General features: G+C 34.6%; 1 protein-coding gene across 6 annotated transcripts; it reads left to right on the forward strand.

Annotated features, from left to right (window-relative positions):
* The first annotated feature begins 23,899 nt into the window (after nt 1-23,899).
* TRIQK (triple QxxK/R motif containing) lies at nt 23,900-108,099 on the forward strand. 6 transcript variants are annotated; one of them, XM_036065487.2, is made up of 6 exons: nt 23,926-24,027; nt 34,182-34,341; nt 35,855-36,033; nt 67,443-67,524; nt 99,647-99,732; nt 104,963-108,099. In XM_036065487.2, exons 3-6 carry the CDS (start codon nt 35,902-35,904, stop codon nt 105,074-105,076), a joined length of 414 nt encoding a protein of 137 aa, XP_035921380.1. In that variant the 5' UTR covers nt 23,926-24,027; nt 34,182-34,341; nt 35,855-35,901; the 3' UTR covers nt 105,077-108,099. The 6 variants fall into 6 exon arrangements, with proteins under 6 accessions (XP_035921383.1, XP_035921386.1, XP_035921380.1 ...); XM_078072236.1 differs by having other exon boundaries at nt 67,446-67,524; XM_036065493.2 differs by lacking the exon at nt 35,855-36,033 and having other exon boundaries at nt 23,909-24,025.
* The last annotated feature ends 36,080 nt before the right edge of the window (nt 108,100-144,179 follow it).

The following is a 144,179-nucleotide window of genomic DNA, read 5'->3' on the forward strand; positions in this document are numbered from 1 at the left end:
AGGCTATGCTTATAGATATGCCTGAAATAATACTTAAAACCTGTCAAACTTTAAACCCAGCTACGCTTATGCTTCAACCTGACCATCGTACTTTATAGAGCATAACTGTTCAGAGGTTATTGATCTTGTTTATGCTAGTTGACCAGATTTAAAAGATGCCCCTATTGAAAATGCAGATGACAGCTGGCTTACTGATGGCACTAGTTTCATAGAAAAGGGAATAAGAAAAGCTGGGTATGCAACAGCACTCACTCGTGCTTTGCAATTGCCAAAGTCTTAAAAATTAATATTTATACCGACTCCAAATATGCTTTCCTAGTCCTACAGGCCCATGGAGCAATTAGGAAGGAAAGGGGATTATTATCAAGCCATAACTCCCCAATCAAATATGGGCCTGAAATTATGACTCTTCTTGAGGCTGTACACCTGCCTAAGGAGGTAGCTGTAATTCACCTCAAAGGACATCAAAGGATCTGACATTAGGATCTAAAGGAAACAATTCAGTAGACTGTGCAGCCAAGCAGGCCACACAAAATAAATAAATATTAAGTCTTTTACTAGTGTTAACTCTAATCAAGTCCATAAGTTCAGTCTATTCAGACTAAGAAGTTCACATAGCCCAGGAATGAGGATATTAAAAAATGCACAGGACTGGCTTGTTAATAATGAGGGAAAAATCTTTATACCCCAAAATAACCAACGGAAGGTAATACAGGGTTTACACCAGGCTATTGATTTGAGTAAAAAGAGCACAGAGGTGACAAAAACTTTGGTAAGGGAAATTGTCCCTAGATTTGGACTCCTTTGGTCCCTACAAAGTGACAACGGACTGTCTTTTATTACACAAATTCAAAAGATGGCCCTCTTAAACTGAATAGCCCCTGATATCTTAACAACAGTTAAAGGAGACCCAAGATTAGATGACTGTCTCCTAATGGGACCCAAGGGCTATGCAGCTCTAACTTGTGTCCATGGCTTCCCCCAGGCTGGATAGGCCACTCTACCCTGGGTTTTGCCTGAATGCACGGACACATTATTATTATTATTTTTAAAGATTTTATTTATTTATTTGTTAGAGAAGGAGGGAGAGAGCACAAGCAGGGGGAGCGGCAGGCAGAGAGAGAAGCTCCCCTCTGAGCAAGGAGCCCAATGCGGGACTCGATCCCAGGACCCTGGGATCATGACCTGAGCCAAAGGCAGACGCTTAACCAACTGAGCCACCCAGGCATCCCTGCATGGATGCATTATTAAAACCAATACCAACCCAGCCAACTTTCCAAATTTAAAATGATGGTGGACACGTTCTGTGTCTCATCAGTATGACCACCTAACATCTATTTTTGTTCTCTCTTTGGGACAAGACGATGTTGTTTGGCACATGGAAGCTCTTAATAAGTACACGGTCAAAACCCTAAATGACAGTCAAAATAGCATTTCTCTACTAAATACTGAAGTAACACAAATGTGTAAAGCAGTTTTACAAAATAGAATGGCATTAGATGTTTTAACTCCTGTCCAAGGTGGAACTTGTGTTATCATAAAAACAAAATGGTGTGTATGCATTCCAGATTACCACAAAAGTATTTCTGGGTTTCTAACTGACACGGATACTCAAATTGGCACTTTTAAAGATCCCTCTCTTTCCTTTAATGGTTGGTTAAACTCCTGGACTGGAAGAGGAATTTTGTCAACTATCATAGGACTCTTATTTGGGCTTCTGTTTCTTTTTGTTATACTGATCATGTTCTGCCGTTTTCTCCCTCCTCTCTCCACTTGGTGCCGAGACTCCTTCACTGCCATAACTTCAGGCTGACAGATGATCCTTTCCACTTGGGGAGATCCACACATGCAGTCTCCCTTGGACTCAGCTGCCTCTACTTTCCATAACTCAGATATATATATAAGCCCCCAACTGACTGATATTGACCAACAGGTAGGGACATCTCTATGCCCCCATTCAGAAAGAAGATGTTACAGAAGATGAGCCCTTCCACCCTCAGAAATCTTAAAGATTTAAGGGTCAAAATTGTTCCGGGGGGGGGGGGGAGGAATGACGTGGGAAACAAAGGCAGAAGAAAAATTATTAAATGTCCTTACTACCTACAGCCCATTGACAAGTCCTTGAAACAGGCAGTGACCTTCCTCTAGGGACTCAACTGCCTCGATGTTAATACTTTGCTAGGGCAAAAGGCAATCTTAGCCTGACCCCAGGATCCTGTAAGTCTACTTTAACATATACAAATTTCTTTGGAAACTTCCTTTATCTCTACCCACCCCCCCACCTAGATACATGTTGGCCATCACCCCCAAGCATATGATCCACTGATATACATCTGAAGGGTCTCATAACTAAGGTTTTATTAGATGGTAATAAATGACCTTTTCCCAACAATAGCTAGCCCCCTCAAGGTCCTGGAAACCCGGCTTCCAAAATATCTGGGAGGCTTACACTATCCCAAACCCCTCCCAACTTGAAAGTGTATAATGGGCCACTTCTCATGACCCCATTGCAGCTCTTTCTGCCCATGGGTCCTGTCCCCAGGCTTTAATAAAACCACCTTTTCTCACCAAAGACGTCTCAAGAATTCTTTCTTGGCCATTGGCTTTGAACCCTAATGTCTTCCTACATCATTGTACATTCAGATCACTTAACTAGAACTAGTTTGCTAGGTGTAAGGCCACAAATACCTTTTCAGTAATTTGACTTTCCACATAACTCAGATATAGGGAGAAAATTTGCTAGTCATACAGAGAAAAACATCTGGTACTCTTAACAATTAAATTACTACTCTAATTATTAGTCACTGTAGAGAATATTGGATTGTTATTAATTTTGGTAAACTGACAAATCAAGGTTCCTAGCCTGTAAATATGAGGGGTTAGAACCTGGATTATGCTAATGGCCACCTTATGTGGCCTCTTCTTGACTAGATCCTGGGCATGGAATGTGCAATACAGTTTTGTAAGAAAAGTAATGATGGGGAAAACTCTCTCAAGGCTTGATATACAAGAGAAGTCGTTTTAGATTTCTTTCTAAGTCAACATGACTGTATACAAACTTTGTTCCAACCAAAGCCTGATTTATGGCCCGCCATCATGCATTGTATGTCCATCTGCTTTGTGAATGAGGAGCTTAAAGGAAACCCATCTTGTCCTTGAGATAATTGATCAATGCTCCTACTCACTGAATTCCTTTATGATAAAACTTGTGATTTCTGCCTATATGCTAATCTGTAATCTTTTGAGCTTTTCGAAAATGTAAAAAAGTATATAACCCTGTAGAAGCTGTTCATTGTCCGAAACACTTTCTTCCCTGTGAAGAGCGTGTTTCCTGGGCAGCAGTCCTAACTTGGGCTTGAATAAAGCTCTCTTTCTTACTTTTAGTTGAAAGGTTTGTTCAATTTGCGTCAACAGTAACAACAACAAAAAGTCATTTTACTTACATTTTCCTCAATTAACATGCTTTTGGTCAAGTTTGTCAGACTCTTTATGATAACAAAGCCTGGAGAAGACTTTAGGATATGTCAGACATGGACAAACAGTAAGTGCTTGAGATTAAATGTTAGCCTTTGGTTTTCCATAGCGAATGGCAACTGAAAATAGAGTGAAGCCCTGTCTCCTCTAATGTCTCTAAATTAAGCTATCTCCCAGTTTTTTTTTTTCTACCAGGAATAAATAGGTTCATGGATTTCATCTACTGAGAGTTCTTCTGGGAGCTTTCAGGAAATAAAAAAGTGGAAGAAGAAATAGGAGATAGAGTCTAGAAACTATTATAGAGTAGTCATGAGGAACGGAGAAAATTTCATGGTCACTAGCAAAATTTGCAGTAAGCATTTATTGTACAGATACTAGGCTCTTTCTCTTCTTTTTGCTCATACAGACACATGCACACTTCAACTCACATTTAAGTGAAAATAAGCTACGTATTTAAGAAATTGTATTATACAAGTTTGGAGAACAATAGTAGTCATTCAAAATCTATCACAGTGTCAGTTGACTTCAAAAAAAATAAAACTAAAATGAAATAAATATATAGTAGTATCTGACTTGAGTCTAGGAAAAAAATTAAGACAATGAATTTATTAACCTTTGGACACATGACAGGTGGAGAGAAATTTGTCATGATAATTAGCAGAAGAACTAATTTATTCTACATGGAATTTAGCTCAGTTAGAGGTAACAAGTACGGCATTATGCATAATAGTTGAATATCCTTGCTGTGGTTTCCAGATTTTATAGACTAAATACATAAAATACATACATAGTCAAGAAAACTTCTGGAAAAATAATGAAGAAAATGTAGGGAAAAGACAGGGAAAGCCAAAATGGAAGGTAAGAGAGGTGAGAGGAAAAAAATCATTTTTCAACCTACCTAAAAATTATAACTTGCGACTTCATTGAACTGGCACATCATCTTCCAATTTATATGAGAAACTATTTGATATTAAGTTTCCATTTAGGTGATTAAGGACAAAGTTGTAAATGTTAAATAAGTAATGATTTATTGCAAAGGAAGTATGTTTGAAAGGTAGGCTAATGTCTATAACAGAATAAAAGGGAACTAAAGAATTAAATCCCTCTTTTCAATTCTTTAATGAAGAATTAGCTTAAGACCCTATCCTTAGGTTTCTTTCTTATTCTGATATCTAATATAATGTTAACAATCAACTGAATTCTCCACTTTTCAGACCCTTGTTTAATGTGACCTTTAAAAACTCCTTTCTCCCTTTTCTTCATTTGAATCTTTGTCTTCCAAATCCTTGGATCATTATGTAATGGTAAGATCCTGTCCCCTGTGATGACTTCATTATTTTTTACCTCATAGCTCATTGGAACATTCTCAGTAAAAGAAAGTGTTAACTAAATATAGATTCCATCTGTATAGTACATGTGAAATTCATGTATACATTTGACATTTAAACAACATGATTTGCACAGGGATGCTAATGGACTTGATGAAGACAGGGCAGAGTGGAAATAGAATGCCACATCATTACTATAGTAATTTTTCAGCCATCTTTTCATTAGTAATAATAATGCTTCATGCTTCCTAATTTATAAACACATTTTCATGTATTATTTCAATTTAACTTTCCATTTCTGTGATTTAGACAGACATTTTTCAGGTGAATGAAACTTGGAGAGGTTGAGTCACTTCAGTTTTACAAAGAGCTAGGCATAAGAATCCAGCACTGAACTAAGATCTGCTGAGCTGAGCTGATTAGCAAATCATAAACTATTCTTGGGTTTGATCTTCAGTTTAAGCAAAAATTGGATGTTTATTCTGAAGATCATATGAAAGGAGCATGCAAAAAGTTAGGTGAGGAAATTAAAAAGAAAAATTCAGTGAACTCTCTACCCTTATTTCGATGCCTGACCAAATGACATCTGCGGCTGAAACAATGCTATTTGTTTATCAGACTATTTTCTTTCCCCCCTGGGCACACAGAGTATATCTCCAAGCCTCCCTTCTTCCAGTAGGTGGGACCTTGTATGACTGAGTTCTGGCCAATGCAATATGAAAAATTTGGAAATGATATATACTGTTTCCACGTGTGTCCCTAAGAATGCATCCATGTGTTTCTCTCTATTTTTTTTTTTTAATTCTAGTTGCCAGGTGCAATGGATTCACCCAAGATCTTCAAGATGTGGGAATAGTGGAACCTGCAGGTCAAAGAAGCCTGATTCTCTGGGTGACTTCATGAAGCAGAGGCCCCACTGCCTTTCTGTATCAACTGTGAAGTCAGCAAGAAATAGACCTTTAATCTGTGAAACCACTGAAATTTGGCACTTGTTTCTTATAGCGGTTGCTCTACTCTGTGCATATGAACAGTTGCAGAATATTTTGTTTTGACTTGAGTTGAAGTGAAGCTCTCTCATCTCCTGTCTGCGTCTGCTTTGTGTCTGCTGCGGCATTACCTCCAATGGAGCAGTCTGAAGGGACCCGTAGTGTCTTAGCACATGTGTAGGAACCCTGCTCCTCTCTTTAGTGCAGCACTTGTAGAGTAAATAAAAGTAATTTAGAGTAAATTTAAATTTAAAAACCATATAATTCATACCGTGGGTTTCACTGCATTCGTAACTTTTCGAACATCATCTTGTATAATTTTTATAGCAGCACTGTGAACTGGATATTATTATCTTAATTTTATGGATGAGAACTCTAAGGCACAGAGACATTAAGTAATTTGCCCAGTCTGTCGCATATAGATTGGATAGACCTAGCATTTAAATTTAATTCTGAAAGGCCCCAAAGCTCCTCAAAATGGATTGCAGCTAGGTCCATCTTTCTCTTAATACTTCCTTTAGGCACTGTCACTCCCCAACAAAGAGGAAGAAGAGCCTCAGTATCACATCATAACTTTATTTTACTTCTGGGCTTATAATGTGACCCCCTTCAGGAAACATAACAGAGGACAGTTGGCCGTATGGAAAGGAGAATATAATAGCTCCCATTGATATTTGGGGCATCTGAATCTACAGGAACGCTTAAAAGACCAGCATATCCTTAATTTACCCAATCATTTAGAAATTGAAAAATTATTTCTCTCAGATTTTTGCATCACTTCTGGTGCATGTTCTGGCAGAATAAAGTTGCCTTGAAAGCAGTCAGTCATGATCCCTTCCTCATCCTGGACATTTCCCACAACTGAACAACTTATGGTTAATTCAGTGAGTGTCAAATTGTTGAAGGAATTTTTTCTTGTCCAGTATTCATGTATTCCGCTGGCTGACAAAAACACTTTATTGAGTTTGCAGAGTACAATTATAGTTTAACATTCCACAACAAATACATTATATATAAAAACATGATTTCCACTGAAATTCGGAAAATATACATTGCTAAAATTAAAGTGGACCAACTGTCTAGCTTTTCCATTTTTAAGTCTAATTGAATCGCAAAATTATGTTTTCCATAGAAAAATACCCAAATAAGGTAATATTGCAAATGATGCAATTGTTAATTTAGCAAATTTCAAATAAAAAATTACCAAAGAGAAGCCAAATTTCTAAAATTAATAATGTCTTTTTAGTACCTATTGCTAATTTTAAGTATTTCTATTTTGTCTCCATTTATTGATTTTTCTAAGATTCTTACAAAAATAAAAAATTTACTTATTTATGGATACTATGAAAATGGAGCTTTATTGTATGTTCTGTAATATAAAATGAAAGGTATTATTTTCATAAGGAAAAATCATGCCCTTGAGATATGATGTTACAGAGCCTAAAATACTACTAATATACCAGGATCAAAATGACACACTAGGCAAATGTTGTATCCTATTCTTCTGTTTAATTTCTTGGAGTTCATAGTAAAAATATTTAAAAAATAGCCATGATTGCACCGGAAAACAAGAAGGATATCTCTTTTTGGTCTAGAAACTATGAGAAAATTTAAAAGATCCCAAGCAGATTGCATTCACTAGCAGAAACCTCACCTGAAGAAAAGGACACATATTAGGAAGGAGGGGAAGAAATGAAAAACAAATAAACCAGAAACTTGTTAAGAAAAAAATAAATAATGATATTAACATTAGACCAAATAGAATTTAAAGCAAACAGCATTCAAGAGGGGGAGGGATATGGCATACTAATGAAATATAATATAGGAATTTTAGCAGCATAGAGCAGTAAAGGTTCTTTATGTAGCAATCAGCATAGTTGAGAAATACATAAGGTAAAACTGATCAGTACATAAAAAATTTAATGAATCCACAATCATAGTCAGAAACTTTAATACCTCCCTTTAGAAACTTTTGATTTGTTGAATCAGAGATATAAAAATAAGTAAGGAAGCAGTATGGAGGTTCCTCAAAAGTTAAAAATAGAACAACCCCACAATACAATTGTACTACTAGGTATTTATCCAAAGGATACAAAAATACTGATTCGAAGGGGTACATGCACCCTGATGTTTATAGCGTCATTATCAACAACAGCCAAACTATGGAAAGAGCCCAAGTGTCCATCAACTGATGAATGGATAAAGAAGATGTGGTATATACAAAGTTAGGGTTATATATATATATATATATATATATATATATATATATATAGGGTTATATATATTTATATAGGGTTATATATATATATAGGGTTATATATATATAATATATATAGGGTTATATATATATATGGAATATATATAATATATATAGGGTTATATATATATGATGGAAGATTATATACATATAATATATATAGGGTTATATATATATGTATATATATATATATATATATGATGGAAGATTACTGAGCCATCAAAGGAATGAAATCTTGCCATTTGCAATGATGTTGATGGAACTAGAATGTATTATGCTAAGCGAAACAAGTCAGTGAGTGACAAATACCATATGATTTCACTCATACATGGAATTTAAGAAACAAAACAGATGAACATAGGGAAAGGGGGAGAAAAGAGAGAGAGAGGCAAAGCATAAGAGCCTCCTAACTATAGAGAACAAACTGAGGGTTGCTGGAGGGGAGGTGGGTGGGGGATGGGCTAGATGGGGGATGGGTATTAAGGAGGGCCCTTGTTGTGATGAACACTGGATATTATATGCAACTGATGAATCACTAAATTCTATTCCTGAAACCAATATTACACTACATGTTAACTAACTAATATTTATTTAAAAAAATTTTTTTAAAGATTTATTTATTTATTTGAGAGAGAGTGCGTGCACATTCGAGCGGGGGTTGGGGCAGAGGGACAGAATCTTCAAGCAGACTCCCTGCTGAGTGTGAGCCCAGTCTCACAACCCTGATATCATGACCTGAGCTGAAACCAAGAGGCACTTACCAACCGGGCCACCCAGGTATTCCTAACTAACTTGAATTTAAATAAAAACTTGAAACAACAAAAAAGGAAGAAGAAAAAAATTAAGGGTTTAAGCAAGGTGTAATATGTGTTAATTCTAAATGCACCACAAAGAAAAAGGATATATAATATTTGTATAACACAATTAACAAACTCAATTTAGTAGATATACATAGAATTTTACATAAGTTTGTATTCAATGGAGGATTTAAACACAAATGGGACACCAAAAGAAAAAACAACTATGTACTAAGCCGCAAAACAAATCTCAAAAAAGCCACCAAACACTGATATCACAGAGGCCATATTCACTGAAGATACAAAATAAGAAATTAACACAAAAAAATAGCTCTCTTCCAAGCCCCCTCCAAATCTACAAACCTATCAATTAAAGAAAATGCTTCTAATAATTCTTTGTTAAGAAAAAAATAAACTATTTTTAAAGCATAAAACCACTATTTAACAAAATGTATACTTTGTGTCCATGACAGAACTCAGAGAAAGATTTATGAATCTAAATGCATTATCAGAAAACAATAAAGACTAAAGATAAGTAATAAGTATAGAACAAAAATAACATAAACTTAAAAAAAAGAAGTCAGTAAAATGAAAGCATATATTGAAAAAATAACAAATAAAAAACAAAAAAATTCTAAAGGTGATCAACAGAAATCAAAAGCAAGAGTTTTGGAGAGACAAATATAAAAAATAACTGGAAAGTATGTTCATTAAAAAAAAGGGAGAAACCCATTAGGAACTCAAATGGACGAAGTTACTGAATAAAGTTTAAAATATTATAAGAGAATATATAAAATTGTATACCATAAATTTTTAAAACTAGGAAAAATGTATATCCTTCTAGGAGAATGTGAATTTCCAAGTGTGTTCAAGAGGAATTAGAACAATTAAATTAAACCTTTAACCTTACAAGAAATTGAAGCAGTAGCAAGCCCAGATAATTTTAGCCCAGATAGTGAATTCTGGCAAGACTTCAAAAATAAACAATCTCTCATCTTCTGCAAAGATTTCCAGAGCAAAGAAAATAAGGTAGAGCTACCTAACTCACTTTATTAACCTAGTATACTCAATAGTTACCAAAAGTGAGCAAAGCTAGCAAACACCACACACACACACACACACACACACACACACACACACACAATATGCCATTTATACTTATAAAATAGATACAAAACCATATAAAATATTAAAATTCAATTTAAGCAGCATTTTAAAAAAGGCATGACTAGGTAGTGTTTCTTTTCTTCTTTTTTTAAAGGTTTTATTTATTTATTTGACAGAGAGAGACGCAGTGAAAGAGGGAACACAGCAGGGGTAGAGGCCGAGGGAGAAGCAGGCTTCCCGCCGAGCAAGGAGCCCTGCACGGGGCTCGATCCCAGGACCCTGGGATCATGACCTGAGCCAAAGGCAGACGCTTAATGACTGAGCCACCCAGGTGCCCCTAGGTAGTGTTTCTTCAGGGTAAAGTATATTCCCATATTAGAATATCTATTAATGTAATAATAGTAAAATGTTATTTATCTCAATGAATAATGATAAACATTTAATAGAAGTAAATATTCATTCATAATAAAAGTATTTAACAAAACAGGTCTAGAATAGAACATCTTTAATTTAATAAAGTACCAGATACATAAGTGAACACCATATCACTATGGTGAAACATTATAAATATTTCAAATTACAGTTGATACCAAGATGAAGATTCTCTCTATTGTTCTATTCTTCAACATTATGTTGGAGGTCCTAGCTACTGGAATAATGAAAATAAAGTGGCATATACACTGAAAAAGAAGAAACAACTCTGTCTTTCATGCATAATGCCAAATTCCAAGATAGTCCATTACTATTTGTACATGATCCCAAATTTCAAGATAATCAGCAAGCACAATTGGCAACAGCTAAGAAGCAAGTGGAATGGCTAGATACAAGATCAGTATGCAAAAATCAATAACTTTCCCACAAACCAGTAGTAAGCAATTAGAAAACATAGCAGCATGTAGTGAATACCATTCATAAAACCACAAAAACTGTAATATCCCAAAAAACAAACCTAAAGAAAAATGTGCATGGCCTGAATAGAGAAAATTTTGTAATTTTAGTTAATGAGCTATAAAAAAGACTAGTAATATGTATGTTCAAGAATGAGAACACAATATTAAAAAGGCATCTAAAAATCAGTAATATCAGTGAAATGCCCACCAAAATGCCAGTAAGACCTTCATTGAATTTGAAAAGTTGATTTTAAAATATATATAACAGTTGAGAGCTCCATATCTAGTGATACGATTGAGCCTAAATATCCAGATTGACCTCTGGAATTCCTCATTGTTTAATTCTTAATGCCGAAAACAGCTAAAAACAATGAAAAATCCTTATATATGTATATATCCAAAGAGTTAGTAAGATTAAAGCATTTTCAACCACAAATATAAGAGAAGGTATGACAAATCCCATTTTCCAAAGATGAGTATAATAATTTCTTCCATCCCACAGATCTTCTGCAATGTGACCTCAACATGCTGTGAGAATCCCAAGCCACACCGCAAGGCTATGTATAGGTCCTCCTGTCAACAACTCTAGCTAAGTGCAAGGCAGCTTTCAAAACATCTTGATCCAGGTACCAGACATTTGCGTAGAAGAGCCTAGAGACAGTTCCAACTACCAGCCATTTGTGTCCTTCTTTAGCAGTTCAGTCTCCCCAGCTGAGACCTCAGAAATCGTGGAACAGACAAGCACTTCCTGTTGAGTCCTGTCCAAATTCCTGACCCACAGAATTTTTGATCCTAATAAAATTATTGTTGTTTTGAACCACTGGATTTGTGGTGGTATGTTATGCAGTAACAGTTAATTGGAATAGCTGTATTTCAACAAGTAGTAGGAATATCAAAACTGCTTTCAATACTATATGTCAAAGGTAGAAACTTCAGTGGCTCTCACAGCCTTTAGGAGTCAGGGCCCACCCAAGGTGGGAAATCTGATAGGAAACTCTCAAACACTGAGTTGGGAACCTCAGTGTAAGAAGGAAGCAAAGTTAAATATACTCATGCCTCTATCCTCAAAGAACTATTGTTGCCGTTTCTGAGCAGAGAAAAAAAAAATCCCTGAGAAGTTGCAGCCACAAGCTAGATTTTACATGTATGTGCAGTCAAAAGTTGAGGTTCTTATGCTTCAATTAAGTTTTTTTTAAAGATTTTATATATTTGAGAGAGAGAAAGAGTACAAGTTGGGGGGAGGCGCAGAGGTAGAGGGAGAAGCAGACTCCATGCTGAGTGGGGAGCCCTATGCAGGGCTTGATCCCAGGACGCTGAGATCATGACCTGAGCCAAAGGCACATGCTTAACCAACTGAGCCACCAGGTGCCCCTCAATTAAGTTTTAAATGATTCTACATTTTTACTGCCCTAATGTGCTTACTGTGGTGATACACATCCTCTCTGAAAGACTGCACCTTTCTCCTACAACCAAAAGGTTCTGATAATTAATTTTTAAATAAATTTCAAATAAAATCGAGTACTTCAGAACTTCTGTAATGGGGTAATGGAGTAATGGAGATCAGATCTAACTTTCACCTGAAACAAAAAATTCAAGTGTATCTGTCAAACAACGGTTTCAAACACTGGACATTAGGCAGCACAGGACTCTGATCTCTGGGCGGAGGAAAAAATTTGAGGTCAGGGCTCTGAATGTCCCAGTTTACAGCTTGGACAGTTCCCAGGCCACAGTGCAGGGAGAGGAGACACAGGTGGAGGCTGCTGGTACCCCTCAGTCGAGATGATGGAGTTGGGTATCTGGTGAGGCCAAGGCAGCTACAGTTCACAGGAAGGAAAGCCAGACGGCAGAAAACTGCAGAGTGAGAGTTCTTCATAAACATAAAAGTTACCTCTCCAAATGTCAGCTGAGGACTGATCAGTGAGTGTGCGTGAAGAAACAACCTGAGTCTGAGAAAAAACTACCTGGAAGAGGCAGAGGGAACAATCTACAGGGCTAACATAGGGTCATTAATAGTTTATGTTCTACCAACCAAAGTGGAAATACATCATAATTCAAAGGGCAGTGGTTAGAATAAACACAAGTGTTTTGGGTTAGTAGTGGGGAAAGATTAATAGACTACAGTCTGCTCTGCTTCTGCCTAACAAAACTTAAAAGCAGGCCCGAAAAGGATTAAATTGTTTCTAAGTAACAACTGCATTCCAGAAAACAGCTCAAGAATATTTTAGGACACACAAGTTTCTAGCATCCAACAAAGTAAAGTTCAAAATGTTTGGCATTCAATAAAAAAATTTGCCAGGTATTCAAAGATATAGGAAAATATGACTCATACGATGAAAATAAAAATCAGTCAATAGTAACAGACCCAGAAGTGACACAGATGATAAAATTAGTAGATAAGAATGAAGAAAGTTCTTATAATTATCTTTTGAATATTAAAGAAAGCAGAGGGAAGGAGGAATCTGTTAGGGAAAGGAATGAATGATACAGAAAAAGTTATCAAATTGAACTTCTAGATATAAAAAGAAATTTCTGATATGAAAAATACATTGGATGGGATTAACAACAAAAAATATAAATGACTTGAATATAATGCAATGGAGCAATACAAACTAAAGTATATACAGAGAGAAAAAATATAGAAAAATACAAACAGGTCAAGTAGCCCAATGTGTATGTGTTTGGAGTCCTTGAAGGAGATGGAACAGCGGGAGGGTGGAAAAAATATTTGAAGCAAAAATGACTAAAAATTTTTCAAATTTAATAAAAATAAAAAACACATAGGTCCAAGAAACTCAACAAACCCAAACACAAGAAACACGAAGAAATCTAAATCATAACATATAATCAAGTTGCTTAAAGGGACTGATAAAGGGAAAATCTTAAGAGCAGCCAGAGAGAAAAGAATTATTACATATAGAAGAACAAATACAAAATGATAGCAGATAGCAGACTTCTTGTTGGAAATAATGTAAGACAGAAGAAAGTGGGGGTAATATCCTTGAAATACCGAAATGAAAACCACCAACCTGAACTTCTATAACCAACAACAATGTCTTAAAAAATGAAGACAAAATAAAGGTTTATTCAGTCATTCAAAAGAAGTCATCACTACAGGCATCATAAGAAATGTTCAAGGATGTCCTTCAAGCAGAAAGAAAATAATACCCAGTCGAAACATGCATCTACACAAAGGAGTAAACAACACTACAAATTATAAATATGTAGGTAAAGATAAAAGAACTTTTTTCATGTTTTAAAAATATTTCTAAAGGAAAATTATTAAAAGAAAAATAATAACACAATGTTATGCTCATAATGTATATAGAAATAAAGTTCATGACCATAACAAAAGGACTGAGAAATGGAAGTATATTGTTTTAAGTTTCTTTTGCTTTATGTAAAATAATATAATCTCCTATTGGCAGAAATTGAGGAGGTTATAGGAGCAGACCACCTGGAGCAATACATGTTTCCAGCCAGGTATCCTTGGTCAGTTGCTGATATGCAGACCCACTGAAATTATACAATTCATACGTCATAGCTCATCCATGCATATGCATTTTGTTCTTGTTAAAATAGTAATAACCCTGCACAAAACTAACTCAACTGTTCTTACTTCACTTCTTTATATGTGAACATTCTACCAATACTCTATTGGTATTGCCAGTGACTTTCATACCACACTTACCTTGTATTTTGTGTCATGTTGAACTCCCACACATCATAATCTGCCAGAATTCTATGCTCACAGGGCATCCTAAACTCTACATGCAATGGGATGCCAAGGAATGGTGGCAAACATGCATACCATGTATATCTCCTCTGTTCATGCACGTCCTCCGTTATCCAATTAAACTCCCTTTACAAAAAACAAGTTCAAAGATAAAATTATTAAGAATTTCGTGATGACGACAGTAGAGCATTAACCACAGGGCCCTTCTGAGTATGTGGTCCTGTGGGCTCACATAGTTCTCATGCCACAAAGCTGGCCTTGAGTGATACATTCTAGAGCTCAGTGAAAATTAGGGGAAGTGTTGGGTTTTGCTAATGGTTCAGGACTGCTTGGCCTACCGCTTGGTGGGACTGGCCTTATCCATTCTTAGTTCACTTCCTTGTCTCTTTGGCCCAGGTACAAAAGACAGTGTTGTCACCTTCCTGATTGGGGTCATATCATGTGGCCTGGTGTCAAAGGATGAAGAAAGTTTTTGGTTCCCAATGACTCACTGAAGCTCTGTGCATGGCCAGGTGTTTACCTGGGCCAATAGCCAGGGCTTCAGCTGCACCTGGTAGGATGGTCGAAAAGCCCCTGAGGTTAACGTCAATATTGAAAATTATCTAATTCATTACACCAATAGGAAAAGTTGAAAAACATTATGATCATTTCAAATATACAGAAATATATTTGATAAAGCCAATATCCACCTAAGATTTTTAAAAAAATCTTTAAAAGCTAGATGTGAAAGGAAATTCCTTAACCTGGTTGAGTATGCCACAAAAAAGTTCATAGCTAAGAAATACTTAATGATAAAATTGATGTGAAAATGTTGGGGTTCAGAGTGAATGGTCAAGAAAGAATTCTTGAGGTGTCTTCAGTGCAAAAAGGTGGTTTTATTAAAGCATGGGGACAGGATACGTGAGCAGAAAGAGCTGCACCGGGGTTGTGAGGAGTGGCCCATTATATATTTTCAAGTTGGGAGGGGGTTAGGGATAGCATAGGTCTCTAAAGAATCTGAAAGCAAGTTTCCAAGACCTTAAGGGGCTAGCTGTTGTAAGAAAAAGGTCATTTACTACTGTCTAATAAAACCTTAGTCATGAAACCCTTCAGATGTATATCAGCGGGCCATATGCTTGGAGAATGATTGCTAACATATATCTTGGGGGGTACAAATAAAAGAAGCTTCCAAAGGAATTTGTATATGTTAAAGGAGACTTACAGGAGCCTGGAGGTTGGGCTAATATTAAGCTAAAGTATTAGCATTGAGGCAGCTGAGTTCCTAGAGGAAGGTCACTCTGCCTGTCCCAAGGATTTGTCAATGGGCTATAAGTTGTAAGGAAATTTAATTTTTTCCTTTTCCCTTTGTTCCCCACATCAAAAATGTTTAAAGCTTTCTCTTTGAGAATATGGAGAAGATAAGAATGCTGACCATCATCATTTCTATCCAGTATTGTAGCATGAAAAAGAACTAATAAGTATTGAAAAGAAAAAACAGTCATTATTTACAAAATAACTGTAAAAAACAAAATGATGCAGACAATTAAAAAAAGTTTAGCAAAATTTTAAGACAAAATAAAAATTCAAATATCAATGTGAACCTCTGCTTCATGCCATGACAGAATAATCAGTGCCAGACTAGCCCTTCTACCTTAACAGCTGTACAAAATATAGGAAGCAATATTTTTCAGGCATTGGGCAAGAGTTAGCACATGACTGTGATTCCTTAAAGAAGGGAAACACTTGACATGAGCCCCAGGTTCACTGCAGCTCTCTGTCTGAAGCCAATGTCCTGATCACAGCATAAGGAGCTGAAGCACAATCAAAGCACATCAGTTTCATGGGTCTGCAGAGGTAGATTTTAGTGTCTGAGGTTGTCAAAACGGCTGGAATCTGCAGGGCAGGATATTGGAGAGAGGAAAGATCCACATTAGGAAGGATCCAAAAGTCTGTTTGGGGGTTTCCTACAAGTCCTTGGCCAAGGAATAGGCTGGGTATATGCAATGAAAGACTTTGCAAGGCTTACCAAAGACCAGTGGCAATGAGATTGGGAGAAGAATAAAGATATTAGAGATTGATCAGAGCTGAGAGATGAAATTCCAGCCCAAGTAGAATGAAGAAACCTCAGAAATACTTCAGGAATAAAACTGAGATAGCAGCACAACCACAACTTAGGTGCAAGGGCCATATCCTAAAGTAAGAACTACTCTGGACCTCTGCAAACAGAGCTTAAAACCAAGCCTGGACAAGAACAGGAGGGGAAACAGCTTTTGGAATTTGAGGATAGCCAATGCAAAGGGTCCTGGGAATCATCTTGGAATTTCCACTAATGCGCCTTCACAGAGTGTAAAACCAAGCTTAGGCAAATGCAAGGTGATTGGTTATAGCTGAACTTGCTGCTAGTAAAAAACAAACAAAACAAAACAAAACAAAACAAAACACTTTTCAGAGGAATTTAACATCCTACAGGGCCCCTACAGTGTATCATCCACAATGTTCAGTATTCAATAAAAAGTTACCAGATAGCAAAGAAACAGGAAAATATGACCAACAGCAAAGAAAATAGCAGTCAATAAAAACTGATCTTGAGAAGATGTTTTAATTACTAGGTAAAGTGTTTGAAACAAATATTATAAACATGTTCAAGCACTTAAAGGGAAATACAGCCTTAATGAGTGAAGAGTTAAGGAATCTCAGTAGATAGAAATATAACAAATATAAATAGAACTATAACAAACATTTAAATGGGAATTCTAAAAATTCTATAGTAACTGAATTGAAAAAGTTACTGAATAAGCTTAAGGGCAGATTAAAGACAGCAGAAGTAGGCATCCAATCTGAAGAACAAAGAGTAAAGGCTTAAACATTACCAGAGCCCCAGTGATCTGGGCGATACATTATCATTCATGTAACTGTCATTAAAGAATGAAAGAGATGGTAACTACACTTATCTGGTGAGCATTGTATAATGTATATAATTGTCAAATCACTATGTTACACACCTAAGGCCAATATAATATTGTATATCAACTATACTTCAATAAAAGATAAAAATAAGAATGAAAGAAGAATTAAAATGGGCCAGAAAGGTTAATTGAAAAATTATAGCTGAAAACTTTCCAAATAATATGAAGCCTTGGCTTATAAATCCCAGTTCAGCAAAATCAAAGTAAGATAAATACACAGAGAAGCACCTAGACACATGACAGTCACAAGACTGAAAAACAAGGATAGCATCTTGAGAGCAGTCAGAGGTGAGAAAAGAAAAGATAGATTGCAAACAGGTACAGTAAGATAAATAATGGCTAACCTCACAAAAGAAACATGGTGGCAAAAGGACAACTGAATGACATATTTAAAGTGCTCAAAGAAAAATTACTTTCAACCTTAAATTCTAAGTGACTTTCAAAAAGGAGAGATGAGACAGACATTTTCAGATAAGCAAAAACTGAGGGAAAATATCACCAACACACCTGGACTATTAAAAAATACTTAATTCTTAACACCATTTATTGAAAAGACTTGTTTCCCCCTTGCATATTCTTGGCTCCTTTGTTGTAAATTAATTGCCCATATATACGTGGGGTTATGTCTGGATCTCTATGCTGTTCCTTTGGTCTATGTGTCTGTTTTATGCCAATTGTTTTAATTACTATAGCTTTGTAATATGGTTTGAATTCAGGGAACATGATGCCTCCAGCTTTGTTTATCTTCCTCAAGATTGCTTTGGCTAAATGTAAATCAGGTAGCCACTATGGAAAACAGTATGGAATGTTCCTCAAAAGCTTAAAAATAGAACTACCATATGATCCAGCAATTCCACTTTTGGATATTTAATGAAAATGAAAACACTAATTCAAAAACACATATGCACTCCTATGTTCATTGCAGCATTATTTATAATAGTCAAGATATGGAAACAATCTAAGTGCTCATCGATGAATGGATAAAGAAATTGTAGTATATACATATATATTATGTGCATATATATACCTATATGTGTACATATAATATATATAAAATATATAGTGGAATATTACTCAACCATAAAAAAGAATGAAGTGTTGCCATTTGTGACAACATGGATGGACCTCAAGGGCATTATGCTAAGTGAAATAAGTCACAGAAAGACAAATACCATATTATCTCTCTTATATGTGAAGTCTAAAAAGAAAAAACAAACAACCCCTGCCCCCAAAACAACACAACAACAAAAAACAAGCTCATAGATAAAGAGAATAGATTGGTGGTTGCCAGAGGCAGGGTCAGGGGGTGCGAGAAAATGCACTCTAATTGCATTTTTTGATTCAGCATCTATATCTATATCTATCTATATCTATATCTATATCTATATCTATATCTATATCTAAAAATTGGGTTCACTCTTTTATTTATTCATTATCATTTTTGAAGATCTACCTGGGAGCCTCCCAACAGTGAGCTAAGCACTATACAGTATTGAAGAGGAATGAATCTTAGAGTATTGGGTTAGGGAAGATGGATGCTAATTAATAAATAAAAGTACACAATAAGCTTTAATGGCTTTTTAAAGTAATTGTTAAAAATTTAATCTCCCTGAGCCTCAATTTCTTATTTCTGAAGATAATGTGGGATAGTAAATGTGACTTCAGATAAATGTTGCTAGAAATAATTGAAATGTGTAGACATATTTGTTGAATCCAAAGAAAATGTTCAAAAGTAAAAATGCATATATGTATACATGTGTGTTTATTTGTATTCATTTTTATTTGAAATATACTCACATATATATGTACACAATAACAGAATCATTTATAATCTCATATTTTGTGTAAAAGGAAACTTGAAAGTTGGAGAGGATAGAAAAAATACTAATTCTACAGTACAAAGGGAATTGATATCATTGGAGATGTAGAAAAGAACAAAAAGCGCCAGAAATGGTAAGTATGTGAGTAAATATAAAAGACAATTTTCTTTGTGTTCTTTAAAAAAGCTAACCACTTAGGTCAAAAGCGAATACATTTTGGGGTGCCTGGGTGGTTCAGATGGTTAAGCCTCTGCCTTCAGCTGGAGTCAACCTCCAGGTCCTGGGATCCAACCCCATGTCGGGCTCCCAGCTCAGCAGGGAGTCTGCTTCTCCCTCTCCCTCTGCCTCTCTCTCTGTCTCTCTCTCAAATGAATAAATAAATAAAAAAAAAAGCAAATACATTTTAAATTGAGGTTTTATAATGCATTTAAAAGAAACATATAAAACAATAATACAAAAGATGGAGTGGGGGCAGATGAATGGAATTACACTGTCATAAGGTTCTGACATCTGTGAAGTGTGATGTATGAATGGGAAGTGTAAAGTAATGTGTGTGAAATGTGCAACTGTGAACTCCAGCTCTGGGCTGGTGGGAGGGGAGAAGAAAACTAGGGACAGTGTGAAGGGGCATACAGGGATCACTCTTAAAGATATAATATCGTATGGATATAATACTGATGAATCTTAGCCATAATTTAAGGATACATATTATTAATTCTAGAATTATAGAACACTACACCAAACAATTGCAGAATACACATTCTTCTCAAGCACACTGCGAACAATCATTGAAGATAAACCATATGCCAGGCTATAAAATGTTTCAGTAGTTTTCAGAAGTTTGAAATCTTACAGAGTATGTTCTCTAACAAGAGTGGAATTAAATTAAATGTCAATAATAAAGACATTTAGAAAATCCCCCAAATACAAGGGAAGCATTGGTAAGTGGGCTCTAGAATACTTGAATTGGAGAAGCTGGGGGTTAAGATATAAGGGGAGCATAGGAAGATTGCTTTTATCAGTGTGACATTAAATGAATATAATATTGATGAGTCATAGCAATGGTGAGTGACAAAAGTACATCGAGATGCTGTGCCTCAATTCTGTCCCGTAGCAGTGAAAACTATGAAAACCTGCAATTGCTCCTTTCCTGATGTGAGGAATTCAGAGGCCTTGTTTTGAGAGTGAAGGGGCATGAGATCAAAGCAGTTTTGATTAATGAGTCACCACCTGGATACAAGGGGGCTATCAGCTGAAAAAAGGCCATTATTATTATGTGTACTCTTAAGAAGGGAAAAAAAAAATGCTGTCAGTGAATTATTTGTAAACGACATCCTGTTTTCAGAAGGTTTAGAATCATTATCATATTGGATTAAATTTTCAATAAACTGAAAAAAAAAGTAAATGTGAACATTTTCAAATGGCTACAAGATATACCTTTTACCTACATGTCATTTGCCAGTTAAAGAAATAGCAGCTATATATTTGAAATTATATCCTCAAAATATTTGTAATATGTGATCATCTTTCTTCCATGCACATGAAATAATTCTCTCTGTTCTTGTAACATCTAAAGAATATTTTGAGATACAATTTTATTCCAGGTTTCAGAGACAATTTTGCATTCGAGTAATCAAAAAATCAAACAAACATAGGAATATGTATTTAATAATGTATGTCAGTTCTTCCCAGGGAGTTCATTCTGTATATGTGCTATATAGCTATAATTTCAAATATTACACAAATTAATGAAAAATATTTTTTATGGTTTATTAATTTTCTGAGTTTTGTAAAGGAAATTTTTCTTCAAGAAAAGCATACCCATTTTCAAGGTTTTATTAAGTTGTTTCAATATAGTACTATGGGCTAAAACCAAGATTTTCAAGCACAGACTCTGGGGATAACCAGGATTTCTTAAATGAATTCACATGAAAAATCATTTCTTTACATGTTTTAAACAAAATTCACCTTCAATGCGTCCCTATATTCTAGAATGACTGAACAGAAATAGTAATATGCGTATTTGACCTATTAAACAGCCATTTTCCAGCTACTCAGAGAGCTAATTTGGATATTTAAACTTTAAAATTTAAGGCAAAGAACTGCTGAAAAACATTAAATAATTTGATATTATATTTCTTATTTTAATATACCCAACGAATTTCATATATTTTGACAGAATCATAATTTCTGCAAATGATCCAAATTGGTAACCCCAAATTTCAAGCTATACGCATATTCATCTAGACCAAAGTGTTAGCTCATGTAATTATTAGATTCTAATTTATATTTCAACTTAACACAAATTTAAATGTAGCATGTCTGTCATTACATGGTAAAGAAATAAGCATATTCATAACATACATCTGGATGTTTTAATTTTACATTAAGCCATTTACTTCTTGTTCAATATCCCTAAGATACATTTTATTTCATATTAGGTTAGTTTGTACTTCATAATTTCTTCTAGTGTATATTTGTGCCTATGGGGAAATTTCAAATTATAAATGTTCCAAGTATTGGAGCAGAAGTATAAGTTAAAAAATAAACAACTGAGGCACAGATAACATAAGACTCTCCTACTCCAAAGTGGAGAAGTTAACTAGAAACATTATGTTTTGGAGTTTAACTATTTGGATAAATACTTGTAAAACTACTTTGCAATAGTCCTATTCATATAGGGTAAGTGGGCAAGTGATCATTTTATAGAACAGTAAAGTGCTTGCAAAACAACTTACCAGGACAAGCTATCTCAAAAGAAAATGTTCAAGATAAGAAATTCAGTGGCAGAAACTCATTATTCATTGTTCTAACCTTATTTCCTCATTGAGGATAAAGTTTTGATGTGTATTCCTATGTATATGTAGCGCAGTATTTTCTACTGGATGTTTAACTAGATACCAAGGTGTAGAGTTCCAGAAATTTGAATGTATGCTTCAAACATCTGGAGCTATACATATGGGAAATATACAGCTGTGTTTATTTCAATGATTACACATTTACATGCATACAATACATTTATTTAAATGTATAATCTCTTATATATGTGAGAATATTTAAACAAATGCATTTGCTGTCCTTATTTGAATATGCAATTGAAAAAGGATTCAAATAAATAATTCACCACTTTTATTTAAATCTTACAGTATTTATTTATATAACGTACTTATTAATATACAATCATAGCTCTTTCTTTTTAGTCTAAAACCAAATATTTTTAAAAGATTAAAGAAACATAATGGTGATCATGAGTCATACAAATCAAGAAATTTTGTGGAGAGGTATTTACAGTTAGTGAGCTTTCAGAAGAATTTGAAAATTCAGCAGGACAAGAGAATAAAATCATTTGCAATTGGAATGTTTCTTTTATTCCAACAATTTTATCATAGTATGGTGGACATTTTAATTGAATCTCAAAGCACTTGTCCAGAAGTATTGTTTTGTTTTTTCCTTTATTACTACTGTATTGGACAAGATAAATACTTCTGGGTATTGGTTTAATATAGAAGGAAAAAGGGTTGCACTATTTTAAAACCACACGCATACAAATCTGGTTAAGAGTATTAAGATAATCTCATTTAACTCTACCTTTATTTCTGGGAGAGGAACTGGAGACCAGCAAATGTTTTAGGAGAAAATAAAATAAAATTACATTTTGGATTCAATTCCTGACCCTGATATCCTGAGAGATTTCAGAGACCTTCTAGTTAGTCTATTTATACTTGTCTCAGTCCTTCTTTACTCTGTATGCTGTTTTCTTTCTCAAGGGCTTTTTTTTTTTTTTTTTTTTTTTGAAGCTATGACGGGCTGGCCCATAGGAAAATAACTTACACTAGGGCAAGAGAAAAATTGAAAAATTAAATTGGAAATCGCATACTTTTTTGAAAGAATTTTAAATTCAATTTACCACAGTATAAAAAATAATGACTACAGGCACTTTTTCATTTGTTGAATGATTGAATAAATGTAACATATCTGAGCCTCAGTTTCATTGTTCATAGGCCTTGGATAATAAGAGCTCTGTTGGGTGTTGAGAGGAGTACATGATTATTAGGTATAAATCATTCAACTGTCAAATGCTTTCCAAATAATAACTTTGTATTTCATTCCCATTTCGTAGACGTGAAAACTGAATACCTGGACATACCGCCAAAGTTTTGTTGTTGGTCATGTTTCAGGAACCACTTTTCCTAAATTGATTAATCTGTGAAAAGCTTCAATCTGCAAACAATGATTTTTTCAGAGATGGTCCATGCTTCCTCCAAGGGATGCTCCCCGGAGAGTGGGGATGGGGAGTGTGTGTTAGGTGAGAAGGCTTCAACAATCAAAATAACGTGTAATTGTGTTTTATATTTATAAAACAAGTCATAGTCCTTATTTCTAATTTCATTTCGTGAGTCAAGTATTGGAAGTTTGGGACTCCACGCTAGAGGAAGGAAAGGCCGTAGGGCCGGCTTCTTTGCGTCCGGGACCCGCGCAGAGGCGGGAGAGAGACTGACCAATCGGAGCGCGAGCTGGGGACTGGTCCCGTCCCTTTCCGCCGAGCCCCGCCTCTTTTCGTACCGCCCTGTGGGATTAAGGGTGTGCGGCTGGTTCGTCCCGCCCCTGCCTCTGAGTGACAGGACCGTGGACAGCAACATTTCCAGCCGGACACGAAGTTTGTCGGCCCTTGCCTTGGCTGAGCTGAGGTGTGTGTGTCCGGCGAGGGCGAGGGGGCTGGGGAGGCCCTGCCAGGGAAGCTCGGGGTCCGGGACTGAAAGCGGGCGCACGTCCTTAGCGAGCCCCCAAAGCGTTTAGGAGATGGTCGTTCCGCCCCTGAGAGCGGCACTGGGGTGGGCTGGGTGGAGGGAGGCTCTAGAAGAGGGGGAACCCGAAGCCCGGGAAACCCAGTATGTACGGTAATAACTTAAGGACCCCTTCTGGCGAACAGGACGCTCGCGGTGGGGGTGGGGATGGCGGATCTGGTGTTGGGGTGGTGGGTGGGCGTGGCCGCCGCTGTTGCTAAGGGACGCACGGTTCCCGCCCTGCCAGCGTGTCTGGCTGGGGCGCTGGGCCCTGGAAATTTTAGTCCCGCCCACCTCCCGAGACCTCTCACTTGGTTAGGGATTGGCTCCCTTGTGCTGTCAGTTAATTCGCGTCCGTTTATTTTACTGTCCATCGCTCCGGGTCTGTAGTTCCTCTGGCCTCCCTTTCCAGTATTACTCCTCTCCGTACTTTCCCCCGCCTTTCCTTCTTTATAAGTATCTGCAGACCAAAACGTTTGCAGAGAAGAGCTTTAGGCAGCGTGAGATGGCTTTATTTGCACGGAGGAGGGGGGCGCTAGGGTGGGATGCGGAGAGGATCTTTGCTTGGTGCTTGGTGAATCCCTGAACCCACAAAGTGTTGGTGTCCATGTGGATGGCTAGGAAAATGGGGATAGGAGATCTCGTTTCTTCTACCTAGAATTCTTTTCCTCGCTGGTGCCCGTTTGAGCACAGTGAGCAGCTCAGGAAGTTGAGGCAATTTATTTTTGGACAGGCCCCAATAGATGATCTCCGTCTCTTCTGTGGAGGGTGGGTGATATTAAGCGTATAAAGCCCCTTTGCTTCATTGACCCACATTTAATGATTAACTGTTAAGATGGTAACCACAGATAACCACTTCAGATCTCTTTGCTCATACCAGTTGGCCCCAAATGATTCAGCAGAACAAACATTCCACAGAGAGAAAACACAAAAGGAGCTAAAAATCTGATTTTACTTCCTTCTGCTAGGTTTACGGTATAAATCCCCAAGAAGGAAGCTTGTACTGCTTGATAACACTGGGGAGAACCTTGGCCTATAAGACAGAAAACTGGCAGGGTTAGGAAATATTGTCCTTGGGCAATAACCTTCATAACTGTTTTCTCATCTATAAAGTGGGGCTACTGTGCCCTTTGTTCCTAAAGAGTAAGAAGGAATAATTGATTATTAATGATCTAGACACATGTGAAGTGTTATTGATTACACTTTATCTTTTTGTCTATATGATCTGAATTTGTAAACACAGAAGTATGACTATTCAGCTTAAAGTATTTTCAGACTTCCCTTGTGACTTCTTTTATCATTGGGTAATTTAGAATTGAGGAAGAAACTCATTTGTCTATTTCTTACTGATTCTGTGATAGTTCTGGTTACATAGCACCTTAAATGTCTTGCATGACACATTTTTCCCCCCTTGCTTGACATCACTAGGTTTTTCAAAGTATATACATAGCCTGAAAGGATTGGGAAAGATTACCTTCTAATCCAAAGATGAATAACCTTTATGGTGTCATATATTACTTTGAGAAGCCAAGGAAGCTATTGACTCCCCCCTTAGAGAAAGACACAGTTGGAAGCATTAAGTGGTCTTGGATTAAGATCCTGTTTTGGATCAACTTCTTGAGGGATAAGGAAATTACTCTCCCCCTTGCCTCATCCCAAAGATAGACTGAGTATATAGTGGGGAAAAGAATTGGGTCTTTTCCTTTTCTTCCACAATGCATTTTACCATAGCTTACTTTAATTCAGAATCTTAAACCAATCCTTTTATTTTTTTTACTATTTAATAAAAAGGAACTACCAATAGATTGTTGCTGTCTTTTCAAAACCATGTAAGCTATAATTTTTTTCAAATGCCCTTTGATCATTCTCTTAAAGGATATTCTTATATTTAAGCAAGTGGAAAGAGAAATTTCAAATATTTTGAGAAAATGTTAAATTGTATTTTTGAAATAAACATTAAATACATAAACTTTCTCTTCTATCAAAGTCGACAAAGAAAAACTGATTATGTTTAGCATATGCCACTTGAATACTATAACCTGACTCCTAGACTCTTTTCTTTAACTTAAGTGAGTCAGCTTTTATACTATTTTAATTTCTTGTGGCTAAAAAATATTGTGGTTGGTTCCACTGTGGCTCTTTTCCTGATTTCTCTATTTAAATAAAAGGCTATAGGTAGAGTTATTTTGTTCGCTAAATTTTCTTTATCTAGGTTTATCAATAGAAGTGGGCATCTGTAGTAGATAGTATCATTATATAGGGAAAACATTGAAAAAAGAAAATATATATTGTTTTGTAATAAACACAGGAGTATATAGGAGCACTTGTTTTCTTTATTAGCATTTATAATTTCATTTGAACTGTTTAGTTTTTGACTATTCCTTTCTTAACTCCATTTCTGGTAGAGAAGCTGGTATAAAGACAAATGGAGTAAACATTCTAATGAAATTAAAGTTTTTAGAGCCTCAATAAGTAATAGCTTTTTTTCTCTCTTGAGCTTGTAAACAGGTGGAGTTTACCATATCAGCTTCATTACTAAATAGTTGATTGGGCATAATGCTTTGGATAGGAGACCAAAAATGAGTACTAGTATTTCCTGCCCCTTTCTACCTCCACTTCTTTTCTCAGAACCTGGAATTCAATGAGGGAAAATTTCAGTTTGCAGAAAAGATACATTTACCCAGAATTACTGATATGCGTGGTCCAGGGCAGAGAGTGAAGTGAAAGAAGGAAAACCTCTAGAATTTACAGGTTTACAATAGCTAATATCTACCCATTGGAGTAATATGGACCAATGGATTTCAGCCCTCAATCAGATAACTCTCCTGTTGGGAAGCTGCAAATAAGGAGTGGGATCTGAGGCCAGGACTGTTAACCTAGTGCTCTGATTTTCCACCCTGGGTGATCCCTTTGGGCCATTTGAAATAAGTGGAGGTGTTTTTAAATTATTACTATGTGTTTAAAAGCTACTGGCTTTTGGGGTCCTGTGTAATCGAGAGGTCCAGCTCAATGAAGAATTTTCTTCCCCCACTCCAATGTCAAAAATATCTCCTTTGAGAACTACTGTTCCAGTGAAGTTCCTCCTCATGGAAACATGAGGCTAGGCCAGATTTTTCTGTCTTTGTTCCTCTGTATTCGTATTTTTTATATCAATAGATTTGGCTCTAAGTGTGAAGGTTTTAATAAAAATATTGCTTAGAAAATTGTCATTTTTTGGTGTTCTTCCAGAATGTCTAAAACAATATTAATGGAAAATAGTGATACATATTTTATAATATTTGATATCCTCAAGACATTTCTAACTGAACCGATAAGGATCATAGAGTCCTAGAGCTAAATCTTTTCACACCTGTTATATCCATACTTGTTAAGTATCTTTTCAACAACAGAGTGAAATAGGTATATATTTTCATGAAAAAGAAAAGATGATTTCTTAGCTTCTTAATTTGGAAATGTTAAACAATAGAAAGATAAATACTCTGTACTCAGAGGTTTAGCAAATTCTGTTTTGTTGAATCAGAAGGTGGAGACAGTTCCATAAGTGAGAGGATCTTATCAATTTCATGGTTTTCAAGCCACTGAACATGGAGAATGACAATAGGAATAAAAAGAAGCTTAGTTCTTCCATAGTAGTATTATGTGGTGACATAGTTGCAAAAATAGCAGACTAATTAGACTGAAGAAATTAAAATTTTGGCAAAGACAAAAGGAAGATGGTTTAACCCAAAAAACTTTTTAACGTAGATATTAAAAATATTTGAATATTACAGGATGTAGAATAATAAATTATATGGATACCTGTGACAAAATCCTATTTGTGGATTACAGTTTATAACTATACTAGGTAGAAGGTGTACTGGACTGAAAGTTTTAGGCTTGGCTCCAGCAGTAGATACATTATTTTGGGCGGGGAGGGAGGTGGTTTATCATGTTTCAGGCATCAAGTTCCTTATATGTGAATATATACAGTTGAAGATTTGTGATGTTCTTCCATTTTTATGAAGAATGTGCTTGAGCATTATAATACATTCTCATTATTCACAGTGGTTCAATATACACTGAATCTCTCTGGGCAGGGGTATATCAGATTTTTTTTTCAGGATGGAAAGTTATAATTTAAAAAAGAATCAGTTTCTGATTCCATTTTGTCATTTCCTAGGTTTCCATTCTTTGCCTCTTCTCCTCTCCTCAACATCTCCACCCCACCCCCATACATACCTACATACATACATATATTTGGAAAAGATTGGACTAGGTAGAAATGATCTGTATAGTTTCATTCAATGCCAAAATATTCTGGATAGGTTTAACATTTGAAATGAATGGAACAAAAAAAAAAATCCCACAAATCTAAGGAAAAGGTAATCATCAGAAGATTCAGTGACATACCTGTGAAAATCAAGAATTTTAAGCTATGGAAGAACATTTGAGGAAATTCTTTGCAAGAATTCATGGCCTCTATGGATAGAAGAACTCCATATAAAAAGGACAGATACTGATTAAGCGACAGTAGGAAGATCAAAAGGTAAAACAAAAAGATGAGGAAAAAACTAAAAATGAGAACTGTATTAGTTTTATATTCTTTGCTTTAACAAACTGCCCAATTTAGTGACTTTAAAAACCACAAATTCATTATCTTATAGATCTGTAGTTCAGAAGTCTAACATAGTTCTCACTGGGCTGAAATCAAGGTATCAGCAGGGCTGCATTCCTTTCTGGAGGCTCTGGGAGGGGATCTGTTTACTGGAAAAAAAATATATACCTAAACCCTTCATCAGCTGACTATGATCCATGGCCTACCTAAATCTGGCTCACTGCTTGTTTTTGTATGACCCGTGAACTAAGAATAGTTTTTGTATTTTTAAATGGTTGGGAAAAACAAACAATACTTTGTGATGTAAACATGAAATTCAAATTTTGTTTATAAATAAAGTTTTATTGGAACAAGCCTATACATAATTTTACATGCTGTATGTGATGCTTAAACAGCAGTGTTGAGTAATTGCCACAGATATGCAAATGTGCGGCTGTGTTGCTTTGCATTGCTCAGAGCACTACAAATTGCTGTGACACAGTTATAATTTGATTTTCCCTCTTGACCTTCAAAGCCTAAAAATTTATGATCTGGCCCTTTATAGGAAAAGTTTGCAACTCTTGCCCTAAACTATAAACTTTAGTGTATAAGATTGGAATTTTTATTTCAAGGTACCCAAATTTACTCAATAATTGCCTTTCAATGTTCTACTTTCCCCTGGCATTTCTTTGGTCTTATATGGACTGGGGTTAAAAACAAGTCTATTATTCTTTATATTTAATCACCAAAATTTCTCTTTTTCATCTCTGTGCCTTAAATGAAACATATTCATGTAAAGATTTTAGAATTTCATTTCCAAAGACATTCAGTTAAATATTGCAGTATTGTAAGAAATAGTAATACTTTACTCTTTATGCCAAAAGTCTATGTGCTTATAGAGATAAGCATGTACTGTATTAATATGCAAGTTATGTATCAATCAGTTAATCAGCAAAGATTTGTTTGACAGGTATAGGTGAATTATATAAGGGAAGTGGCTTGAAATGAGGTTTTGAAGGATGCCTATGAATTTAAGGTAGATAAGGCTGGGGCTAAGGTAACATCAAGGCAAAGAGAACAAGATCTGTAATGCTACTAAGCTGTCAATAGGATCACATAGTTGGGAAATGAAAGAAATTCAGTGGCTGGAACACAATTTGGAGAAAAGTGGCTGGAGTTGAGTCAATAAAGACCTGCTGGCCCAGGCTGAGAAGGCTGTTTTATATGCCACACAAAGGAGTTTCCATCTTATAGGCAGTGAGGATCCATTTTAGATACTTATACTGTAGAGCCAATGTGATTGGATCAGTATTTTAGAATACAGACAGCACTCCCTAAATTTTTTTAATGCTGTGAATATACCCCTGCATGTCCTATTTATAACAAAATTTTCCTTGAGGGGAGGATATATAGACAATGCCCTAATTACCCTAGGAACTTATATGGTATGTAAACTTTTGTGAGCAGGCTGTTAAATAAACTGAAATAATTTCAAGATTTCAGAAGATTAAGAAGTTACCTATAAAGTAAAAAAATAATCTGTCTGGCCTCTCCTGGGTACACAGAACTACTTTAAGACCAAACATAATATATATGTTTGCATACTGCACCAGTTTTATATATGGCTTATAAAAACTTTATAAAAACTTGAGATAGACGTTTAGTTATGGACCCTTTGAACACATGTAGATTTTCTTTTCTTAGATATTTAAAAAACAATGTTTAATGCTTAGCATTTTTTCAATAAAATTAGTGTATTTATTTTGAATGTCTGTAAAGAATTTGACTAAAACTATATCTCACTTTAAACATTGATTTAGATATATAATAAAAATAGTTTTCCAGGTAAAATTGTTTCACATTTATATGGACCTTTATATTTGCCACATTATTTTCATAAAAATGATCTCATTTCATTCTTACAATAATCTCTGTGATATATATAAAAGAATTCTTTACTCCATTTTATAGATTTGAAGTCTATATCTCAAATGGATGATCTGAACATACTCTTCCCTGTAGAGGAAAGGGAGTATGCTCTGTGATCAGATAGAATTGCATTCAAATCTCTGCCCTTTTCTTTGTTAACTGTGTGTGCTTGGAAAAGTCACTTAATCATTAGGAAACTCAGTTTTCCCAGTCGGAGTTAATTGTACTTGTTCCACAGGAATGTTACGGAAATTTCTTTCTGATAATACATGTGACATGCAAAGTGTAGTAAATGGGAAGTGCTGATATGATTATTATTGCTAATATTAATCATCATCATTAATAAGGGTCCAATACCCATTATTCATATTTTTTTTTTTTAAAGATTTTATTTATTTACTTGACAGAGAGAGACACAGCTAGAGAGGGAACACAAGCAGGGGGAGTGGGAGAGGGAAAAGCAGGCTTCCCGCAGAGTGGGGAGCCCAATGCGGGGCTCGATCCCAGGACCCTGGGATCATGACCTGAGCCGAAGGCAGACGGTTAACGACTGAGCCACCCAGGCGCCCCTATTCACATTTTCAAAACCCCAAAGTTCTAAAAAAAAAAAGTTCTGCAAAATTTTTCCCCAAGTTTTGCATAAACTCAATTGAGGCAAAACCATATTTAACATGACATGGGACTATTTATATAGTGTTTACTTTTCTAGTCAGTGTCAATAGTGATAAGATTTTGCTATGAAATATTAACGTGCTATCTCTACATTCCTCCAGGATTGTTTTGTAATTACAGTAAATGGGACATATTACCTCTCTGTAATCTAAAAACCTTCAAGACACAACTGGTCCAACATTTTAGATAAGGACTATAGATATATATTATTATGATTCTTTTATTTTAATAACTTTATTGAGATGTAATTCACAACCATTAAATTTATTATTTTAAAGTGTACAATTCAGTAGTTTTGTAGCATATTCACAAAGCTGTGCAACCATCACCACTACATAATTTTAGAATATTTTCATAACCTCAAAAAAGAAACCCTGTACCCATTATCAGTCATGCCCCATCTCTTCTGCTCTCACTCCTAGCCTTACATAACTGTTAATCTGTTTTCTGTCTGTATAGATTTTCTCATTCTGGACATTTCATATAAAGAGAACAACAGGAATGATGTATTAATTGGACTTTTGTGACTGGCTTCTTTCACTTAGCATAATGTTTTCAAGGTTCACATGTATCAATATTTCATTCCTTTTTATGGTGCAATAATATTCCATTGTATGGTTATATCACATTTTATTTATCTATTCATCATGGATTGTTCCACTTTTTGGCTATAAGAATAATGCTGCTATGAACATTCATGTACAAGTTTTTATGTGGACATGTGTTTTCATTTCTCTTGGGTAAATACCTAGGAGTGGAATTGCTGGGTCATACGGTTACTCTGTGGTTTTGGGAGGAACTGCCAAACTGTTTTGAAGATGGCTGTGCACCATTTTACTTTTCCACCAGCAGTGTATGAAGATTCTAGTTTCTCTACATCCTCACTAACATGTCTTATCTTATTGTCTGTCTAGTGAAGTGGTATCTCATTGTGGTTTTGATTTGAATTTCCCTAGTGACTAATGAAATTTACCATCTTTTCATGTGTTTATTGGCAATTTGTTTTTAGTCGTTGAGGAAATCTCTATTTAAATCCTTTATCTTTCTAAAAATTGGATTATTTGCATTTTTACTGTTGGGTTGTAAGAGTTCTTCATTCTGGGTATAAAACGCATATCAGATATATGATTTGCAAATATTTTCTCCCATTCTGTGGGTTGTCTTTTCACTTTCTTGGTCATGTACTTTGGAGCACAAAAGTTTTTCTTTATTCTGATGAAGTGTAACGTGCCTATTTTTTCTTTTGTTGCTTGTATGTTTGGTGTTATATCTAAGAAACTATTGCCTGACCCAAGGTCATGAAGTTTTACTCCTGTTTTCTTCTAAGCATTTTTTAATTTCAGTATTTACCTCTAGGTCTGTGATTCTTTTAAGTTAAATTTTGTGCATGGTAAACAGGACTTTGATGTAGGAAAGATGTTAAGGTTCATTGCCGACGGCCGAGAAAGAATTCTTGAGAGGTCTTTGGTTTTATTAAAGCACAGGGATAGGACCCGTGGGCAGAAATAGCTGCACAGGGGTCATGAGGAGTGGCTGATTATATCCCAACTTTCAAGATGGGAGGGGGTTAGGGATAGTGTTAAGTCTCTAAGGAATTTTGGAAGCAAGGTTTCCAGGACCTTGAGGGGACTAGCTATTGTTGGGAAAAGGTCATTTATTATTGTCTGTTGGTGGGTCATATGCTTGGGGGATGATTGCCAACATGTATCTAGGTGGGGGGGTGGGTAGAGATAAAGGAAGTTTCCAAAGAAATTTGTATATGTTAAAGTAGACTTACAGGATCCTGGGGTCAGGCTAAGATTGCCTTTTGCCCTTAGCAAAGTATTAACATCGAGGCAGTTGAGTCCCTAGAGGAATGTCACTGCATGTTTCAAGGACTTGGCAGTGGGCTGTGGGTAGTAAGGAAATTTAATTTTTCTTTTTGCCTTTGTTTCCCATGTCAGACTTCAATTTTATTCTTTTGCAGCACTATTTTTAAAAGACTGTGTTTTCTTATTATCATGCTTGAGCTTAATTATTATCACTATTTAGAAACAGCCTAAAGGTTGCAAGCTATTTTTAATGATATGATTAGAATTAGTGAAACTTGTGTTCTCAAATGCTTGGGGTTAAATTTTGAGTTGGTGTTATTATTATGAGACAGTGGTTTGGAACCATTTAAACTTGATACTCTTATCTATATAAGAGCAATTGCAATATAAAACTAGAGATAAGTTCAGTGCCTGGCACATAATAGGTATTCAGTAAATATTTGCCGAACAAAAATGAATAAATCATATATTATCTGATTGTTTCCTTTGTTACTTTTTAATGGGCATTTAGTTTAGAAAGTAACATATTTAAACAATTATGGTTAAATAAATACAATTATTTTTATAGGTTGACTCTGTATAAATTGCACTAACAGAGAACAAATTCAAATTGGTCTTTTTATATTCATACTCAACTCTAAAATATAGTGAACACATCCCTAACTACTTTTCAGATAATCACTATACAATAAACCATTCGTAAAGTGTGATCTGCAGAAATAATGTTACTATTATTACAGTGGAAAGGGGGTCTTTAATTAAATAAATGTCAGACACACTGGGTCAAGTAAATTTAAATAGGTTTTCCTATTACGGGATTCCTCAGAGCCTTGTTTTTGAAGGTGAGCCTTGTTTTTGAAGGTGTGCCTTATAAAAAAGGGGCCTGGGCATGATATGCAACATTTTCTGAGTATATTTGACCAGAGAAACTTAATTCAATTGAATGTATAACAGACTTAGCAAACCAAGAAACACCTCTTGGAAAAAGCTACCGCAGTGATTTTATTTTGTGGGTATTAGGGCACTGGAGGTCATCCATTTATAATGTTTCCATATACTCTACTTTGAATTCCAGTAAGAAAAAGCAACCAAGAGCATTGTTATTGGTATCTGGAATTGAATTTGCCAGGAATGCAAGCACAGCTTCCTCAGTAAAGATCTTGCCTTTGGAAACATCTTACCCCTTGGCAGCTCTCCAGAGTTCAGACTTGGCAGCATCAGGGACACAACACAAGGTGTGTTTATTTGATTTAACATTTGGCAAAAGGTGTTTTGACTTGTGGTTTGTTTTCTTTCACTTGTTTTTCTTGTTTTGGTTTGTTTGCTTCTGGCAATGAACTTGAGTTTGGAATGTAGTTCTTTTCTTATGGAAGACAGTATTACAATGGGGGAATGATTTTACTTATATTTTTTTTGTGGTATTTGGGCAAATCCAAGTAAATAAAGCAGGATCCATAGAGCTATAAATCTATATCTGATTTATTTTTTAAATCATTTAGTATTATTGTCTATTAGGATTTGTTTCTACTTTAAATACTTGATCTCTCTTGTGTTTGATACACTATGATACTTTGGTACATTGCTATATTTTGGTAGTTATATTTGGATTATAATCAATGTCTCTATATAGTAAGTAATGAACAGATTAAGATCTTCATAAAATGTCATTCAATGTCATTTTTAATCTTTCTTGATTAATTGGTATATCTGCATTCACCTGTTTTGTGGGAAGAAGAAATATGTTATACAATCAAAAATATGGGCCCCCATTATATCTCTGACCTTATCTTTTGCTGTCCTCTTCCACCTCTTCCTCTGCTCAGAATTTTTCAATGGCTCTCTGTTTCACTCAAGATAAAAGCTAAAGCTCTTAAACTGGCCTATATGTCTCTGCAAGAGATGGTTCCTTGTTACTGCTCTAATCTCATCTCTAATCACTTGCTCAGCCATACTGGCTTCTTTGTTGTTCTCTGAACATGCCAGGCATGTTCCCATCTCAGGGTTTTTATACTATTCTCTCTACTGAATTGCTCTTCCCTAGATACCTGCATAGCCCATTTATTTACTTTCCTTTGGGTCTTTATTAAAAGATCACCGTTTAAATGAGATCTAACCTGGTTACCATCCAAATATTCCTGCTCTATATTTTCTACTTAGCATTTATCACTATATAATAAACTATATATTTTATACTTATTTGTCTTGCTTATTGTCATTATCCTTCACAAGAATGTCAGTTCCTATGAGTGCAGGTGTTTTTGTTTGCTCTGGTTTTACTCTGTCTCTAGCAACTAGAGTAGTTCTTGGTCCTTGATGAGTGAATGAATGAATGACCAGTTAATTTAGCAAACATGGTAAGTGTCTCACTTGTGGTGTCCAAATGGAGTGTCTCTTCATCAGAGCGGGGGGCGATGATTGGGTAGAAGCCGTGGCATAGGGGGTGAAAGAATTCACCTGAGGCAGAACAAAGGAAACAGAAGTTTATTGAATATACTGCAAGGGAGAGGTGGGCAGAACAGCAGAGGAGAGGCTTTCTGCAATGAGGTGGTGAGTGGAGGCTGTTTTTAAAGAGGGAAGGTGAGGAAGTATGCCCTCCTATGGAATTCTCTATTTTGGTATCTGTGCCTAATTGTAAGTAGCCCATTGGTCAGTTAGGGCCTATGGGTATTTTGAGGTGGGTCTCCTGATGGGCCTTTCTATATTCCATTGCTCAAGCCTGTTTGCCTAAAAGCTGCCTCTGCAATACAGGGATGAAATACACAGTTCCTGCCTTCAGAAGTACTGTTTGAAGGGAGATGGATGGTTACAGCAGCCATCTTACTACAGTGTTGTGTTGTGGTGAGAGTATGAATACAAAGCTATCATCACGTGGAGAAACAGCATTTGAATCAGACTGTGTTGGGCTCATGGAAGGCTTCCTGAGAAAGGTAACCTTTTTTTTTTTATCAGCTGGAATAGCCTAGGTTATGCTGTAGGAACAAACAAGCCCAATTCCCAGTGTCTTAACACAACAAATGTTTATTTCTCACAGAGACTACATGTCCAAAATGTGTTGGTAGGAAAGCTCATGTACTTCCATGATCCAGAGGCAGCAATGGGAAGAGAGTGGCTAATTATGCACTGGCATTTAGAGTTTTATTGGTCAAAACAAATTTCAAAATAGGGACTGTGAAGTGCAATATTGTCTCTACCCAGAGGGAGAGGAAAATTGGAAGATATGTGAGTAGAATTAATGAATGTTATACCTTTCTACTGTTTTAAAGGAGTATAAGATATCTAGGTAAAGAAGTATTTGAAAGTATTTCAGAGAAAGGAAGAGCATGGGCAAAGGCAGTAAGCTGTTACGTAGTGTGATAATTTCAGGGAACTGTAATTCAAAGTAGTTAGAGCACAGTGTTGGTGTGGGATAAAGATAGGTTAAAGAGATCAGGGAGAGAACAGGGGTTAGATTATACCAAACTATGGGATTAGAACTCCATCCTAAAGGACATAGGGAAACACTGAATGATATAATATACTTCAGGGGAATTTCTTGATTAAACTTAATTTATGGAAGATTATTCTAGAAGCAATATGGGGCATGGTTTGAGGGGAGCAAGACCAGAAACAGTAGGACCAATTATGATACTAATGCAGTAATGCTGGTGAGACTGCAGATGAAGGCAATGACAGAGAAAATGATAAAGGAGCGGAACAAAAGGTAAAAAGGCAGGGAAAGTATATACATCGGGGTGGACTCCAGGGCACAGAGGGAGCCATGGTGGAAGACAGGACACTTCATTCACTGAGATTATAGTAGAGGTAATGGCATGAACAGTGTCCGTACCTTAGCATGTGTGTGTGGATTTATGTTTGGTGTGTGTATAAATGTGGATGTTGGTGTGTAAGCGAATGAGTTAGAATACGCTTGCAAGTGAGCGATTCTTACCTAGTGATCTGTATTTTCTTTGTGACTTGGGAAACCAGCTCATGTGCCTAGAATAAAATGAAGGTGGGTGGAAGACTTCAGGAGAGCCCTGAAAATTGTAATGACTACTGAGTCCAATGGGACATACAGCCAACTTGGGGTAGAGAGGTTGCTGGGAAGTGTTATGCACTTGTAAAAAATCAGATTATACATTTTACTGCAGAAATTGCTTTGGGAAGCTCAGTTGCTTTTTCTTTAAATTGTTTAGAGTTCAGTAATAATTAAAAAATATACATTTGAAAAGACTTTTGTGTATGCTGCTAAAATTAGAGGGACTCATGAGATATAATCTAATTCCAGCCCCCAAATTTTGGTTAATGTTATAATAAGGACCCAATTATTTCATAACAGAGGGAATACAGATTTCTAAAGTAGTTACCCAGTGCTTTTATAAAATCATTCTTTTATGATATGCTTTAAAAGAAAGTAGTATAATGTGACAGTGAAGTTTAATTTTTGAAAAGAAGATAGAGAAATGATTGGAATACTTGTGATATTTTTCTTAAAGGTTTTAGAAGACATTGCTTGGAATGTTCTATAATTTAAAGGCTATTCTAAAATCATGTTTCTTGTTTGCCATTGTGTATTAGACCTGGGGTTAAAATATTTGGGATGCTGGGGTGCCTGGGTGGCTCAGTCGGTTGAGTATCTGCCTTTGGCTCGGGTCATGATCCCGGGGTCCCGGGGAGCCTGCTTCTCCCTCTCCCTGTGCCTCTCCCCCTGCTTGTGCTCTCTCTCTCTCTCTCTGTGGTCCAATGAATAGGTAAATAAATCTTAAAAAAAAAAAAGAAAATATTTGGGGTGCTATATTTATTATTGCAAATTAAAGTTTTGAGACCTTGATGATAGAATCAGTTTTATATAATATCAGACTATTTCCCTAAGAGAACCATACTGACCTGCTCAATGCATGTGGTGGGAATATAGATACATATGGATATAGGTATATAAATTTCATATATGTAAACTTAGTACAACTTAGTACAACTCCTGAGGAGGGAATAACAAAGAATTGATGGGAATGTTAACCTGAAAAGATTCCTTTCTTAGATTGGAGGGTAATTTGGAACTCTTGACAAAGATTAGAGATAACAGTTATTAGTTTTAAAACTGGGGACTAGTGTTTAAGCCTGTTTGTTTGTTTGTTTAGAAGCCTACCATTTTACAAAGTATTTTTGAGTACTGATTATGTGCATATACTGTAAGCATGAAAGTGGTACTCTCTTACTCCAGAATTTCCAATGCTTACTGACAATAAAAGAGCATGTGTAATTTGGCATCTTAAAAGTTAGTCCAAAGATACTTTTGTTGAAGCCACTTAGCTGATACTAGAACATAGTTAGGAGACCAAATAGTAGCAGAAAAGTGTACAATTTATATGTAATTAAGTTAATACAGGCATGGTATATTCTGAGGCAATTCTTATACTCTAAGAACCTTAACTATAAAGGAGCTCATTTACTTTTTAAATGAATGTGAGTTCATCAAGTTCAGGGGTTTTTTGTTGTTGTTGTTTATAAAAACCATTTGGACTGTGTGGCACCTCAACAGTGAGTAACTGATTAAACCAGCATGACGTAATGATACTAATAACATTTAATGAACACTTACTATGTGAGAAGCACCATGTTAAGTACTTTATATATTTAGCTATTTAATTTAGTGCTCACAACGGCAGTATGGGATAGGTATTCTTACTGTGCCCATTTTAAAAATGGTAAGAGCTTAGCTTGGTAAACAACTAAAAAGTGATAGAACCAGAAAGGAAATGAATTAAAATAGACAGGAGTTAACCCACCTTTTATCAGGCTCATATTCTATAAGAGATAGAGAATTTATAGTAATATTTTAAAACTCAAAGCATTTTTAATTGTTTATGATAACTAACCATAAAATATGGATGATTTAACTTAATGTTCTGAAAAAAATTTACTCAAAAACATGTATTGAGTGTCTACTGTGCGCCACAGTTTTCTAGTTGTTTCAGACTCTTAGTATATAAAAACAAAGATCCCTACTCTTGTGGTGCTATGTTCTAGTGGATGGAATTCAGAAAATAAACAGTAGAGTAAATTTAATATGAAAAAGCCTTTTTAAATATTTTTAAATAGTTGATAGATCTAAGGTAAAACAACTTTTCTGTTGCAACACTGATAATCTAATTGTTCCCCTCATTTTGTAGTGCCTACATCAAATCATGAAAAGGATGAAATATTGATTGTTATGAAATGGTCATTTATTTTAAATAATTTGAGATTAAATATTATTGACCATTATTTTGAAGACATCTCTCCCTCTCCTCTCTCCTTATACACTGAAGATGCAGCATTCCAAGAAAGCAATTAAATGTCATTTGTCATTTGTAAAAGAACTTTGTTTTGTAAAATTACAGACCTGGGTGATCTATGGCTAAAATGGAATGAAAGTGAATTAAAAAAAAGTCTTCAGACATATTTTTCCTATGAAGGACACATTTAAGTGTAGTCTTAGCACCTTAAAATAACAGGAAATGCTCATTATTGAAGATTCAATTTTGCTCTTTTTGTTCAGCTATATCAGTGTGTCTTTATGTGTGTATGAGAAAAAGAGGAAGGGAGAGAATAAATATGAGAATGACTTATGTCAGGGCTTCCTAGGTGCCTTTGTTACAGTAGCTTTTCAAAATCCTACCACTGTAATTCCAGGAATTGGCTAAACATTTACATATATTGTTAAAATAGAGGACGCTATTTCTCTCTGTCTTGGGTTTCTTCTACTTTCTCTTAAGCGATCTTAGTATTGCTATACAGGATCTTCCTTTATGTATGCATCTCCAGTAGACCACTCTGCACCGTTCTATTTGGTAGGCCATCTTTCATTAATTCTCTCTTATGAATGCTTTAAGGAGTTAAATAATGGATACGGTTTATGGACTTCATTATTGAAGTAGTAATGATGTGGTACAGTGAAAAATTAAAATGTTCAATCACAAGGTCATTAACAAAGAATGAAAAATAATTAAGGGCAAAAGAAGAAAGAAGGTTTTAAGATAAAATCCAAACTTGAGTATAAGAAGACCACTGTGTTGAGAGAGACATTGGAAAGATTTTTGCAGAGGATAGAATCTGTATTAAAAGAAAAGTCCAGTTCTGTTAGTAACTAGATTTTTGCATAGAAGAGATAACATGGAAGTCTTTGGCACGGGCTGTAAAAAGGTTTTGGAAAAAGTAGAGGTAACAAAAGTGACAAATGTAGTTAAAAAATGAACAGTAAGGAGTGTGATGCATTAAGGAAAAATATGGTCCTATCAGAAATTATGATTATGGCCAATAAATGTGAAAAAGTTTGAGAACATTTTTTTCTTTATTAATTGCTTAAGGCATTTTATTCATAGACTAAGAGTTGCTTACTTTCATGAAATCCTGTTTTCTGATCTGAGCTAAACAGGGCAAGTTTAAAGGCAGGGGCTCAGAGGAGTTCATAGCCTTTTTGCTACATTCATTTTTAAATGCCTTATTTGAAAGAGGATGTCCTAGTTTATGATTTTCATATTTTTTTCCCTTTTAGAAAGAGGCAGATGGTATGAAAACTGGACTCCTTTATTTAAAGGGAATGTTGATATTTATAACCAAGCTTATCTCCAGCAAGATTTGTTTTTTGCAGCTGTTCCAGGTTGGAAAAAAATATTATATTAAAGCTCTGGCTTGTTTTTCTTTCCATATTTGGGGGGGGGATCTTCAGAATGTGAAAAAGTGATGTTTGATTTTAAACATGAATGCAATGTAAACTGTGATTTTTTCCTTCTATATGTGAATTTTCTGTTTGTATGCTGTGATGATATTACTCTTTTTGTTTCACTGATCTATTTCCTAGATACATCACACTTGAAAAATAATTTACTCATCATTCTCATATCATCAAAATATTCTAAGAAGTATAGTAGATTTTTATTAAGAGTTAGCCTATTTTATTAAACAAACCATTTTCTAATTTTCTATTTTGATATTTTAGTCATTTTCTTTCTGCCCAGATCATCTTCACTGGGAAGTTAAGGGTTTTTGTTTTGTTTTGTTTTATTTTAATAGTTATGTTAATTAACATCAGATACATATTTTTCTTTTTAATTTTCTATTCTTTGCTTCTGTTTTTAATAGAAGCTGCTGGACATTTCTGTGGACATAGTTTAGTAAGTTCTTTTTAATAATTTAATTGAAAATTAATTTTATTTTATACCTAAACTTAATACACAGAGCTGTCTATTTGGGCACATGATAACACCAGAATGAATATCTATGCTTGTACACACATGAAGTCTTTGTACATATTTGTTCTGTATATGCACCTACACATACACATTTTTTCATAAAGAAGGGTGTTTTTGTAGTAAATATATTGATTTATTGTGACTAAATGTGGTTACTGATTTATGTAGTGATAATTTACATAGATTGTTTGTCAAATTAAAGCAAGCCCCACTGTTCATCTTCTTGAATATGAAATTTTATGCAAATTATGATTGTCAGACTTGTATATATTTTCTTTTTAATAATTGAAACCAAAACTTTTATTTAAAAGTTTTTATTGCTTGGGCACCTGGGTGGCTCAGTTGGTTAAGCATTGAACTCTTGATTTGGGCTCAGGTCATGATCTCAGGGTCGTGGGATAGAGCCCTGTGCCAGGCTCAGCGCTCAGCACAGAGTCTTCTTGTCCCTCTCCCTCTGCTCCTCCACCTCCCACCCCCGGTCATGCTCTCTCTCTCTCTCTCAAATAAATAAAATCTTTTAAAAAAAGTTTTTATTGCCTGTTTTTCAGCACTTACAGTTAAACTATTTATTCTAACATCATGAAGACTAGCATATTGCTAAATCTTTGAAATAAACCATTACTAGTGCAAATAATTTATTTCCAGAGAGTATATGACTATTTTCTGAGTAAACCCTTTAAACTTCAATCTTTAGTTCACAAAATTATCACTCTCTCTCTTTAATTATATAAAACATGAATACCTTTAATTGATTTTATCAGTTCAGTTTATTAAACATCTTTTATTATTTCCTTAGTCTTTATAATGATACTCATAGTTAAAAGTGTTAAGTGAAGGATATGGGAATTCTTTGTTGGTTATCACTTCTATCTTTTTATAAGGAATGCTTTTCATGCTAGTATGACAGTTCATTGCATAAATGCCATTCTTTCCTAGCATGAGTGTTTGCCTAAGGTAGGTTTAGTAAAAATTTAAATGCAATTCTCAAAATTAAGAAACAAATTGACATGAAACACTTAGTGAAAGGTGTTAGCATTCTGTTGCTCTGTCTTCTCACCATGTAACAAAGAAAGTGGTTCTACAGAAGGTATGAAACTGTGCAAGTAAAAATCATGCACATCACTATTCCTGGTTTTCTTGTTATTGCTGCATGATCCCAATGGATACCTATATGAGTGAGCATTTAAGGACCATGTGACTGGGGTTGTCTATATTCATTTTCTACTTCTTTAGCCAGGAGATCCAAAGTATGTTTTTCAAATTATTTGAAAATAATAAAGATGAAAAGATGTTTTTTCAATCAGTACCTTACATATCTGAATGACATATAAGTTCAAATACAAAGATCTGGGGCAGAAATAAAATGAACTCTTTTATTATATGACATGGCTGAAGGAGATGCTATGTTTACTCATATAAATATAGAAGTAACAGTGTATAAAAGAAAATGAAATAAAATATATTTGTAAACTATATTAAAATAGCTGACTTTTTTAATTCAAAAAACATTTATGTATTTCCTGTGCTTGTGGCCTTTCATTATGAACATCAGTGATCATCATTCTATTTGTTCACGGGGGCAAGTAGCAAATTGCTGACAATAATCATTCTCTTTTGGAAATATCTTCTAGAGGACCTGATTCAGAGGTAAAATGTTAACTTATCTGAAGGAGGATTTTATCAACACTGTTGAAAATTGGCCAGTGGGAAAGAGAGAAAACTTGCAGAGTACTAATGCCATTTTATGGTAGAATAAAAATTGATTCTAAAATAGAAACCACTCAAACGTATGTTAATATAGTGACATTTTAACTTATTAATAAGAATATAGTTTAGGAAAGGATTTAACATTCTTTGACTTTAAAAATAATTACTAGTAATAACCTGCATAGCTATGTTTAACTGATTCAGTAATTAGTTATCAGATGACCCATTTCCAGGTATATATTAATTAATTTTCTATCGCTGCATAACAAATTACCATAAAGTTGGTGACTTAAAGCAACAACCATTTATTAGTTCCCAGTTTTGTAGGTCAGAAATCCATGTGGCCTGGCTAGATTCTCTGCTCAGGGTCTTACAAATCTGAAATCACACCAGAATGTTCAAGGTTCTGTGGAAGAATCTACTTCTAAACTCATATACATTGTTGGCTGAATTTAGTTTCTTGTGGTTGTAGGACTGAAGTCCTCTTTTCCTCTTAGCTAACTGACCTCCTTCAGGCCACTCATATGTCTTGCCACATGGCCCTATCCAGCAGTGGAGAGTTCCTCAGGCATCAAATCCCTTTCAGTTTGAGTCTTTCTAACTTCTCTGACCTCTAAACCAAGATTTAAAGTGCTCTTATTATTAGATGAGTCCCAGCTCGGTAATATCCCTATTTTAGTCAGCTGATAACAGACATTAATTAAATCTGTGAAACTTCTTTTGCCATTTAATTTAACATAATCATAGAAGTTATATTTCATCATATTCACAGATTCCACCCACACTCAAACTTTGATTTACTTTGTGCTCCAAGATCACCTCATTATTTTTGTAGCTAATACGAGGTCTTTCTTGCTTTACCCACTTAACATTTTTGTATTTACATTTGACATATCACTTCCTACATCTCTGCCATTATTATCATAGTTTTTTCTTATCTGGGTTTAGAACAGGATAGACATAGGGAATCCACACACTGAGATTTCTATTTTTGAAAAGCAACTTGTGAATATTCCAGGCAAAATTACTCTGGGTCTCTATTGGACATTCAAAACTGTTTTTGAGAAATCACACAGTATCCCAGTTAATTGCAAAAAGCTGTAATATGTTTAGGAATTGATGTGACAGAAATATAGGAATGAATTATCTTATAAGGTAATCAGACAACAGACTTTGAGGTACAGGTTAAGCTTGGGTGCAATACTAGGGGGACATGACAAAAGAAAAACAGTATAAAGAAAGACAAATACAAGGTGGTTACTGAGCTGGCCACAGCTGCATTAGAAAACATAGATTTGTTTAGTCAAGTGGGGAATCTCCAGACATGCTGTACAGAACCAATTACAGTTGACCCTTGAACAACATGGGTTTGAACTGTGCATTTAAAATATATGGATTTTTTTCAATAAATACAGTATTTTTTTTCTTTTTTTTTATTATATTATGTTAGTCACCATACAGTACATCATTAGTTTTTGATGTAGTGTTCCATGATTCATTGTTTGCAGGAATAAAGTATTTTTGCTAGCTTACTTTATTGTAAGAATACAGTATATAATACATATAACATACAAAATATGGATTAATTGACTGTTTATACTGTTTATATTAATGGCAAGACTTCCATTCAGCAGTGAACTATTAGTGTCAAGTTTTGGAGGAATTAAAAATTATACATGGAGTTTTCACTGTGTGGGTTGGCACCCTAACCCGTGTTGTTCAAAGGTCAACGTAGCTGAACTGAGAAAGAGAAAGAAATTTATCTGCCTGCATCTTCCTCTCTTTTGTTTCTCATTGGTCATCCTCTCTTTTGTTTCTCATTGGTCAAAGCTCATCTCATGGTATGTTAACTGTCCTTGTACTTTTCAGATTGTTGTTGGGGAAGTCAAATCTCACACTGTGTGATCTGGGGCTTCATTAGAATCTTGGAAGTGGTGGGAGGAGCCAGGCTTTCTTTGGGTGTAGGAGTAGGTATTCCTGTGACTGTGGAGGTGGTAGTGGAAGCTGTGCTTTTACCTTTACACCCAGAGGAAGTCAAGACAGACAGTGGTATTAGATGATGAGTTGAAGGTAATGGCTGGTGTTGACCATTGGGCAAGGACTGAGGCTATAGTAGGCAGTGAATCTGGGGAAGCGCATAAGTTGGGTCTAACATAGGATGATTTATAGCAATTGCATCTGGATAACTTCTTTAAAGATTCTTTATCATATGTAAATGTGCCTTTGATAGTACCTAGGCCACAGTTGGAACTCACTGAATGTTTCTAAAGTTTAATTTTTAGGTAATGTAATCTCCTTGGTTCTTAGAGTCTCTTCAAAATTTGGATTTTTTTTCATTGACAGGGAGATAATTCAATCATAATTAACATGAGAAACAATAGATATCATTCCTTTCGATACCTTTGTTAATTGAGTCTTAGAGTTGTACTGAAAAGCATTGATCTTATGGATGTATTGCTTTTCAAATGTGAGTATTCAACCAGGTCAGTATTCTTTGCTAGTGTAGACAAAAGCCAGTTGTCTAAATTTCACACAATTACAGCATAATTCAGATTAGAATTATATTACAAATATTAGAAAAATATTTTCTTATTGTCACTTATTTTGTTGTCATTGTTAGCAAGATCAGGGTAGGGTAGAACCCAGGTTCTCTGATAAGGCTAGTTGAACTATCCAAAGAACCCCAACTAGGATAAAACAAACAGACACCTAAGCACATCAAAATTAAATTGTTGAAAACGGGGATAAAATAAATCTAAAATAGTCACAGCAGGGGATGTATATGAAGTAAGGAAAAAAATACATTTGAAGAGTGTTCTTCAATACTATGCCAACCAGAAGACAAAGGAGTGACATCTTTCAGTACTGAAAGAAAATAGAATTCTATACCCAGCAAAAATATTCTTCAAACATGAAAGACAAAACAAATACTTTGTATCTAAGAAAATAGCTGAGAGAATTTGTTGCCAAAAGCTTGCACTGCAAGAAATGTTAAAGGAAGTTCTTCAGGAGAAACGAAAATGAAACATCAATCTATACAGTGAATTAAGAGAACTGGAAATAGTAAATATGTTGGTAAATATGAAAAACATTTTTCTCACTTCTAAAAATTTTAAAAATATACTTGATTGTTTAAAGCAAATATATTGGCTATGACTTATTTATTATACATGTAGCTGTAACATGTAACTGTATGTGTGAAATTATATATTTCGGGGTAGTGTGAGCTTTTAATGTTAAGTCATATTAAACTCTTAAGTCAAATTAAGCAGACCCGGCATTGGCAGTGTAGCCATAACTTTCTGATGTTAGTAAAAACAAAATTGGCGACTTGAAATTAAATCATGCCAAGGTTTTGATACACTTGTCTTAAGATATTAATGACACACTTCAAAAACATTGATACGAAGTGTCCAGATTCTCAGATGTTTGTTGCGTGAGTTTTGTTTAGTTGTGTGTATTTTTTTTTTTCAGTGAATGTCTGGCACGTTGCAATCCTCAAACATGTGATTATCTTTGTTGTATTGGCATATTCAGTGACTTGTACATTCAGCAGTAGCGTTTGAGCAAGTTTTATCAGCAAGCAATATTTTCAGTTAGTAAATAAGGTTTCAAAAATCACGTAAGAATGGATTTAAACTTGCGAATGTAAAGATTGAACTTCAAGTCACTGTAGCTTTAGTAATTGCTTATTGTATTAATTTAGATGTTAACACTGCACGTGCTGTGCATATTCTGATTTTATTAAAATAAAAAGTTGAACTGCACAGCCTCCTTTGTTGTTGTCAATTGTGGTTTATTATTATAGGTGAAAATGAAGTTGTGCTCTTGCCTGAAAAAAAAAAAATGGCCCAAAAGATTGGGGAAAGGGAATGGAAGTTTACTGTTGTAAAGCCTTACATAATATGTAATGTAGTAGCAGATTATTTGAAGATAGACTGTGATAAGCAATATTTGGACATTATAAATTCTAGAGTGACCACTAAAAATGCAAAACAAAGAGGAATAATCACAAATTAAAGGGGAAGGTAGAATAGAATACTAAAATATGTTCAATTAATCACAAAGCAGCAGGTAAAGAAGAACAAGGAAAAGAATAGATGGAACAAATAGAAAATAAATTACATGATAGTGGATATAAACACAAACATAATTCCATTAAATAAAGTGATCTTCAGACTCCCATTTATTTATTTACTTATAAAAAGATTTATTTATTTATTTGAGAGGGGGAAGGGCAGAGGGAGAGAGAAACTCAAGCAGACTCCATGCTGAGTGCAGAGCTTGATGCGGGGCTCAATCTCAAGACCCTGAGATCATGACCTGAGCCAAAACCAAGAGTCAGTCGCTTTAAACCAAATATTTTCAGATTGGGTAAAAAAGCAAGATCCAACTGTATGCTATTTACAAGTCCAATTAAATACCTCTGTGCAAGCAATCTCAGTTGTATTTGTCTTCCTTGTTTCTACCAGATAACCAAATAATTTGATATTTTGATGCTTATTATTAAGAAGCATGAATATATATATTATATATACTGTATATTTTCCCTAAATAGTATCAGCTATTGATTTGAATGTTTTTTTATTTATTTGAGAGAGACAGAGAAAGAGAGCACAAGTGGGGGGTGAGGCAGTGGGAGAGGGAGAAGTAGACTCCCCACTGAGCAGGGAGCCGTACCTGGGGCTCAATCCCAGGACCTTGAGATTCATGACCTGAGCTGAAGCAGATACTTAACTGAGGCACCCAGGTGCCCCTTGAATGTTTTAAAATGTTATGTAAATGTATTAACAGGTGTATCATTGCCCACAGTTTTTTTTAAAGATTTTTATTTATTCATTTATTTTAGAGAGAAAGAGAGAGTGAACGGGGGTTTGGGGGAAGAGGAGCAGAAAGGGAGGGAGAGGTAGGGAGAAAGAATCCCAAGCAGACCCTGTGCTGAATGCAGAGCCCCAGGTGGGGTAGATCCCACAACCTGAGCCAAAACCAAGAGTGGGGTGCTCAACCGACTGAGCCACCTAGGTGCCCTTCATTGCCCACACATTTTAACTTCATTATATTTCATTGATGAATGAATTGTGGTGTACATATAGGACTTTGGATTTTTTTTCAAATTTTTTTTATTTTTGCTGTTATTAAGTAGCCTTTTTAATATTTTGTTCACATAGAGGATTGTTTCTCTAATTCATATAAATTCAGCAGTGGAATTGATGGTTCTGGTATATACATATCTTAGATTTTACTAGACATTCTGTAGCACTCCCCAAAATGCTCATTAATTACTCTTATTTTATTGTAATCATTTATTCTCTTAAGGAAGTTCTGTAAGAGGTTGCATATATTTTATAGGTATTCATACTATTTATAGATATTTAAAAAATTTTATTACTATAGTAATTATGATTTTTGTGTATAGACTTTATAAATTGTAACTTCGCTGAGCTTTTATGAAGAATCTTGTACAGATTCTAATAATTTGCCTGTAGTTTTTCTCTGCCCCTCCCCAGTCATATTATTTGTGAATAATAACTTTTTTTTCCTTTCAATCCCTATGTCTTGTCTTCCCTTGTCTCACTGTATTACCTGGATTTCTGATTACAGTGATTACCTTTGTCTTGTTCATGATTTTCACTATTAAGGATAATCTTTTCTCTCTCTGTTTGCTACCTGTCAACACAGTAAGAAGGTTCTTTTCTATTGCTATTTCCTTCCTTCCTTTGTCTCCTTTCTCTCCTCCCTCCCTTCGTTTCTTCTTTCTCTCACTCTTTAAGAATCAATGGATATTGAATATAACTTTTTTTTCCTGTATCTGTTGAGGACTTCCAATTTTTTTTCACCTTAAATCAGTTAACATGGAGAATATTATTAGTGTATTATCTAGTGTTAAACTATCCTTTCATTTTTGTTATTAGCCCAGCTTTATTGTGGTAAATTTTGTTATTATGATTATACATATTGTATTTATTTTCTAATATTATATTTAGGATTTTTATCTCTCTCATTATAAGTGAATTTGGCCTATGATTTCTCATTCTCATAATGTCCTTGCCTTGGTGTCATTGTAAGGGTTTGTTAGCCTCATGAAATAAGTTGAGAAGTGTTGTACCTATTTGTATTTTTCAAAATAGCTTATCATTTTATGGGTCTGATATAGCCTGTTTATATGGATTTTCTGTCTCTTGAATGGTTAATAGAATTTACCTGTAAAACTATCCAGTCTTGTTGTTTTTGTTTTGTGTGTATATCTTTTACTTTTTAAGGGTAGATTTTAAAAACTGATTGATTCCTTTAAATGAATTTTGTTCTGTTCAATTTTATGCTACCATTACCTTCTTGAACTGGTATTAGTAAATCTGTTTTCTAAGAAATGATATTTTATATTAATTTTTAAATTTATTGATAAGGTTTTTTTTATAGTATCCTCTTGTTAAATAATAGCATTAGTTGCTGAATGTTTAGCTATGTTCCCTTATACATTTCTAATACTATTGTACCTTTTTTCTTGTTCTATCACAAGAGTTTTTTCCATGTTCTTATTTTTCAAAAGATCAGCTTTTGTCTATGTTGATCATCTCATCTCTTTTGCATCTTTGTTTCATTGTTTATTGCTCTTAGTTTATTTAGTTATTTTATCACTCCTTGTAATTTGGGGGACTTTACTCCTTTTTTTCCTAGTGTTTTCTTTTTAGTTAAATTATAAATATAATACATAAAACAACATGACGCAAGAGCGTTAGATGTTCAGTTTTCACAAAATGAACACTCATGTAAACAGAACCCTATAATTTCTTGGTAATTTGCAGTTGAAATGTTTTAATCTCAGTAATCCATAACATTGCTGGGAATGTAAAGTCTTTTATTGCTTTTTAACTATTCTAAATCTATATCTTCCATATTTTCACTTGATAGCTTTTCTTTAAATATTTCTTTTTTGTGAAACTGAATGCTCTTAGGTCAGCTATCAAGCAATGCTTTGACATCTTTTTAAATGAAATGCTTTATAAAAGGCATTACAGGGGCACCTGGGTAGCTTAGTCAGTTAAGCCTCGAACTCTTGGTTTTGGCTCAGGTTGTGACCTCGTGGGTCATGGGATAGAGCTCTGTGGTGTGGCTGCACACTCAGCAGGGAGTCTGCCTCACTGATTCTTTTCTTCTGTCCCCTCTTACTCTCTCTCTCTGGTATAAATAAATAAATCTTAAAAAAAAAGGCATCATATATTTGATAGAATAGGAATTAAAATAGGCAATGGGAGATAGAACCCAATACAAAGTAGAATTTATGGTTTTCTCATTTGTGTTTTGGTTCATATCTGGGGTATTTTTTCTCTATTGATCCATTGTTATAGAAACATATGTATATATATATACTTTCAGGGGCATCTGGGTCACACAGTTGGTTAAGCATCCAACTCTTGGTTTTGGCTCAGGTCATGATCTCACTGTCATTAGATTGAGCCCCACACCGGGCTCTGTGTTCAGCATGGAGTCTGTTTAAGACTCTCTCTCCCTTTGCCTCCCCCTCTATCTCTCTCTGTCTCAAATAAACAAATCTTTTAAGAAGAATAAATTTACTTTTGTATTTTTGCACTTTTTTCTCTATTTTTGTTTATTTACTTGTTTCTACATAGTAGAATTATGTTAGTTAATAACCCAGTGCTTCTCCCCATTAACCTATTTTCTCAGTTTTTAAACTCAATACTTTTTATTGTATTTCTCTGGCAGTATAGTTTGGTGGTTTTAAAAATGAGCAATTTGCATCCTTGTTTCTAAATATAAGTTTTAATAACACAATCTGTTTGAAAACTAGCAGTCTGAGAAATCCTTATATTAGTGAAATGGTAATGATATAATCACATGAGACTTCAATATAATGAATGCATTTAATGCAACTTCTGTGAAATTGGATGTGTACTAGTTATTTTTATACTTTTGACACTTATTTACTAATAAAGCTATTTTTTAGTAAGTCATACAGGATTATGAAATTATTAGAAACAAAATAACCATAAAGAGCATTCTGATGGTTGCCTTGAGATGTTTATTTCCCCTTATATACTCAGATTAACTTTACTTCTGTGTACATATCTTCCATTGGTTTTAAAAGATATGTTTAAAATATATGTAGTATTATTATTGGGCCTCTCCAATATGCTTGTTTCTACGATTTGTTTGTAGGCATGAAAATACTTATCCTTAACCTGATACATATGATCATGTACAATAGTTTTTTCTAATTTGAAGGAAATTTGGGAATCATTTAAGAAGGGAAATAGCATGATTTTGTCAAGGTCATCCAATCTTTTTTTTTTTCTTTTTTTTAAAGCCTGGGCTCAACTAAAGTTTTATATGTTCTGGCCTGGTATATTAACACTGAATGTTTCTTAGAAACCATCTATGTACCAAACTAGGGTTTTCTTTTCCAGTTAGCTTTTCCTAAAGTTAGCCAAAGAGGAGAGAGAAAGAAAAATCTAGGTGATTTTTTCGAAGTTTTTAAAACATTTCTATTATTGAAATATAGTTGACATACAATGTTATATTAGTTTTACTTGTACAATATAGTGATTTGGTAATTCTATACAATATGCCATACTCATTATGGTAAGTGTAAGTACTATCTGTCACCATATACTGTTATTACAATGCTATGGACTATATTCCCCATGCTGTATTTTCCTCCCCATGACTTAATTATTTTATAATTGGAAGTTTGTATCTCTTAATCTCCTTCACCTATTTTGCCCGTGCCCCTACCCCTTTTACCCACCCCCTTTCCTCTGTAAGCAACTGTTTGTTCTCTGTATCTATGAGTCAGTTTCTGTTTTGTTTTGTTTTTTTCAGGTTTTTGGTTCATTTGTTTTGTTTTTTTAGATTCTACATATAAGTGATATACTTTTGCTCTCTCTAGATGGACTTAAGTGACTTTCCCCAGGGTGTTTTTGTTGAATTTGAAAATCTAATTACTTGAAATAGGTAATACGCATTGAAATGACTAATAATTAGCATAAGTGATAATTGCCATAAATAATAATTGCCACAAACTAAAAGGCAACTTACTGAATGGGAGAAGATATTTGCCAATGACATATCCAATAAAGGGTATCCAAAATATATAAAGAACTTATACAACTCAACACCCAAAAAACAAGTAAGACATAAACAGACATTTCTCCAAAGAAGACATACAGATGGCCAATAGACATATGAAAAGATGCTTAACATCACTCATAATCAGGGAAATGCCAATCAAAACTACAATGAGATATCAGCTCACAACTGTCAGAGTAGCTAAAATCAAAAACACAAGAAACAAGTATTGGTAAGGATGGGGGAGAAATAACCTCTTGCACTGTTGGTGGGAATGCAAAGTGGTGTAGCCACTGTGGAAAACAGTAAGGAGGTTCCTCAAAAAATTAAAAATAGAGCTACCCTATGATTCAGAAATTGTACTACTAGATATTTACCAAAAAGATTACAAAAACACTAATTCAAAGGGAGTTATGCACCCCTATGTTTATAGCAGCATTATTTACAATAACCAAATTATGGAAGCAGGCCAAGTGTCCATCAATAGATGAATGGATGAAGAAGAAGTGGTATGTATATACAATGGAACATTATTCAGCCATAAAAAAGAACGAAATCTTGCCATTTGCAACAATATGGATGGAACTACGGAGTATAATGCTAAGCAAAGTAAGTCAGTCAGGGAAAGAAATACCATATTATTTCACTCATATGTGGAATTTAAGAAACAAAACAAGTGAGCAAAGGAAAAAAAGAGAGAGAGAGAAACCAAAAATCAGACTCTGAATTATAAAGCACAAACTGATGGTTACCAGAGGGGAGGTGGTTAGGGGCATGGGTGAAATAGTACACTTATGATGAGCACTGAGTACTATAGGGAATTGTTGAATCAGTATATTATGCACCTAAAATAATATAATATTGTATGTTAACTATACTGAAATTAAAATAAAAGGTTTAATAAAAAAAAGTGTGAAAACCATCATTTTCAAATTTTAGATTAAGTGATGAATCAATATACATACATGTAATTGCACAATATAGATCTTTATAGATCTTGAATGTTAGCAATTCAATATATGCACTTTTCCTTTTTTATGTATGAATATTTATGTGTACATTGAAATGACACTTTTAGTTGTCTGTTTAGAATTCCATTAACCCTTATCTTCAGAGAACATTGATTTTATTCCACTAGCTATTCCTCCGGAATGCAAACATATGCTTATGAGAAGTAGACCCCATGGCCAAGTTTAGGGATAGGCCTAGTTGTTTTAAGAGCAGTCTCATTTTTTTTTGCCCATAGAGTGGAGCACTTGTCTGTAAGGCATAAAATAATGTGATTGACATCTGTGGGGTATTTAATATTTGATATTACTATTACCCTCAAGTTGGTCTACATTAGCATAGGTTAATTGCTTGTTAGATTTAGTTCAAATGGGCTTTTGTCCATTGTTTCTTAGGAGATCTACAAGTTAAAAAATCTTAGGTATTAACTTTTTATTACAAAATATTATACAAAAAAATAAACATGACAAATTTCATTGATAATAATGCTGATAGATTTGTCACTGTTAGAGAAGAAAGTTACAAATATAAATGTGGAAAGGGCAAAACTACAATGAATTGTGTGGCATTGGATTGGAAATTGGAAGCACTGACTTCACACCAATATGTATGTTCCCTAGCTCTGTGCACTGACAAGCTTGGAAATGGTATCACACATTAGCAGGCACCATATCCTGTCCCCAGATCTTTATGGCCAAATACTATTCCTCACTGAAAGGTAACTGGGCTCTTGGGAGAAATGGCAGATTCCAGGGCAGGATCAGGGAGAGTGTAAGATGAACCTTGAATATTTTATTGTGCCAGAAAATAACAGGTGTTTAAAAAATGATGGCAATATGTCAACAAGATATAAATCACTTGAAGGACCTTTCATTGGCTAAATCCAGGACAATTTAAGCATCAAAATAAACAAATGATATAAATAAATTTTAACCCATTGAATAAAACAGCAATTTACGAGTACATACTGCTATAAACACAAAAATGAATAAATAAATGGGGAGAAGAAAACACTTTTTAATACCATAGAATATCAGCTAATAAATGTAGAAGGAATGATGAAATTAGAAAATCATCATGTGACAGCTGTATGAGTATAATTAATTCAGCACAAAACATCAATAAATCCTAAACTAGTAGTTGCATATTTGAGGAAGAACAGGATATTTTATATAATTTCAAAGTACCAGTGGGGAAATCAGGTAGATTATAATCTTAATCAAGTGATCAAAGTTAACACTACCAGTTGAGGAAAACATGCAATGAGAAGAAAACAACATTGCTTCTGTGAAATTCCTTGAGTTTAGTTAGAAAATAAATGAGATAGAACATAGGAAAAACAAGTCAGTCTTTGGGACAAATGAGAAATTCAGGTTGGTCATACACAGTTAGAATGATGCTGGATATATGATCAAAGAAGCCAGGACTAGGGATATAGGCCCTTGATACATATATTCAAGGGAATGAGATACCCAAAGGAGAGCATATGTGGAATGGATGAAGTATGGGGAGCACCAGTGTTTAACAGGCAGACTGAGGAAGAGTACATATGAAGGTGGTAAAGAAGAAATCAAGATGGAAAAGGGGAGAATTGGGACAGTGCTGGCTGGGAAACCAACAACTTAGTTTCAAGACCAAATACTCAGTAGTGCCATATGTCACAGAGAGATTCATAAATGAGGGCAGTTTGTCCCATAGTACAATCGGATATCGTGGTATTGTCATATCTGCAGCAGGTATTGTCTAAAATAATCATTTGTTTCCTGAAATATGTTTTCCAGAAGATGTGCCATTCCTTCCCTCTACTGCAACACCTTATGAATGACAAAACTAGTTGAGGTACAGTGGGTTGTGAATTGTACTTGTGTACTTTATAGTTAGGGCAATAGTGTATTGGGGCAGGAGTTGGCCCACGGCAGTCCTGGTTCATACTTGCTGTCCTGGTGTCACAGAGTTCCCTTTCACTCTCAAAATGTTCTGGCTGGGATGGTAAATTATATGGTCACCCTATTTTAGGTCTCTGTTGGCAGAATATTCCTATCCTATATGAAGCTGGGGAGCTGATAAGCATGTCTCTTAGCCAGTTCTTGACATCTTTTATTGATCAACCAGAGGCTTATTCACTTCCCTTATAATCCTTCTAAATCAGCTTTCCAATAATCCCTCTATTTCACCAAACTTTACATGAAATAGAGGCTTCATGAGATGATAATGTGCAAATTTGAAAAAATATTGGTCAAGAAACATTGGAAATGACATATTCAAGTTCTCTTTAAGAGATCGACAAGGCACAGGAAAGCTTTTCAGTAGACTTCCCAAAGTTGTTAATATATTGTCTTAAAATGACCATATTTGGGGAACTTGGTTCATGTTTGCTTCAATGTAAATACATGCAAACTAAGAAAAATAAAAACTTTTAACTTCAAATAAGTCAAACTTGGTTATTGTGATTTTGTTAGATTTAGAGTGTATCAGAACATTTCATCTACACTGAACACAGATATATTGGACGTTCCCAGTGAAATGTGTTTAAACCTTTGGGCTAAATAGAAAAAAATGTACTTTTTGTCTGTAAACCTTTGTCTCTGGTAACTTACTGAAAGCTCTGAATCATAAGAATTCACTAATGTTACTTGAGAATCAAGGAAAGGGAGTTCATATTGAGAAATTATGATAATATATATATATGTTTATTTAGGAATTACAGAGATAAGAATAGATGCCATCTGAGATGTTTGCATCTAGAACTTATTGTTTTCCCTCATCCTTTAGCCACCAGTTTTTGGTACCATCTGGACAGAATAAAACTTTTTATTATCTGTATGATAATTGAAACAATCTTGGGTTTCATAAATTCTCCTAAAATAACCAGTTTAAAGGGATTATAAGTATTGAAATATCAAGGCTCGTGACCTTTAGGTCTATAATCCTATTTTCAATTACTCTTTGTCTCATCAGAAAAAAACAGTCTGAAGGTGTATTAGTTAGCGGTCAAAGTAGACACAAAACTGCCTTTTCTCTACCTCAGGATCATTGAAGCCAAACATACACTTGCTTCTCATTCCTCTTGACTCATTAAGCTCTTAGCATGCCGTAGTACACACTGCTGCCTTACTGGTTTTATACTAGAATTGTAGATGTCCTTGCTCTTTCAATATGGTTGAATATGTGTCTCTTCTTCTGTCGGCACTTTGTAATAGTAAATACAGCGTTTGCTGTTTTGTTTATTTGGTACCATATTATTGTAACCTTAGAAACTTTTTGACAGTACAGTTGACATAATAAAGTCCTTTATTTCACTTGGTCTTAGCCAAAAGGCCGAGAAGCGATTATATAAAATCCTTTATTTGAAAGATAGTATAATTTATGTCACTAATGACTTTTTATTGACAATTAAAAGGTAAATAGTGGACCAATCCTAGTTTAACTAACCTATCCCCTTTTGCAAATATAATACAAGAAATTAACTGAAGTACATTTCCCATTTTGCTGAATTTAAAACCTGTAAATAGTAATGATCATTTTCCAGTTAGGAACATGGTCACTTACTTGGTAGAAATTCTCTCTTTCTCAGATTTGAAGTGTTTATCCCTTTGATATTCATGCAAAGTTCTGAATTTAAAAATGATAATTCCATGGGACCCTGTTACTGCAACATCCCCTTCCCCCAATGATGAGCATTGTTGATGGTACATGCAAGGCAGCTTTTTGTCTATTCTGGGCAGTATAAATTTAATGTGTTGTTTTCAAGTATGTCATGTGTCCAGATGCCACGGCAATCTGTGCATTAAAAAGGCATTAAAATAAAAGTAAGTAAAATATTTGTGGGTATTTTTTGATGGAGGCCAGGGAATTAGTGATACAATTATGTTTAGATAAACCAGTTCTAAGGTTTCAGGAAAAACAAGAGCCTTATTTTCTTACAGCAATTATAAACATTTTATAATGTATATTTATAATACTCCCCTACCCTCACCATTTACCCCTATCTATTTCTCCCTATTACTCCTTATATTACCTATTTCTGTTAATGACATACCATCTCTCTAACCGAGTATTTTGCCAAGTGTGGTCCATGTACCACTTGAGATTGAAAATCCTGGCAGGGAGTTGGTGCTTGTTAAAAATTCAGCTTCCTTAGTCTCTCCCCCACCTTACCGACTGGGTATCTTTGAATAATGAGGCCTGAGACTTTGTATCTTAATCCTCACTCAAGTTTAAAAGCACCATTATCTTCAGCTTTTCCTCTGCCTCATACTCCCTTTCTGCTCTTCCCAAATTCTGAAAAGTCAAACACCAAATGTCTCTTCCTTTCTACTTGCTGTGTTGCTCTCTTAGTAGATTGCCTTTGGAAAGTACCTAGATTTGTTTTAAGCTTGTTAATTATCTTCCAACCTTCTAGCCTTTCTAAACATATTAAAAAGTATCTGATTTGATTACCTCATTGCACAATACCCTCTTATGGTCTCCTGTTGAATTTAGAAAAAGTCTGAAGTTTCAGCCGATTTTTAAAATCTTCCTCAGCTTTGTCATACTGTCTTATTCAGCCTCCACCAAAGAGGCTGAATGATCTCATAGTTCCTGCTGAGGCCTTCCATCTACTTCCAGCAGCGTTTCTCAAATGCTAGTGCACAGAATTACCTATAAGCTGGTTAAAAAGAAAAGTAGTGATTCTTAAACATTAATGGCCAAAAAACAAGAACAAAAACAAACAAAAAACCACAAAAAACCCCTGGAGATTCATGGACCTGAGCTCTTGAGCTTTTGATTCAGTAGGACTATGATGGGGAAATCTGCATTTTAATGAGCATCCCACACAACTCCTGATGTTGGTGTTGGATGGACAGCATTTTGACAAATGCTGACCTAGAGCTTCTAGTTGCTCCTGGTGAGTTGGTACCTAACTAGACTCTAGAGACCTGAGTCTTTCTTCTGAAGTGTTCAGTTCCAGCCAGGGGACCCTTTCCAGAGGGACTGGAATTTCCTCATTTTACCCAGGCCACAGGTGACTCCTGAAGAGGCCTGCGTACTCAATGCAGTTTTGAGATAACCTAATTCAAGATATTACACATTCCTGTTATCTTTATTTGCCATCCAAGATGACACATATAACTATTTGTTCTTCCCTGAACACTTATGCCCATGTTATTCTGTGGTTTATTTTTATTCTTTTACTGGACCAATCTCTTGCTATTCTCTTTCTTCTATTTTTCTTTATATCATTCTTGAACCCTATCCATCCTCAAGCACTTCATTGATTATCAGTTTTACCTCTTGACATTAATTGAAACCTGATTTTTCTCATAGACACCATTTCTGTAAAGCCTTAACTGGAGACTCTTCTTTCTTTAATTCTCCACATACCTGTGGATTAAAAGTCTGGTTGTTATCTTTTTATTTTCTTATTGCCACTTCTAGTTCATTTACTTTTCCATGCATCTAAAAACAAACAAGACAAATGAAACAAGAAACCCAGCTCCTTTGTAGTTGATTCCATTTGACTATAATAACCTCAACCTCCTAATTGCTGTTAAGTGTGGATATCCAGGTCACTCCCCTGTCTTCCTAACTTAGAGTCTTTCCGCCTTAGCCCAAATCCTTCAACCATCCTGGGTGCCTTCACTATCCACATGTGTGATGTTTGTATTATCCTGGCCCTCATTTCCTTGTCTGCCATGCTGTTTTCCTATTACTTTAGTCACTCTGGATCATAACCTACTCCATCTCAGTAATAACATCAATCACTCCATACTCTCTGTTGATAACCTTTAGTTCTCTAGTCAAACAAAATCTAGTTCTTTTCTTCTCCAAACTGTGGTTATTTGACCTCATCCAAATTTTAAAGTCCAAAAATTGGTTCACTTTGTGCTTAACTCTACACCCTCTGCTGTCTTCACTTCCTTCTCTAGCTTTAGACGCCGTGACACATCACTTTATCCACTTTATATAGTATCCTAAACTTTTTTGCCCTACTGCCCTTCTGTCATGCCTCTCTGGGAAAACCTAAACTTGTTTAATCCACCTATCTATCCCTTCCCAAAGCCAGCAGTGAACAGCTGAGCACTCAGGAAAAAAAAATGCTATTTTTCAATCATGTAGTTTAATGCTACCATGGGTTCATGGTTACCAAATTAATTCGATCTCATAGTGTTTCTCATTAATCCTGTTTTCCCTGGATAGCCTTTTCTATTTTCCCCTGCATAAATATCCCCAGCATAAATTCCAGCCTCTGCACTCAAATTTCCAAAGTTTCTACCTTCTATTTCACTCTTAGAAGATAATCATGCCTCCTACTTCATAGTGAACGTGGAGCTGCCAGGTGAAACTTCTTTGGACTACCAAACCTCAAAACTTACATTAATCTTACCCATCCTTTTTTCATCTCTACTGTTAAAGTGAAAGAGGTAGTTTGCTGTGATTATTACTTCAAGTGTGCACTGAATTCTATCTCTTCCTACCTACTTGAAAATCGTTTTTTTTTTTTTTAATTTTTTTTCCCTGACTTTTCACCCCCTCACTTTCTATTGGCTCCTTCTACTTACTATTTAGACTGACTCTGATTTCCATCTGTACTCAAAAACAAACAAGCCGTCAAGAGTAAAACAAAACAAAGTATAACAAAAAAATCTTCCCTAACTTCTCCCTCTCTGAGTAATATCCTATCTCTCTCCTTCCCTTTACTTATTTTGTAATAGATTTGTCTATGCTTTCCATCTCCGCTTTCTTACATCTTATATATTCCTTTGCCCATGGGAAGTGTTTTAATGAGTGTTTCAGGGAAGAGGCAAGGATCACCATTGTTAAATGATGTTACAAGGACACATCAAACTGATGAATACTCACTCGATTTAGGTCTAAAGGAGCCATTGCTTCTTTCACCCAGCACACTGTTTTTGAGATTTATCTCCATTGTTGCATATTATCAGTGTTTTTTTTTTTTTCTGAGTAATATTATACTGTATGAATAAACCACAGTTTATCAGTTCTGCTGTTGATCAACATGAGGGTTATTTCCAATTTTTGGCTATTATGAATAAAGATACTATGAACATCCTTGTACAAAGCTTTTTTGTGGGTGTGTGTATTTCTCTCTCTTAGATAAATACCTAGGTGTAGAATTGCTGGCAGTTAACTTTGTAAGAAATTGCCAATTTTTCCAAAGTGGTTGTGATTTTACACTCCCATCAGCAATGTACTAGAAGGTCAGTTGCTCCACATCCTCCCAATATTTTGTATAGTAAAACTTTATTTGAACCATTCTAGTGGGTGTAGTGGTATTTTAATTCTTATTTTAATTTGCATTTTGCTGACTATTAATGGTATTGAGCTTTTTCATGTACCTATTTGTCATCTGTATATCTTCTTTGATGAAGTTGCTGTTCAAGTCTTTCACCTATTTTTTTATTGGGTTGTATGTTGTATATTACTGAGTAATTCTTTATACATTCTGGATGTAAGTTCTTTTTTCAGATACAGGTATTATGAGTATTTACAAACTATCTGTAAATTACATATTTATTTTCTTTTTTCTTCCTGGTATCTTTTGATGAGCAAAAACTAATTTTGATGAAGTTCAGTACATCCTCTTTTTTTCTTTTCTTTTCTTTATAGTCTATACTGTTAGTGTTCTAGGAAATATTTGCCTACTCCAAAGTCATAAAGATAATCTCCTTTTTTCCTAGTAGCTTTATTGTTTTAGCTCTTTTGTTTAGGTCTGTGATCTATCCTCAATTGATTTTTATTTATTTATTTATTTGAGAGAGACAGAGTGAGCATGAGCAGTGGGAGGGGCAGAAGGAGAGGAAGAAACAGGCTCCCCACTGAGCAGGGAGCCAGACATGGGACTTGATCCCGGGACCCTGAGATCATGACCTGAGCCAAAGGCAGATGCTTAACCATCTGAGCCACCCAGGCGCCCCTATCCTAAATTGATTTTTTAAAAAATTTTATTATGTTATGTTAATCACCATACATTACATCATTAGTTTTTGATGTAGTGTTCCATGATTCATTGTTTGCATATAACACCCAGTGCTCCATTCAGTATGTGCCCTCTTTAATACCCATCACCAGGCTAACCCATTCCCCCACCCTCCTCCCCTCTAGAACCCTCAGTTTATCTCTCAGAGTCCGTAGTCTCTCATGGTTCGTCTCCTCCTCTGATTCCCCCCCTTCATTTTTCCCTTCTTACTATCTTCTTCTTCTTCTTCTTCTTCTTTTTTTTTAACATATAATGTATTATTTGTTTCAGAGGTACAGGTCTGTGATTCAACAGTCTTACACAATTCACAGCACTCACCATAGCACATACCCTCCCCAATGTCTATCACCCAACCACCCCATCCCTCCCACCCCCCACCACTCCAGCAACCCTCAGTTTGTTTCCTGAGATTAAGAATTCCTCATAGCAGTGAGATCATATGACACATGCCTTTCTCTGATTGACTTATTTCGCTCAGCATAATACCCTCCAGTTCCATCCACATCATTGCAAATGGCAAGATTTCATTCCTTTTGATGGCTGCATAATATTCCATTGTATATATATACCACGTCTTCTTTATCAATTCATCTGTCAATGGACATCTTGGCTCTTTCCATAGTTTGGCTGTTGTGGACATTGCTGCTATAAACATCGGGGTGCACATACCCCTTCGGATCACTACATTTTTATCTTTGGGGTAAATACCCAGTAGTGCAATTGCTGGGTCGTATGGTAGCTCTATTTTCAACTGGGTTCCTAAATTGATTTTTATATGTGGTGTGAGATAGGGGTCTAATTTTGGCTTTGTTTTCCCATAAGGATATACAGTTGTTCCAGCACTGTTTGTTGATACTGCATTTTAGTTCCATCATATAGCTGAAGGATGAGTCCCAACAACTAAGATTCCTTCCTTGGTATATGACTTTTTGGGGTTACACAGCTAACTATCTTGTAGTTTCTTTCCTTATGAATTTTTATGTCAGTGTTGGCTAGTGATCAGGATTTGAGAAATCACCTTTTCACCTATTGAAGTTTTGACATTTTTTTTTCTGCAGTTATAAAGGAATTTAATTTGACAAAGTGAAGATGAGATGGTCACTTTGATCCCTGAAAACTTAAGAAGACCACTGGTTAGCTCTCCAGTTTTACACAATAGGAATTTTTTCCTGCTTGTAATAACTTATCTCAATGTTATAATTATGTCAAAGTATACATTGTCTACTGTGTCACACTTTGATAGTCTCCCAAATGACTAATTTTTTTCATTTCCTTAAGTGTGGAGAATTATCTCTGAAGATCTGAATCATGTGTCCTTGCTGGAATATTAAAATATAGATTCCACAAGTGGGGGAATGTGGAAATGACATTTAAAGTACATTGTAAAGCATGAGTAAATTCATAAAAATGTGAATGAGCTTGTCAGAATCATGGAACTAAAAGCTGAATTTGATAGTGCACTAGAAGATGAGTAAGGAACACAGGACAAACTTGTGTTATTAATGTTCCTGTATATTAAGGGTTTTTACTTTATCTAGGAAATGGGCCACTATTTAGATGACTTAAATATGTTGCTTACATGATCAGCTTTGAATTTTTAAACCATCAGTCTGGGAATAATGAATGCATCAGATTAGGGACAAGTGTCTTCTTTATTTATCCACTACTTTGTTCATCCCAACATCTGGCATAAGATTTTATTTTCATGATTGGTTCTTAATTCTGATCCAGTCATAACCAAACATCTTTTCTGCCTATTTATAACTTCATACTAAAGTAAGAATTTTTTTAAGGAAGGGTCTTTTAGCCTTAAAAACTGAGATGATTATTTTTTTCTGTGGTCATAGGTTGAATTTTTTAATAACCTGTGTTTTGATCTATATTTAAATGTCACAGTCTGGATTGAATGCTTTTTCTGGAAGCAGAGACATATGTGAAGGCTTCAGGTTTCTTATTTCTTTACTTGTTCTTTCTGGATTTCATAAAAAAGGTATAAATGAGCAATGAAATAACTTGGTTGGAATGTGATAGGATATTGCACTACCTTTGTTTGTTTTTAAAGGTCACATATTGTACTTAAAAATACGTGTGGCAAATTGCTGTGTAAAATTCAGGTTAAGAAAGGATATTAAATACAAAAACACTCTCTTTAATCTGAAAAGTCCTGAAGAGTGTAAAGTTTTAATTAAATAAAAATTAATTATGAAGTATTTTAATATGCAATTTAGGCATTAAATAAAATTAGCATTTTTTCTTCCTTAAGTATGTGTTATCAAGTTTCAGGAATGTTAAAAAGTTCTCTGATGGTTTAATCTGAAATCATTCCTACAGCGAAATTCATAAATAATAAATATTATCTTATTAATCCATATTTTAGTTTAGCTGGGTCTCAGAGCAAGTTAGTTCCTCAGGGAATGCGGTGTTCTTTATAAAAGAAGGTGATGAGATGTAATCTCCATGGAATTAAATTGTGAAAACAATCTTGGTATTGTACATGCTAATATAAATCTGTTATTCCCTTTCCGCATCTATCACAACACATTTTAAATTGTGGCTGATCTTGTATGCAAATAGCTGTCTTATTAGAAATTGCGGCTCTATGTGCTAATGTCTCTCTGGATTTCTTGGGAGTTTGCTATCTAACCATCAAAGCAATAGAAATGAATGATGATTACTGCAAGGCTTTGAAGAACAAAGAAAAGTCAGAACATTTTAGAGGTTCTAGATGTCTGAGGTGCTGACAGTTTGCACCATACACATGAATGGGAATCTCTTTAGATCATTTAAAATAGCCTCAGTGTGTTTATTAGGAAAGTAAAATATTTTCTACCTTCTTGTGTTTGTTACAGCTAATAAGATGTAAGGTATTTGTGCATGGGTGTGTTCTTTAGATGTTTTTTTGTTTCAACATTTGGTAAAATTTTATTTTGCTTAAAGAATAGAATAGAATAAATAAAGAATGGAGTAGAATAATTTCAGAAAATAAAGTTTTAATTTTTGAAATTTTGGTTAAGGATTATCAGTCACCAAAATCATTGGGAACAAAAATTTAAAGCTAGTTCCTCTTTAATGTATCTCTTAGGTTCAAGTTCTTTTAAGGATTTTATATTCACAGGTTTTATACATATAAAATGTATCAATTCATAGAGTATAGGCCTAGGTTCTTTAGCTTTTTTTGGTATCACTTTGTTCATTTAAAGTACATTTTAAAATAAGTAAAATCTAATTCCTTTTGTTGAAAAGATATTCTCTATGAATCCCTTCCTTTTTTATTTACAACGGGTAAGGAATGAATAAAATATTGGCTTTTAAAGTGTTATCTCTGTTAGGATGCTGGTTTAAATGACCAAGCAGGAATTGAAGGAAGCATAGTGAGTGACTGTTTTGGTAGGTGGCCTTAGTATTTTGCATTTTAAAAATTTAAGCTATTCCATAAAGGCAACAGACAAAACTAAATTGAAGAGGGATTAATGTCTGTGTATTTATTTATTTAAACTAACTTCTCTCCTGAAATGGTGATATTTTTTCTAGCCCCACATAATCAAGATTAAAATAACTTGACTCCTCTTTACAATTAGTAAATGCAAAACACTATGCAAATGGATTGCTATATTAATAAATTATAACATATCTATTGATATTTTTTATGATGCTTGTATTAATGTTCTGAATAATAACAAGTGAGAATATAGGGTTAGGTGATGTCTTGGTTTCATTTCTGAAATTTTACTGTTATATTATCTTAGATGTGATAGCTACATGGTTTATGAGAGGTGAAGATTTAATTTATTTGACTTTGTCTTACTTTACACATTCTCAAATATTACCATAATATTAAATCTGAAGATTATTATGTATAGAAAAATGGATTTTTAGCAGAACTTATAATTTTCTTACACATAAGTAGTAATTATTAATTTGGGGATGCCTTTTACAGTGTTGGGTGGTATCATTGTTAGGATTGCTCTGTGTGACCATATGTATAAATAAACAATACAGTTTGATCTGAACAGATTTCAAAGACATTTGGCATTTGAGAACCTTAATATTGTTCTTTAGGAAAATTACAGTTTAATAGTTTATATGGAGACATCTATACATACTTGTTTTAGTTAGGGTGGTACTACCTACTGTAACAAACAAATATAAAGTGTATAGAGGCTCAGATGCTACAAGTTAATTCTTGTTCTCACAGCAGTGTGAAAGAGAAAAACAAGTTGGTTGAGTAGGTTTCCTTTGTGTAGTCGTTCAGGATCCAGGAAGTCACAGGCTCTGTCATCCTCATCACATTATTTCCAGCATCACTCTGGGGGCCATTTCCATTTTAGCCACATGAATGAGTACATATGGAAAGTTTTTATAGGTTAGTTCTAGAAGTAGCAAACACTAATTTATTCATATTCTGGTGGCTGAAACTCAATCACATGCCCACAGCTAATATAGAAGGAGGCTGGAAAAGTTGTCAGGTGAGCTCAGGAAACAAAACAAAACAAAACAAAACAAAACAAAACAAAACAAAACAGGGGCGCCTGGGTGGCTCAGTTGGTTAAGCGACTGCCTTCGGCTCAGGTCATGATCCTGGAGTCCCGGGATCGAGTCCCGCATCAGGCTCACTGCTCTGCAGGGAGTCTGTTCCTCCCTCTGACCCTCCTCCCTCTCATGCTCTCTCTCTCATTCTCTCTCTCTCAAATAAATAAATAAAATCTTTAAAAACAAAACAAAACAAAACAAAACAAAACAAAACAAAACAAAACGAAGGAGAACATGTATTTTAGTAAGCAGCCAGCGATTTTTCCTATAGTCCACCTTTCTGGTCATGATATAGCCATGCGTATCCTTTTTCCTGACTCTTTAGTAGGAAAATCCTAAAGTTCCCCACTTACTGCATCCAGAACAAAGCCAAGGATCTCAAGCCAGAGCATAGTGCTCCCTCTTAGGTTGGAATATGCTTCCTTGAAGTTTACAGACTATAAAATTTTCCTAATGGTGAGGCAGAAGGTAACTGCTTCATATCTCCTATAATCAGTCCCATTTAGAAAGGACGGATGGGAAGAATGGGAAACATACAGGAAGCACTGATCCAGCATGATAAGGAAACCTGCTGTTCGTGAGGCCACTGAGAATGCCCATTGTACTAACAGAAGTTTCTTCCTTGGAGTCTAATTATGGTTTTTTAGAGAAGTTCCCTTGTCCATTGTTCTTTATGGCCCTCCCTTCTGGATGGTTCTCCTTTCTGGTCACATATGAAGTGGATGTTCCAAATCTACAGATTTTGCCTTCCTTGGGGGCTGCAATCTGCTGGTTTAAGTTTAGAGGTCCAAGGATTGGTTTTCATTCACATACTTTTTTAGACAAAGTTGATTTCCTTGTAAATATAATTCCCTCAGATTTTATACCCTTCTTACTATTTCTGCTTAGTTCCATGTGACCGTGCAATCTCTGCCACATATATTTTTTTTAGTTTTTATTTAAATTTCAGTTCGTTTGCAGTGTAATATTAGTTTCAGGTGAACAATACAGTAATTCAGCCCTTCCATACAACACCCTGTGCTCATCACAAGTGCCCTCCATAATCCCCCTCACATATTTCACCCATCCCCTCACCCACCTCCCCTCTGGAAACCATCAGTGGGTTCTCTATAGTTCAGAGTCTGTTTCTTGGTTTGCCTCTCTCTCCTGTCCTTTTTTCCCCTTTGCTTGTTTGTTTTGTTTCTTAAGTTCCACATATGTCTGCCACATATTTAAATTCAATAAAAATAATAAGATTTAAAAGATGTGTTGTGGATTAAATCAAATAGTGCATATAATGTAGTAAGCATGAGAATATTAGTAAATGGTAGTAATTTATACTGTTTACAGAAGAAGAGACAGAACTAGAACTCAAATTTATGCACTTTTGTTACCTATGTCATGCTTTTTAAAACAAGATTCAAAGTATCTGAGATTCAAACTTTAGCCTTTTTGTGTAACAGAATAGGTAATTGGAAAGAAACATACTGCCAAGAGCATGTCTACAACCCCAACCCTTCTGAATAAATGGTACATGATTTTCACATTTACAGATAATACTCTCTAACAGTTTGGTTTAATTGAGTATTGATAGTACTTGATAAAATGAATGTTACCAAGAACAAATAATTGGGAAATTTAATTACCAGCAATTGTATCCTTGATAATTTATTTGAGAGAATTTTGTGTTCTTTACTGATATCTAATGGGAATAAGTCAAAGACATTTTTACCCATTGCTTTAAAAATGAATTTTATGGAATAAATTATTCCTGAAGTTTGTAGATAGTCCTTTTGATGTTTTAGGACTTCATCATAATTATTTTCTTTCTTTGCAGCAGGCATTTTGGAGATCAAAGATGGGTAGAAAAGATGCCTCCACTATAAAACTTCCTGTTGATCAGTACAGAAAGCAAATTGGTAAGCAATGAATTCCCTTTGATACATTCCTGTGAATTAAGATAAAGAAAAAGGCAATTATGTGTGATATTAAGAAAATAACTTTTCCTTAATACATATGATACACAGAATATGAATAACGAAGGACTATGTATTTTTAAAGAGCAAAAAGTAAGTGTAGCCTACTTACCAATGGAGAAATACATGTTGTGTACTTGTGATTTTCAAAGCTCTTATAATTTTTATGAATTTAATAAAAGCAAAAATACATTTTATTATTTTTCTTAAGGCTAGATGCATTTATATGGTGAATATTTTTAGTGTTATCATCTATTAAATCATTTATTTTTATCCATGTAAAAACTTTTAATTTTGTTGACTCAATGACAATAATTTGATAAGCCTGAAATTCTTCTTTAAAATTTTACTTTAATAAAATGGTGGACTAGAGAAAAGTCCACTAGTCAACGTACAAAAATAACAGGAAACTTACCTATTTTATACTATGCTCTAAGCACAGGATTTTCTACCCATTTTTTTCAAGGGTACATGGAGTATTTATAAAAAATTACCCACATACAAAGTTACAAACCAAGTCCCCCCAATTTTAAAGAATCCGTATCCTAGAACTACAACTTTGAACAAAGTTTAGTAAATTAGAAATCGGTTAGAAGCAAAAAAGTTAACTTACCCTTTCCCATCCTGTACCCTCTCTTTTTACATGTTCCTACTCATTCCCACCCATTCCCACTTCTTTGGAAATAAAAAAATAACAATTAATAAAAAACCTCTTCTAAAACACTGAAGGATAAACAGAGAAGTTACAATAGAAATCAGAAAAAAAGTAGAAATTATTGATACCAAAAGAGTATATACCTATTTTATAAATGTGATATATAAGGTGCACTCCATAAAGATATTTCTGTAAAACAAAAGAGATGCAAAATGAAAAGAATATTTAGAATGTATATAACCAATTAAAGATTTATATGTAGAAAAATAAAGTCCTACTATAAATAAATAAGGTAGTCTGGAAACCCAATAGTAAAATAGGTACAAAACATGAAGAGGCAATTCATGAAAGAGGAACTCTGAATAAACAAAATAAAAACAAAACAAACAACTATTACAATAAAAAAATGAAATCATAAGAGCCTTACAAAATGATCTAACTCATCTAACTGGTAGTCAGATAAAAGCAGATTAAAAAAAAAGTATTTCTAACTGATTAAATTTCCTGAGGGATGGTTTATGATGTTTGATATTTTTTTGGTATATTCCACCTTCCTTCACTTACAGGATACCTGATGAATAAATAGTGTGGGTTGTTATTTATGTGTTTAAACAGGACTGACTTATCAGATTAAAGTCTCTGATCAAATAGGATATGCTAACCACATAAAGAATAGCCATATCAGGGATCAATTCACAATTCAACTCTTAAATATACAATTCTTAGAATTTTGACAAGCGTACATACCTGTGTAACCAGAAACGCCAATCAAAATAGAAACATTTACATTTTCTCAGGTAATTCTTCATATCTGCTTCCAGTCAGTCTCTACCCACCTCCATATGCAACCACTGTTCTGATTTCTATCACCATGGATGAATTTTTTCTAAAAAAAAAAAAAAAAGCCCTGCAAAGTCTGTTATTGAAATTTTTATCTAATAATCAATTTTGGAGAATAGACATTAAAATCTAAAGTCTTCTGTATTATAAACATGGCATATCTTTTCTTTTATTTAGTTCTATTCATATTTATTAGAGCCAAGGAAGGGTGAGACAAAGTAATATAATTGTGAGGACTCAGCCCTGTTCTTATACTAAATTGTTCAGAGGGTGCTGTGATATGCATTATATTCCTATACAAAGTTCTCTTTCCTGTTTTACTTCCTCTTGAAAATATTAGCTCCACAAGATCCACCTGTCTCAGAAGGTTCTTTGGAGAGTCATGAGAAGTGTCAGACCAGTTTGTAAACTACAGTGTTGCATGGATATGAGTTATCCTGTGTGTACTTTGCAAATACAGTAATCATAATCTAACACAATATATTAAAAGTAAAAGAGTGATGGTATACTTTGTTCACTACTTTTAAGGATAATGCACTGCAGTCTTAAGGTTCTTATGCATATACTATAGAATATTATGATATATGTAGGTTTTTGTAAAGACAGAGAAATGAAATAGAAAAGATATTGACTAGTTAATTAATACAAACTAATTAAGATATTAACTAATTCAAGGATTTTCTCAAGGAAGCATTATCTGCTTTTCCGTATCAGAGTTAGAAAGTACCACAAGCCTGAGCTCATACTAATGATGGTAGATCTATCACTGGCACTGTCTCCCTTAAATGGAGTCCTATGTAGATGTTTCCCAGATTTGATAAAAAATGTGAGGAGGGAATAAATCAGCCATAATTATCTTGAAGAGATACGTCAGTATTGGTGGTAAAAAAAAAGAAATATAAATAGCAAATAAAATGAGTATCATAGTGGGTTTTTTTTACTATTAAATTTATTGGTAAGCTAATTTAATTGCTAGTTAATAAACATTCACAAAGAATAGTGGTATTACATATGTGCAATGTCCTCTTGTTATGAAATCTCACTTATTTATATAATTTTTGTATGGTCAGTCAGTAACTATATTTGTTTGGCAATACCAGTGCCGTGTTTTGAATAATGATTTTAATATCACTGTTTAATATTTATCTTCTGGTAAAAGTTTTGCCTTTTCAATTATGTACTAAATGACAATGATTAATGGCTTTTAATAAAAGCTTTCTTTACAATATTCTTTGCTCAGGTAAGAATCAAATGGGCAGATGCTGTGACTGAAAACACCTTGTAGATACAGAATCCTCACATTAAATGGACACTGTTTTGATTACTAGAGCATGATCTTGAAATGTGTAGTGAAGATGAAATACCTTCTCGATTTCAAGGCAATGCACCTAAGAAAAACAATATTCTGAAACATTGCTGGCTTAAAGGGGAAATAAGTTGGTTTGGGTCTTTTCATTTCTTCAGATATAATATTGTAGAAATAGAGAGTAAGATTGCCTAATATTACATGTATTATTCTAGAGATAAATTATTTCAAGATTGGAAGAGAATTTTAAAAACTGCTTTGACATAATTAAGATATTTTCTAAGTATATGTTATTAAGTATATCAGGCCAAATAATATTTATATGTATTAGGTAAACCATTATAAAAATATAACTAATTTACTTGTAAATCTCTATTTTCTTATGTAATAAAAGTTGATAACAATTATTAAGCATCTTGTGCCAGGCATATCTTATTTTATCTTCACAGTAGTCCTGTAAAAAAGCAACTACTATTGTATAACTCCATTATATAGATCAGGAAGGCTTGGCACAGATGGGTTAAAGAATTTTCCCAAGGTTCTACAATTGGTAGGAGGTAGATCCAGGACTCAATTCCAAGAAATTGACCCCATAATCCCTTCACTATACTACTTTTTTTGGGGTTGAAGACTATATTAGGTACTGGCAGATGCAGAGATAATTAAGTCACAATATTTGAGTTCATGGAATTGACAGTATAAATAGCACTTTGGCTGTCAGGAGAGTCTGAGGTACCTCTCTCTGCTCCTAATTTAGAAAGACCAAATTATGATGCTTCCATTTCTTAGTGCTCTCTATTTTTAAAACTAAGACATTATTATTATAGTTTTTTCAGTCAAAGCTCATACAATTGTATACATATTTACCACTTACCCTGCTCTTAATTCTCATTTACATCCCAGACCTTAAATCTGAAATCGTGTTCTTTGTGCCTGATGAACATTTTTTAGAATTTCTTAGAGTGTATGTCTACTTGTGGCAAGTTCTGTTTCTTTCTTTTATGATATTAACCTACCATTTTTAAAAGTTTTTATTGAAATTCCAGTTAGTTAACATACATTGTAATATTAGTTTTAGGTGTACAATTTAGTGATTTAATACTTCCATGCAATGCCCAGTGCTCATCACAAGTGTACTCATTAACTCCCATCACCTATTTAACCCATCCCCCTACCCACCTCTTGCTGGTAACCATGTTTGTTCTCTATAGTTGAGTCTTGTTTCTTGGTTTCCCCCCCTCTCATTTTGTTTTTTGAATTCCAACATCAGTGAAATCATATGGTATTTGTCTTTCTCTGATTGACTTATTTTGCTTAGTATAATACCCTCTAGCTCTATCCACATCATTGCAAATGGCAAGATTTCTGAGTGAGTAATATTCCATCGTATGTGTGTGTGTGTGTGTGTGTGTGTGTACATAATGGAAATGGAATTTCCTTTGGAAAAATGTCTATTCATGTCTCTGCCCATTTCTTAACTGGATTATTTATTATTTGGGTGTTGAGTTTGATAAGTTCTTTATAGATTTTAGATACTAACCCTTTAGCTGACATGTCATTTGCATATCAAATTCTCCCATTCCATAGGTTGCCTCTTAGTTTTGTTGATTGCTTCCTTCTCTGTGCAGAAGCTTTTTATCTAGATTAAGTCCTAATAGTTCAGTTTTGCTTTTCTTCCACTTGTCTCCAGAGATGTGTCTAGTAAGAAGTTGCTACAGCCAATGTCAAAGAGGTTGCTGCCTGTGTTCTTCTCTAGGATTTTGATGGTTTAGGTCTTTTCATCCATTTTGAATTTATTTTTGTGTATGGTATAAGAAAGTAGTCCAGTTTCATTCTTCTGCATATTACTGTCCAGTTTCCCCACTACCATTTGTTGAAAAGACTGTCTTTTTTTTCCACTGGATATTTTTTCCTGCTTTGTTAAAGATTAGTTGACCATATAGTTATGGGTCCATTTCTGGGTTTTCTGTTCTGTTCCACTGATCTATGTGTCTGTTTTTGTGACAGTACCATACTGTCTTGTAATATAGCTTGAAGTCTCGAATTGTCATGCTTCAAGATTGCTTTGGCTGTTCGGGTCTCTTGTGGTTTCATACAAATTGTAGGATTGTTGTTCTAGCTCTGCGAAAAATGCTGGTGGTGTTTTGATAGGGATTGCATTAGATGTTTAGATTGCTTTAGGTAGTATAAACATTTCAACAATATTTGTTCTTCCAATCCATGAGCATGGAATGTTTTTTTTATTTCTTTGTATCCTCTTCAGTTACTTTCATAAGTGTTCTATAGTTTTCAGAGTACAGATCTTTTACCTCTTTGGTTAGGTTTATTCCTAGATATCTTCTGGGTTTTGGTGCAATTGTAAAGGGGCTCAATTCCTTGTTTTCTCTTTGTGTTGCTTCATTATTGGTGTATAGAAATGCAACAGATTATTTTGTATCCTGTGACATTTTTTAATTCGTGTGTCAGTTCTAGCAATTTTTTGGTGGAGTCTTCCGGTTTTCTACATAGAGTATCATGTTGTCTGCAAATAGTGAAAGTTTGACTTCTCCTTTGCCTATTTGGATGCCTTTTATTTCTTTTTGCTGTCTGATTGCTGAAGCTAGGACTTCCAGTACTATGCTAAATAACAATGGTGAGAGTGGATATCCCTTTCTTATTCCTGACCGTAGAGGAAAAGCTCTCATTTTTTCCCCATTGAGGATGATGTTTGCAGTGGGTCTTTTGTATATGGCCTTTATGTTGTTTAGGTATGTTCCCTCTATATCTACTTTATGGAGAGGTGTTTTTTTTTTTTTTTTTTAATCAAGAATGGATACTGCACTTTGTCAAATGCTTTTTCTGCATTTATTGAGAAGATTATATGGTTCTTATCTTTTCTCTTATTAATGAGGTGTATCACACTGACTGATTTGTGGATACTGAACCTCCCTTGCAGCCCAGGAATAAATCCCACTTGATCTTGGTGAATGATTCCTTTAATGTACTGTTGGATTCGATTTGCTAGTATCTTGTTGAGACTTTTTGCATCCATGTTCATCATGCATATTGGCCTGTAATTCTCCTTTTTTGTGGGGTCTTTGTCTGGTTTTGGGATCAAGGTAATGCTGGCCTCGTAGAATGAGTTTGGAAGTTTTCCTTCCATTTCTGTTTTTTGGAACAGTTTGAGAAGAATATTAATTCTTCTTTCAGTATTTGCTAGAATTCCCCTGGAAAGTCATCTGGCCCTGGACTTTTGTTTGTTGGGAGATTTTTTTATGACTGATCCAATTTCTTTGCTGGTTATGGGGACATACCATTATTTTTGAAATATGTTTTCTCTGGTTATAGAATTCTCAATTGGCAGGTTTTTGTTTTTATTTCATTGTGTGTTCTTTCAACACATGAAAATATTTCTCCACTGCATTTTGGCTATGATTTTTTGTCACTGGAAAGTCAATCTAAATGTTGCTTCTTTAAAGATAATCTTTTCTTTTGTACCTCCTTTTAAAATTTTGTGTCTTTGGATTTCTGTAGTTTCACTATGATGAGTTTAGGTATAGATTTGACTTAATTTATACTACTTGAGGTATTGTTATTGTAATGGTATATGTTACTGTAGATTCGTTTCTTTAATATGTTCTAGAAAATTCTTAGCCATTGTTTCCTCAAAATATTACTCCAGTTTTCTTCCTCTTCTCTCCTTTTGGGAAATACCAGAAATTCTGTTGCTGTGTAATAGGATGTGTGCATTTTTAACTGCTAAATTGTTCTCCAAAATGGTCATACTATTCTATAGTCCTATAAGCAAAGTGTTGTCTATTTCTCCATATCTTTTTGTTACCATTAGACTTAAATTTTTGCTAATCTCATGTACATGAAATTGTATTCATTCTTATTTTAGTTTTCATTGTGTTGCTTACTAAGGTTAAACATCTCATATATTTATTGATCTTTTGATTTCTCTTTTGTGAATATATTGCTGCTCATATATCTTTCCTTTTTTTGGTGAGTGGACTTTTAACTGCTCTTTCTTTCTTTCTTTCTTTTTTATCTGTTAATATATCTATAGTTTCTTGAATGAATTTGGGTAACACATTTTGTGATAAAGTTGAATGAAATCTATTGAGTTGTTTTTCTCTCATTGTATTGAGTTCTTTATCTATATTGATAATAATCATCTGTTACTTATTCCATTATTAAACTTGCTTATTGCTTTGGTAATACTTTACTTTTTTATTTTTATTTTTATTTTTTTAAAAGATTTTATTTCTTTATTTGAGAGAGAGAATGAGAGAGAAAGCACATGAGAGGGGGGAGGGTCAGAGGGAGAAGCAGACTCCCCGCCAAGCAGGGAGCCCTATGCGGGACTCGATCCAGGGACTCCAGGATCATGACCTGAGCCGAAGGCAGTTGCTTAACCAACTGAGCCACCCAGGCGCCTAATACTTTACTTTTTTAATTACTACAGCTTTATAATATGTCTTGACAAATGGTAGAACAAATCCTCTCCCCTCTTTGTTGTTTTTAAAACTTGACTCAATTATTTTTGGTCCTTTATCCTCTTTGTGAATTTTAAAATTAACTTTATATAGTCATGAAAAAAGGCCATTGGTAGTCATCTTGGAATTATAGTGGATTTATAGATTACTTCAGGAAGAATTTATGTCTTTATATATGAAATTTGTATCAATAACTTATAGGTGGTAAATTTGATAAATTTTCATTATTTTCTTTATAAAGTTGTTGAATTTTCTGAGTTAAACAGAAATGATACTTCAATTTTTGCTATTATTGTGACTAGATCTTGTAAAATTATATTTTGTAATTGGTTGTTGCTGCTATATAAACATACTACTGAATTTTAATTATTAATTTTATGTTAAGCAACATGAGTACATTTTCTTATTAGTTGTAATAATTTGTAATTTCTCTTTGATTTTCTATATAGTTTTCTAATAGGTATACTTATAAAAATTTTTAATTCTTGCATTTAATCTTTTGTATCTTGTTATGTTGTGTTTTTCAATTGGAAATAGAGATATTCATATTCTATTCCTAACTTTAAAGAAAATGCTTCAATCATTTTGCCATTATGTGTGATGTTAGTTCTAGGTTTTTGGTACATACTTGTTGTTGAGCTAAGGAAATTCCCCTTTGTTCTTAGTTTATCATGAGATTTTTTTCCTTTTTTAAAGTGAGGAAGTTTGTTGAATTTTATTGAAGATTTTTTCTATCAGAAGAATATTATTTGTCAAATTATATTAATAGATTTTCTAGACTATCTTTTCATTGCTGACATAAATCTTACTTTGTTTTCATTTCTTAAAAATACACAGTTGATTTCAGTTTACTGGTATTTTATGACTTTTTATACATTAATTTTTATGAATGAAGTTGGCATATGTCTCTCCATTCTCTTATCATCTTTGTTCAGTTTTAGTTTGACTGTCATACAAGATTTCTATAATGAATTAGAGATATACCCTTTTATATACTCTAAGATAGGTTATACAGATTTGGAAATACCACTTTCTAGAATGTTTCTAAAAGTCCCTAGCAAACCCCTGTCTGGTGCTTTTTATTTGAGTGGATCTTTAATGATTTTCTCTCTTATTTTTTATCACTTAATAGATCTATGTTTTTGAGCCACTCTAGGTAACATATTCAGTGATGAAGTTGAATGAAAAAATTTCAAATGTATTCCTAAAGTTGTGTGTAAATTTTTTAAGTATTTTTAAAATATCAACTATATTTCTATTTTTAGTTGATGTTATTTAACTTTATCTTTTCTCTTTATTAATATTAACTGAGATGTCTCTCTCTCTGCCTTCCTGCCTTCCCTTCTTCTCCTACTCCCCCCCTTCGTCTCCCTTTCCTCCTCCTCCTTCTTCTTTTTCCTCTTCTTCTTCCTCTTCATTTTCTTCCTCTTCTTGAATTCCTCAAATTTTATTTGTGATATATTTGACTTAATGAAATCTAAAGTCTATTAATATCTTTATTTATCCAAAACAGTATAAAGATGTTTAACTCTATATATGATTACTCTTTCATGTTGCTCATGTTATTGTGTATATTACTTTATTTTCTCTTGTTTTTAACAGCACAAACTCAATTATTACAGCTATTATTTTTTTAGTTTCAGTCACCAGTAATTACTTAGATCTAACTCCATATTTGCTGTTTTTACTTTTTATATTTCACATCTGCCTTGTGGTGAAGTTCCCTTGTTACTTTTGCCTTCATGCAAATATCTATTAGTGGCAAAATTTCTTGGTCTCTGTTTATAAAACAGTACTGTTATGTTGTACTTATACTTGAATTATAGTTTAGCTGGGTACATAATTTTAGGTCGATATTATTTGAAAATACTGTTTTATTCATTTCCTGTTTCTGGTGTTTCTGATGAGACATCTTCCAATAATATAATTGTCACTTCTTTTAATTTTCATTCCTGTTTTTAAAATTTTTCCTTTTATCTTAAATGTTTTTCAGCTTTAATTTAATGCAAATGCTTATTTTTATTTAGTAAAAAGAAAAAAATACTTGAAATTTGGTGTGCTCCTTCATCCTAAAGATTCTTGTCTTTCTTAAGTCCTGGAAGGACATCAATATCTGATTTTTTTTGTCTTTTGAATAATGGGTTTCTCTTTAATTTCTCCTTCTAGATTTACTATTATATATAAATTGAGTCTTCATATTACAACATTTGTATCTCTTAAAATCATAGTTATATATTTTCTCTCTTTAAATTTCTATTGCTGGGAAGCCTGGGTAGCTTAGTTGGTTAAGTGTCTGCCTTCGGCTCAGGTCATGATCCCAAGGTCCTGGGACTGAGTCCCACATTGGGCTCTTTGCTCAGTGGGGAGCCTGCTTCTCCCTCTGCCTGTAGCTCCCCTTGCTTGTGCGTATTCTCTCTCTCTCTCTATCTGATAAATAAATAAATAAAATCTTAAAAAAAATAAATTTCTATTGTATGTGGGTTTGTTATTTCTCCAACTTATCTTCCTTTTGATTAAAATTTACAAATTCTTTTTCTTTCTCAATCACTTATTTACTACTATGTTTAACTTGCATCCATGGATATATAATTTCAATGACCTTTTTTGTCATGTGTAAAAGGTCAATTTAATCACTTTAAAAATCATTCTTTTTTGTTCTGTTTTTTTCCTCTTTAATTATTTTAAATAACCAATTTTATATATTCTTTCAGATTCCTCCACTATTCCTTCTATGGTACCAACTTTCCCATTTGTTATATTGGTTTATTGTACCTCATGCTATTTTCTTTTTCTTTCTTTCTTTCTTTTTTTCAGTCCTTTTGTGGTTTATTCCCCCCCTCCGTGTGTGTGTGTGTGTGTGTGTGTGTGTGTGTGTGTGTGTATTCATCTTCAACAGAGGGTCATTTGTTTTTATTTCTGTTTTCTCCCTCTGTAGGGAGTTCAAGCAGTCTGAATTGTGAAATATTCTTACAGAACAGTGTTTAATGTACTTCCTGACAGTAGGGACTTTTTGACCATTATTCTAGACTTATTTCTTGGCCAAAGATTCTTGCAATTTGGACCTCACACCTTCTTTTTAGGTCTGACAGCTTAAGATTTATATTTCTCACAGGTGACACATCTTTTCTCCACACCCAGAACTTAGAGGAAGTAGAAACATTCCTTGCTATTTCTCCAAATAAGTACGGTGTCTTTTCTGTATGGTTTGGTCAGTCCTTCAAGGATCTCAATTTTATCCATATATTTCAGTTTTATCTCCTTTCTCAGGGCAGCGCTGCCCATGCCTGGGCCTTAAAAACCAATGTGAAATCCTCTTGACATCTACAACCAGGCACTGGTTTTAGATGTACCACCGCCCACCTCCGCACCCAAGGCTATTAGGATATCAGCTAGAACTAGCTGTTTTGCTTTGAGTTTTATCTTTGTTCCTGCCATTTGAACATTTCCATTTTTCCTTTTATTATCATGCATGTATGTATGTATATGTAAATATATATACATTCAATATTTATAGCTTCATAGGATGGGGTTTTTACTACTGTTTCTATGTGTTTATATCAAAGAAGCGTCCACCTCAGTTCTGTCTACAGTATTTTCAGAACTGGGTCTTTTGAGCATTTTATTGGCTGATAGCACATACCACTTCCTTCCTTGTTTCAAGTATATATATATATATATATTATTTGTACCTACTGGGATTTAAACATTCTTGAAGACGAAACTCTATCTAATTTTATTTTGCATCCCTGATGATCACCTCTAATGATAGAAGGTACTTATAAATAGTCAATAAAAAATCTCCCTAATTCTAAGGTAGTTAAATTCTTTATAGTCTTTGTTTAATCTACTCTGTTCATATTAGTCTTTGTTTTTCTTTCTTTTTTTTTGTTCATATTAGTCTTAAGTGTTCTATTATATCTCTTGAAATAATGAGTATCTTTAACTTGAAAACTTACTGAAATATGCTGTTATTTAATTTTTCTGCAAGTTTGTGTTTTATCTTCCCTGTGATACTTTTTTGATGTTTTCTATTGATTTTTTATCTCTGTATCCCCAAGGATACATTACACATAGCAGTTACTTAAAAAATTGTTTGCTTGCTTGTTTGTTTTGGCTAGGTGCAAACTAAAGTTTGATATGCTTTATGATATCTTCTATTTAACTACATTTCTCTCCATATCTAAGTTGTTGCTTGGTCAGCATTTTTAATATGATTTTCTGAGAAATTAGTTTATATATCATAAATAATTTGTTGGTTTATATTTCTAGCAAACCAAAGCATGGTACTTGTTTCTTAGTACTTAATGTGATATTAAGTGATGGTGGGTTCTCTGCAGTGTATGATTAATATCAAGCTGTTTTGTCCAAGTATTTAAAAAATTGGTTTGAGTTGCCTTTATAACACAATTTTTAAAGTTTGCATGAGTTTATATTTTTAAGGATTAATTTACCTATTTCCTCTCCTTAGTTCAAATATCCATAAATAATTTTGAGAAAAATACTTTTTGTAAATTTTACATCATTTTGTATGACTGGCTAAATATAAAAATGTACTATACCAGTGATAATCCCCTGGATCTGTATTTTTTATTCTTTATCTGTATTTTATAGTGTTTCTGGTTTTGTGATAAGTTTTTAATCAACTTGATTAACGTTTAAATTATTTTTTTGCCTGTGATAATGCTGTTTCTGATTTTATTCATCTTGTAGCTATCAAAATGCTGATCATGTTTATTGACATAGTTACTGGAGTTTGCTATAGGATTCCACAGGAAAGACTATAGACCCTTGCTTTTGTAATGAGTTTTCCACAGTTATTTGTAGTTTATAATATAGTAACTAAAATTTGTGTTCATATGGCAGGGAAATTACTTTATATGCCAAATTATATTGCTCTTTTCTATGTAATACAAGTAATATGGTATGGTAATACCATATGGTAATCATATGGTAAGATGAGAAAAGTAAGATTTCAAATAGTGTTTTGCTTTTCGAAGAAGAGGGGAGGGATTTAAAACAGTTGATGAGAAATTATTCTAAAAATGTTGAAGGAAATATAAGTCTTTACTTTGATTAACAAATATTATTATTTGTCAGTATTTTTGGCATGCTGTAAATAACTCATCTTCCAATAATTCGTTTGAGTAATTAAATTTAGATTGCAAATTTTTCTTTTCAAATATTTTGACTCTTATCTCTTTGCTTTTCTATTGTATCTTAATTGGTGTGGTCTCTATAAATGGACAATAAATTATATATCTTTGTTATAGAGATCAGACAGTGAATAGAACTTGGTATTCATCCCAGACAGAATTATGATTGAATGTATTTGCAAGATTAAAGCACTGAATTTACTTTTTTCTAATTAAAGGCAATTAAAGATTTCCAGACACAAATAAAAGACAATGAATTGAGGAATAAGTGTAGGAGCAAGTCCATTTGCAGGTGAAAAGATGTGCCTTTGAAGCAGAACCAGCTGTATTTTCATTGAAAGAATAACAGTTTAGGAAGCTTTTCTGCATGTGCTTGCTTGATAGCATAATGTACTCATAAGCAGCTTATGCAGTATTCAGAAAATAACAGTGCATTAATTTTTAAAGCAGCAAAGGCAGAGGAAGAGCAGTACTGCCACATGATGATAATGAGTGTGGCTAGTGTAATGTCGACTGTTGAGAAAGAAAAAAACAGCAAGCTTCTGAAAAATGAACATTTATAAAACAATAACCAGATATTCACATGATAATGAGCTTAGACAGCAATATCAACAAAGGGCAAAGATGCAGTCTTGTTTCTGGACAAAGTAAAGGAATAGAAAAGCAAAAAGCCAAAAGCAGTTAAGTAATCTATTCTTTCATTAAACTAAGAAAACTCAGTGAAACTATGGCATAGTTAAAGCCATGTCTTTAAATATGAAATAATTTATGACATAAAATAGGTTTTTATGTTGAATTAAATAGAGCATATAAATTATTCTATTCTTTTCTAAATTAGTGTAATATGAAGAACAGTATATGACAATATTAAGGTACCAAAATATTTATGATTTTTATTAAGTATGTTTTTGTACTACTTGTGATTTTTTATAGAAATTGTGCCCATGCTAGAGTTAAATGTATTTTAACATACTGAATAAGAAAGGAAACTTTAACACAGATAATAGCTACTGATTAGAAATTATAACTGAAAATAACTTTTTAAATTATTCTATTTCAAAAGCAGATACTACACAGATTGTCTGCAAAGTATATATAAATAAAAATTATGAATATGTGTGGAATCATCTTTGCTATCAAAAAATCCAGGTGTAATTCAAAAATTATTTTGCATCAATGTTTACTTTTTAGTTATGATTTTGCTTTTACTTGATATTCATAACCCCTGTTTAAGACTTGGAGCAAGAAATTCTGTTGATTATGTACCATTAGTTTTCAAGTATATATTTTCAATCTATATTTGATAGGAGAAACAGAGACAGGCTAGTTTGATTTGTTAAAGTTGCTGGAATTTGGAACTAGACACATATTATTAGGTGAATCTTACTCCTCTGTAATTGGAAGAAACTTGATAATTTTTTTGACTTTAAGAATGATTAAAATGATCCCAAGGTAAAGTATCCATACTGCTTTGCTTTTCATTTTGTAAAAATGTGAACCAGAGCAGGAAATAGCTATGATTCTAGAGTGAAACAAGAAATACAAACTGGTGGTGGAAACTCCTTCAGAGTCAAGATTGGAGTTCAAGTCAATCTCAACTGAACTCATTCTTCTCTCATCTCCTAGAATAAGTAAAAAATCCATTAATCTCTCGCTCTCTCTCCCTCTCCCTCCACCCATCTTATTTTCACATTATTTCAGGTTGGATTTCTGCCCTTTATCATTAAAATAATCTTGAAAGGATCCAGCAACTACCCACATATTTTCCAACCAAGCCTGGGACTACTGTTCTCTAAGTCCAGGATCTTCAATGATATATATATATATCATGGATATATATTATATATATATAATATATATCAGGTTACCATTCTCAGTTCTCTAGCTGGTTGTAGTAGTTGTAATTTAAGACCTACCTCCTTCAAAATTCATTCTGGATCTTGTCCCTAGCAAGCATCATAGTTTGATGAGCCCTTTGTCTTTAGTGTGTAGCCCACATCTTTATTCCTGAAGGTTCTAGGTGATTCTTCTATTTATAAAGTTATATAGAAATGTCATGAAATTTTATTATTGGTCATAATAATACATGAGATTACCTCGGGAGTTCCCTAACATCTTTCCATAACTCTTTTGGCCTTCACTATGTATTAACAAATCATTTTGTCCTTGATAACCAGCATCAATTACCCCAGCCGATACTGTGATTCTCCATGTTGCCTGTTTACCTATAGGCATAAATAATCCAAACTGACCAGGTGGCAGATTCGATATCCAGTTCAGGAAAACTAATATTATGCCTTTCTTAAGTTACCTCTTTTCCTAAGTAAAATGCACAAGAAAATGTACTACTCAAACTTTGGCCACTGGGAGGATTTCCTTTATAGGTTGTATTTTAGAGGATAGCAGTCTACTTCCAGCTGGTGTCAGCATGTTATAAAGAACCATCTATAAACATTTTTTTTTTTTTACTGCTAAAATGGTACACCCAATTTTATGGTTTGTTGAATTAGATAACCTCCAATTCATAACTGGTAGCTCTGGCCAGATGGTCCCTGAGTCTTATGACCAGGTAGTCAGTCTCCATCAGAGCTTGGTAGCAATCCAGGAATTGTTTCTTAGCAGCTGTTACCTGCTGAAGGATGTATGGCACTGTTCCAAAACCCTAGAGACTGCCACTTCTTTTTGGGGGGGACCTGCTAAAGGCTTATTTCTATGTCACAGCTAAAAGCACTTCAAGCTTCATTTATTCTGCCATATCTAAGAGGTAGAGTAGCTTGCACAGCAATCTACTGGAGAACCTTTTGTGTCCCATGCCCCACACAACACTAGCTGCTTTTCAGGTTCTCTACATATATAAAATATGTATGCAGATTTTAAAAACACAATTATAGTATGGGCAACCATGTATCCATCATCCAGGTTAAAAATTCTATGTATACCAGTACCTTAGAACCCTCTTTATGTCCCTTCTCAATGGCAGCACTCTCTAAGCCTCTGAGAGATAAACCACTATCTTGATTTTGTAATAATTCTGTTTATGAGTTTTCCACCTAGATATGTGTCAAACAATCTATTGGTTTGTTTTTGAATTTTATATAAATGAAATCGTACCATATATGTTGTTATGTAATTTGCTCCTTTTGAACATCATGTTTTAGAGTTTTATTCTTATTTATGAAATTTGATAATAGTTTATTCATGTTTTATGCTTTATAGCATTTCATTGTATGTGTATACTAGTATTTTTCTGTCTTTCTCCTGGTTTTGACATTGGATCATTCTGTTTCTTTTTTTCTATGAATGTTATTATAAGCATTCATTGCACATTTTTGGACACGTCTGTTCTTTGGTCATACGTACAAGAGTTTCTCTCTAATATATACCTAGCAGAAGAATGTTGGCTCATAGATCATAGAAGAATGTTATTAAGTAAGCTGGTAAGTTAGACCTATGTACCTTTATTAATGGTAGATATAGTGTGAAGTACAGCAAGTTGGACTTTTCTTCTTGGAAACAATCCTGACATGCTCTAAATCAGTGGACCTCCATGAATCAGATTTAGATGGCAAGTTTCTGTATTTAACAGAATATTCTCTCATCTCCCTCTTATCCATGTATTTGAATGAGGCATCTCAGGCAGTTTTCATGTCTTCTCCAAGCCTTACATCGTATCATTGTTATTGTGATATATTGTGTGGTAGTGAGGCAGTTAAATTCTCTTGGACTGAGACCATAGCACTGAGATAGACAGTTGTTCTAGTTCTTGAGCAGGACTATAAGTATACTGCTGTCCTCTTCCAGTAAAGGCAGATAGTCTCTTGTACCTGTGATTAGAACCTAGAAAAAACCATTGGCTAGCATAGTTAGCTATTTGTGACCATGTATAAAGGACTTTTACATTCTGCTACTATAAGAACAATAAGAAAATTCTACCATAAGTTTGAATTTAATATAGTGCTCAGTTAGTCTCTCAAGACCAACTAGCCACAGTGAGAAAATAAATAGGTCTCTGGAAATAAACAGTGTGACTGTATATTTAGTTTTGATGATATAGTGAATCTCTGAAACTTTTCCAGGAATGTACATTCCCTTTGATTTATCATTTTAGTAAGGAAGGGGAGTAATATTTCTACCTCACTTTTACTTTCAAAATAGCTCTCACAGCACATATCAGGGAACCAAGCTGAAGATCCTGCCTATCATTTTAACCCATACACCCGGAAACGGTCAGTGTTCATAGGGTCTGTTCTGGACCTCTGAGCCTACCATCAGGAATACAACTTTTTAATTTTAAATTTACTTTATTTTTTTAATTGAATAAATTTGGCATGTGACATTGTATAAGTTTAAGGTATACGATGTATTACTTTGATACATTTATGTATTATGATTGCTGATGTAACAAAATTTATCACATTACATAATTAAAGTATAACATTTTTGTCTATATTCATTATACTGTGCATTAGATCTCTATGGCTTATTTATTACTTTTTTTTTTAAAGATTTTATTTATTTGACAGAGAGAGACACAGCGAGACAGGGAGCACAAGCAGGGGGAGTGGGAGAGGGGGAAGCAGGCTTCCCGCTGAGCAGGGAGCCTGACGGGTCTCGATCCCAGGACTCTGGGATCATGACCTGAGCAGAAGGCAAGACGCTTAACGACTGAGCCACCCAGATGCCCCTTATTTATACTTGTTACAAGTTTATACTCTTAAACACCATCACTCCTTTCCCTCTCCTCCACTCATCCCCTGGTAGCTACCATTTTACTGTTTTTTTTTAAACAGGTTTGACTTTTTTAGATTCCACATATAAGTGATGTCATACAGTATTTGTCACCTCTATCTGACTTACTTGATTTAGCATAATGTTCTCAAGACCCATACATGTTATGTATAGCAAATGGGAAGATATCGTTCTTTCTCATAGCTGAACAATATTCCATTGTGTATATTTACCACATCTTTTTTAATTCATTTATCCATTGATGGGCATTCAGGTTGTTTTCATATCTTGGCTGTTGTGACTAATGCTCTGATAAACATGGGAATGCGTATATCTCATTGAAATCATGATTTCATTTTTTGGGTATATAACCAGAAGAGGAATTGCTGGATCATGTGATACATCTTTTTTTTTTTTTAATTTTTGAGAACCTTCATATTGTTTTTCATAGTGGTTGGAACATTTACGTTCCCACCAAAAATGTATAAGGGTTCTCTTTCACCACATTTTTAAAAAAATTTTTACTCCAGAGTAGTTAACATACAGTGTTATATTAATTTCAGGTGTATAGTATAGTGATTCAACAATTCCATATATTACTCAGTGCTTATCAAAATGAGAGTACTCTTAATTCCTTTCACCACATTCTTGCCAGCTCCTGTTGTCTCTTGTCTTTCTGGTTATAGCAATTCTAACAAGCATGAGGTGATAGCTCATAGTTGTTTTTGTTTGCATTTCCCTGATTAGTGACGTTGAGCATCTTTTCATGTGTCTGTTGGCCATTTTGATGTTCTCTTTGGAAAAATTTTTATTTAGTTCTGCCCAATTTTTATTGGATTGTTTGGGGTTTTTGTTATTAAGTTGGCTGGGTTCTTTATTATTTTGGAATTAACCCATTATCCAATATATAGTTTGCAAAAATTTTCTTCCACTCTATAGTTTGTCATTTCATCTCATTTCTTTTGCCATGCAGAAGATTTTTTTTTTTTTTAAGGTTTTATCTATTTGACAGAGAGAGAGAGAGAACAAGTAGGGGGAGCAGGCAGAGGAAGAGGGAGAAGCAGGCTCCTTGCTGAGTGGTGAGTCCAATGTGGGGCTCAATCCCAAGACCCTGGGATCATGATCTGAGAGCCAAAGGCAGATGCTTAACCGACTGAGCCACCAGGTGCTCCTGTGTAGAAGCTCTTGATTAATGTAGACACATTTGTTGAGTTTTGCTTTCGTTGTTTGTGTTTTGGTATCATGTTAAAAAAAAAGAAAAAAATCATTGTCAAGGCCAATATTGACAAATATCTTCCCTATGTTTTCTTCTACAGTTTTATAGTGTCAAGTCTTATGTTTAAGTCTTTGATCCATTTTGAGTTAATTTTTGTGAGTGCTGTAAGATAGGGGTCCAATTTTATTGTTCTGCATATGTTTCTCCGGTTTTCTCAGCACCATTTGTTGAAGAAACTATCCTTTCCATATTGGGTATTCTTGGCAAATACTAGTTGACCAAATATACCAAGATTTAATTCTGGGTTCTCTATTCTGTTCCATTGGTTGATGTGTCTGTTTTTGTGCCAGTATCATACTGTTTTTATTACTGTGGCTTTATACTACAATTTGAAATTGGGAAGCATGATGCCTCTGGCTTTGTTCTTTTTTCTCAGGACTGCTTTAGCTATTTAGGGTCTTCTGTGGTTCCACACAAATTTTAGGACTTTTTTCTTCTATTTCTGTGAAGAATGCTTTGGTATTTTGATAAGGATTGCATTAAATCTGTAGATGGCTTTAGGTAGTATGGCCATTTTAACAATATTAATTCTTCTGATCCATGCATGGGATGTCTTTCCATTTGTTTGTGTCTTCTTCAGTTTCTTTCAGCCAAATCTTGTAATTTTCATCGTATAGCTATTTTACTTCTTTGCTTAAATGTATTCCTAAGTATTTTATTGTTTTGATGCTGTTGTGAATGGGATAGTTTTCTTTTTCTCAGATGCATCATAATTAGTGTAAAGAAATGCAATTGATTTCTGTACGTTGATTTTGTATCCTGCCACATTACTAAAGTTGTTGATTCTACATATAAGATTGTATCATCAGCAAATAGAGAGTTTACTTTTTCTTTTCCTGATTTGGATGTCTTTTATTTCTCTGTCATGCCTAATTGCACTAGCTAGGACTTTCAATACTGTATTGAATAGGAGTGGTGAGAATAGGCATCCTTGTCTTATTCCTAATATTAGAGGAAATGCTTTCAAGTTTTCTCCATTAAGTATAATGTTAGCTGTAGGTTTGTCACGTATGTCCTTTATTATGTTGAAGTATGTTTCTTCTATATCCAACTTCTTTTTTTTTTTTAAAGATTTTATTTATTTATTTGACAGAGAGAGACACAGTGAGAGAGGGACACAAGCAGGGGGAGTGGGAGAGGGAGAAGCAGGCTTCCCACAGAGCAGGGAGCCTGATGCGGGGCTCGATCCCAGGACCCTGGGATCATGACCTGAGCCGAAGGCAGACGCTTAATGACCGAGCCACCCAGGCACCCCTATATCCAACCTCTTAAGGGTTTTTATCATCAAAGGGTCTTATATTTTGTCAAATGCTTTTTCTGCATCTATTGAGGTGATCATATGATTTTTATCTTTAATTTTATGGGTGTGATATATTACATTTATTGATTTGCATATATTGAATCATCCTTGCATCCCAGGGATAAGTCGCACTTGGCCATAGCATATAATTCTTTTAATGAATTCTTGAAATAAGTTTGCTAATATGTTGTTAAGAATTTTTGCATCTATATTCATCAGGGATATTAGTCTATAATTTTCTTTTACTGTGGTATCCTTATCTGGTTTTGGTATCTAAGTAATGCTGGCTTCATAGAATGAGTTGGGAAGAGTGTGAAAGAGTTTGAGGAGGATTGGTGTTGATTCTTTAAATGTTCAGTAGAATTTTCCAGTGAAGCTGTCTGGTCTTTGAGTTTTCTGTGTTGGGAGTTTTTTGATTACTGATTCAGTCTCTTTACTCATTAGTTTGTTCATATTTTCTATTTCTTCCTGAGTTAGTCTTGGTAGGTTGTGTGTTTGTAGAAATGTATCCGTTTCTTCTAAGTTATGTAACTTGTTGGCAAATCATTGTTCATAGAGGTCTCCTTCATATTTCTGTAGTATCAGCTTAATGTCTCCTCTTCCTTTCTAATTGTACTTATTTGAGTCTTCTCTTTTTTTTCCTTAGTCTAGCTAAAGGTTATGTTAATTTTGTTTATGTTTCCAAAGAACCAGCTTTTAGTTTCATTGATCTTTTCTATTGTTTTTCTGGTCTCTGTTTCATTTATTTCTGCTCTGATCCTTATTATTTCCTTCCTTCTGCAAACTACGCTTTATTTTTATTTTTTTTTCTAATTTCTTGTGGTGTAAAGTTATGTTGTTTGAGGTCTTTCTACTTTCCTAATATATGTTTACTGCTATAAATGTTCCTCTCAAAACTGCTTTTGCCGCAACCCACACTATTTGATTTGAAACACTATTTGACTGTTTTGGTATGTTGTTTTTCCATTTTATTTTTGTTTCAGTTTTTTTTTTTAATTTCCTTTTGATTCCTTTTTTGACCCAGTGTTTGTTTAGAAGTGTGTTGTTTAGTTTCTGCATATTTATCGATCTTCTCACTTTCTTTTTGTTGTTGATTTCTAGTTTCATTCCATTGTGATCAGTGAAGATAGTTGGTATTATTTCAATTTTTTAAAATTTGCTAAGATTTGTTTTGTGACTTATCATATGATCTAAGCTGGAGAATGTTCCATGTGCATTTGAGAAGAATGTTTATTTTGGTGCTATTGGATGGAATGTTCTGTATATATCTATTAAGTCCATTTGTTGTAAAGTGTGGTTCATTACAAAGTTTCTTTGTTGATTTTCTGTCTGGGTGATCTATCCATTGCTGTATAATGGGGTATTGAAGTCCCCTGCAATTATTATATTATCATCTATTTCTTCCTTAAGATCTGTTATTATTTACTTAATAATATATCTTGGTGCTCAAATGTTAGGAGCATATACACTTAGAACTGTTATATCTTCTTGAGGTACTGATCTCTTTGTCATCGTATAATGACCTTCTTTGTGTCTTGTTACTTTTTTGTCTTGAAGTATATTTTGTCTGATGTAAGTATGGCTACACCTACTTTCTTTAGGTTTCTATTTGCTTGGAATATCATCTTCCACCCTTTCACTTTGAACCTATGTGTGTTTTTAGAGCTGAGATGAGTCTCCTGTAGGCAGCATATAGTTGGGACTTGTATGTGTTTGTTTGTGTGTGTGGTTTTTTTTTAACCTATTTGGCCACTCTGCTTTTTGATTGGTGAGTTCAATCCCTTTACATTTAGAGTGATTATTGCTAGGTAAGGATTTACTACAGTCATTTTATCTTTTGCCTTCTGGTTACTCTGTCTTTCCATTGTTTCTTTTATCTTCTTTTTCTGTCTTTTTAAGTTAGTGGTTTTCTGTGATGATTTGCTTTGTCTCCCGTTTTTGTTTCATGCCTCTCCTCTAAATTTTTGTTTTGTAGTTACTACAAGGTTTGTATAAAAAATTTGATGAATAAAACAGTCTTTTTTTTCTGCTGATAGCAGTTTATCTTCATTTGCTGTAAGGGTTCTGTCATTTCATTCTTCCCCTTTTATATTTTTGATGACACAAATGATCTCTTTTACACTGTGATTTTCTTACCAAGTTGTAGTAGCCATAATTTTCATGTTCTTTTCCTTTTACCTTTCTGCTATAATTAAGAGTTTAATATATTCTAAAAGAGATTATTTTTTAAAAGAAAAGATTTATTTATATATTTGACAGAGAGAGAGAACTCAAGCAGGGGGAGGGGCAGAGGAAGAGGGAGAGAGAATGCTCAGGTAGACTCCCTCCTGAGTATGGAGCCCCAATGCAAAGCTGATCCCAGGGCCCTGAGATCATGACCTGAGCTGAAATCAAGAGTCAAGACACTCAACGAACTGAATCACCCAGGTGCCCCTATTTTAAAAAAGATTCTAAATCTAATTCTGACTGACTTCTTATCACCTTAATCAGAGTTTTATGTCCTTTTGTCCTTTCTTTTCAGCTTGAAGTGCTTATTTCAACACTTCTTATATGGCAGGTCTAGTAGCAATGAACTTCCTCAGCTTTAATTGTCTGGGAAAGCCTTTATTTCTCCTTTATATTTGAAGGATAACTTTGCCAGAGAGGGTATTCTTGGGTGGCGGTTTTTATCTTTCAATATTTTAAATATATCGTTCCATTGTCGCCTGACCTGTAGAGTTTTTGCTGAGAAATCTACTCATAATCTAATAGGCATTCCTTGGTGGGTTACTGTCTTTTTTTCCCTGGCTGCCATTAAAATTCTTTATCATTGACTTTCAGCAGTTTTAATAAAATGTGTCTTGGAGGTTTTTTTTTGCATCGAGTAATAAGGTGTTCTATAAGCTTCATGGAATTATATCCATTTCCTTCCCAGATTTGGGAAGTTCTCAGCTATTACTTACTTAATTAAACTCTCTGCCCTCTTTCCCCTCTCTTCTTCTGAAATATCCATTATTTTTACATTGGCTTTTCTAATGTAGTCTGATAGCTCTTGTAGGATTTCATCACTTTTTTTTTTTAATTTTTTTATTGTTATGTTAATCCCCATACATTACATCATTAGTTTTAGATATAGTGTTCCATGATTCATTGTTTGTGCATAACACCCAGTGCTCCATGCAGAACGTGCCCTCCTCAATACCCATCACCAGGCTAACCCATCCTCCCAACCCCCTCCCCTCTAGAACCCTCAGTTTGTTTTTCAGATTTCATCACTTTTTAAAAATCTTAGTTCTTTCTCATCTTCTACCTGAATCATTTCTAGATGCCTGTTTTCTAGCTTGTGAATTCTCTCTTCCATCTGATCTGCTGTACTTACATGCATTCTAATACATTCTCTATCTCATTTATTGAATTCTTTACCTCCAGAATTTCTGTTTGGTTCTTATTTAGAATTTCAATCTTTTTGGTAAAGTACTCTTTTTGTTTGTTAATTTTATTTCTGAAATCTTTTTATGGCCTTTCGGAGTTTTCTTGTAGCTCATTGAATGTCTTCATAACAGCTATTTTGAATTCTTTTATCCATTAGATTGCAATATTCCATATCTTTGGGTTCAGTTGCAGGGAAATTGTCATTTTCTTTTAGTGATATATTATCATGATTTCTCATTTTTGATGAAAAGTGCTTCTGAAAATAGTGTCCACCTTTCTTATTTAGTCAAGATTTTGTTTAATGTGATTCTAATAGTTCAACAGGTTGGTAATTAGGAGCCTTCCAGAAGGTAGTGGCATAGCATAATCTTTTGGTTTTTCTTATCAGAGCTGATTTTGTGCTAAGGTTGGGAGTCCAGGCATTAAAAAAAAAAAAAAAAAAAGCTGGTGGCAGAGTGGTGGTAGGTGTGTATTTAGCTCTTGGGGCTGTGGGTGTGTCCACAGCTCTATTGAGAGTTCCATGATTGTGGAAGAAGGATTCACAGAGGAATGTGGCTGATTCTATTGCCAGAACCCTGAGGCAGACAGCAGGAGACACTTTCCTTCAGTTCTTTTTGTCTGTCTACTTCCCTCCTAAGAGAGAGCAATGGATTCCCCAGCTGCAAAACACAAAACTGGGCAGACCCCATTTACCACCTTCACCTTCCACCTCTTCTGCCAGAAAGATTGTGCTGGCCCATAGCAAAACCTGCAGCAGTCTTCTCTGCAGCTGCCACCTCTGGTGCAACTCCCCTTGCTCCACTGCCCCCTCTGCTATCCAGTCCACCCACTTTTGGGTGCATGAATGAATGGGTCTCTTGAGTGTCCTGGTATGTGCTGCAGAGGGGCTTTTCTTTGGTTATGGATGTCTAATTAGTTGTAAATGAAAGGGCAAGGAAAAGAGGAACAACTTATGCTGCCATGATGCTGACCTTACTCTCGTACTTTTATTTTATTACCTATAAAGCTCTTTTTCTGACTTGAGAGACTGCAGTGACATTTTGGCCCTCTAAGCATTCATGTTTCCTGAGTCTTTGCACTTTGATTTTCCCAGTATTTGGAATTGCTTCTACCAGATATCAACATGACTTCCTCCCTAAAGTCATCTAAGTATCTGGTGGAGTGACATCAAGTAATAATGCCAACTGGCATTATCAAGGAAGCCTTCCCTGACCACTCTATCTGAAACAATACTTCTCTCCCTTTTATTTTCTGCCCCTCACCAACTCTGTTTTTCTTTTTAGTGCTTTTTATCACCTGGAAAACTGAACTTTTTTTTTTTTTGCTTATTATTTATCTTTTAACAAGGATAATAGGCAATTGGTCTGTTTTGCTCACACTACTGTATATTTAGTAGCTTGAATATTGTTTGTTACATGGTAAGTGCTCAACAAATAATTTTTTATAGAGATTTTAAGTAATCGCCACACCCAGTGTGGGACTCAAACTTACAACCCTGAGATCAAGAATCACGTGCTCTACTGACTGAGCCAGCCAGGCATCCCCCAGTAAATAGTTTTTAATGAATGAATGAATGAATGAATGAATGAAAGAGTTGTTTAGAAAACAATATAAAAATTCTCATGACCATAAGGGAACATTTTCAATTATGCTTAAATAGGTACAAGATTAACTAGGAAAACTTATATTCAGTGATATGTTCTAATGTCACACTATTCTCAGAGGTTCTGGCAATTCTCTCTACTAACCTTAAAAAATAATGACTTATGCAAAAAAAAAAATGACTTATGCAATTAAAATTTTGGATGCAGGTGAAAATAGTAAACTATTATATATATTTTTTCTTATATTTTTCTTGTTTCCTGAGGAAAATTATTAATATTTTGTTACTTGCTAGCCAAAATAACCTTACTTCAGAGATTTTACCTTCTACTCAGTAACTATGTGCATATACTAATAATTTGGGAATCAGTGCTGAGATTAGTTTAAAGAGCAATTTTATCACATATTTTCCTGTGTGAAAATGCAAGTTTTAATATTTCTTAATTTTGAAATGTCCATTTTTCCACATTAAATCCAGATTCATTTTGAAAAAAAAAAAAAGAAAGCTAAAATCTATTACAGAATAAATACTAAAGCCACACATCCTAAGTGTATTTTTGCCTTATGTAAGTTCTTGTAAATCCAGGTATTCATATAAAAATAAATTTATTTTATTGTTCTAAGTGTATTATTTAGGTATATCATTATCGTAATTGGGGAGGACTTTTTCACTTTCTCCCCAAGAATGATCTAGAATTTTATATGCAAAAGGAGTTTTGTAATGAGTAATTCACATTGACACACTCTCTATTTGTTAAGAATCTCAGATTGATTTGAAGGAATTTTAACTCTCCATGTCATGATTTTTAGAGAAATTTTCTGTTTGGATTGGTAATCTTAGTAATGCAATTATTTAAATGTATTTTCCTTATTAAGAACTGTACATAATGGATAATAGAATCTGTATTCTTACCAAGCCATAAAAGCAGTTTCCCATATTATAGAATTTTGTACTAGAATATTAATTTTGCAACTTTAATTTAAACATACAAAGATGGCATTTTATTAGTATAAATAAATCTCATAAGTTTAAATTATATGTAGTTATTTTAGAGAGAATTAAAGAGAATGTTATGGCTGTTTTGATGGTGGTCATTGAGATTGGGGATTAAGAATGGCATTTGTCATAATGTATCATCCTGAACATTACATGTTTTTCTGTACTTTGTTTTGGTTTCACAATATCAAGAAAATCCTATTATAACATGAATAGTTAAAAATAATAATGTAACTTTTTAATAGTACAGATCTAGCAACTTCAGGATACTCTTCAGTTTAAACCAGTCACAAAACTGGAGAGAAGAGTAGTAGGAAATTTTATTTCACAACTAAATCACAGATATTATCTAAAGATAAGTTGTAGTTTTTATCACGAATCTAAAGTTTCAGTAACAAGAGTATAATACTCCTAACTATGCATGTGCCTTTCACATTTTATTGCAAAACTATTAAGCTATAATAAGAACATACATCCAATAGGGACAACAGTGTCTTGCCTGGCATTTTTAAGGAAAACACACCTGTGCTACAGCAGTCTATTCACTTTTATAATTCTTTCCTTGCTTGCTGAATCTCAGTAAGCACATTAGGCTTTGTTGGGTTTTAACTGATCTTAATTCCATCTTTCTCTGCTCATCCTTGCAACTATTGTAGTTGTGAAAAACAGTGCCCTGCAGTCAATGGAGAAGGCAGAATGTGTTTGGAGCTATGCAACACTCCATCCTCAGAAAATTGTCCCTATCTGACCTGTCTGGTAACTCACTGAAAAGCCTCATTCTCAAAACTTGCCCTTATTTGACTAGACTTAGAGCTGTCTGTGTGAAGAGCCCTCTCCCAGAATTTGACACAGTCAGAGGCAAGTTTTTAACATTGCAACTACTTGAAGCAGGATTACTAGCTGGGACTAGCAGGGGGCTGTCCTAAAAATATTAAAAAACTGGGAATGAGATGTCTGTAGGGTCTTTAAAAATCTCCAACATAGATTTCTGGAAATCTAGAAAGCCACAAGCCTGTGGTTTGTCCAATAAAGACCTGAAAAGGCTGTAAAATTTCTCACTTCTTGCTGACCTTGAGGAAGCTAGCAGGAAGTGAAGGCTAAGACAGGACTAAAAACTCCTGTCAGAGCTTGGAAAATATATACCAACATATAAATATATACCAACATATATACTCCACACAGCTCCCCAGCAAAGCTGGAAGACATTGGTTCAAAGCATTTAAGAGAATATTTGTCCAGTCTTTAGATGAACATTAAGCTAAGTGGCTGCATATGACAACAATACAGACTTTACAGAATTAGACCATAAAAGTCATTAAAAAAACAAACAAAAAAACCAACAAAAGAAAAACAAACAGCAGCAACAACATTATAGGGGAGATATGATTTGCAGAGTTGCCACATTACATTATTTGATATGTCCAGTTTCTACAAGAATTATAAAATGCATAAAGAATCAGCAAAGTGTGCTCCATACACAAAAAAGGATAATAGAACTTATATCTAAGAAAGGTCATATCTTGGACTTATTGAACAGAGACTTTAAGTTAGCCCTTTGAAATATGTTCAAAAAACTAAAGAAAATCCTGTCTAAAGAATTGAAATATGAGAACAATACCTCACAAAATAAAGCACCTCATTACAGAAATATAAATTATGTGTATTTTAAAAAGCAAATAGAAATTCTGGATTTGGAAAATACAATGATTATAAAAATTTCACTAGAAGGACCTCACAGCAGATGTGAACTGACTGAAGAATCAGGGAACATGAAGAAAAGTTAATTGAGATTTTCTGAGGAACATGAAGAAAAAAGAATGAATGAAGAATGACAAAAAATGAGCAGACACACAAAGACCTGTAGGGCACCATCCGTCATACCAACCTATGTACAACAATACTTCCAGAATGAGAGGAGAAGAGAGAGGGTCAGAAAATAATATCCAAAAACTTCCCTAATTTGATGAAACACTTTGATTTTTTTTAGTAGTTTTGCCTTTTTTTAAATTATGTTATGTTAGTCACCATAGAGTTTGATTTTTTTATCCAAGAACCTCAATAAATTTCAAGTAGGATAAACTCAAAGAGATCCACACTGGGCTACATTATAGTCAAACTGTTGAAAGTCAAACATAAAGAATGATTGTTGAAAGCAGCAAGAGAAGAGTAACATATTACATATGATGTGCTGAAAGCAATAGATGGCCAGCCAAGAATTCTATATCCAGCACAACTGTCCTTTAAAAAAGGGAGAAATTAAGATATTTTTGGATAAACAAAACCAGATAATTTGTTAATAGCACACCTGCCCTGCAAGAAACACTAAAGGAAGTCCTTGAGCCTGGAATGGAAGTACACAAGATAGTAACTCAAATCCATATATAGAAAGCAACAACAACAGCAAAAACCTAACACCAGTAAAGGTAACCACATAGATAAATATAATAGAAGTCTACATATGTTTTCTGTGTGTAACTTTTTTCCTCTCCTTGCTAATTTATGAGATGCTGCTAAAGCAGTATTTCGATGGCAATTTACACCTGTTAAACACTATGTTTATAAAGAGGAAAGATTTCAAATCAATAACCTAACTTTCTGCCTAGACAAGTTAGAATATGAAAAGAGCAAACTAAACCCAAAGCTGAAGAAAAGGAAATAATGAGGATTAAAGTGGAAAAAACATAAAGAGAAAAACAATAAAAAAATAATCAACAAAACCAAAAGTTTGTTTAGAAAGATCAACATGATTGAAAACCTTTAACACTGTTAAAAAAAAACCACAAAGAACACTCAGATTACTAATATCATTAATGAAACAGAGTACATTACTATCGATCTTAATATAAAATGGATTATAAAGGAATACTATAAACAGTTAAATAATCTAGATAATCTAGATGTAATAATACTAATACAAGTTCTGATACAAAGCTACCAGAACTCTGATCCATTCCTGGTGGGAATATGAAATATTATAGCCACTCTGGAAAATGGTTTGGTAGTTTCTTACAAAGTTAAATATATACTTACCATATGACTCAGTAGTCCTACTCTAGATAAATTGAAAAATTGTGTTCATGTAAAAACCCATACACCTGTGCTTATAGGTAGCTCTTGTACTTGCCAAATACTATACATAACCGAAAAGCACTTCAGTGAGTGAATGAATAACAAACTCTGGTACCTTCATATAATGGAATACTAATCAACAATAGAGAAGAATGAATTGGTGATTCATACAACTTGGGTAAAACTTAAAGGCCTTATGCTGAATCAAAGAAGCCATTGTAATGTTATTGCCATATTACTGAAAAGACACAGCTATAGAAATGGATAGTAGCTCAGTGGTTGCCAGAAATTATGGCTGGGAGGAGGCATGGATATGAAAGGATAGCATGGGGAGTTTTTTGAAATAGAACTCTTCTGTACTGTGATTATGGTAGTAGTTACATGAATCTATGGAAGAGCATTAAATTTCATAGAACTGTATACCAAAAGGAAAAAAAAGTCAATTTCATTGTGATAATTTAAGAATAAAATATAATAAAGTAGTATTATAAGATTATATTGGAGAGAGGAAGCATAAATCACTCAATCAGGAAGCTTGGAGATGGAGAAAAAAAGCTTTTGTTGCTTAAACTATGCCATAGGAAATGAAAATACAGAAATATGATGAATGGTGTCATTAAACAGAGAAACTAAATAATTGAGGCCCCAGATTAGCTTCATAGGCTTGAATTCTCCAGGTTTCTTCTCATATAAAAGGTAATGAGCAATTGTCAAACAGCTACTTTGGTTATTGCATTATTGATATAACCAAAATCAGGCCCAACTATGTCTAAGAATCCATCTACATATAAAATCTAGATTATTATATATGTTATATACATACATATATATACATACATGCACATATATATACATATATATATGTATTTTTTTCTAAGTACTCAGAAGTCAGGGGCTTCTGTATTTTACATTTTTTACAATTGTGTAGGCATAGGTATCCTTCTTGAAGCCATAAAAAATTTAAATGTTGAAAACTTCTTTAGGTATAATAGAAATATCTAGTTTTAGTTATAAAGAACAGATGCCCCTGTAAACGTTTTCACTTAATAGACTGAAACCTCGTTTTTCAGTATGTACTTTTGGATATCATAGTTAGCAAGCAGAATGCTAAACTACTGACAGATGCACTATTTGGAAAGTACCAGGTGTAAATAATTTTTAAAACCATCTATTTATTATAAATACAGTTTCAAATGTTCATGTCAACTTTAATATGAATCTAGAGGTATTATTCTCTAAGAGATACAGGAGTTGAATTGAAATGGAACACATTATTTAACCAATAAGTTATATGGCAAGTGAAGTAGAATGATAAATTCTCACTTTAACCTTGACTCTTTGAGGTATATTTGAATCTGTTTTATGGCAGACACATCATCCAGAATAATGCATATGTGTATGTAAAACATTTGGGTTAAGATAATCCTTTTTCCATTTATTTTTTCCCATTGCACCCAGAGATTATTATAGGGTATATATAAGAGAAAACAAGAAATGACTTTTTGGCCTCAGATCTATAATCTTCAAATTTCTCTTTAGATTCTCCTTAGAAATTTGCTTTGTAACCCTGAGTGGAGGCATTTGATGTGTCACCATTTTCATTGTTCTGAACTGTTTATGTCTCAGCAGGAATAATGACATGAATAGTTTGACTGTTGAGATGTGAAATCAGAGTGAATACTTGTCAAGGCTTTTTCAGCAAAATTAAATGTTGCTAATTTAAAATGGGTCAGAGTAATATTTTTCTGTAGTTTGTTCATTCCACAATTTAAATTTAGATCATTTGATGTACATTTTTACAATTGGTTCATTTCTGGATCATTAAACCTTATCATCAAATAATATTTATTAAGCTTCCGCATGTTCGTAGATCCAGAATGACTGCTATATGATCACAGTTAAGGAAATAGCATACACTGGTCTTTAAAAACAAAAAAACAAAAAAACAAAAACAAAAAACCAATACGTAGCTCTTCAGCCAAACTAACACTTTTATGTGTCTAATGAACACAAATAGAGCATTTCTTCATTACTCCCATCCTTTTGACTAACTTCTCCCTGCCATTTCTAATTCTAAAAATCTATATGGATTTTAAAGGCACTTTTGAATCATTAACAAAGACATTTTATTGCACATTAACTTTTTATGATATACTGTAGTGTAGATCAATTGTGTTCAGATTTATTTCAATGTGAGGAAGATGTGGAACTTAAAGTTGGAAGTTGTATTATTTACATAAAGGAGATGTAGAGGTAAGATTTGGAAAGGAACCGATCATGAAGGAAAGGGAGCAAGAGAGAAACAAGGCAAACTAAAAGAGAGATCACATGGTTTTATGCTAACTCCCACACAGAGTGATATGCTGTATTTGAGACCCATTGACCCAGTTCTTAGTTAAAAGTTCTTTTGGTTAACAGAAGAGTATATTATTCTAGTCAAAGTTTTTGTTACTCTTGTTTTGTTTTTTGTTATGTTAAATCTATTTTCTTCACAAGTTATGTAACTCATCCAGGTTACGCGCAAACTCAGGTTTGTTACTCATTAGTCATCAAATGGTACACAAAAAAGGAAATTTGGTGATGTTAACTAACTTAGTTTTGTTCGTCTTTGGCTGTGAAATGTGGTAGAGAAGATTGGAACTAATATCTAAATGTGGCTTTCCTACATCTTTTATTTAGCCATATTTATTCTGTCCTCTCTTAAGAGCAAACAAAGTTAAATATGTATTTTTCTAATGAATTCAGTGACTGAAAGTTAAGTATTTACTTAACTTTCCTTAGTTTCTTACAGAAAACTTGAGGATATTCCTCAAATTGATTATTTGGGTATTTTATATATCCCTAATAAAATAAATTTATAAGGAGCTCTTATTCTTCATGTAGGAAGATGAAGTTAACTTACCTATTAATGGGATCTTATGTATACTCATTTACCCATTTGTTTCTAAATGCTTCCGAAAGGTTTACTGTCTTTACCTTAAACATCCTACTCTCTAAAATTAGTTTTTATCTTTTTAGCTCTTCACTGCACACCAAATCAAAGACGTCTGTTGGATCTTCTTCCTGCAGAAAATTAAGAGAGGAGATGTTGACCTTAGGGTGACAAGTTTATGGTTTCCAAAACTGGGAGCTACTTTGCAACTCTGTGTCCCAGTATTACTGTATTTAAACATTCTTTGACATTTCAGATGGCTGTTAAACTTGAATTATATATAAGCATAGCTCATTGCCTGAAATTATTTCTTTCTAGGTAAACAAGATTATAAAAAAACCAAACCTATTTTACGAGCAACCAAATTAAAAGCAGAAGCAAAGAAAACAGCAATAGGGATAAAGGTACCTGTATTTGGTAACTTTAAAATTTGATATATGCATGCCATTTCATTTTCTAAAACTGAATTGCATAAATGTTGAATGCTAAATGTTTTATGACATTTCAAAATCAAAGTCAATGCCAGAATTGAAGGTTTTTATAAGGAATTTACTTAATGGGAAACATCATTCTGATCAGGTCTTAAAATAAAACACAATGTCACATAAGAAAACCAGTTATACAGAAAGTTGCAATTTATTTTTTCCTCTAGCTACCGTGTATATTGTTCAAATATTTCAGTGATTTATGTGGCCTGAATAAAAAACTTAATTTCAATAAATTTAATTTTATGGTTATTGAAATTTTAGTTGTAATTATAGATAATTAGATCATTAATATATGTAATTTTACTCTGTGTATTATTATTATTGTCAGTACTCTCTATGATGAAATTCTAATGATGTCCCCAAACTTGTTCTTTTAGAAAACCAGTGTTTTAACTGCTTAAGAGGGATAAATGCATCTGAGAATGATGTTAGCAGATATTAATCCAATGTGCTAGCACAATGAAGTTCAACAAAATTACGTTTACATTATTACTCATGTCAATTTTTTGCCAAGTATTTAGAGGTGAATCAAACTATAAATACAAAAATTAACTTGATGGTTCTACTGTCAAATGTGTAAAATTAAAGTGACTAGTATATATACTTTATTTAAATATTAAAATGTTAAAAGGAGATTTTGGTTTTTATCTGGCAGATGAAAAATCAATTTTTCTAAGTTATAGCTTATAGCAAATGCCAAGGTATTACTACTAGGCTGTAACAGCTGTTGAACTGCCAGATGATATATTTGGTTGTCTTCCAGAATTTGCTATTATGATCACGAAACACTGCCTTCTTTTTACTCTTGATTGCTGATTTTGATCAAGCATTGCCGTGTGATACGGTATGTTTTCACAACACAATCCCCTCAGTTAGTGCTGTGTGTCAGTTTTTAATGAAAAAAAAAGTAAATTGCCTTTTTTTGAAAAGAGAGATGATTAATCTTTTGAAGTTTTCTTCTAATTTCACATGAAATTTTATTCATCTTTAAAATTATTTCCATGACATGATATTTCTAAAAGCATTAGTTAGGGTTTTTTTTCTCTTTATTGTACAGTTAGTTACCTGGTGATTGTCTCTTATAGTGAGAGCATTATTTGTAATTTTCCACCAAGGCACTATGTCACTCACTTTTAACTCTCTGTTTTGGTTTTGGGTTTTTTTTTTTTAAAGAAAGATATTGGGGTAGCAAAATCCACTTGTGGCACAATATAATGAACAGCTATAAATCAGAATTTGAGAAATGGTGCAGCCATTCATTTATTAATATATATACATTCTCTTTATTTGCTCTTATAATTTTTATTATTTTAATTTGAGGAAATGACTAGTATCAGATAAATCTACCTTATAATGCAATTATCTAATATCATTTTATAAACAATGCAGAATTTGCTTATTTTTTTGAGAAAAAAGTTTTTCTTAGATTTAATTTATGATCTAATGCATGTACAGAAGAATTTCTAACGACATCTGAACATAGCTTCTTTTTAATAAGCTAACATATCATTTTGATTTGTAAACCTGTGGAAAACAAAAACCTTAACTTTAAGCATTGGTCACTTTGCTTGAAAAATTATATGAAGAGCCCATTAAAATGATTTGAAACTCTTTAGAATCAGAACCATGGAGGTGTTTTACATTTCAAATCTGGCATACTAATTAGTTTGCTCTGTCAAACTTTGATTGCCTTGTCATTTTAGCATAGGATTTTAAATAACGAAGTTTCTTTCAGCAATTGCCATTTAATGCTGTTTAATTTCCCCAGTGAGTGATTTTATCCATATTGATAATGTCAGAGAAGCAACTAAGGACTAATGAACATCAAACATGTTTGACTCTTATCTAGTTGGTACAGGATGACCATAATATTATAGTATTTTATCACTTTACTGCTTATTTTTAGAATGAATCATAGTTATGCTCTTAAAATAATTTAAATCTATAGAAAATATGAACAGCTGCATGGAATAGAAAAATGCCAGCCATGACAACACTGAACACGGGAGAAAGAGGCCTAGGATCACATTCCTCTTGCCTCTTCCTGTTGTCTTGATCTAGCTAAGTCTAAGCTGACACATTTGCAAAAGCGATTATGCCATACCTCACAGGGTTGTCAGAAGAGTTAAATAATACCACAAAAACAGTTAACATTGAACCCAGGACATCAAATTCACTTATGAATTGTTAGCTGATTGAGAAAATATTTCTTTGAATTAGCCATTGCTGGTTTGTACAAATAAGACTTCCTTGGTTGTTTGTCAGTGGCCTTAAGATCCCCCACTTCAACTCAGGCTGCATTGTGTTATTATATTGCATATTATAAAATGTTCTTAGTTTTGCTGTGGAGATACTGATATTGCTGTTGTAAAGTTTTCAAAGTATTACATGATTTTAATATACTTCATATATATGTTATCTAAATCTTACTCAATCCTTCATTTTCTGTTTAGAAATGCTGTAAGTATTACAATGTTGTAGAACCTATAGAAAGAAAGATGACCAAGACAGGATCATCTGGGAGGAATTTATACAAGAAATAACTTCCAGATTTCATTACCACATAAAATCAAATCAACAGTATTGACTGAGAGATCTAGGACTGGAGATGTAAAGAATACACAATACAGTCTTTATGCTCAAACACTTTTAGTGCCTTTTTGTAAACATATGTTTAGTAATTGAAAATGTTTTGGGAGAACAGTAATGATTCAGAATAAGATGCGAATATTATTGTGTCAAAATCTAGAATTAATTTCTGTTTAGAAGCTATTTTATTTCCTGTGTCTTACCAATGTAAACAAAATGTTGTAATTTGTGATCCAGTAATGAGTGCTACCTAAAAAATATTAGCACAACTAAGATTTCCTATTTGGTTGCTGTTCAGTTAGATTATTTTTTAAGAATTACAACTTCGTTAAAAATTTTTTAGAATGTAAATACCCATATTTCCCAGTATTTAGAAGAAAAAAGATAATTCATATTTGTTAATTAATTAGTTCATTTGAAAGGTTTATTTGAAAGGTGTAATCTAATAAAAGAATAAGTATCAAAAATTTAATTTATCTGTTACATAAATAAAATCTTCAAGTGTCAACCAGATCCTGCGAACAACCTCTTGGGATGAGACATCTGGAAACGTTATTTCTTCTTTTTTTGTGATTTCGGATGTAAAACTAAAAATGGCCAGGGGGTGGGGGGTCATAAATGCCTACAGGTCTCTAAGTTATGGTTAGTGTCACCAGTATCCTGCAAGCAGTATTTTCAAATGTTATCGTTGTTTAACCTCTATACATTCAGTCCCCACAACAGTATGGGGCATTTTTTTTTTAAATGTTGCTATTCCTCCCCATTTAATACTCTTTAGCCCTACCCCCTCCACCATATATTCAGTAGACTTCATTGAATTAATGGATCCTCTGGAGTTGTATTCTATGAAGGTTCTTGGCTTCTAACCCTTAAAACCCATTTTCATGCCTCTGGATAGCCTGAAAATGTATAGTGAAGATGATAGAGAGTTTTTTGAAGGGACAAGGAGCAGTTGAAAAGCAGCAGTTAGAGGTGATTATCAAATGAGATGTGGATGATGGCCTCCAATCAAGAGTAAAAACTTTATTCTTGCTTTAAGCTTGTATGAATGGTGACTGCTGTTAAACAGTTTTGTTGTCCACTATACAGAACAGATGGAGTTTGCAGTTGTGTGTCACTTGTTTATTACATCCTCTTAAAATTAGTAGCTGTGTAACCAGATGGGTCTGGGAGCACAGCTGTGGATATAGGAATATAAATGAAACCTGTCTGATGCTGCCATGCCCTTTTGAGATGCTGAAGTGTTCCAACTGCAACAAAGAAAAATTCACTTTCGTTTGACATTATATTGATGTATTAGATTAAAATAGTTGACACTGAGTCTATCAACCCCCTGATTTTTATCAATATTTATTTTCATAGCTTGGAAATCTAAATAAATGTAAATTTGAAGCTAAATATCTGTATAAAGTGCCCATTTGTAATTTCAACATCCAGGTAAAAATTTCATGTTGATTATAAACCAAATTCATTTTAATGTTTTTAAAGTTTATTAGGTAGCATATGTTGAATTAGTAATTTTACATTCTGATGAAATGTAAAATATATTCACGTAAATGCAAATAACTTGCTTCTCCAGAAAACAATGCTGGGAATGGGTGTGATACACAATTGAAAATTAGAAAGGCATATTAGGCTCTTTAGGATATGGAACTGGCACTAGTTGCTCTTTTTTGATCTTTTTAGCCAAATGCTATGTTAATATCAAGAATATTCCTTAATGGTATGTGTGTAAGTCTGTGTGTGTTGTATACTGCACACTCTATATTTCATATAAATATGAAGTTTATGGACTTCTTAAGAGATAATAGGATTTTTGCCATAATATATGTAGTAAATTTTTGGCTACTATTTTAACATAATTAATATAACCCACATCAAATCACCAAATGAAATATTCAGAATCACCCTTCACAGTTCTGATAAATTATATTGTATCTTGCTTCGTGAACTAAGAGTCTTCAGTTTTGTTCCCCCACGTTATAAACTATGGAATTTAGAGTTTAAATTTAGTTTCAACAAAATAATATTTAATAAAGATTTACAGAGACATAATTTAGAAACTGGCTATAATAGCAGTTTCTTCCTATTAGAAAAAGAAAGATACATGTTTTAAAATCATGTCCTAAAGCTGAAACTAATAACAAATTAATTGAAGCAACAAATAAAGTTAAAGATACTCAAATAGAGAAGAGAGAAACTGTGTTGGCACAAACTACACTGCTTGCACCCAACATCTTGATATTCAAACTATGCAAATATATCAAAATTATAAAGTTTAATTTTACTATTAGAAAAGCACAAATTACATAGGAATAATAACAGAAATGAGTCACCCACTGATGTACTTGTCATTGCAGTTGGTATTGTCAAGTACAAAATAAGTTACTTTACTAAATGACAAGAAGTGTTAAACAAAAAGAATGTGATTAATTAGGTTCAAATTATTATTCTAGATGATGGAATTATATCGCTATTTTCTCTGATGAAATTCATAACATTAACCAATCTCTTTTCATCAATTTCAAACCTACTTTTTTTTTTTTTCCCTCCTCAGGAAGTTGGCCTCGTACTTGCAGCTATATTGGCCCTCCTACTGGCTTTCTATGCTTTCTTTTATCTCAGACTGTCCACAGATGTTGACCCTGATCTGGAAGGAGATGAAGATTAGCTGAACAGCAATCAATGCATTAAAGGGAAATAATTTTACAAAAGCACCCCTTGGGACCAATACTTTCTAAAGTACTGAAACTGGAACATCTTGAATTCTTTCTGCTGGTATTTTCAGTTTTCAGAAATATCTTTTTAAATAGTTGCATAGGATATCAAGAAAAGAACCTTACCTAGCAATGGAGTATAATGTATGCTACCGGATACTTTTATAAATCTTTCTACTTTGACAAGCAACCTATTCATGGTGCGTTTAGATTAAATGGAAAACAGATCCTAAATTCTTCTGGTGTCTTAGCCAATTTATGTGTATAACTCCATCACTTACAGATTACTAAATCTATTTTTGTTCCATATACGTCGTAAGTAAAAGTATATATCCTCATTTACAGAAACATTCTCAAATCACATTCAGAGCCTAAGAAGCAAGGAAAAGTCATGGGAAATTTTTCATTTTACAAAGAAGCCCTGCTTTCTTTCCAGACATATTTTATATCATTAGAGAGACTATCTGCCATACATCTACAGTAATCTTTTTCCTTCTTTGCCAACTGTTCAGTGCACATGTGCTCCATCAGAAATGGCACCTGGATGACAGAAGCTCAAGAGTCACATATGTCTGTAAAATAGAGTTCCTTTCCTCTTGGGCTGTCTGAACTGGTGTAAATAGAAAGTTCAGTTGATCTTGATTTTAATTAACTTATTATTGTATTAATATAAACTTGGAATTCTATTTTAATTATGTGGTTCTGGCTGCTTGCAGTATCAGTTTGCCCTTCTTGTTAGGGAGATATGCAACAATCTGTCGTTTAGTTGTGCAGGTTTTTTTTTTTTTTTCACACAACAGTAACGGAAGTCCTACCTACTCAGAATAATTTTCTTGGGTTGTCTCTTAAACCTAAACAATACAAAGTTGGTTTACAAAATTACGTTTTGTCTCTTGAGAGTTAATCAGAACTGTTTTGTGAAAGATAAATAATAGAAAATATATGTCTCATATTACTCGCATATGTAATTTTTTTGTTTACATAAATTTTCAAGATATTTTGAATTTGTTGGAGTATAACAATCAATATATTCAATATTTTTACCAGTAATGGATTTTTTAAAAATATTTTTAGAACACATGAATACATAAAGCTTAGAAAATGAGAAAATATGTGTCCACAGCAGAGCTGTTAGTTACTACCTTATATAAAGATGTATAAAAAATTAATAGTTAGAACCATGTGCACAAAGTGTTTTATATCATATACATTGTATTTATGAAGAGCAAATAAAATGTTAAGATTGTTTCCATATTTGCCCAGAGAAGAAAGCTTTGATGAATACACTCGATATTCTTTGAGACTTTTGCAAATAGTTGAATATGACTGTGTAGCATTATGTTCTGTAGAATTTTTTCAAGTAGCATAATTTATTTTATCAATGTGAAAACAGCCCAAAGTTCCAGTATCCTCACAGATCATTTATGCCAAACATCTGAGGGCAAAATTTAGCCAGTGTTATTTACTGGATTCTACCCCTTGAAATCACAAACTCATGAGACAGACCAAGAGTTCTTATACACTCACCACAGCAGACCAATCCAAGTGGCATTTTTAGGAAAGGTTGCAGCATTTAATGCCATGTGGTATGTCTGTTCGTGAAGTGGGTGGCAAGGGAATATCCAAGCTGGCATTTTGGATATGATGGGCCTTTTCCTTTCCTGAGTGACATGCCACATGTCAAGAAATACTGCTTTTCCCCCACTCCTATCACATTTACGTGAACAATTTTCATTTAGTTATTTTACCTCCCATATGGTGTTAAAAAGTCATATTAAATAAAGATTATTTCTAATTTCAGTAGTAATTTAAATGAGAAGATATGTAATAATTGTTTATTAGATACCTATCCAAGTGAAATACAACAGAATTTACAGTATTTAAAATAGATGAGTATACTCTTGGAAATGTCTGAAATTCATTACCCTGAAAAAAAAGTGTTACTCTTCCCTTCTGTTCTTGAGGTGTTCTCTTGAGGGAAAAAGGTTGTTTCTGATAGTAATAAGTATTAATCTATACATAGTATAATTATAGGCTAGTTTGGGTACCTCATTTTCTTGATATCCTGAGTCTCTGGCTAATCCATTTGTGTAATTGACTTATGATGGCTCCAGAGAACCATAAGTCCCAAAGGCTCAACTCTGATTTTAATAAATAGCAGGTAAACTGAGACAATATATGTTTATACAACACTGTTTTCATGAAATGTAAATTTTTCAAACTCACATTAACTGGGAAGGGGCCTGTAGAGAAATCCCAGATTGAAATCTGGTTTGAATCTTTGAAGATAGAAAGGTGATATCTGGCCTACATTTTCAGCAGACCACACTTCTGAATAGTGAGTGGTGTTTGGCATAAATCTAAGACTGGCACCAGACACAAATTTTAGGCGTGGGTTTTTCTCCTCCAATAATTCACTGCTCAGAGTAATTCAGGAGACAAAAACAGAAAAATTATAATGACTTTTCAGAATGTTAGACTCTATTTGCTAACATACTCTGCAGGATAAATTTTAGCTAATGCAGCAGACTTTACATATAGCCTATGGAATACTGTGAATGAAGCTTGAAGAGTTGCTTGTTCTTATTTTGCATGCAAAATAAACATTTATAGATTCATCTGAGAGGAGATATTGTAAAAATATAACCTCATCCAGGATTTCTTTTAAAACAAATGAACAAAAAGCCTATCATAGTACAGTATAGAGTTTGTTGTTTTAAGGTGGCAAATACTTGAAGATTTTCCATCTTTTCAATTTTTCTGAAATACGTTTACCCCAACCAATGATTGCAAGATCCTGAAAATATGTTCTTATTCATTTCTGTAATTCCAGTAGTGTAGTGATCTGCACATATTTAATAAATGCTTGTCAAAATTTAAGTTAATTTCTTTTAGTGCTCTCAGAGTCTGGTACAGTTGCTGCATGTAAGAGATTATCAAAAATTATTTGCATTTAATAAATAAAACTTAGAAATCACTATATTGATTAACTCAGCATTTAACATTTATGATCATTGAATGTTCTGGGACAAATATATGTTTCATCCTGTTCCTGTTTAAGGTCAAAACAACTAGTGTTAAATTTGCTGTAGAACAGAAACATTGATTGCTCTTTTCTAGGAAATCAAATATGTTATTTTTATCTTAGTATTGTTGAAAACCACCCTCAGTGTTTTTAATTTAACTTATTATATATCCTCACTCCCAACAAAAATAAAACTAAATTTTCATTATAATGCTTATATTTATGTGAATACTAAAGCACTATATTTTCCAGATTCTAAAATGATATAGTCAATGATAATTCAGTAAATTATGGTTTATTTAGATGGGCTTCAGAAATAAAACTTCTAGAAATTAAACTTAGAGAATTTTCATATATTCCATCCGTAATGTAAGGTTGTTGAGCCAGAGCCTATCTAAGATAAGTACACTTACCTTGGACTTCTCTGGGGAGATTTCTACCATTTCTCCCTTAGCGGCTCTGCCTTCTTTTATTAGAATTGCTCCAATGCAGCCTGGATAGAATGGTGTTTGCTAGATTTTGTTCCACTGACATCATATCTAGAATCAGTGCAACCCACAGTAAAAAAAAAAAAAAAACCTAGCAGATGAATTCAGTGCCAACAGAAACATTCTTACTATTTTATTTTGTATTTTAGCAATGCAGGTAAATATGAAGGGAACTGGGAGAGTCACTCAAAGAACTATACCAGTGTGGAAATATCCATAGTGGACCAGTAAATTCATTTAAAACAATTGAACTGCTGCCCTATTCAACATAGTGCCTCATTCTTAAATAATTTTTTTATCCTTAGCAACAGACATGAGATCCTTATTTCAAGAAAAATAAGATACTTTACATGCCAGAAGATTTTTTGATGACAGTACCCCCTCCTATTCTTCATTTTTTAAAACAACAACCAAATTGGTGGGGAGGCAGCCAAAATTTGAGGTACCAATGCCTCTCGAACAGATGTCGCACCATTATTTTTTAGCTCGTTTAGATGAATAAACATGTTAAACTGTGAAGTATTACATTTTAGATTTTTTCATTAAAAAAAGAGACAATCTGTTTACTGTCCTAATTGAGACAACAATCCTTGTGGTTGCCAGTTTTGGCAGTCATAACAATGAACTATAAATATTTGAACCAACCAAGTAAATGGTGACTATAAAGGCTATAGCATGTGTAAAGTTCTGTTTTCATGGGCACCCATCTTAGTATGCCTTTTTTTTTTTTTCCTGACTTCTTCAAATACAATCGTGTAAATCTGAAGGTTCATGGTAAGCCTAAAAGAAATTGATTTCAATATCTAATTTCGTTCGAGTTTATTATCCTTTTTAGCGTTCAACTATCCATCTGCTTGTAACAAATTGCTTCTGCAGTTGCTCCACTGAAGGTCACAAGGCAGGTCTTCATTGCATTGCGTTCTCTGTACCTCCTAGGGTAACACAAAAAATCAGAGTTTTTTTTCTGTTTTCATATTTATAAAGCGAGGTTAAAGACACTGTAAGTCTCTTAAATTGCAGCAATTAGTTTTGTAAGAGAAGGTTTTATAAATAAACCATGTTGAGATAGAACTCTGGCTGTAATGTCCATGAGAAGGAGGTCACAGTTTTAGCTGCAGTGGGATGCTTTGCATGAAGCGCTGGCATGTGAGAAGTTTGTAGATCAAAGAGAAATAATCCAGACACAAACAATCATTTATTATGCTAGTTCCCAAACATTGGTGATCCAGATAGCGAGCGCCCTTGTAGGCATCTTATTTAAGTACCATTGCTCCCTTTTCTACCCTTCACCTTTTCCACTATCTGCCCTAATTCTATACTCTAGGCAATCTCTAACATTTCCTCTCTCAGTTTGTCTGAACCTCACTTGTACGTTAAGTCGCATTTAACTATGTACTTACCGTATTAACTGCCTCTACTTTTTTTACTTAGAATCAAGACTGTTTTTCCCACTCTCACTCCTTACCCCTTTTTTAACACTGACCACATGCATTACACAAAACTAGAGAGAAGAATGAACCACAGTATACCCATCACCTAGAGTCAACAATTACCAATATTTTGCCACTCTTTTGTTCCCCCATTTTTTTTTTTTTTTGTAACTTGAGGTATTTTAAAGCAAACGTCAAATAAGGTGACACTTTACCTACAAATATCTCAGTATACATCTCTGACAAGAACTTTCGTTTCTTGTTTGTTATTTGTTTTTTTTTCTTGCATTACCAGGAAGCTATTATTACAGCTAATAGGATTAGTTATTTCTTCAAATCATTTCATACCAAGTCCATATTAGAATGTCCCTAATTGTCTTCAAGATACCTGTTTATAATAGGTTTGGATCAAGATCTGTACTGCATTTGATTGTAAGCATCTTAAATTTCTTTTATTCTATAGCAAATCTCGTTTTCTTTAATGCCACTGATTTGTTGAAGAAACCACAATATTTGTCCTCTTGAATGTCCAATATTCTAGACTTGGCTATTTTCATTTTGTTATTTATTTTATACCTCTATTTTTCATATTTTCTGTAAATTAGGAGTTGGATCTTAGGCTAGATTAGATCCAGATAGTTTTGTTATTGTTATTTGTTTGTTTTTAAGGCAATAGTATGTCATAGTACTTAATGAGACACATTATCTCTGGTTGTCTCATTTATGATGATGCTGAAATTTACCAGTGGATTCATGTGCTAGTAACCTGATTCCCTCCAAAATAAGGTTTATATCAACATTTTGCCTAAAGCTTTTAGCATCTGTTTATAATTATTCCCTAGGTCTATTATCTCATTTGATGATTTTTTGACATTACAAAATGACAATTTTTTAAACGTTTTACTTATTTTTTTTTCAAGAGAGAGTGAGAGAGCATGTGCACAAATGAGATGGAGGGGTGGGGCAGAAGGAGAGGGAGAGAGAGAATCCTAAGCAGACTCCATGCCCAGCACAGAGCTTGCCCTGGGGCTTGATCTCAGGACCCCGAGATCATTACCTGAGTCGAAATCAAGAGTTGGACACTTAACTGACTAAACCACCCAGGCTCCCCAGAATGACAATTTTCGATCATTCCTTCAGCATTTAAGTGAAATTATTGAAAAAAAACAAAAAACAAAAAACAAAAATAAGAAACTTAATCAACTATTTGGTTACCTTAAAATATGGCTCATAACAGGAAAAGAAGGATAAATTCTTGAATCTTTGCCTTTATCAAATTTCAGTGGAGATTTGCCATTGCTATTCCTGTTGTAGTTTTTATTATCACTATAAAGCCATAGATTTTACATATGTGATGTGTGTTTCAACCCAATGCAATCATCATTCTTTTCAATACTGAAATACAAATTCCATTATCATGCTTTATATTAGAGGTATTATCATTAAAATCATGAAATTTTTATGCTTTTATATGCTTTTACATTTTTCCGAAAGTAATAGCCAATGGAATCAGATTTTTAAAATAATAGGAGTAAGTGGTAAATGTGGAAAAAGACGAATATTTGCAGATTATATGATTAACTGGAAAACTAATAAGATATTGAGTAAGATTTATATAACATGGTCCATTAGAAAATAACTATGTGAAAATTAATGGCTCTATCTAATAATTACAATAGTTAGCTAAATATCATAAAAATATTTATTACAATCACAATCAAAATTATGAATTGTCTAGAAAAAAATCAGCAAGAATTATGAAGAGTCTTCATTGGAAAAAAGACCTTGCAGGGTAAGATAATCAAACTTTAATAAAAAGAGACCAACTGTCTCCCTGGATGAGATGATTCAATACTGTACAAATTTAAACTTTCTTCTAAATTGGAAACAGAAAAGAGAACCTTAATCCACCAGATATTAAAGTGTATTATAAAGTTATAATAATTAAAATAATCTCATAGTCAAGGAAAGTAGACAAAGCAATAAAATGTGCTGTCTGGAAATAGATCAAAATATAAATATTCACTTAATGTATCCTGTAAGTCATGAAGATGGAAAGATAGATTACTTATTAAATATATTAAAACAATTGAGTATCCATTTGGAAATTAAAAGATGCCTATACCATGACTTTAAAACAAGATTAATTTCTGATGGAATTTATTATTTCTAAATGAAAAAAACCCATAAAAATTATTAGAAGACACTACAGCATTTTTAGAATCTTATAGTACAGAAATTATTTCTAGGCATTGATTCATGAGTCAGAAATCATAAAGGAAATACTGTTGGATTATAACACATTAAATTAAAATCTAACACGCAGCCCAGCACTCTGTGTTAATTAAAGATGTGAAGAAACAGTCTCTTTCGTATACTGCTTGGGGGAATGGTAATCTCACACACTTTCTGGAAGGCATTTTTGCAGTGTACTTTAAAAGTCTAAAATTTCATATATACTTTAGTTGCTTCCATATCTCTTTAGAAATTCTTTCAAGATAATAATGCCTGTAGTGTGCAGAAGCGCACAAAGTATGTTAACCACAGCTTTGTTCATGGCCTCAAAAAACCTGAAAGCAATGAAAATGTCCAACATAAGAGTCTTTTTATACAAGTCGTGTTACATCTATTAAATAAAATGTGATGGATTCATTAAAATAATATGTATTTATACCTACGGATATGGAGAGAGGTGAAGAAGCACTTAAAAATAGGATACATGTGATAGGATTCTATTTTGCTTGAATGTGTATGTCTGTGTGTGTGTGTGTGTGTTAGTTTTGTAAGAGAAGGTTTTATAAATAAACCATGTTGAGATAGAACTCTGGCTGTAATGTGTGTGTGTGTACACATGTGAGTCTATCTGAGTATATTTGAAGAATATTTAGGAAGAAGTAAAAGACTATTTCTGGATATTAGATTTTAAGTGATTTTTACTTCTTTATATTGAGTGAATCAATCTCCACTCTACAGAGAGGACTGGAAAGACCATGTTTTAGTGAGCTATATCATGAGTCCAGACATATGGTAAGTCTGTCTGTTTTTTTCCATTATGTTTTTCTATTTTTCATTCATTTAATAACCATTAAGCACTTATCAGGTACTAATAAGTCATCTTTCAAATTCCCCATCTATACACAATGTTAAGTAGTATAGAAAAAGGTGGCTCTGCTTTTTTCATAGTGAGAAATTCAGAATGTTTCAGAAAGGAACTGATATTTAAGTTCATTAATTTTCATTCAAAAAATATTTATTGAGCTCATTTGCCACATGGCAGAACTGTACTTTATGCTTGCAACAAATCCTTGAACATTACGAACAAGAAAACAAAAATAGTACTCTTGCTCTCATGACATATGACTTGAGAGATGGTGATGGTTTCATCAAACAGAAAAAGAGGGTGAAAAAGGTATTCCAAGTGAGAAAAAAACCAATGAAAGAGCACAAAGACATATTAGTGCTTGGCCTGTGGGGTAGGAAGATTATGTCCGTTTGCGCTCATTGTTAACCTTCTTTCCTTCCTCTGCCTAAAACCATTTTCTCTTATTTAATCTGTAAAATGCCTACATATCTATCCTTCAAGATTTATCTATTCCCAGATAAATCCCCAGACTTTCCCCACAGAAGCCCCCGACCCTACCCACCCAAGGCTAAGTTAGGTGATTCTTCTCTTACATAGAATCTATTCCATGATTACCCATTTATGTGCCTCTTAACTGGACTCTGAGGTCTTTAAGGAAGGAACTCTGGGTTTTATTGCTTTATCTCAAATGCCAATCGCTGCACTAGACACATGGTTTATTCCACAGTAAATATGTTTGAATAAGTACTACACCTCATTCCCATAGAACAGGATTTCTCAGCTTTGGCATTATTGACATTTTGAGCCAGCTAATTCTGTGTGTGGAGATGTTGCGAATTGTAGGATGTTTAGCAGGGAACCTAGATGCTAGTAATCAGCTAGATGCCAGGGGCACCTCCTCCTGCCCCAGTTATAGTTGGAGGAGGTCCATCGAGAGGATGTGACCACTGGCTGACCCGTGAGCTGCACAGGAGCCATGGGCAAGCTGAGGCCCCTCAGGTGGGCCCCTGTCTTTGGAATGTACTTCCGTCCTCAGCAGGTTTTCACAGCCAGAAGCGTTAGTTTTCAAGGCTGCAACCTCGACCGAGCAATGTGGGCAGTACACTGACTGAACCCAGGTAAGGCCTCTTCATACTTTTAAGATTTCGTAGTGCCGGGCGCCTGGGTGGCTCAGTCGGTAAGCGTCTGCCTTCGGCTCAGGTCATGATCCCAGGGTCCTGGGATCGAGTCCCACAGCGGGCTCCCTGCTTGGCGGGAAGCCTGCTTCTCCCTCTCCCATTCTCCCTGCTTGTGTTCCCTCTCTCGCTGTTAAAAAATAAACAAAAAATCTTTAAAAAAAAATAAAAATAAAAAAAGATTTCATAGCACCGCCGCCCAGACAAGCCTTGCGCTTATTCCCTTGCTTATTAAACCTCTTTCTCCCATCTCCCCTTGCCAGCTGTGTCTGGGGGCCTGTTTCAGATTTCACTGGGGAAGCTGCTGAGGATTCGAACCAATAGTTGTGACAACCAAAAATGTCTCCAGACATAGCAAAGTGTCCCCTGGGGTCAGAATGATTCCCAGCTGTACCCCTGAGAACCACCACTGCCCTAGAACTATGAAAATCACAGTTGCAATGAGAACAAGGTGGAAATGGGGAAGTCTGGGACAGGACTTTAGAGTTACTTCAAGTCATTTTTCAGAGGCATTTAATTTTTGTTAACTCCAAGCATTCCTAGCTCTATACAAATTGTTGACTCAAATCCTATACTCATTCTGGTGGGTGGTGGTGGGGGGGGAGGTCACAAGAGATGTCTGAACTTGACCCACCTGCTGCTCAAATCCCTGGTGTTACTGCAAGCTTGTTTTGTTTCTTTTCTCAAAGGAAAGGGAGAAGGACTTTAAGATATCGATGTTATCCAACAATCTAGAACTTTTTTTCAAGAAATTTTAAACACACCGTAAGACAAAACTCCTAAACCAGGAAAGGACGGCCCTTCCACCTCCTTTTATGTATGTATGTATGTATGTATGTATTTACTACTAACAAGACACATTCAGTGCAGCCAGAGAAATTTTATACATAGGTAGCTAAATAATGAGCCTTAGAAACATAACATAATTCTTAGAGTTATCAGAAACTTTAATGTATAAATTCTTTTTCGTGGATGCAGTGTCTGACCCCCATTTTCTCTATTTTTGAATGTGAAATGACTCATATTTTAAAAAAGCATATATATGTACATGTATATTGCTGAGAGATAGGAATAAAATAAATACGTATCCATGCAACTGGTGCCCGGCTGACTGACATTTCTTATTGTTTGGCTATTTTACTTTTTGCCTTTTCGAAGAGTATATAAAGATGTTTCCCTTTAAAAAATTTCATTTTCCTGATCATCTTTATTGTTTCACCATTAGTTCTACCGTTGATTCTCTTAAGATTTCCAAGGATCCTCTGCTGTCATCGGTAAATGGATACTTTATGTTGTTCTTATCCAATCCTTATTGTTTGGGTTTTCCCAAACAATATTAAATAATCCAAGAATTATTTAATAGAAATTTTAAAAATATATATGTTTACAGGTAGAACAGTCTGTTATTTAAATTTTAAAGTTCAAGTTTTACTGCACAGCAATCAGTGTTGCTTCCCTTATTTCTATTTTGTGGAACTTGCTCATGTTTTCTATTTGACCTAATACATAATTACTTTTTGCAAATGATTCATGTACACTTTAAAAAGTGGTATATTCTATTATAGTATTATGTTCAATATTAGTACATAAAATCTACCTTATGCTGTACAGATCTTCAACACTTATTTTTCATCCATTTGACTTGCCTTATACTGAGACTGGTACATTAAAGTCTTTTATTATTAGGTACTTACTTGTTCTTGCATCTTCTGTGGTATTTGCTTTTGAACATGGTTGCTCTTTTATTTGGTATATTGATATTCATAGCTATTATATCTTTATTGTGAGTTTTGGCTTTAGCATTATAGAGTATTTTTGATACTTTTTGGCCTGATTTCTACTTTTTTTTAAATATCCATACTGATGTGGGAAACAAAGGCAACTGGTGATGTTGGAGGAAATGTAGATAAAATTGAATGTCCTCATAACGTGCTGCCCATTGACAGATACTTGAGACAGAGAGTATAACATTTCTCCAGGAAGCACCCAACTTGTCTTAATGTTAATCCCCTGCTAGAGGGAAAAACAACCTTGGTTTGACAATAGCAAGGCCTCCAGTATCTGGTGAGTCTTCTTTACATAGGAAAATCCTTTTGGAACGTCCCTTATCTTTACTCCCCCTCCCCCCAAAGTATAGAATCAGTTGCCCCTCACAATCCGGGGGCAGCCGGGAGCAGAGGTAGCAACAGCCTCTGCCATACCTCTTCCTGCCCCCGGGTCCTGTCCCCGTGCTTTAATAAAACCACCATTTCGCACCGAAGATGTCTCAAGAATTCTTTCTGGGCCATTGACTCTGGACCCCACCACCAAACCTCATATATATTAAAAAACTACATCGAATATCACGCTTCCTGCTTTCTCATAGTTTTGTTTTCCTGATATATCTTTTCCCACACTTCTAATTTCAACCTTTGGAATCACTGTATGTGAGGTGGGCCCCTTGCATAGAACCATAGAGTTGATATTTGCTTCATGAGCCAATTAGGAATGTTTTTCTTGTAATGGATGAGTCAAGCCCATTCACAGTTTTTGATGTGGCTAATATACTGGTATCAATTCTGTGTATAATTTTATGTAATAGTTACCATGTTAATTTTGTTATATATGCTATGTTTCTCTGATATATCTCTGCTTTTATAAAAAGATTATTTTGGTATTTTTGAACATTGGTATTTTTATTTAGAGGTTTCTCTTATATTTACACATTTTTTTTGCACTTGAGAACATTTTTATAAAAAACCTTTTACTCTGTGGACTGTCAATCTTACATGATATCCTTGATTCTCATCCATTGCCTATAAAACAGTCAATAATCTTATTGTATTTCCTTCTTTGTCTTTTCCTTCTATTTCAAGGTGTTTTCTTTCTAATTTGCCAGAGTATATCATAGGTAACACATAATACGTACACACTACTCTTCCTTCTGGCCTTGTTACTACCCTCCTTTTAGGCATTTAATTCTTTTTTTTTTTTAAAGATTTTATTTATTTATTTGAGAGAGAGAGAATGAGAGACAGAGAGCATGAGAGGGAGGAGGGTCAGAGGGAGAAGCAGACTCCCTGCTGAGCAGGGAGCCTGATGCGGGACTCGATCCTGGGACTCCAGGATCATGACCTGAGCCGAAGGCAGTCGCTTAACCAACTGAGCCACCCAGGCGCCCCTAGGCATTTAATTCTTACACTTAATTCTAACATTAAATCTATGAAATGCTAATCATTAATTCTTTTGCCAGAATTCTTCAGGTTTTGTCCTAGTTGAATGAAGCTCATCCAAACAAGGAAGGGCTCATGTGTAAAGAATTCTGTGGATTCATAAGCGTTTAAAAGTGTTTTTCTGTTGCCTTGACATTTGAGGGGCAGTTGGCTGTTTCTAAAATACTCGGCTTGCAAGTATTCAAGTATTCAAGTATTCAAGTCCTTGAATTTCTTTAAAATATTGCTTTTCACTGTTGCTTTGTTTTGTATGTTGCCCTTGAGAAGTTTGATGCCAGGCTATTTTTTTTTTTTAAATAGTGATTGCAAGTAATTTGATCTTACTGTCTGTATACCCTGAATGCTTTTCTTTGTCTTTAAATTCGTACTGTTTCTCTAGGATATGTCTCAGAGTTTGTTTTTGAGTTTTCAAAGATACACAGTGGGCCCTTTGAATATGTAAAAATGGTTACTTTTCTTAGTCTTCAAAATTTTTTTATTATAGGTTTACGTATCAGTAATAGTATGTTTTGTTTTCCTTCTTCAAAGACTTCAATTATATGTATGTTGAACTCTCTTTGCATATCTTCTATTTCAACCATTTTCTCTTTGACCATTTTACATGTTACCTTATCTCATTTTTATCCTCTTGGTTTTCTTGCTTTTCTTCAACGTCTCTTACTCAATTTCACTAGAATCTATTATACCTTAGATACCTTTTAATTTATTCTTTATTTCTGAGATGGACTTGTTTTCTTTAGTTTTTTACTGAAATCAATTAACTCTTAATGATTTACTTTCTTTTTTTTCCCACTTATGGGCTTAGGTTTAAAATTTCTGATTCTTATTTGTATCTATATCTACATCTATGCATATCTTCATATCTACATCTAATCTCCAGCTGCTTATTTGAGGATTATCAATTCAGTGAAAAATTGTGTTAGAGTGCTCTTCTGTTTTGTGGACTTTTCTTTATTCTTTTCTTCTTTGGTAGGGAGCATTTCAACAGCTGAAGTATTTCAATTGAATTTTCTGTTTCCTTCTTCCATTAACTTTGTATGGAGTTAGCTTGATTTTTTTTTTTTTTCCTATTCCTAGTCATTTTGGGGGTAGAGTCTGTAGTCCAGGAGTGCCCCCTTCTGTCAGTATAGTAAGGCCGGTTTCTTATATGAATGCCCTAGTGGTAGGGGAGACAAGAATTGGCATGCCTTGTGTCTCTTTTATTTCTGAATTCCCCTCTTACTTTTTTCTTTCTCACTTCTACTACATCCTCAAGGGCATAATCTTTTCTCTACTTTTAGGATTGTCTCCAGGAAGCAATGCTTTTTGAAGCTTCTGACTTCTGCAGTACAACTCATTTTCTAACCTCTTTCCTATAGCTGATACTGTGAACTACCAAATACCAGACACCAAATTTTGCCACTTAGCATTGTACTTTCTTCTCTGGGGTCTTTGCTTTGTCTGTGTATTCCACTTTTTAATGGTATCTCTTCAGCTTCTTTTTTCCTATGTTTGTCATCTACAGGCTCAAGAGATCATTTGGCTGTGGTGTTTATATCTCTATAAACACTGTAAGATAACTTAATCATGATATTTTCTACTTCCTAGTAAAGCTAAAGGCTTGAGTCATTTGGGATTTTATTTGTACTGATTTTTGATATTAATCATTTTGGGGGAAGATTTGAGGAGAGATTTGGTTTCAGAAGGACACCATTATATCCAGTCCCAGAATTTGCTTGGAAATAGAGTTTGAAATTGACTATTTTCTAGGTTAAATGTATAAGGTTACCTTGGATTTGTTTTCAACAGGTTTTATTATATTTTGAATTTAAATTTTTTGTGTGTAAGTTGCATATCCCTAACCGGACTCCATAATTTGAGGGGAGGGGTCTTGTAGTTTTGATTTTTACCACAGTACTTGGTATATTAATGTACACATAATGGTTTCTCAGTAAATATTAATTAGTTATTAAGACTATCATTTATTGATATAAGTAAATATTATATATGATACTTAAAGCAAAACATTTGAGTTATTTATAGATCTTTTAAAAAAGATTTCTTACTTCGGAATAAATGTTGAGAAATATCTTCTGAAACAACTAAAATATAGTTCAATTTCTTAAAAAGAAGCCAGGTTTTAAGGGAAACACCCATCTGAGGACACATTCTCATGAAATAATAGAGACTGAGTAATTTCTCCAATTCATACTTCTCAATACCTTCTCTGCAAAAACACAAAAGAAAACTTATACAGTTTGTTCTTTATTTTAGCATGTGTGAAAATTAAAGCAACAAACAATAAGGAAATATAACACATTATTATAATCTCTGCTATTTATTAATTCATTTAATTTATATGCAAATTATATGTTTTAATAATCATAAATTGCTTGGCATCAGGTTGTTCCTAGTAATGAGCAGTTCTAGAGATGGCACTTTTTTGAAATTCTAATAAAGCATTCCACAGAGCTCTCTTCCTTTGTGAACATTGCTGCCCCTTGAAACAACCTGAAATACAGAGCTGAAATGATTTAAAACCTCAGAAGAAGGTTTTTAAGGTTGGAATAGGAAGCCACTCTTGGCTTCATGGCTAGATCTGAACATTGAAGTTAAGAAGCAATTTCAAATCAATCTGTAGAAAGATTTTACCTCTGATCATGAGCAAACAGAGGCCCTCTCTCCAGTAGGTGTCAGGAGTCATGTGATGGACACTAATGATGTCTGCTGCTTTTTATCATCTGTCAGGGACAAGTCACATTTATTTCCACACAGACAGTGAGAACATTTAATGAAACAAAACAGCATTATCGAGCTCCAGGTTTCCCAATCTTCTTTGGTCCTAGAAATGAGGCTTCAGGTTCATTAAATTGTGGCTTGTGGAGGGATACCACAATTATAGCCTACTGAACCAAAAATTATAATAAGATCCCAAAGCAAAGCTTTAATATACACTAACCTCCTCTTTCTATTTTAAAAGTTGAAATCAATACAGCAATATCACAGGTTTAGGATATATATGTTTTATCATTCTTTAATATATATGTGCATTAAAGAAAAAATATGAAAGCTAATAAAAAAACTCAATCCAAATCATATTATCAGAAATATTCCCTCATAATATTTATATATTTGTGCTTTTCCTTTTAGCCTTCTAGGCGTTATAGTACATTCATATTCTTATAAAAATATGTAATTTATTTGTTCCCAGACCTCAATAGCCTGTGACTACAGCAACACCCACATTTTTGCTCTCTTTAATCAAAAGAATGCATATGTAGGCAGATACAGGTCTACCATATTGCCATATTCTTTCTAATGTATTCATTCACTCAACAGATACTTAATGCATTTGTACTACATGCAAGGCACTTTTAGCAACTGGGAATATAGTAGTGAGCTAAAATGAGTAAAGTCCCTGTCCACACAGAGCTCACATTCTGGAAGAGTAGGTAAGCAGAAATATGAAATAGACAAATGAAAAAATACATAAAAATATATAAACACAGTATGCCAGGAGACGAGAAGTGTTTTGGAGAAAAGAAGGTAGGGGGTGGAGAATGAGTGTCCCCATCCTCCCACTTCCTCTGGCACAGCCACAGCTCACACCTGTCTTGATTTCACCAGACATGCTTTGACCTGAGGGCCTTTGTACTCACTGTTCTTTCTTTGTGACTCATTCTTCCTCCTCTATCTCATCTTCATTCAAATGTCTCCTTCTCATTGAGGCCTACCCTAACTTCCCTATTTCAAATTGCAACCTGATGCCACCTCTTCTGCCCCCAGCATCCCCCAGACACTTAGCATAGTCCTTTTTCTTCATATTGAACACTTACCACTTTTGAACATTATGCATATTTTACTTGGTTATTCTGCGTATTATCTATTTTTCAGTCTTCCTCCACTGGATTGTAAGGTTTATAAGGGCAGAGTTTTTTGTTTGTTTGTTTTGTTTTGTTTCGTTTTGTCTGGTCAATCGTGTATTCCAAGTGCTGAAACTAGTGCCTGGCACACAGTAGGTGTTCAAAAATATATGTGAGATAAGTGGAGATGTTGAATAAGTGGTTGAATATCCAAAACTCGAGTTTTGAAGGCGAAGTCCAGGGTAGAAATACAAACGTGGAAGTCATGTAGGCTGACATTTTAAGTCATAAAATTGGAAGAGATCTTCTAGGGAATGAGTTAAAAGGAGAAGAAGAGAGGTTGTTGGAAAAATCGTTAGGCATGTCAATATTAAGAAATCAGCAAGACGAGGAAGCTCCAGGGAGAAAGGCTGAGAAAAGTGGGGACTAAAGTAGGAACACCAATTGAGCATGGCCTTCTATGATTTGAGCAAAGAACATATTTTAATAAAGAAAAGGCCAGCAAATTTGGAGTATCTATCTTTTTGCAAAAGATAAATATGCAACATCTCTTAAGTTTTACTGCTCTTATTAAGTACTGTACTACAAGAGAAGCTCTATAATTCTGAGTAGTAAAATCAATTTTTATTGTCACTCCAATCTCCAAGTGTTACAGAGATTCTAATTTTTGTAAAATTAAGCACATGCGTAAACTGCAGTGTGGCCCAGAAAATGAATAGCAAATATCTCTAATGTGTTAAGATGTACCAACTCTACTTTAGAGATTGTTGATCTACAAAATAAGACTCGAAGGGACCTCAGATTGAGATCATCCTTCTTGGGATGCTTTCCTGCTTTCTCAGTTCCCTTACTCCTGCTTTCTCAGTTCTCTTGCTCCTCTATTTTCCACATGGCACATCTTTTCCGTAGAAGCTTAGCTGTCCCACCTGATTCTTCTTCCCTTTTCCAGCAAAAGGTCTAGCTCTGTTGGCTTCACATCCTACCAACTTCACCCCATGCTCATTCCCATCTCCTGTCCTCTCTGTCTCTACAGTGGGCATCTTCTTCCAAGCCCTTAATATTGTGCTTTCAGTTTTCTCTTCATAACCAAGTGTTATGAAAGCAATCTCTCTCAAGGCTCATCTGCATTTGCTAACTCTCCCTTTCATTCCCCACTTATTGCACTTTGACTTAGGTCCTCATATCTCCATATCTGTTCTAGCTGAGATTACTGATAATGGCCTAACTGTCCAGTTCAATGGACACTCTTCGGTGCTTACTTTGCCTGTCTGGGGATTTGACATTGTTGGAAGCTCTCTTCTTCTTGACACCTTTTCTTCTCCTGGCTCTGTCACAACACATTATCCTTCTTTTCCACTTTTCCTCATGATTCTTTGTAGCCTCCTCTGTGACTTCCCTTTTTCTCTCTCTGGCCTTAAATTTCAGTATCCCGTGGGGTTCGATCTATGGTCCGTAAGCATTCCTCAGGCTTTAATCTACATGGACCCCTTGTTCCGATCTAATTAAATCTAAATAAACTCATTCATTCCCCAATGCTCACCTGTGTTTCCCTCCTCTGCTTTTTGCTAGTGCTCTATCTACTTTCCAGGTTCTTTCTCTGCTGTCACCACCTGCTCACTCACAGATCTATATAGTACTGGTGCTTCAGGATTCAACTGAAATGGCATTTTCTCTTCCTCCCTAGAGCACTTCAGCTGTCCCTTTCATAAGGCACTTACCACAGCTCATCAAGCATTAGAATTATTTATGAAACCCATTATTTGCCTGCAGGCTGGCCCCATGTCGAATGTCTTCTTTCCCACATTGGCCTTGGATTGCTGAAACTCAATAAATGGACTGAAGACAGAATAAATAAATAGGAATGTCCTAATATTAGAATGACGCAGTAGAGTCATAGGAAAAGGTCATTTGGTTAACAGCTTCCAGAATTGCCTACCACACTCCCAAATTAAGGACTGAGCAAACTCAGTCCTGTTGGATTCCTGTCCTGTTGAAAATACTGTGGTTGCAAAGCATCTCAGTGAGTGATGGTTATGATAACGATTCACTGAGAAGTAGGTATCTTTTTCACAGTTCTGAATAACTGGACACTAAAATATAGAAATGCATTTAAAATATGCAAATTATAGTGGTTATCTTCAGTTACTTTCAATGAACCATTTACGTGTACATCAATACTGTTATTTCACAAGTTTTTATAATGTTTAAGACATTTATTATATATGCCTTCACAGTTCTCTGAGTACCTTGGCAGAGTTCACTCTGAAATACAATTAACATTAATGATTATTAATAACATTTTAATGGAGCATTATATTAACATGTGAGGAGATTAGGGCTTATTACACTTATTACTAATATCCCTCATATGATAATTTTTTTAAGAGTTCTAAAATTTATTATGCCATTATATGGGCCCCTTTTCCTTGAGCATTGCTTGAGTTTATAACTACCAAAAACTACTACATTTAATTAGCTAGGAATAAAAATAACAACAAAAGTTACCATTTATTGAGCATTATGCCAGCCTAGGCCTACTGGTAAGCACTTCTTTGGCATCATTTTCTTTGATCCTCACAGAACCCTGGGAGGTAGATAACATTGATATCCCCATTTTACATTGAAACCGAAAAGTAAAGTGACTTTTTCAAGGTCATAATCTAGAAATAATGGTTCTAGATGAGAGATGATGGACTCTGAAAAACAAACTGAGGGTTCTAGAGGGGAGTGGGGTGGGGGGATGGGTTAGCCTGGTGATGGGTATTAAAGAGGGCATGTTCTGCATGGAGCACTGGGTCTTATACACAAATAATGAATCATGGAACACTACATCAAAAACTAATGATGTGATGTATGGTGATTAACATAACAATAAAAAATTTAAAAAAAAAGAAAGAAAGAACGGTTCTAGATCTTCAAAATAAAAATGTCTGATTCCAGGGCCGGCTTTTAACCATACTTATTCAGCTTGTAGATCTCTTTGCTTTCAGTAAGACGGATATTTGAGTAGGTGACACCACTTCCATCCAGTCGGCCACTTCCCATATTTAACATTGGTAAGGTCATGTTGCACTTGGCTCTAGGAAAAAAATGTTCCCAAATAGGAAATTTATTGAACATCCTATGGAATGCAGTGTGTTTACTGCATTTGCATCTCCAAAATCTTTTATTTGAGAAGCACTAGCTTAAAAGAAAATGAGCCTGGCTTCATTTTATGTACTCACAAAAATACATTTTAAACAATCCATTCTCTACCCTTGACTGCAGTCAAGTTGTCTGACCTATTTTGGAACATCAGAGTGAAGTTTGCCCACCTCCAGTCTTTCAAAATTTCAAATTTTAATGAATCCATAAGGATATCTAAGTTAGATGGATGAACTTATATTAAGTTTCTTTGAAGTTCTAAATAAGGAATATTTGAAAGCTAAGAGACCAGTGCAATTGAGACATAGAAATTCTTACAGACTTCATATGGATTGCAGACTTCGATTTCCTCCCACCAGCATTTGCCCTACTTTTCCTATCTGAAGATCACTCTCCTTGACAACCAAGGCAGAAAAATCATCAGACCTTATCAGATCTGTTCTCTGCTTGTCATCTGTCAGCATTGTACAATTGGACCTGAGCCACAGGCAAGCCTGGACCTTCCCCGCTCTTATTTGGAAGATAGGTAAGTGAGACTTTTTATATATTTGTCCAATAATTTTCACTCACTTCAGTTCATTTAGGGGCTAAGACTTCCTGATGAATAGTATTCTCTAGAAATATCTGGTACTATGTGTTCTTCTTTAATATACTCTTGTACAGTGAAATCTATTGGAAAGACCCTTTGGGGATATATCTGACTTCTGAAGTGATGATTCTAGACCATTTTGAATGAACAGACTTTTAGGAACCTGATGAAAGCTCTGGATACCCCTTCCTCAAATAGTACACCTAGCCATCCAAATTTCCTATAATTTCAGGGAATTTATAAATCTAAGACTTTCGTCCATGAACTCTTGTGGACAAAATTCTGATTACAACCACCATTATTGAAGAGTTTCTCATTTTCATTTTCATTAAGATTACCACAATTGTATCAAGGCAATTACAATTTTAATATAAGTAACTTAATTTTAACAATATTTGTTGTAGGGTCTCCCATCACAAGTTTATACCTGTCTTTACTCTGAATATTTTGAAGTCTGCCTTCATAAGACTTGGTTACCACCTGTGTTTTCTAACACAGCTGTTTTGTATTACTGGTTCATTTAAGGCAGTGTGTATAATAGCAAAAGTCAAGGTATTTAATATCTCTAAGTGACAGTAGTCCCATCTGCTAAGTGTGATTAGGATCTACTTCATTGCTTATTTGTTTGTTTGTTTGTTTTTTAATGGGTGAGTATTAAATGGGAACATCAGCTCCCTGGCCCCAGAAATGTCATTTGTTTTGGTAATTGCTGTTCCTGAGTTCTTGTCCAGAACAGTGCCTGGCCCATAGTAGGTGCGTCATGAATATTTATTGAATGAATCAATAAAGCACACAGAATTCTTAGCAGATGGTATGTCCTTAGTAATGACTTTTTAACCACAGTGATGAAAATAATGTTTTGGAAGTGAAATAATCCCCAGACAGGTGAAGAAGTCTCTGGAACAAGCCATTTAACTGTTTGCCACGTGCAGCAGGCGTTCAGCTTGTTCTAAGTTCCCATTGCTACTTTATATTTGTTGTCGCTTCCTCAGAGAGGCCTTCCCAGCAAGCCTGGCTAAGACTCCCAACTCCTATGCTAAACCAGGAATTCTCTACTATTTATGAGTCTCAGATTCTTCATAATCTATTACTTGATGTGTTTAATTTGCTCATCGTCTGTTTCTCCTGCTAGAGAGTCAGTTTTGTCAGAGTAAGGACCTTATCTTGTTCAGTTGTCATGGCCATAAGTCATCTGAAGTGCCAGACACATAGTAAGCACTTAACAAACATCCATTGAAAGAACAAGAGAATGACACCTAACTCTTACTCGTCCTAGGACTAGTTAAGGTTTTCCTCACACCCGCTAGCATGGGTAGGGCCTAGTCTCACAGAATGTGGAACTCTACTTGCTCTCCAGAGGGCCCAGCTTTGCTCATCTTACTTTTCCGGAAACAATCCCGAGAGCTATTATTCAGATCCTGTTCTCTCTGTTTGCCATGCTTTAAATTTCCCTTGTGATCTGCATAGCAGACACGATTGGTTGCTGACCCAGCAGCGATTTTCCCCTTTATCCTTCCTTCAGAACCCCCGTTCTGTTCAGGTAGCCACACTTCTGTGCACAGCCATAGCTCCAGGGGAGGTGAGGCCAGCCCCAGCCCCAGGGAATGGGTCCTGATTAATCTAATCCAATCATATGGTCTTGTTCCCTTTTCTGGTGATTGATTTAAGTATGGACTTGTGACTTGGTGTTGGCCAATGAGATGTGAGGGGCATTTCTTAAAGTTTTCCTGAACTGGTAACAAAGTAGACATAACATCATACTCTAAGTTTTAGAGCGCTCTAGAGAGTGCTAGAATGTAAGAATATAAGAGAGCAAGAGTGAGAGAAAGAGCCACAATGAACAGATACAAGAGACCGAGAGAATAAGAAATGAATACAAGAATGAGAGACAGAAACTACAGGCAAGACTGTGAGGGAGAGTAAATGAGTCCAAGAATAAGAGAGAAAGAGTGTACATAAAGACCAGCTAACTGAAAAGCCCTAACTCTATACTATTTTCCAAGAGGATGAGCAAATAAAAAATGACTCTTCTATTGAGCTGGCAGCAAGAAGCTTCCTGTAGAAGCAGAAAATTCAAAGTGGATTTTTCTACCTGCTGCTTACCACTGAATGACTATGTAATAAGTTTTTATTCTATTTCTTAGATTATGTTGGAGATCTTACATATGTCTTTTAAATACTTATGGATAGGGGCGCCTGGGTGACTCAGTCGTTAAGCGTCTGCCTTCGGCTCAGGTCGTGATTCCAGGGTCCTGGGATCGAGCCCCGCATCGGGCTCCCTGCTCCGCGGGAAGCCTGCTCCTCCCTCTCCTACTCCCCCTGCTTGTGTTCCCTCTCTCGCTGTCTCTCTCTCTGTCAAATAAATGAATAAAATCTTTAAAATAAATAAATAAATAAATAAATAAATAAATAAATAAATAAATACTTATGGATAGAATTGAACAAACAAGTTACATCTTAAATATCCAGAAACCTGGAGTTTCTGTAGAAATGTTATTATTATTTTTTTCAAGATTCTCAGCATCTATTTGCATGACATCACTATACACTCCCTGTGAAGGATGCCAAGGAACGGCCACAGGTGTCTGGCATGCTCTGACTATGGCCAGGAGACCCAGATCATTAGGATAATGGCCACAAGTCATCCTGCGTGGCTCTGTGTTTGAAATCAAAACAAGAGGCAAAACCAGTGTAAGTGCAGTTAATTTAAGGCACTTTCTCTCTATTTATTAAAGCTAATTGCAAGTCTGGCTTACAATTAACAATTGCCCAAAGGATTAAAACGCCATGTCACTTGACATAACCGAGTGTCCATGGCACTGCCCCCTGGATTTAATATTTCCAGGAATGGAGCTCATTGCCTATGGTGTTATGGCTGGAAAGAGTCCTGCTGTAAAATAAGTATCCACAATATCTTGGCGACGCCAAAACAATTTATGATCTTTGTGACAGTCTATACTGGTGTCCGGTATTAAAACAATACAGCTGGAGGCTAATTAATGGATGCAGGTAGGATGCTCCAGCCTGTAAGAAGGAGGTGGCCTGTTCCCTCACCGGCTGCTGGCTGCAGCTCTCATACTGATTTCATGTTGTTGCCAGTGTTGCCACCTCATTAGAAAATTAGCTTTTAATTAACTTTGGAAGCTGTTGCATGGGTTTCGATAGGAGGCATACATTTGTACACATCTTGTTGCAGAGTTAAACCGCCCCTTCATGTTTCTAATGGGCTTCTCCTGCCTTGCCGAAAAGCAGCAGTCTAGCCGCTTGCAGGCAGCAGCTCCGTGGGTAGCAGTGGCCACACAGCTCCAGCCTGCTCCCAATTACAAAGAGATGTCCTTTAGTGCCCTCGTGGGCAGCCCCATACTCCAAGGCCGCTTGAGACATTAAGCGGCAGCAGAGAAGACCACAATCCCAGATGCTCCCCTTTCATGCTTCTGACCCCCAACCTGGCTTTAATGGCACATAGCCTGGCAAGAATGTGCCTTACCTCATTTTTATATTTAAACATCTCTGCCTGAGCACAGTGGTGATAAACCTACAGACAAGATAAATAGCTAGATTATCACTCTTCTCTCCAGGGGAAAGTCATGCTGTCAATTAGGCTAATGGGGGTTCCGGGTTCAGCTTTGGCATGCCCTAACACTAGGGAAGGCTTTTTGCCCTGCATAGCTGCAAAGCCCAAAGATGGATCTGAAAAGTGGCTACGACCCTAGGGTGGCCAATCAGCAAAGAGGGAAGTCAAGAACCTGATGATTAATCATCTGCCACAACAATGGGAGGGCAAGGAAGATGAGGCCCATGAGACCAGATCTTTTGAGCTTTATTATAATTATACATTGCCTCTTTCAATTCTGTTTGGTGGCTTAAAAGGAGATATGGGTGCTTTCTGTTTAAGAAGTGAGGCTCCATCCTTTACTAAAAATAAGTGTTCTTTTGTCATACTTTTTCAAAGCACTTACACTGACATCTCATTTGATCTTATTACCAGTCTCTGAGGGACTTAGGGCAGGTGGCATTTTTCTCATTTTGCAGCTGATGGAACTGTGACACAGTGGAGTTTAGTGATTTCCCTGTGATCACACAGCCAGCTGGTGACGGCACCAGAATGAGCATCCAAATAATCTAACTATCCTAAATATTTATTTATGTTTCTCCACTGCATCATCCCTTGCCCTCCAGCCACAGAAATTAAATTATGACCTGCTGACAAACTACTTGGTAATGCTGTTACGTTATTTGTTATGTATAGGAGACAAACCTAAAAAGTAACTCCTTCTGGTAAATAGAAATAATTTAATGCATAATTGGAAGGCATAGTATTAGCCCTGATTTATCCTACAATTTGGGCAACAGAGGGATCACGTGTTTTAGACACCAGCAGAAAATGACAAACTGTGTAATATTGGGATTTTCCATCCCAAAGACAGGCTCTTTGCAGTTCGGAGGTTGGATTGTAAGCAGGGTGACTGCACAGTCTCTTGATTCACGTGGGCAGATACCAGTTCTAGGTGTTGTCTAGGTAGTCCATTGGTTTTTAGCATTTGTCCTGAACAAAAATGGATTAGTTGTATAATAAATTTTCTGGCACCCCAATTTTAAGTCAAAGATTTATCTTCTAGTTATATTGTTTCACTGAGTAACCAACCCTGCCGCAGCTTCACTGTTGGGTGTTTTATTGGTTGTACATTTCCAGTGCTTCCTGGGAGCAGATGGGTGATAATGAAGATGCCAAACATTTACCGGGCACTCGCTCTGTGCCCAGTGCCACACATTCTGCTCTGCCCGCATCATTACCCTCTTCAGTCGTCCCAAACCCTCAGAGGTGGTTACCGATATCACCTGTATTTCACGGAGGAGGAAACTGAGGCTCGAAAATGGGGAAAACGGGCTGGGTGTCAGGCTTCCCAGGCCACACTTACTAGCTTCACCTAAATGACTGCTTTCTTGAGTTCTTTCTTGAGAAAGAAAAAGAGTCACATGAGGTGCTTTATTGAAATGCATATTCTAGGGCCCTTTCTCAAAGACTGATTTAGTAGAGTGTAGGAATTTCCCTTTTTAATAAGCCCCCTATGTGATTCTGTTGTTCATGATTTCTCAACCACAATTTGAGAAACACTGATCTCTATATTTCTAAGTATTAGAAAATGTGGGTCTGAGTAAAGATTACCAAGTAGGCTGGATGAGGCATGGATAGATCTTCTATTTCATAGAAAATCCCTGAAACAAAGAATAATAATGGTGGGTATTAGGCACCTGATTTGCACTACACACTTTCACATATTTTATTGCATTTAATCTTTGCAACAATCCTGTTGGTGTGTGTGTGTCTATGTATCTGTGTGTGTCTGTGTGTACATATTTTACTAATAAAAAATTGAGACATACAGAAGTAAAATAGCTGTTGATAAGTTATACATCTTGGTAGTGGTATAGGGATACAAACTTGGATAGTGAACACAATTCAAATACTTTATATTTGTTTATATGGATTGAAATACATGAAAATTTTAATGATAATTTTATCTACTATAATTATGTTCTAATAGTTTTTGTTTTCTTCTTTGTACCTCTTTATTTTTCAAATTGCCTTCAGTCTATTGTTTTTATGATCAGAAAACAGTAGCAACATAAAAATATTCTTATTTTTCCTTAGTTGGGTTTTCCAGCAGTAAACTCTGAAATAAGGATTCGAGCACAATGAGTTTACTTGGGAGGTAACAAATGGGAGACCTGGTAAGGAGTGGAGAACAGAGACAAGAAGGGGGATGATGCCCACACAGGCTCTTCATGGGCAGATTACCACTGTGGGCAACTGGGACTCGGCCCTGCCAGGGACCTTTGGAAAACTGCATAGAGCACTCAACCCTCAGGTGGGTTGCGGAAGTGGGGTTGTTAATCCTCCAACTGCTCCTCCTCATCATTCCCCATCATTTGATTGAAAGTGGCCCAAAAAATCATATTAACATGGGCAAAAAGAACCATTTCTTCCCTCACAAAACCGAGGGATGATTAGGGATATATATAGTTAAATCTTCAGGGAAAATCGGAACCTTGAACTTCATTCCCCCCATCTTTCTCTTCTCTTGTCTTTTTCTTTCTTCTCCTTCTCCTCCTCTCCCCTCTTTTTCTCTCTTTCTCTCATCTGCTTTTCCCACCATCTTAGTTTTCAGACCACTTCCATTCACATATATAAAAATTCGATCATCAATAAATTCATTCCCCATATTTCACGGATTTACACAGGAAAGGCTTATATTTCTTTTTGCATATTATTTCAAAAAGTTCTACAGACAGATTCTGATTGTTTCGACCTCACAATCCAATTGGAAATACAACTGCCTGGGGAGGGTATGGAAGAATAATATGATTGGCAACTTCCACTAAGCCAAGTGATTATAGTTGGGTGAGGAGCAGCTCTCCAGGAAAAGAGAGTGCTGATTCTATAAGAGGGAGAGCTAAGTTTCCAAATTACAGGGATGTTACTCTATTAAGAAGAAGAGAAGGAAGAAACAAAGACAGCTGATGCTAAATTCATTTAGCTGGGGCAGACAGAATAGTTGTGATTCCCAGGGCATGGGAACTTGGACACGGTCACCAGGACACTGGAACCCCTATGGATGGTGATGAAAGAAACTTAGATGATCACACAGAGGTATGATTCTTACACTGCAGCATGCCTAGGAGCCAACTTGATGCCAAGCCCTTTAGGTAGCAACTGGTGCAATCTTATAAAGTCTATTTCATATCCACCTGGATTGGTCTGAACTTAGGGGAAGGGTGAAAAAGGAAAATTTAGTTTTTGGTGCTTAAACTTCGTTCATTCATTTCTTTGGTAAATACTTATTAAGTGGTTTATATGTGTTAAGCTGTGTTTAGGACAGTGAGCACAGTGCAGTGAATGAATGGGAAGATGCTTTTACTACCCACAGATGTTTAGATGACAGTCCTACCATGTATTTCTCCAATTTCTGCTCTTGCGATGTAATATTGAGTAAGTAGGATATTGCTATAGCACCCCTCCTTTCCTACACAGGTAACTCATTTCAACTGTAGACCGACTTCTAACAGTGTCAAATATGTTAAATCTTTGTAGAAGCATGTCCAACAACTGGATTTCAGTTTGTATTATATGGATGAGGGACAAGTTTTCAAACTAATCCCTGATAAGACACTTCTATAATTAGATAAATGAGAATGGCTTTTATTTGCTTATAAATTACATTATTTGACTAATCAAAGTAGCTTCTGTGGCTATGCCTATCTTCAACAGGTTTCCTTCTTTTTATCCGTATCCTTTTTTTTATTATTATGTTATGTTAATCCCCATACATTACATCATTAGTTTTGATGTAATGTTCCATGATTCATTGTTTGCGTATAACACCCAGTGCTCCATGCAGTACGTGCCCTCTTTAATACCCATCACCGGGCTAACCCATCCTCCCACCCCCCTCCCCTCTAGAACCCTCAGTTTGTTTCTCAGAGTCCATCCTCTCTCATGGTTCATCTCCCCCTCCGAATTCCCCCCCTTCATCCTTCCCCTCCTGCTATCTTCTTCTTTTTCTCTAAAGGTCATCTGCATCATTTTCCTGATTAAGAAAAAAGAGAATTCTTTCTTCATTGGTCCTGTATAAAAGGAATCCCAGAAGTTTGCTCTTTCCTTCTACCTCATGTCTGCAATTTGATGGCTTTTAGTTGCATAGCTCATGAGGTTAGGATTCTGTTATGAAATTTAACCAGGAAAAACCTTGTATGAAACACATGATTAAGTCATTTTTTCGTATAAGATTGATTTTAATTAAAATAGCAACATAAATCATTGAACTATTTACTATGAGATGTATATGAGAAAATGTTAGCTATTTTACTGTAATTTTAAAAACATAAACATATACTTTGATGTTCAATTTAAACATGGTATATGTGGTCATGTTGAGTTTCTGTTCGGAGAGTAGATTATTTTTGATGTGGCTTTCTTCATGGTTCTAATGTTTCAGGGAAGGCTTTGTGAAGAAAAAAACACAGAACTCTGGTTAAAATAAACTTATTTCATTAAGCTATGTTTAAAATGTGAATAAAGTAAAATAAAAGGCCATACTTTGTAGTAAAAAATCAAATACTGCCTGAAACTGAAGTTGAGGTTTACAGAATCCTAGAAGTTCATTTTCCAGGATTCAGAAAAACACTTTCTGAACTAATCTTTTTTAAAACATTTTAGTGTCTCAATTACTACTTTACATATAGAGGTTTAGAATATCTCTCCTACTCCTGTAAGAATTTTGAAAAAGTTAAGTGAGAGAAGGAACATGAAAGTACTTTTAAAACACTGTTGTCATGTTATGTGAGACTGTTCCGTGTTTATAAGCACTTCAAACTTTTTTATTGTGAAGACTATGGGTCAGTGGCTCCATGTGGCCCCCCACTGGTACCAGGCATATGGTCAGTTTTCACACCAATGCACCATCATAGCAGTGGTCAGTAGAATAAGTATTTGTGTGTGTGTGTGTTTATAAGCAGTAGATACATATAGATGTTAGGTAGCAAGCTATATTCACACACATACTCATATATATGCACTTATATAAAAAGGTGTATTTTATGTTTATTATTTTATGAGGTAATAACATCTATAAATATCTTGAGCTCAGGGATTCTGCCTCATTCATCTTGTAACAGCCACAACTCTTACTTAAGCAGAGTAGACTTTCAACATACATTTGTAACATCAATAAACATACCATTGCAAAATAGAAATATTCAGGGATATTAAAAGATATTAGCTCTGAAAAGTCAGAGGTAATTCAATGGTCTGAAACAGAATACACATGGAAACATGAAATAAAAGTACATGAAAGATAAGTATTAGATTTCCTCAAAAGTTGAGATAATAGGGCAACCTAACAGAGACTATAAGAAAAGATTACGTTTAAAGCATTAAATACACTCAAAAAGAAGGAGTTTAAGTAATGAGAAAAATTTCATTCAAATATGGCAAAAGAAGATGAATGTCTCTAAAATATATATAGCTTCAAAAAAAAAAGGTTGCTTAAGATATTAAGGTCAATAATTAAAGTTAATAGAGTCATATCATCCAAGTCAGTAGAGTATAAAGCCCAGAATAAAGAAAACCCAATCAATGTAGGAAAAGGCAGAGAAAGAGAAAAAATAAGCAGAGGAAAAACTATGGTAAATATTAAAATAAAATAGTCACAATAAATGTAAATGGACTTTGCCTTTTGAAAGGCAGATCCTTATGTTGGGTAAGGAAGTAAATCTCATTTAAATGCTAGTTATGAAAGACACACCTAATGCATAAGGATCTTGAAAGTTTGGAAGAAAAATGAGAGAAAAATACATAGTAGGTATTTTCTAAACAACATAGTGTTGCCAGATGAAACACAGGATGACCAGTTAAATTTTAATTTCAGATAGACAAGGAATACCTTTTACTATAAGTATGTCCCAAATATTGCATGAGCAAACATACTAAAAAGAGTTCATAGTTTATCAGAAAGTCAAATTTATTTAACTGTGTGCCCTATAATTATTTACTAAATCTGGCAAACCTTAATGAAAACATTGTTGTTCTAGCTATATTAATATCAGATAAATGGTTCAGAAGGAATTTCTTTAATAAGGCACAAACTGCATAAGCCATAAAGTAAGTGATAGATACATCACACTACATTAAAATTTTAAAACTTCTGATCAGATAAGACACGATAAACAAAGTGAAAATACAACACACAGACTGGGAGAAGATACTTATGATCCATATAACTGGCAAAAGATTAAAATTGAGAATTTATAAGTTATGTCTACAAATTAGTAAAGAAGGAAGGAAAGGAGAGAGAGATAAAAGCAAAGAAAGAAAATAACTCACTTGAAAAATGATCAAAGTACATGAATAGACAATTCCAAAGTGTAACCCAAATGTTTGATAGTATAAGATGACAAACTTCACTAATAATCAGGAAAATTGAGAGTAAACTAATCAAGAGCTGACATTATTGCTCATGTGACTACCCAAAATTTAAAATTTTGCCAATACAGGTGTTGAAGAAGATAAATTATAAAAACCAAATAATTTTGGGGTGTCTGGGTGGCTCAGTCATTAAGCGTCTGCCTTCGGCTCAGGTCGTGATCCCAGAGTCCTGGGATTGAGGCCCACATCGGGCTCGGGCTCTCTGCTCAGCGGGAAGCCTGCCTCTCCCTCTCCCACTCCCCCTGTTTGTGTTCCCTCTTTCGCTGTCTCTCTCTGTCAAATAAATAAATAAAATCTTAAAAACAAACAAACAAATAACTTTTACATATATAAATTAGTAAAACAAATTTGGGGGGGAATCAATTTGACAATATCTAATAAAGGTTGCACAAAGGAGTGTTCTCTTTGAAGCAGATGTTCTCTTCTGACATGTATATCTAGAGCTATACTGTCAAATACAGTAGTCACTAACCACATATGGTTAAATTTGGTTAATTTAAATTAAATAACATTGAAAATTCTGTTCTTTGCTTGTACTAGTCACATTTCAAATGCTTAATAGCCAGCCACATGTGTGGCTGCGGCTATATTTGACAGAGCAGATATAGAACATTTCATCATTATAGAAACTTCTGTTGGATGGTGACCCTGAGACTGTCTTGAACAATAATTTCTACAAGGAAATATTTCTTTTCATTCTGGCTTCCTGCCCCACCCCCACCCCGCTACAACCTAGCAGAAGTGTCTCCACCTTACCCAGCAGCCATTGCTTTAAGATAATTCATCTCAAAGGCATTTCCTATCTAATTTAGCCTAAGCACATTAAAAACATTAGAGAAATAACTTACTTTTGCCTAAGTATATAAATAAATGAATATAAACACCGAATTTTAGGAAAGAAGCTGAAAGTGGCCCATCTGCCTAAAACAAGTCTACCAAACTAGAGACACGTGAGCCTGCAGATATATTTTGTTTGACCAGTAGTTTGTTTTTGTTTTGTTTTGTTTTGTTTTTAATTGAGCTAGTGTCCAACATTTAAAAATAAAAAAGATTTCCTTAAATACAAAAAGGTGGTCTGGCTTCTCTTAAAAAAATAGAAAAATCTAGAAAACTGAGCTACATCTTCTGCCAGAAAACCCTGGCTAGCGGGAAAACCTTGAGCAGTGGGAACTTCCTTTTGGTAGGGCACAGGCCTCCCAGTAGACCCCAGTTCTTCACCACTTCCCTCATTTCTGTCATCTGCCTGGCCCCTGTGGGCTGTTGAGTTTGTGACTCCTGCTCCCAATATAGAAAAATGATTTCATTTCTTTCTAGCATACCCAACACTCAAGGGCTCCCAGCTGTGTTGTAGTTGCATATGGTTGACATCAACTTACATCAGAATAAATCTTTGTCACTTGAACTTGAAAAGTCTAAAACATCAATTGATTGAATTGTGTTAAGATATTTTAGTATGGGCACATGATTCTCTGCATATGTTAATTTCTGAGGTTTTAATTATATAGACATGTTTGTATTTATGCATCTGACAACTGTTATTTTGAGGAAATAAAGTAAAGGTGAAGGTCCAGCCGTCCTCAGCTGTTAGAAGCTAATATTGTGTTCACAGATGCACCAGAAAAGGCTAACACTTTGTTATTTTGTTTACACCTGAATTGGGGAGGGAGAGGGGGAAGCACAGTGTAAATAAACATAATGTTTTCAAGGAACATAAATGTTAAAACCGAGTGGCTAATTACTTTTAGGGAAGAATACCTGACTATTCTTCACATCTGACCTGAATTCCTTCTCTTAATTAATTAGGCAACAAAAGCATTAACAACTATTCAGGCAGAGGTTAAATGGCCATTCTTTAGGGATGTTGTAAAAAGAATTGCTACTTTGTTGAGTTTGGACATGATTTCGTTTAATAATGTGGTCTCGACATCTGGGGGGTAAAACAAAGTCAACAAGTTTAAATGGTTTGGGTGATTGGGGACAGGGTGGAGTTTAGTGGTAAGTCTCCAGCTAGATGGAGATACTTAAGACTTCCTCTGGAAAAAAAGCAGAAGGATAAAAAAGCAGGAGTTGGGGGAGAGAAACATCTCCTCATTCTGTTTAAACTTTGTTGCCAACCAAAGATGATGGAGAAATTAGAACTCCAGTGTGTTCAAACTTCAGTTCATAATCCATTTGTAGGTCTTGAAATAACATCAGGAGATAATTTTTAAACAATATTTAATCTTTCTGTGTGATCTGCTTCTGGTACTATTTTTTTCCTATTTTTTTTTTAAATTTTATTCTATTAAAAGAAAAGATTGACCATTTTTTTTTCTCCATTCTCTTTCTTGGTCTTCTCTTTTCACTACACACTTGATAAAGAGATGAGGTAAAGTAAGAAGAAAGAGTGCTGCAGACAATCCATCAGCTGCCGTCCTATCCTGGGCCAGGGCATCTGGTGCATTTGTTTTTTCTTTAGCCCTTTTTCCAGAGTTTAAAGAAAAGTCAAACCCTCTGACATTCCATTGAACAAACAACAGGGGCACGCATTTTCCTGAATTGTGACACCTAAAGTCTAAAACATTAAGGGATACTAAGGTGTAAATGATATGGGCTGATTCACAAATTTCATTAATCCATTGTATTCACATGGGTATCAATAAGAATTCAATAAAAGGGAATCAATTTACTCCAGCATCTTTAAGCAGGGAGGAATTTTCTATACGGAATGAGATGGATTACAAAATCATCCTGAGAGCCGAAGAAATGGCTTTCAAGAATGCCTCTCAAATGGCACACTACAGAACTGAGTCATCAAAGAAACTGTATCATGAGCAAGTTAAGTGAAAAAACTTACTCTTTCTTGGTATCCCTATGCCTGATCCAGAGCCTGGAATGTTTATGGTGAGGAGCACCTCTAGGACTTAGACCCTAGGTCTATCTCATTCCTTCTGCATCTGTGTTACCACCACTCTGTTCAAGAGTGCTAGACTATTGGCATTTTGTATTCTTTGGCAACTGACTTGTTCTCTGTGAGCTTTTAATTCCTCATCTATAAAATGGACCTAAACTTTCATAAAGTTAGCTTAGGATCAAGAAAGCAAATTCTTGCACAAGACCTGACGCAATTGTTAATTCCATTCCTTTTTAGAAAGGCTAATATCAACATGCAACAGCTCATGTAGCAATGTTTTATTCTGAAGCAAACAGTCAACTTGATGGCTTGGAAAAATGGAACACCAGTTGCCTTTTTGAATCACAGAGGTATTTATAATCATAAATCCATGCATGCCATTGAGTCAGCCTGAATGAACTGAAATTAGTGTAGTTCTTCCCTACAGAAATAGTGCTGGTAAATGACAGTGGACTAGATTCTAAGTAGCTTAAATTTTCTGTATAAATGAAATACAAATGATCAGTTTGATGAGCATAGCTTTTTTCTTACATGATAACAGTTTAGTGGAAAAAGTGTAGCTTTTGAATTGGCTTGAGTCGCTGTTGTATGATTTATGAGCTATGTGATCTTAACCCATGTTCTTAACCTCTCTGAGCTTCAGTTTCTTCCTGTGTAATAGCATTTGGCACATAATAGGTACTTTATAAATCATGTGGCATATAATAGGTACTCAGTGAATAATGGGTATTATTGTTGTTGTTGGTTTTATCTTTATCTTAATTTACTTTCTACTACTTTTACTTGGCATAGTCCCCAGGTAAGCAAATGCTAGCATAGTTTGGTGGAAAAACTCTAATGCACATTCTTGCTTTCCGAAAGCCTTGAACCGTCTTGCTTCTTTGCTCAGGCTCTGACGTTTTGTCAGTAGATCTTTGCTACAGTCTCCTCCACGCAGTAGTCTGTCTTTATTGTCTCTGACTTCCCAACTAATAAACATCAGTAGCTCTTCCAACCAAAAGCAAGATAAAGTTCTCATCTTTTGCTATTTCTGAAAGAAAAATTCGTATATGACATAGCCCTGGGAAATAATATTGCTGAGTTGATCTTTACTATTGTTATTTCAAGACCTGCACTATCAGAATTCCTCAAAGAAAAGAATATTTAAATAGTTCATAGACAAAACATTCATTGAAGTGATGAAGTCAGAATCCATTTGTTCTAAATAAGTGTAGGAGAACTGGATTATTTTCTCTTGATTGCTTTGATAGTAAATTTAATAATAGACTAAGGAAACAGAAAAAAAAAAAGAAAGAAAGAAAGAAACAAGACTCTTTAAATTGGCCATCGGTTGGAAATGAAGCAGATCCTGGCAAGCAATTTTACTGTGTAAAATAGATTATGTTATGTCATACTGACTGATGATAGATCTTTTAGGTACTTCACACATACTAAATAATAACATTTTACAGTATATAACAATTACAAAATTAGACTTGGCTTGCTTTTGAATGGTGAAAATCCTTTTTCAGAATATAAGTATTGTGACAAAATCTGTGGGTGTAGTAAGCCCTTGGGTATCAGCGAGTCTGAACTATCAAGCAAATAAAAGACACACAGCCTATATTTTCTCATGGAGTGAATAGTGCCAAACATAAATATTGCAGCATTGAACATAAAACACCCTATGTAAAAATATAGACCTTGTTTGTTTGATTCCCCTAATGCTTTAAAAAAGCTTACATCAACGGTACTATAAGTACTATATTTAAGAATCTAATTCAATTTAAGGGGGTTCTACACTGCCTATAAATTTTTCTATTGAATTACTGCCTATTTTCAATTTGAGGCAATGCATTGTTCTATGCCAACAAACCTTGTTAGGTACTTAATGATAGCAATAATATATAAGGAGCGATTAAAGTTCTTGTTGAAAATTAGTCATTATTAGTAATTACTGGCAACTTCTTCCCATTGGAGTCCAGACAATATGGTTCAAGGACTATTCTTACTTTTTAAACTAATTTAATGGAATGCCTACTATGTGTATGGTCATATTTAGTTGCTTTTTATATTTACTTCAATTAATCATTTTACCAGTCCTGCCAAATAGGTTTTTTAGGAAAGAATCTTTATCCATTATCTTTATATTTCCATAGAGAGGGCTTTTCAAATTTTCTCCCAGTTTGGGGAGTTTTGAAGGGAACATTTCTGGCTTTATTTTCTCCACTGCATGCTTTCTCCTCCCAATAGGTAATAACACTGTTGGGCAACCAGTGGGTCACAGCCCATACACCACCCCCACGGTCACCCTTCAGTAGTGGGAAAGAGACTCTTTCTTGGCTCTCTTGAGCTGCTTATTTAAATGAGTGAGAAAGATGGGGGCTCTTCCTCGGCTCCCTCTACCCTCAAAGTAACAGACCCAGGGAAGATTCCAGGACCCACTGTGTTCTCTTCTTGGGCACCTCGGTGCCTTCTCCCTTGAGCAGCAGTTGGTGAGCATCACTGCTCATCATTGTGAAGCAGATGGATTCTTCAAGCAGCAGACATGGAACATGCACTCTGAAGCTGCTCTTTCAGACCCTGGTCTTCCCCATGGCTGGCAACTAAGGTCTAGACTCAGGAAAGGTGGGGAGGGTAAGAGACAGCCATGTAGACCTGTTAGTAGTCACATCCCCCATCCATCTTTCCATGAATCATTATACTCCGGGAGTAACAAGACATCCCTAAATAGGCTGAGACTTTGATTTCCAGTTAGTTCTCTGTTCTATTCCTTACCATTAGGCCTTGAAGAAGATGAGGAATATGTTGTTGGGGCCCCAAACTACAACAGGAGTGACTATATTTTAACAGAGGCAATGGAGATGCAGAGAGGTGAATAAGTTGCCCCAATTGACCTATAAATAGGGTATGATTTAGAGCAGCAGTGCAAGATGATGTCTTGGGTGTGCAAAGAAGATATTACAAGTTATAGTACATATTATATTATAAGAGGTTATATTTAGTTTTTATTAATTTGGCAAAGGAGTCAGAGAGGTGTAATTTGGGGTCTGCCTGCCTTCTGTGGCATCAGGAGAAGAATGGATGTATGAAAGGGGAGACAAATGGAGAATAACTTTCATACTGATATTTTTATCCAACTTGTAACACCAGATTTACTTTGTTTATATGGCCATCTTTCCTCTCCTTAAACAAAGAAAGAAGTGTCTTTTTATCTCTATATCCTTACCATGTAGTAGTGCAGCAGTATAAGTTGGAGGGAAGAATGAAAGGAAAGGGGAAGAAGAAGGAAGGAAGGGAGGAGTGATGTGTGTTATGTGATAAGCATATTTAATATAAAGTGGCAGTATGATCACAATGAGACATTCTATGAAGTAGTAGGAATTGAGAGTCTAGAGCTGAAGCAAGAGGCTCCAAGTAGCAACTTAGGAACCAAACTACATCACTTCCACAGAGTGCTCCCAAATTAGCAACTTCCTTTTGGCTTTGTACTGCCCTGGATTTTATTTTTGTGTGTTAGCTTTAAATTTCATTCCATTATAGTCCTTCACACAAGGTCATTATTTTGAAGGTGACACAACTTCATTACCATATTGCAATAAATGGAAGGTATTTTTGAAATAAATTTCTTTGAACTCAGGCTGCCTGATACTTTATGTACTGACCTTATTATCTCAGTATCCTGATTTGGACATTTTGAGTATTGTAAAGCATTCACTCTCTGTGTCAAATTCTTCCACTCTGCTGGTGATCTGATACTATTTTAAAATATTTCAGTTTTTACCAGAGACCTGAAGCTGAAATGTCTATATCATGGTGGTAAAGTATTAAGTGTTTCTGAAAGAATTGCAGTATTCAGTGCCAATACTGAAAATTTACATGGGTGGTTCTAAAGATAGCTTTAGAAAATATCCTTAAGATATAAGACAGGGAGAGGAGGACAGGGAGGAAGGGGGGAGGATCAGGAAGGGGGGTATTCTAAGGTACTTGTTTATTTTGTGCTTTGCTTCAAGTATTTTTGAAATACTGAAATTGTGAGAAAGTTTTAAGATGATTAAGTTTATACTTTTTTTAGAAGGAAAAGCTTGTGATATTGTTTTATACAATTTGTTTGGTCTTCCTTATTAAATAGTATTCAGTAACTCAGTGATTTAATCTTCTGCTGCTCTTACTAACTTTTCCATCCTTCCTAATCTGATCCCACCCTATTAATCCAACTTTGCTTCTCACTACTCTCGATTCATGGCTCCTATCACATTATTTTCTTATCCCCATTCATAAATGTCTTATGCATGTTATTTAGTTTCCCAAATATATATCACCTCTCCATAGTAAGGGTGAGTGAGAAGTACCAATATGAATATGAATAATAGGGCCCTGTCATATAAGAGCACATCTTATTGGTGGAAAGAGACTTCACAATAAATAATTACCATATAGCCCTGTGTGTCCTAGCGATGCTATTTACAAAATGTTATGAGAGCAATAGAAGGTGGGATTGACATGTGTCTGGAAGAGCTGTAAGAAAAACTTCATTTAATTGGAGTCTTGAAGAATTGAGTAAGTGCTTTCCGAAAGAATTATCAAAAGTAGGAACAAAGCTGTAAGAGTCAATACAATCAATAATTGTAGAAAGAGTTTTCCACAATACTTTATTAAGTCCCAGGTTGCCACATGTATTGAGGCCCACTGTACACTTATTTTTTAGGGGAATTTCCTGTGACATAAAAGCATTTTAGGGAGAAACCAGTTATTTTCAATATAAGAGACCCAGTGACTTAGACAACTTTACATCTTAGCTACAAAAACTTAGAAAAAGATTCCACCAGCTCTTCCTCAAGTAACTGGGAGCTTTCCAGAAGGAATTAGTATCATTTAATATAGAACCAGCCATCACTTCAATTTTTCAGAAAGCTAGAAAAACGCATTTTCCTCCCAGGGAGAAAAACTAAATATCTTGAGGCACAAATCAAACAATAGACACTTAAAATTAATGTTTTTAGATAATTTAATTCCTTCCTTGGAGAAGAGCAAGTTTTAATTAAATAATAAATAATAATAATAATTATTTAGATAACTAATGTATTTAGATAAGAAAGACTTATGCTTCTGACCATGATGGGATAACAGAGACCGAATTTATCATACTGATTCAAACAACCAGAAAACCAGACAAAATACAGGAAACAATGGTTTTAAGACATTGGCTATCAGGCAACAAAGGACCGTATTCCCTAATAAGAAACAAGTCAAGTGAACCCTAAAGTCATCCCAGCTTATTGTCTTGAGAAAGCTTCCAGGCCACAGCACAGGGAAAGGAAAGCCAACCAGAGCCTTGCTTACTCCCTGAGTTGAGGAGACAAATTGAGATTCCAGAGAGACTGAAGCAGCTAGGTTTTCAGAAAAGAGGAGAGAACTACACAGAGAGAGACTCCCCCTTAGAGACTCCCCCTTAAGTATTCAGCTGAGTGCTGAAGTGCACCCATGTGAGGAAACTACCTATAGTTGGGGAAAGAACCACTCAAAAGTATTAGAAGGAACAGAACAGGGAGCTCACACAGGCCAGGCAATAGTGCTTGTTTCCAACGCTCAGGCTAGAAAAACTCACAGTCTACAGATCATTGAGGAGAGGACTGAAAGTCTGGTATCAACCCTAGGGAATAATTAACCAAATAATTAACAAAAACTGTTTTGGTCTGATCTAACAAATCTTACAAACAAGACCTGGAATCATCGTACCGTTTCTGAGTAACTTCATTTGTCCCAGAATAAAGCTCAAGAATATTTATAGCAATACATAATTATCCATCAAAGCATCCAATAAAAATTACAGGCATTCAAAGAAGTAGGAAAAGAAAATGCATAATGAGGAGAAAAATCAATCAAAAATTGACCCAGAACTGACACAGATGTTAGAATTCACAAACACATTAAAACTTACAAGGGCATTTCATATTTTCAAACAACTAGAGATAGAGCATGTTAAGTGAGACATAGAAGATATAAAAAGATCCAAATCCTTGTTCTACAGTTTAAAATTATGATTTATGGGATTAAAAAAATACACTGGATAGAAATAATATCAGATTAGATGTTGCTAAGGGAAAGATTAGTGAACCTGAAGAGAGAAATAGAAAGTACTCAAAATAAAATACACAGAGAGAAAAAGACTAAAATAAATGAAGATAGTATCAGAGAGCATTGGAAAAATTT

This window comes from Halichoerus grypus, chromosome 5, assembly GCF_964656455.1.
Source record: "Halichoerus grypus chromosome 5, mHalGry1.hap1.1, whole genome shotgun sequence".
Taxonomy (NCBI): Eukaryota; Metazoa; Chordata; class Mammalia; order Carnivora; family Phocidae; genus Halichoerus; species Halichoerus grypus.

Bases quoted from the DNA above. Each gene is read 5' to 3' on its own strand.
- TRIQK (XM_036065487.2), top strand. From the start codon at position 35,902: ATGGATGGTTACAGCAGCCATCTTACTACAGTGTTGTGTTGTGGTGAG. The intron at 36,034-67,442 runs GTAACCTTTTTT...CTTTCTTTGCAG, and splicing joins TGGAAGGCTTCCTGAGAAAG to CAGGCATTTTGGAGATCAAA. The intron at 99,733-104,962 runs GTACCTGTATTT...TTCCCTCCTCAG, and splicing joins AAACAGCAATAGGGATAAAG to GAAGTTGGCCTCGTACTTGC.